The sequence below is a fragment of the Nomascus leucogenys genome, chromosome 17, assembly GCF_006542625.1.
Source record: "Nomascus leucogenys isolate Asia chromosome 17, Asia_NLE_v1, whole genome shotgun sequence".
Taxonomy (NCBI): Eukaryota; Metazoa; Chordata; class Mammalia; order Primates; family Hylobatidae; genus Nomascus; species Nomascus leucogenys.
In genome coordinates, this window is record NC_044397.1 from 90,914,307 (window position 1) to 91,055,280 (window position 140,974).

At 51.4% G+C, this 140,974-nt stretch overlaps 5 protein-coding genes across 5 annotated transcripts; 3 read left to right on the forward strand and 2 right to left on the reverse strand.

Moving 5' to 3' along the window:
* Positions 1-3,904: 3,904 nt before the first annotated feature.
* Positions 3,905-17,093, forward strand: ARRDC5 (arrestin domain containing 5). The gene is made up of 3 exons (XM_003280569.4): positions 3,905-4,224; positions 10,081-10,286; positions 15,958-17,093. Exons 1-3 carry the CDS (start codon positions 3,945-3,947, stop codon positions 16,483-16,485), a joined length of 1,014 nt encoding a protein of 337 aa, XP_003280617.3. The 5' UTR covers positions 3,905-3,944; the 3' UTR covers positions 16,486-17,093.
* A 20,233-nt stretch (positions 17,094-37,326) lies between these two features.
* On the forward strand, positions 37,327-67,730 carry PLIN3 (perilipin 3). Its single transcript, XM_030797460.1, has 8 exons — positions 37,327-37,480; positions 43,935-44,017; positions 45,317-45,515; positions 45,669-45,751; positions 52,799-53,084; positions 57,526-57,725; positions 60,679-60,804; positions 66,529-67,730. The coding sequence occupies exons 2-8, from the start codon at positions 43,952-43,954 to the stop codon at positions 66,868-66,870; spliced, it is 1,302 nt and encodes a 433-aa protein (XP_030653320.1). The 5' UTR covers positions 37,327-37,480; positions 43,935-43,951; the 3' UTR covers positions 66,871-67,730.
* Positions 67,731-74,063: 6,333 nt separating this feature from the next.
* On the forward strand, positions 74,064-87,664 carry TICAM1 (toll like receptor adaptor molecule 1). Its single transcript, XM_030797461.1, has 2 exons — positions 74,064-74,184; positions 85,077-87,664. The coding sequence occupies exon 2, from the start codon at positions 85,213-85,215 to the stop codon at positions 87,343-87,345; it is 2,133 nt and encodes a 710-aa protein (XP_030653321.1). The 5' UTR covers positions 74,064-74,184; positions 85,077-85,212; the 3' UTR covers positions 87,346-87,664.
* Positions 87,665-108,407: 20,743 nt separating this feature from the next.
* FEM1A (fem-1 homolog A) lies at positions 108,408-112,296 on the reverse strand. The gene has a single exon (XM_030797462.1). It carries the CDS (start codon positions 112,126-112,128, stop codon positions 110,119-110,121), a length of 2,010 nt encoding a protein of 669 aa, XP_030653322.1. The 5' UTR covers positions 112,129-112,296; the 3' UTR covers positions 108,408-110,118.
* Positions 112,297-131,579: 19,283 nt separating this feature from the next.
* LOC101179458 (putative uncharacterized protein encoded by MIR7-3HG) lies at positions 131,580-134,951 on the reverse strand. The gene is given in 3 exon segments (XM_030796864.1): positions 131,580-131,976; positions 134,373-134,500; positions 134,780-134,951. Coding segments are annotated over 3 exon segments (387 nt in total). The 5' UTR covers positions 134,898-134,951; the 3' UTR covers positions 131,580-131,835.
* Between the last annotated feature and the right edge of the window lie 6,023 nt (positions 134,952-140,974).

Here is a 140,974-nt window from a genome sequence, read left to right on the forward strand (position 1 = left end):
TCGAGCCAGTGTACTCCAACCTGGGTGACAGAGCAAGACTCTATCAACAAATAAATGTGTGGTTTGCAGCCACTGAGTTTGTGGTCCTTTGTCATAGCAGCCTTGGGAAGCTCCTGCATTCTAATCCACGATGTCCAGATGGTGCTGTCCACTGTCTCCAACCTCAGTACACGATCAATGCTGCTGCAGTTCTAGACCCTCAGCCATCAGCCAGGTAGGACCCACACCACAGGTATGAGCAGGTCCACCTGAGGGTTTGAGACTGCTTGAGCTCTTTCAAAATGACAGCACCTGCTGCAGGAACCCAGCCTATTTCTATCACAACACATCATCTGTTTGTAGCCCTGTTGCGAAAAGTCACCATGGCTGAAAGAGGGAATACATTTTTCTTTTTCTTTTTGAGATGGAGTCTTGCTTTGGTGCCCAGCCTGCAGTGCAGTGGTTTGATCTTGGCTCTCTGCAACCTCCGCCTCCAGGGTTCAAGCAATTCTTCTGCCTCAGCCTCCCCAGTAGCGGGAACTAGAGGTCCGCACCACCATGTCCGGCTAATTTTTGTATTTTTAGTAGAGATGGGGTTTCACCACGTTGGCCAGGCTGGTCTCAAACTCCTGACCTTAGGTGATCTGCCCGCCTGGACCTCCCAAAGTGCTGGGATTACAGGCATGAGCCACTGTGATTGGCCAGGAATGCATTTTTCATGTACATGTGGTGAGGGGCACAGCCCAAGCACCTTGTATAACAGAAGTTGTGTCACAGAGGAGGTATCTAGCCCTCCCTGCAGAAAAGATACTGAGGGCTGTTGATTGAGGGCTCCAGTTCCCTAGTCATCTTGAGAAAATCAAAATTTCTCAAATTAGCTCAGGTTAATTGTCCAGCTGGGTGCAGTGGCTCACACCTGCAATCCCAGCGCTTTGGGAGGCTGAGGAAGGCTGATCTCTTGCACCCGGGAGTTTGAGACCAGCTTGGGCAACGTAGTGAGAACCTTGCTCTACAAAAAATAAAAATAAATTAGCCAGGCATGGTGGTGTGCACCTGTAGTCCCAGCTACTCAGGACACTGATGCAGGAGGACCTCTTGAGCCCAGAAGATCAAGGCTGCAGTGAGCCATGCTTGCGCCACTGCACTCCAGCCTGGGTGACAGAACGAGACTCTGTCTCAAAAAATAGTAATAATTGCTCAAGTTAATCATTTAAAAACATGAGTAACAAACTATTCCAGGCATCTCAGAAAAAAAGTTCACAAGTCACTTAGAGCAGGGGTGTCCAATCTTCTGGCTTCCCTGGGCCACACTGGAAGAATTGTCTTGGGCCACACATAAGATACACTAACACTGGCCGGGCACAGTGGCTCACACCTGTAATCCCAGAACTTTGGGAGGCCAAGGCAGGTGGATTACCGAGGTCAGGAGATCAAGACTAGCCTGGCTAACACAGTGAAACCCCGTCTCTACTAAAAATACAAAAATTAGCAGAATGTGGTGGCATGTGCCTATAATCCCAGCTACTCGAGAGGCAGAGGCAGAATTGCCTGAACCCAGGAGGCAGAGGTTACAGTGAGCCGAGATTGCACCACTGCACTCCAGGCTGAGCAACAAGAGCAAAACTCCATCTCAAAAATAAATAAATAAATAAATAAATAAATAAATAAATAATAAAATACACTAACACTAACAATACCTGATGAGCTAAAAAAATTGCAAAAAAATCTCATAATGTTTTAAGAAAGTTTACCAATTTGTTGCTGGGTGCAGTGGCTCACACCTGTAATCCCAGCACTTTGGGAGGCTGAGGTGGGTGGATCACGAGGTCAGGAGATGGAGACCATCCTGGCCAACATGGTGAAACCCTGTCTCTACTAAAAATACAAAAAAAATTAGCCGGGCATGGTGGCACGTGCCTGTAGTCCCAGCTACTTGGGAGGCTGAGGCAGGAGAATGGCGTGAACCCAGGAGGCAGAGCTTGCAGTGAGCCGAGATCGCACCACTGCACTCCAGCCTGGGTGACTGAGCAAGACTCTGTCTCAAAAAAAAAAAAAAAAAAAGAAAGTTTACCAATTTGTGTTGAGCCATATTCCACCCTGGGCCACATGTGGCCCGTGGGTCAGGGGTCGGACAAGCTTGACTTAGGGAAACAAGAGGCCAATGCCCACAAAAGCTATCACATAAAATAATGCAAGATACAGCCAAGACAAGAAATAAGGCCTGCCAGGCTAGAGAATGGGTATTTCCTAGCCCCTCCTATGATTCAATGTCCCTCCCTCTCAGGCACCAGGCCACATGCAAATCAGGTGCCAGGAATAACTGCTAGAATGCAAAGGGCCTCAGTTTCCCTTTTGCAAAATGATACATTCTCAGAGGTCATTAAGTCATTCAACAAACTTTTATTGATTCCACCCCCCCACCCCCACTCCTGGCTAAGCCAGATCCTGCCTGGGTCATGCAGACATTGGTGGGCACAAAGTTCACTTAGACAAGGTCTCACCCTGGAGGGACTTCCCATCCAATGGGGGAGATGCAGGCATAAAGAGAAATGTCAGCTGGGCGTGGTAGCTCACGCCTGTAATCCCAGCACTTTGGGAGGCCGAGCGAGGCTGGTGGATCACGAGGTCAGGAGTTCAAGACCAGCCTGGCCAAGATGGTGAAACCCTGTCTCTACTAAAAATAACAAAAATTGGCCAGGTGCGGTGGCTCACGCCTGTAATCCCAGCACTTTGGGAGGCCGAGGCGGGCAGATCACGAGGTCAGGAGATCGAGACCATCCTGGCTAACATGATGAAACCCCGTCTCTACTAAAAATACAAAAATTAGCCAGTTGCAGTGGCACATGCCTGTAATCTCAGATACTTGGGAGGCTGAGGTGGGAGAATCGCTTGAACCCGGGAGGCAGCAGTTGCAGTGAGCTGAGATCACACCATTGCACTCCAGTCTGGCTGACAGTGAGACCATCTCAAAAAATAAAAATAAAATAAATAAAAATACCAAAAAAAAATTAGCCAGGCATGGTGATGGTGCATGCCTGTAATTCCAGCTACGCAGGAGGCTGAAGCAGGAGAATTGCTTGAACCTGGGAGGCGGAGGTTGCACTGAGCCGAGATCGTGCCACTACACTCCAGCCTGGGTGACAGAATGAGACTTTGTCTCAAAAAAAGAAAAAGGCCAGGTGCAGTGGCTCACGCCTGCAATCCCAGCACTTCGGGAGGCTGAGGCGGGTGGATCTCGAGGTCAGGAGATCGAGACCATCCTGGCTCACACAGTGAAACTCTGTCTCTACCAAAAAATTAGCTGGGTGTGCTGGAATGCACCTGTGGTCCCAACTACTCAGGAGGCTGAGGCAGGAGAATCGCTTGAACCTGGGAGGCGGAGGTTGCAGTGAGCCAAGATGGTGCCCCTTCACTCCAGCCTAGACTACAGGGTGAGACTCCGTCTCAAAAAAAAAAAAAAAAGACCCAGTAAAAAAGAACCAGTGATGGCCGGGAGCAGTGGCTCACACCTGTAATCCCAACACTTTGGGAGGCCAAGGTGGGTGGATCACGAGTTCAGGAGATCGAGACCATCCTGGCTAACATGGTGAAACCCTGTCTCTACTAAAAAATATAAAAAATTAGCCAGGCGTGGTGGCGGGCGCCTGTAGTCCCAGCTACTCGAGAGGCTGAGGCAGGAGAATGGCGTGAACCCAGGAGGCGGAGCTCGCAGTGAGCCGAGATCGCACCACTGCACTCCAGACTGGGTGACAGAGCAAGACTCCGTCTCAAAAAAAAAAAAAAAAAGAACCAGTGAGGACTACAGGTTTCCCAATCAACCACCCACCCTAAACAACAGTTTTGCCTCCTCTCCTGGCCATTGGGGTCCCCACTTCCTGGAACTCTGAGCTGAGTGATGTCATAGATGGATTACGTCACTAGGGCCAAGGAACTGGGAATTTCAGGGACATGAGGGAGGGAGAGGGATGTCTCTCTACCCCCCGCAACCCCCCATGTCTGCAGTGAAGTCGATCGAATTAATGCTGCCCGAGGATGCAATCTACCTGGCTGGCTCCAGCATAAAAGGGCAGGTGATCTTAACCCTGAACAGCACCCTGGTGGACCCCATAGTGAAGGTGGAGCTTGTGGGAAGGGGTTACGTCGAGTGGAGTGAAGAAGCTGGGGCATCCCGCGATTATAGCAGAAATGTCATTTGTAACAACAAGGCAGACTACGTGCATAAGACAAAGACATTCCCAGTGGAGGGTAAGGACAAGGCCAACAGCCACCCCTAGCCATGACAGGAACCTGGGTCTGAAAATAAACACATCCAAGAGTCAATCAACAAACCTCCAGGGCTATCAGAAATAGGGAGTGGCCTGATTTCTCCCTAGGAGGGAAGCCATGTAGAACAATGACCATCAGATACACAAAACACGAGAATAAAAAGACATAAGGGGCTGATCAGAACCCAGATATTCAAAATGAAGTTTCCAAGTAGTCACCTTGGAAAATGCTCAATCCGACAACTGCCTTTGAGAGGCCCCTGAGAAGTCTTATTCGTTTACAGATAAGTTTCACTCTGACAGCAAAACCCCAGGAGACAAAGTAGGCAGTCCTGTATTCCTGGGGAGAGACGGTGGAGGTAGGCCAGGCACAGTGGTTCATGCCTGTAATTCCAGCACTTTGGGAGGCCGAGGCAGGTGGATCACTTGAGGTCAGGAGTTTGAGACCAGCCTGGCCAATATACAGAAACTCCGTCTCTGCCAAAAAATACCAAAAAACTAGCTGGGTGTGCTGGCACATGCCTGTAATCTCAGCTACTTGGGAGGCTGAAGCAAGAGAATCACTTGAACTCGTGAAGGGGAGGTTCCAGTAAGCTGAGATCGCACCACTGCACACCAGCCTGGGTGACGGAGCGAGATTCCCTCTCCAAAAAAGAAAGATAGTGGAGGTAGAAGAGCAAGGGAGACCTTCCAGGGAAGGAATAACTAGTCCCCAGTTCCACCAGGTCAGATCTGAAATCCGAACAAATGTCAGAGAGTCTGCTGAGCTGTCGGGGGAATTATATGTCTTTTGCAAAATGTGTTTGTGGAGATATTCCCGGGTATTATGCAGTCAAGCAGAACACGTGGCCAACACTTGACTGAACAAAGTGTAATTTAATTTAATTTATTTATGTATTTATTTATTTGTATCTTATTTATTTATATATCTATTTTTTGAGACACAGTCTCGCCCTGCTTCCCAGGCTGGAGTGCAGTGGCGCCATCTCGGCTCACTGCAACCTCCGCCTCCCGGGTTCAAACGATTCTCCTGCCTCGGCCTCCCGAGTAGCTGGGATTACAGGCGCCCGCCACCACGCCCACCAATTTTTTGTATTTTTAGTAGAGGCAGGGTTTCACCATGTTGGCCAGGCTGGTCTCGAACTCCTGACCTCGTGATCCGCCCGCCTCGGCCTCCCAAAGTACTGGGATTACAGGTGTGAGCCACCAGGCCTGGCTTATGTATTTATTTTTGAGACAGGGCCTCGCTCTGTTGCCCAGGCTAGAGGGCAGTGGTGTGATCACAACTCACTGCAGCCCCAGCCTCTCTGGCATAAGCGATCCTCTCACCTCAGCCTCCTGAGTAGCTGGGACCACAGGCACATGGCACCATGCCTGGCTAATTTTTGTTTATTTTTTGTTTTGGTTTTTTTGAGACGGAGTTTTGCTCTTGTTGCCCAGGCTGGAGTGCAATGGCGCAATCTCGGCTCACCACAACCTCTTGGGTTCAAACGACTGTCTCTTAAAAAAAGAACTAGCAATTTTTTTTTTTTTTTTTTTGAGACTGAATCTCACTCGTTGCCCAGGCTGGAGTGCAGTGGCATAATCTTGGCTCACTGTAACCTCCGCCTCCCGGGTTCAACCGATTGTCCCGCCTCAGCCTCCCAAGTAGCTGGCACTACAGGCGTGTGCCACCACGCCCAGCTAATTTTGTATTTTTAGTAGAGACGGGGTTTCTCCATGATGGTCAGGCTGGTCTTGAACTCCCGACCTCAGGTGATCCACCCACCTCGGCCTCCCAAAGTGCTGCGATTACAGGCATGAGCCACCACACCTGGCCATTTTAGACTTAAAAATTTAGATGAGATGGTCTGTTCCACCAGAGGAGTACTCTGCAAAGAGGGGACAACCAAGCACAGAACTGAGTGATAGGAGGGACTTCAGCCATGCAAATATCCTGGGGACAAATTCAACTTACCAGACACTAATACTGAGCAATTATGTGACCTCTCTGGCTCTCAGTTAACCGATCTATAAAATGGGAATAGGAAGACGTCCTATTTCATAAGACTGTGTTGAGGACTTAATGATTTAATGGCACATAAAGGGCTTAGAATAATGCCAGGTATACAGTAAGTGCTTAAAAATTGCTATTTCTGGCCAGGCACGGTGGCTTATGCCTGTTATCCCAGCACTTTGGGAGGCCAAGGCAGGCAGATCACCTGAGGACAAGAGTTGAAGACCAGCCTGGCCAACATGGTGAAACCTTGTCTCTACTAAAAAATACAAAAATTAGCCGGGAGTGGTGGCACACACCTGTAGTGCCAGCTACTTGGGAGGCTGAGGCGGGACAATCGGTTGAACCCAGGAGGTGGAGGTTGCAGTGACCCGAGATTGCACCACTGCATGCCAGCCTGGGCAACAGAGTAAGATTCAATCTCAAAAAAAAAATGTTGCTAGTTATTTTATTTTATTTTATTTTATTTATTTACTTTTTTGGAGACGGAGTCTCCTCTGTTGCCCAGCATGGAGTGCAGTGGTGCAATCTTGGCTCACTGCAAGCTCTGCGTCCCGGGTTCTCGCCATTCTCCTGCCTCAGCCTCCTGAGTAGCTGGGACTACAGGTGCCTGCCACCACGCCCAGCTAATTTTTTTGTATTTTTAGTAGAGACGGGGTTTCACCGTGTTAGCCAGGATGGTCTTGATCTCCTGACCTTGTGATCCATCTGCCTCCGCCTCCCAAAGTGCTGGGATTACAGGTGTGAGCCACCGCACCCGGCCGCTAGTTCTTTTTTTAAGAGACAGTCTTTACTCTGGCACCCAGGCTGGAGTGCCATGGCGTGATCTCAGCTCACTGCAACCTCCACCTCCTGGGTTCAAGCAATTCTCCTGCCCCAGCCTTCTGCATAGCTGGGATTACAGGCGCATGCCACTACACCCTAATAATTTTTTGTATTTTTAGTAGACACAGGGTTTCACCATGTTGGCCAGGCTGGTCTCAAACTTTTGACCTCAGGTGATCTGCCCCACCTCAGCCTCCCAAAGTGCTGGGATTACAGGCATGAGCCACCATGCCCATCCCAGGTTTTTCGTTTATTTAATAAACATTTTTTTTTTTTTTTGAGATGGAGTCTTGCTCTGTCGCCCAGGCTGGAGTGCAGTGGCGCGATCTTGGCTCACTGCAAGCTCCGCCTCCCGGGGTTCATGCCATTCTCCTGCCTTGGCCTCCCGAGTAGCTGGGACTACAGGCACCCGCCACCATGCCCAGCTAATTTTTTGTATTTTATTAGAGACGGGGTTTCACTGTGTTTGCCAGTGTGGTCTCGATCTCCTGACCTCGTGATCCGCCCGCCTTGGCCTCCCAAAGTGCTGGGATTACAGGTGTGAGCCACCATTCCCGTTCCAGGTTTTTCATTTATTTAATAAACATTTGGCTGGGCGCGGTGGCTCACGCTTGTAATCCCAGCACTTTGGGAGGCCGAGGCGGACGGATCACGAGGTCAGGAGATCGAGACCACGGTGAAACCCCGTCTCTACTAAAAATACAAAAAAAATTAGCCAGGTGTGGTGGCGGGCGCCTGTAGTCCCAGCTACTCAGGAGGCTGAGGCAGGAGAATGGCGAGAACCCGGGAGGCAGAGCTTGCAGTGAGCCGAGATTGCGCCACTGCACTCCAGCCTGGGTGACACAGCAAGACTCCGTCTCAAAAAAAAATAAATAAAATAAAAATAAACATTTATTGAGTGCCTACTGTGCACAAACACCGTGCTAGGTGCTGGGGATGCAGCAGTGATAAAAAAACACAGCCTGGGCCGTGCACGGTGGCTCACGCCTGTAGTCCCAGCACTTTGGGAGGCTGGGTGGGCAGATCTCCTGAGGTCACGAGTTCAAGACCAGCCTGACCAACATGGCAAAACCCCATCTCTATGAAAAATACAAAAATTAACCAGGTGTGATGGCACGTGCCTGTAGTCCCAGCTACTTGGGGCGCTGAGGCAAGAGGATCACTTGAGCCCAAGAGGTCCAGGCTGAGTGACAAAGTGAGACCCTGTCTCAAAAAAAAAAAAAAAAAAGGCCAAGCCCACCCGGTCGCTCATGCCTGTAATCCCAGCCCTTTGGGAGGCAAAGGCAGGTGGATTATTTGAGGTCAGGAATTCGAGACCAGCCTGGCCAACGTGGTGAAACCCCATCTCTACTAAAAATACAAAAATTAGCCAGGCGTGGTGGTACACACCTGTAATTCCAGCTACTCAGGAGGCTGAGGCAGGAGAATTGTTTGAACCCAGGAGGTGGAGGTTGCAGTGAGCCAGGATCACGCCACTGCACTCCAGCCTGGGTGACAGAGTGAGATTCCGTCTCAAAAAAACAAAAAAGAAATAAAGAGACAGGGTCCCTTGTATCTTTGGGATTGCCATGGGCTAGGGAAGATAGACAACGCTAAGAGGATTTTCGAGAAGTACAAGAAGGAAAATGAAACAAAGGTCATGGAAATGGCGGTTGTGTGAGAGTCTGCTTCCTAGACCATCACTCAGTTGGTCAATCAACATGTATTAAGCACCCACTGTATACCATGCACTGAAGGTCAAGCTCTATGAGGGCGAAAGTTTTCTCTGCCTCACATACTACTTTGTTTATTTATTTATTTTTAGAGACGGCGTCTAGCTGTGTCACCCAGGCTGGAGTACAGTGGCATGATCTCGGCTCACTGCAACCTCCGCCTCAAAGGTTCAAGTGATCCTCCCACCTCAGTCCTGAGTACCAGGAACTACAGGTGTGCGCCACCACGTCCGGCTAATTTTTGTATTTTTAGTAGAGACGGGGTTTCGCCATTTTGGCCAGGTTGGACTCGAACTTCTGACCTCAGGTGATCCGCCCGCCTTGGCCTCCCAAAGTGCTGGGATTACAGGCATGAGCCACCGGACCCAGCTGGTTTGTGCCTATTATCCCAGCACTTCTGGGAGAGTGAGGCAGAAGGATTGCTTGTGGCCAGAAGGTCAAGACCAGCCTGGGAAACATAGCAAGACACTGTGTCTACCAGAAATTTAAAAATTAGCCAGGCATGGTGGCATGGGCCTGTAGTCCCAGCTCTTCTGGAGGCTGAGGTGGGAGGATCACTTGATCTCAGGAGTTGGAGGCTGCAGTGAGCTATGATCACACCACTGCACTGCAGCCTAAGCGACAAAGCTAGACTTTGTCTCTACAAAAAGAAAAAATATATATATATTTGTCGAACCCTGAAGGCCTGACTTCCGCTTTCTCAGGCTCAGGGCAGGGGTATGCAAGGGCCCTTCAGTGGTTTCGGGTGACAACTCCAGGCATGTCACCCACCCCAGGGCATCCCACTCCAGCCCAGCTGGGACCTGATATTTATAGGCTCAGCAGGTCCTAAAAGCATCGAACTCAGTTTAACTCAGGAGGGACAGACAAGCCAAGCCCAGGACCCGCCTCCATGCCAAAACAATAAATCAAGCAAAAAAGGCTGGGTGCAGTGGCTCATGCCTATAACCCCAGCACTTTGGGATGGCGAGACGGGTGGATCACCGGAGGCCAGGAGTTCAAGACCAGCCTGGACAACATGACGGAACCCTGTCTCTATCAAAAATATAAAAATTAGCCAGGTGTGGTGGTGCACGCCTGTAATCACAGCTACTCGGGAGGCTGAGGCAGGAGAATCACTTGAACCTAGGAGGCAGAGGTTGCTGTGAGCTGAGATCACACCACTATACTCCAGACTGGGCGACAGAGTGAGACCATGTCTCAAAAATAAATAAATATAAAAATAAAGCAAAAAAAAAAAAAAGAAGAAGAAGAGAAAAAGATTCTAGAACCTTCTGATGGCATTGGTGTGTTTTGCTTTCAGATAATTGGTTAAGTGCAGGCAGCCACACCTTTGACTTCCATTTCAACTTACCTCCCAGGCTTCCTTCTACCTTCACCAGCAAATTTGGCCATGTCTTCTACTTCGTACAAGCTTCCTGCATGGGCCGGGAACACATTTTAGCCAAGAAGAGGATGTACTTATTGGTGCAAGGAACTTCCGCCTTCCACAAAGAAACCCCATTCCAGGTACCGATGGGGGAAAGGCAGAGGTGGGAACAATCTTCAAGCTCCAAGGAGGAAGAGGGAAGGTGGGCAGGCAGGGGACAGAGAAGGTCCCATGGGGAGAAGGGAAGGGTGTTGGCAGCTTCCCAGGCCCGGAGCTTTCACAAAAGGTGAGTCAGAAACCTTAGGGCAGCCGGAGGTCAAGGCTGCAGTGAGCCATGTTTGCACCACTGCACTCCAGCCTGGGAGACAGAGTGAGACCCTGTCTCCAAAATAAAATAATATATATATGTGTATGTGTGTGTATATATACATATATATATATATACATATTTGTTTTTTTTTTTTTGAGATGGAGTCTCACTCTGTCACCAGGCTGAAGTGCAGAGGCATGATCTCGGCTCACTGTAACCTCCGCCTCCCACGTTCAAGCGATTCTCATGCCTCAGCCTCCTGAGTAACTGGGATTACAGACGTGCACCACCATTCCCAGCTAATTTTTGTATTTTTAGTAGAGATGGGTTTTCGCCATGTTGGCAAGGCTGGTCTTGAACTCCCGACCTCAGGTGATCCACCTGCCTTGACGTCCCAAAGTGCTGGGATTACAGGCGTGAGCCACCATGCCAGGCCAACTTCTTTTTAGAAAAGAAACAAGGGCAGAAACTAAGCCAGTGGTTTTCAACTGTGGCTGTTTTATCCCCATAAGGGACATTTGGCAATGTCTGGAGACATCTGTGGTTGTCTCAACTTGGGGGGTGCTCCTGGCATGGAGTGGGTGGAGGCCAGGGACGCTGCTCAGCACCCTGCAGTGCCCAGGACGGCCCCACCCAGGAGAATGGCCCAAATGTCCACTTATCAAGGGGGAGACACGACCCTGGGGAAAAGCCAAGAAGAGGCCCCACAGGGTGACCCTCAGGGTGGGAGAGAGGCGTGTACACTCAGTAGCCCTCCAGCACTGACCTTGGAGCTCTCAGACAACAGAGGTGGTGGCCTCAGTCCAGGAGAAGGAAGGGCAGTGCAGCCTCCGCTTGGCTGAGTGCAGGACTCATTCTGGGTCCCTTTCCGAGTCCAGGTGCAGAGGCGGAAGTTGAGGTGGGAGGAGGGACGTTGGCCAAAGTCACTTCACCTCTCCAGGGAGTCATTTGTCATCAGAGCATTGGGACAGGACGACAAATGTCAGAGGGCTGGCATTTTTTTTTCCTTTTTCTTTCTTTCTTTTTTTTTTTTTTTTTTTTTTTGAGACAGAGTCTCACTCTGTCACCCAGGCGGGAGTGCAGTGGCGCAATCTTGGCTCGATACAACCTCTGCCTCCCGGGTTCAAGCGATTCTCCTGCCTCAGCCTCCCAAGTAGCTGGGATTAGAAGTGCCCACCACCACGCCCAGCTACGTTTTGTATTTTTTAGTAAAGACGGGGTTTCAACATATTGGCCAGGCTGGTCTTGAACTCCTAACTTCAGGTGATCCGCCTGCCCAGGCCTCCCAAAGTGCTGGGATTACAGGTGTTAGCCACCGCTCCTGGCTGGTACCTCTATTTAAAAAAAATGTAATAGCTCAGTTGGAAATAAAGGGACATTGGTAGCTCTTGGCACCTCCTGATACCTTCTTCAGGACCAGGACAGAACTACCGGCTTTGTCTTGAGTTAGGGCAGCGGGTTCTTTCACACCTGCAGGGTCCTAACGCATGCTACGAATTTTCGAATAAGACTGCAGGGATTTAGAATGAAACCAGATTCAATTAACCTTCAGGAGAGGAGGGGCAGCTCCAGCTGCTCCTGAGAAGGCTGAAGAGAAGCCAGAGGCAGAAAAGTGGGAGGTGAGGTCAGAGGGGGTCAAGGGTCTGCCTGAGTTCCCGAAAAGGAAACATACCTGACTTCCTGCAGTATGTTTTTCTTCTTCTTCTTCTTCTTCTTCTTCTTTTTTTTTGAGATGGAGTCTCGCTCTGTCGCCCAGGCTGGAGTATAGTGGCGCGATCTCGGCTCACTGCAAGCTCTGCCTCCCGGGTTCATGCCGTTCTCCTGCCTCAGCCTCCCGAGTAGCTGGGACTGCAGGTGCCCACCCACCACCACTCCCAGCTAATTATTTTTGTATTTTTAGTAGAGACGGGGTTTCACCGTGTTAGCCAGGATGGTCTCAATCTCCTGACCTCGTGATCCGCCCGCCTCGGCCTCCCAAAGTGCTGGGATTACAGGTGTGAGCCACCACAACGGCTGTCTTCTTCTTCTTCTTTCTTCTTCTTCTTCTCTTTTTTTTTTTTTTTTTTTTTTAAACAGAGTCTTGCTCTGTCACCCAGGCTGGAGTGCAGTGGCGCTATCTCTGCTCACTGTAACCTCTGCCTCCCGGGTTCACGACATTCTCCTGACTCAGCCTCCCGAGTAGCTGGGACTACAGGCACCCACCACCATGCCAGGCTATTTTTTTTTGTTTGTACTTTTAGTAGAGATGGGGTTTCATCCTGTTAGCCAGGATGGTCTCAATCTCCTGACCTTGTGATCCGCCCACTTCGGCCTCCCAAAGTGCTGGGATTACAGGGGTGAGCCACCGCACCCCGGCCTTCCTTTTTTTTTTGGAGACAGGGTCTCACTACGTTGCCCAGGCTGGTCTTGAACTTCTGGGCTCCAGTGATCCTCCCCCCTTGGACTCTCCAAAGCGCTGGGATTACAGGTGTGAGCCACCATGCCCAGCCAGCAATGTTTTTCAAACCACAGGTCACAACCCAGTAGTGGGTTGCAAAAATCGATTTGGTGGAATACAAGCATTTTCTTTTCTTTTTTTTTTTTTTTTTTTTTCTGAGACAGAGTCTCACTCTGTTGCCCAGGCTGGAGTGCAGGGCTGGATCTCAGCCTCACTGCAACCTCAGTCTCCCAGGTTCAAGTGATTCTCCTGCCTCAGCCTCCTGAGTAGCTGGAATTACAGGCGCGTGCCATCACACCTGGCCAATTTTTGTATTTTTAGTAGAGATGGGGTTTCACCACGTTGGCCAGGCTGGTCTCGAACTCCCGACCTCAGGTGATCCTCCTGCCTCGGCCCCCCAAAGTGCTGGGATTACAGGTGTGAGCCACTGTGCCCAGCTATATATATATATATATATATTTTTTTTTTTTTTTTTTTTTTTTTTTTTGAGACGGAGTCTTGCTCTTTCGCCAGGCTGGAGTGCAGCGGCGTGATCTCGGCTCACTTCAACCTCCGCCTCCTGGATTCCAGCGATTCTCCTGCCTCAGCCTGCTGAGTAGCTGGGATTGCAGATGCTTGCCACCACGCCCAGCTAATTTTTGTATTTTTAGTAGAGATATGGTTTCACCAAGTTGGCCAGAATGGTCTTGATCTCTTGACCTCATGATCTGCCTGCTCAGTCTCCTGAAATGCTGGAAGCGCCTGGCCATATTTTTATAAAATGAAAGAATAGGCAAGAATCTAAATAGGCAATATCAAAAAATAAATTTAGCAGGTTGCAACCTTTTTTTTTTATATTAAGATAAAAGAACAGAACAGGCAACAAGTAGAATAAAAATACCAGAAATAACAATTTGCTATGTTGCAATCAACTTTTTAAAAATAAAAGCAGGCTGGGCACGGTGGCTCATGCCTGTAATCCCAGCAGTTTGGGAGGCTGAGGCAGGCGGATCAGCTGAGGTCAGGAATTCGAGATCAGCCTGACCAACATGGTGAAACCCCGTCTCTACTAAAAATACAAAAATTAGCCAGGCGGGCCGGGGGCGGTGGCTCATGCTTGTAATCCCAGCACTTTGGGAGGCCAAGGCGGGCGGATCACGAGGTCAGGAGATCGAGACCACAGTGAAACCCCGTCTCTACTAAAAATACAAAAAAATTAGCCGGGCGTAGTGGCGGGCGCCTGTAGTCCCAGCTACTCGGAGAGGCTGAGGCAGGAGAATGGCGTGAACCCGGGAGGCAGAGCTTGCAGTGAGCCGAGACTGCGCCGCTGCATTCCAGCCTGGGCGACAGAGCGAGACTCCGTCTCAAAAAAAAAAAAAAAAAATTATCCAGGCATGGTGGCAGACACCTATAATAATCCCAGCTACTTGAGAGGCTGAGGCAGGAGAATTGCTTGAACCTGGGAGGCAGAGGTTGTAGTGAGACAAGATTGTACCACTGCACTCCAGCCTGGGTGACAGAGTGAGATTCCATCTCAAAGAAAAGAAAATAAATAAAATAAAAATAAAAGCAAAGAACAGGCAATGTCAGAAAATATAAATTTTGTGAGTTTCAGTGAACTTTGTTTATTAAATCAATGAATAGGGCGAGGCATGGTGGCTCATGCCTGTAATCTCAGCACTTTGGGAGGCTGAGGTGGGAGGACTGCTTGAGCCCAGGAGTTTGAGACTAGCCTGGACAACATAGTGAGACCTTCTTTCAAAAAAAAAAAAAGCTGGGGTGTGTTGGCATGCATGCCTGTGGTCCCTACTACTTGGGAGGCTGATGGGGGAGGATCACTTGAGCCCAGGAGGTCAAGTCTGCAGTGAGCCATGAGTGCACCACTGCACTCCAGGCTGCATTAAAAAAAAAAAAAAAATGCCAGATGCGGTGGTTCATGCCTGTAATCCCAGCACTTTGGGAGGCCGAGGCGGGCGGATCACAAGGTCAGAAGTTCAAGACCAGTCTGGCCAACATAGTGAAACCCTGTCTCTACTAAAAATACACAAAAAATTAGCCGGGTGTGGTGGCATGCGCCTGTAATCCCAGCTACTCAGGAGGCTGAGGCAGGAGAATCTCGTGAACCTGGGAGGCAGAGGTTGCAGTGAGCCAAGACCTTGCCACTGCACTCCAGCCTGGGTGACAGAACAAGACTGCATCTCAAAAACAAAAAAAAAAAGGAAGAGAGGAGGGGAGGAGAAATTGATATTCAGAATGGTAAATAGCCTTGCTCCAAGGACACTGGGAGAGGCCGAGCATGGTGGCTCATGCCTGTAATCCCAGCACTTTGGGAGGCCGAGGCGGGAGGATCACCTGAGATCAGGAGTTCATGACCAGCCTGGCCAACATGGCAAAACTCCATGTCTACTAAAAATACAAAAATTAGCTGGGTGTGGTGGCATGCGCTTGTAGTTCCAGGTATTCGGGTGGCTGAGGCAGGAAAATTGGTTGAACCCGGGAGGTGGAGGTTGCAGTGAGCCGAGATCACACCACTCCACTCCAGCCTGGGCGACAGAGCAAGACTCTGTCTCCAAAAAAAAAACAAAATACAAAACATGCTGGGAGATGGGAGATGACTCCAGGTTTTTGACTGCAAAATCCCTAGGGCTCCAGATTCCATCTTAATGCCTCTTCCTAGGAGAGCCCCCAAAGCCCCAGAGGCTTTTTTTTTTCTTTTTTTTTTTTGAGATGGAGTCTTGCTCTGTAGCCCTGGCTGAAGTGCAATGGCACGATCTCGGCTCACTGCAAACTCCACCTCCCAGGTTCAAGAGGTTCTCCTGCTCAGCCTCATGCGCCATCATGCTCAGCTAATTTTTGTATTTTTAGTAGACGGGGTTTCACCATTTTGGTCAGGCTGGTCTCGAACTCCTGACCTTGTGATCCTCCCGCCTCGGCCTCCCAAAGTATTGGGATTACAGGCGTGAGCCATCGCGCCCAGCCAGCCCCATAGACTTTGAGGAGTTCCCAGGGTGGATCAGGCAGGCAAGTGGATTTTGTGGTCCTGGTCCCTCACGGTTGTCTGTTCCCCCACATCCTCCTCTTCTAGAACCCCTTGTTCGTGGAGGCTGAGGAGAAAGTCTCCTACAACTGCTGCCGCCAGGGCACTGTCTGCTTGCAACTCCAGATGGAAAAGAACACCTTCACGCCAGGAGAGAAAGTCGTCTTCACGACAGAGATCAACAACCAGACCAGCAAATGCATCAAGACGGTCATATTCGCCCTGTATGCCCACGTACAGTACGAGGGCTTCACACCAGGCGCGGAGCGGCGGTCTCGGCTGGACAGCAGCGAGCTTCTGAGGCAGGAGGCCAACACCCCCATGACCCGCTTCAACACCACCAAGATTGTCAGCACCTTCAACCTGCCGTTGCTGCTGTCCGTGAGCAGCAGCACACAGGACGGTGAGATTATGCACACTCGCTACGAGCTGGTCACCACCGTGCACCTGCCCTGGTCCCTGACCAGCCTCAAGGCCAAAGTTCCCATCATCATCACCAGCCCCTCGGTGGACTCTGCCATCTGCCAGCTGTCAGAGGACAGAGCGTTACCCGTGAACCCAGATCACCAGAATTAAGTGCCCAAACTTTTAAATATAAAAGTTTTATGAGTCTCTACCAGGAGGAAGCCCTCTCTCTTGCACAAGTGACTCTCAGATGAGTCGAGGAGTGGGCAGCAGGTTGTCTGCAACCTCCCGGAGCTCTAGCGGTTTAGGTATCCGTGTCTCCCGTCCCTAGAACTATCACTGAATGCCTGGAATGGACAAAGGAAACCGGAAAGGTCTCCCAGGACCCAAACCCGGCATAGCCTGCCTTTTCCACCCTGAGTCTGCCCCAGCCTACTGGGGTCTCACAGTGCCAAGACCAGGGGTCCTACTTGGGGAGAATTCTCCCCTCTGCTAATGTCTGGTTGTATTGGCTGTCACAACTGCAGGGGATCAGGGGAGAAGAGCCTTATTGGCGTGGAGAGGGTGGAGGCCAGGGACGCTGTTCAGCACCCTGCAGTGTCCAGGACGGCCCCCACAATCAGGAATTGTTTATCCTGAATGTCAACAGTACCAAGGGGGCTGAGCATGGTGGCTCATTCCTGTAATCCCAGGACTTTAGGAGGCCATGGCAGGAGGATCGCTTGAGACCAGGAGTTTGAGACCAGCCTGGGCAACATTGTGAGACCCCCATCTCTACAAAGAAAGAAAGAAAAACTGGCCGGGCACAGTGGCTCACACCCAGCCCAGCACTTTGGGGGGCCAAGGCGGGTGGATCACGAGGTCAGGAGATCGAGACCATCCTGGCTAACACGGTGAAATCCCATCTCTACTATAAATACAAAAACAAAATTAGCCAGGCGTGGTGGTGGGCGCCTGTAGTCACGGCTACTTGGGAGGCTGAGGCAGGAGAATGGCGCGAACCTGGGAGGTGGAGCTTGCAGTGAACCGAGATCGTGCCACTGCACTCCAGCCTGGGTGACAGTGCAAGACTCCATCTCAAAAAAAAAAAAAAAATTAGCTGGGCGTGATGCTGCACAACTGTAATCCCAGCTACTCGGGAGGCTGAGGCAGGAGAATCTCTTGAACCTGGGAGGCTGAGGTTGCAGTGAGCTGAGATCACCTCACTGCACTCCAGCCTGGGTGACAGTGCAAGAGTCAGTCTAAATATATATATATATATACACATATATATATACACACACTATATATATATACGCATATATATGTATATGGAAAATTAGCTGGCTGTAGCGGCACACACCTGTAGTCCCAGCTATTAGGGAGGCTGAGGCTGGAGGATCACTTCAGTCTGGGAGGTCGAGGCTGAAGTGAGCCATGGTCGTGCCACTGCACTCCAGCCTGGGTGACAGAGCAAGACCCTGTCTCAAAAAAAAAAAAAAAAAAAGCCGCCCACAATGTCACAGTACACAGGGGGAGAAACTGTTGCTGGTGTAATTCACAGATGTTCCTGTTGAGCCCCAGGGCTGCTCTGTGGGTCTCATACCCGAGTCGGATCCTGTGTCTCCTCTGCCTACAGCAGCTTCGGCTTCCTCCCCCGCACTTGGGATCAATGCCAAAGTCTTCCTAGTCATGAGCCTGTGCCATCTGCCCATGTGCAATCCATCAATAAGCCAGAGGGGCTCTGTCTCCACACTGCCCAGAATCTCCCACTTCTCCCCGTCCCCTGCGTCTACCCTGCTCTGTCTACCTTTTTTGGTTTTGTGTTGTTTTTGAGACGGAGTCTCCCTCTGTCTCCCAGGGTGGATTGCGGTGGTTTGATCTTGGCTCACTGCAACCTCCACCTCCTGGATTCAAGCGATTCTCCTGCCTCAACCTCTTGGGACACCGTGCCCAACCTAAATTGGATTTTAGAGGAATAGAAGTATTTAGTATAAGTATATCCCAAGCAGTATTTGGGATATACTTATGCTTAAAAAATCATTCATTGATGGCCAGGCGCAGTGGCTCACATCTGTAATCCCAGCACTTTGGGAGGCTGAGGCAGGTAGATCACTTGAGGTCAGGAGGTCGAGACCTGCCTGGCCAACATGGAGAAAACCCATCTCTACAAAAAATACAAAAATTAGCTGGGCATGGTGGCAGGCGCCTGTAATCCCAGCTACTCGGGAGGCTGAGACAGGAGAATCGCTTGAACCTGGTAGGCTGAGGTTGCAGTGAGCCAAGATCTCACCACTGCACTCCAGCCTAGATGACAAGAGCAAAACTCTGTCTCAAAAAAAAAAAAAAAAAAAATATATATATATATATATAGAGAGAGAGAGAGAGAGAGAGAGAAAGAGAGAGACAGAGCGCACAAAACTCTGTCACAAAAAAAAAGTATTGTTTATCTGAAATTCTGATTTAATTGGGCATCCTGGACTGTGCCTGTCAATTGTATTCCTGGAGCAACAAAAGGACTCTCAACATGAAACAGGCCATCCCGTTCCTCCACTGAAAATCTCCATCAGGTCCCTACAGCATTTGAAGTAAAATCCCAAAGGCCTGGCTTCGCCTGCAAGGCCCTGCATGCCTGAAACGAAACCGTGGCTGAGGCTGGGCGCTGGGGCTCGTGCCTGTAATCCCAGCACTTTGGGAGGCCAAGGGGGGCAGATGTCTTGAGGTTAGGAGTTCAAGACCAGCCTGGCCAACATAACGAGACCCTGTGTCTGTTTACTAATTTTTCTTTCTTTTTTTTTTTGGAGACGGAGTGTCGCTCTGTCGCCCAGGCTAGAGTGCAGTGGCGCAATCTCGGCTCACTGCAAGCTCCGCCTCCCGGGTTCATGCCATTCTCCTGCCTCAGCCTCCCAAGTAGCTGGGACTACAGGCGCCTGCCGCCGCGCCCAGCTAATTTTTTTTGTATTTTTAGTAGAGACGGGGTTTCGCCGTGTTAGCCAGGATGGTCTCAATCTCCTGACCTCGTGATCCGCCCGCCTCGACCTCCCAAAGTGCTGGGATTACAGGCGTGAGCCCCTGCGCCCAGCCTGTTTTAAAATTTTTCTTTATAATACTAAAATTAAATTAAATTTAAATTTAAAAAGACTGGTCCAGGGTTTGTCTTCTTGGGGGAATGGCCCTGAAATACTTCTCCAGCCACCTTCCAACTGCAACATACTGGTACCTCCCTCCCTCTTGCTGCAGGGCGTCTGTCAACCCTGCAGCCATGACACATTTGCATTTAAATGATGGCCTCTGCCACATTCCAGAAGATTCTGGAAAACCCAGCCTCTCCATAGGGTGGGACCAACTAAGACACTTAATTAATTTATTTATTTATTTAAGATGAAGTCTTGCTCTGTTGCCCAGGCTGGAGTGCAGTAGTGCAATCTCGGCTCACTGCAACCTCCGCCTCCCAGGTTCAAGTGATTCTCCTGCCTCAGCCTCCCTAGTAGCTGGGATTTACAGGCGCCTGCCACCATGCCCGGCTAATTTTTGTATTTTTAATAGAGACAGGGTTTCACCATGTTGGCCAGGATGGTCTCGATCTCCTGAACTTGTGATCCACCCGCCTTAGCCTCCCAAAGTGTTCGGATTACAGGCATGAGCCACCGCGTCTAGTCTTTTTTGTTTTTGAGAAGGAGTTTCACTCTTGTTGCCCAGGCTGGAGTGCAATGGCATGATCTTGGCTCACCACAACCTCTGCCTCCTGGGTTCAAGCAATTCTCCTGCCTCAGCCTTGTGAGTAGCTGGGATTACAGGCATGCGCCACCACGCCCGGCTAATTTTGTATTTTTAGTAGAAACGGGGTTTCTCCATGTTGGTCAGGCTGGTCTTGAACTCCCGACCACACATGGTCTGCAGGCCTCGGCCTCCCAGAGTGCTGGGATTACAGGCGTGAGCCACCGCACCCAGCCGAGACACTTAGTTTTTTTGTGTTGTACTGTTTTCTTACAGACAGGATCTCGATCTGTCACCCAGCACTTTGGGAGGCCGAGGCTGGCGGATCACTTGAGGTCAGGAGTGTAAGACCAGCCTGGCCAACATGGCGAAACCCTGTCTGTACTAAAAATACAAAAATTAGCCAGGCGTGTTGGTGCACGCCTGTAATCCCAGCTACTCAGGAGGCTGAGGCACGAGAATCCCTTAAACCCAGTAGCCAAAGGTTGCAGTGAGCTGAGATCACACCACTGCACTCCAGTCAGGGTGACAGAGACTCTGTCTCAAAAAAAAAAAAGAAAAAAAAATGCCAGGGGCAGTGGCTCACGCCTGTAATCTCAGCACTTTGGGAGGCTGAGGCGAGCCGATCACCTGAGGTCAGGAGTTCGAGACCAGTCTGGCCAACATGGTGAAACCCCGTGCCTACTAAAAATACAAAAAATTAGCAGGGCGTGGTGGCAAACACCTGTAATCCCAGCTACTCAGGAGGCTGAGGCAGGAGAATCGCTTGAACCCGGGAGGCAGAGATTGCAGTGAGCCAAGATCGTGTCACTGTACTCCAGCCTGGGCAACAAGAGTGAAACTCCGTCACACACACAAAAAAGAAATAGACATGAATCAACAAATTCTACCAATAAAGTGTCAAAAGCCTTCTCTGCCACGTTCCCCACGGGACAGATGCATAGCGGCTCATTATCAGAGCTCCGTGAAAGCTTCCCTAAAGAAGCAGTGCTTGAAATGAGATCTGAAGGATTTGCGCAGTTGGCTAGGCAGAAAACAGGGAAGAGTGTGCCAGGCAGAGGGAACAGCCTATGCAAAGGCCTGACATATAAGGGAACATGACAGGAGGATGGAACTGAAAGGAGACTAGTGTTGCTGGAGCAAGCCTGGGGCCAGGTGACACCCACAGAGGGATTTTGAAAAAAGAGACTGCTGGGCCAGGTGCGGTGGCTCACACCTGTAATCTCAGCACTTTGGGAGGCCGAGGCAGGTGGATCACGAGGTCAGGAGTTCAAGACCATCCTGGCTAATGGTGAAACCCTGTCTCTACTAAAAATACAAAAAATACAGCTGCTCGAGAGGCTGAGGCAGGAGAATGGCGTGAACCTGGGAGGCGGAGCTTGCGGTGAGCCGAGATCACGCCACTGCACTCCAGCCTGGGCAACAAAGCGAGACTCTGTCTCAGAAAAAAAAAAAACGAACAGAAAAAAGAGACTGCTGGCTGGGCACGGTGGCTCATGCCTGTAATCTCAGCACTTTGGGAGGCCAAGGTGGGTGGATCACGAGGTCAGGAGTTCAAGACCATCCTGGCTAACACAGTAAAACCCCGTCTCTACTAAAAATACAAAAAAATTGGCCAGCTGTGGTGGCAGATGCCTGTAATCCCAGCTACTCCAGAGGCTGAGGCAGGAGAATGGAGTGAACCTGGGAGGCGGAGCTTGCACTGAGCTGAGATCATGCCACTGCACTCCAGCCTGGGCAACAGAGCAAGACTCGGTCTCAAAAAAAAAAAAAAAAAAGATAAAGAAAACAAAAAGAGGCCGGGCACGGTGGCTCAAGCCTGTAATCTCAGCACTTTGGGAGGCCGAGGTGGGCGGATCACGAGGTCAGGAGATCGAGACCACGGTGAAACCCCGTCTCTCCTAAAAATACAAAAAATTAGCCAGGCATGGTGGTGGGTGCCTGTAGTCCCAGCTACTCGGGAGGCTGAGGCAGGAGAATGGCGTGAACCCGGGAGGCGGAGCTTGCAGTGAGCCGAGATTGCGCCACTGCACTCCAGCCTGGGTGACAGAGCGAGACTCCATCCCCCCCCCCAAAAAAAAAAGAAAAGAAAAAGAAAAGTTTCTTGTAGAGATGTGGTCTTTCGATGTTGCCCAGGCTGGTCTTGAACTCATGGAATCAAGCAATCCTCCTGCCTCAGCCTCCCAAACTGTTGTGATTACAGACAAGAGCCACCACATTCAGTCAATTCATGTCTATTTCTTCCTCTAAGCCAATGCTAGTGATCATGAGAGCCACAAATGTAATTTTATTTTTTATTTTATTTTTTTCAAATAGAGATGGGGGTCTCGCTGTGTTGTCCAGGCTGGTTTTGAACTCCTGACCTCAAGTGATGCTCCCGTCTTGGCCTCCCAAAGTGCTGGGATTACATGTGTGAGTCACCACACCTGGCCACAAATGTTAATTGTAAATTTCCTAGGCCTGGCAAGGTGGCTCATGCCTGTAATCCCAGCACTTTGGGAAGCCGAGGCAGGCAGATCACCTGAGGTCAGGAGTTCAGGACAGCCTGGCCAACATGGTGAAACCCCGTCTCTACTAAAAATACAAAAATTATAGGTGGGAATTGAACAATGAGAACACTTGGACACAGGAAGGGGAACATCACACACCAGGGCCTGTCATGGGATGGGGGGAGGGGGGAGGGATAGCATTAGGAGATATACCTGCCGGGCGCGGTGGCTCACGCTTGTAATCCCAGCACTTTGGGAGGCTGAGGCGGGCGGATCACGAGGTCAGGAGATCGAGACCACGGTGAAACCCCGTCTCTACTAAAAATACAAAAAAATTAGCCGGGCGTGGTGGCGGGCGCCTGTAGTCCCAGCTACTCGGAGAGGCTGAGGCAGGAGAATGGCGTGAACCCGGGAGGCGGAGCTTGCAGTGAGCCGAGATTGCGCCACTGCACTCCAGCCTGGGAGACAGAGCGAGACTCCGTCTCAGAAAAAAAAAAAAAAAAAAAAAAAAAAAAAAAAAAAAAAGGAGATATACCTAATGTAAATGACGAGTTAATGGGTGCAGCACACCAACATGGCGCATGTATACATATGTAACAAACCTGCATGGTGTGCACATGTACCCTAGAACTTAAAGTATAATAATAATAAAAAAAAGAAACTGGAAACATTGAAAAACAAAAACAAAAACAAAAATTAGCCAGGTGTGGTGGTGGCACATGTCTGTAATCCCAGCTACTTGGGAGGCTGAGGCAGGAGAATGGCTTGAACCCAGGAGGCAGAGGTTCTGCACTCCAGCTTGGGTGACAAAGCGAGACTCTGTCTCAAAAAAAAAAAAAAAAAAGAAAAAAGAAAGAAATGTTTGTGGGTTGAATAGTAACAATAGTGATCTAGGTCACATTTCTCAGGCCCTCACTTTGGGCATGACGCTGTCTTAAGCTCATTACCTGCATCATCTCACGTAGTCCAGACAGCAACCCCTGAGGAAGATACCACTACCAATGCCCAGGAACTGAGGATCAGAGAGGTTCATCGATTTGCCCAAGGTCACACAGCAAACTCACTGCAGAGTCAGGATTCGAAACCAGTTCAACCAAACCGGTGATGTGAACCACTGTGAATACTCACTGCTTGCCTAAACTCTGACAGGCTGATATGAACGACCCCAGGATGGGAAATGTATGTATGTATGTATAGTATGTACGTATTTTTGAGACGGAGTCTCCCTCTGTCGACTAGGGTGGAGTGCAGTTGTGTGATCTCGGCTCACTGCAACCTCCACCTCCCAGGTTCAAGCGATTCTCCTGGCTCGGTCTCCTGAGTAGCTGGGATTACAGGCGCGTGCCACCACGGCTGGCTAATTTTTATATTTTTAGTAGAGACGGGGTTTCGCCATGTTGGCCAGGCTGGTCTCAAACTCCTGACCTCAAGTGATCTGCCTGCCTCAGCCTCCCAAAGTGCTGGGATTACAGGTGTGAGCCACCGCACGTAACTCTACATTAGGAGTGGGTTCCTTCTCTGTGGCGAGGCCATCCTGGGCACTGAAGGGTGCTGAGCAGCATCCCTGGCCTCCACCCACTCCATATCAGGAGCAACCCCCAGTCGTGACAACCACAAATGTCCCCAGACATCGCCCCATGGGCCCTGGAGGGCAGATTCACCCCTGGTTGAGAGCTACGCTGTACAGTATATACTTGGAGGCCTCTGTGGAGTTAATATATCTGACAGTAAATGCTATGCATGATAATCCCACCTCTGATGTTTATTAATTAATTATTATTATTATTATTTTGTTTTGAAATGGAGTCTCGCTCTGTCGCCCAGGCTGGAGTGCAGTGGTGCGATCATAGCTCACTGCAACCTCAAGCTCCTGGGCTCAAGCTATCTGCCCACCTCAGCTTCCCAAAGTGCTGGGATTATAAGCATGAGCCATGACGCCCGGCCTCTGCTGTTTTGTTGTTGTTGTTGTTGTTATTATTTTGAGACAGTCTTGCTCTCTTGCCGAGGCTGGAATGCAGTGGCGCGATCTTGGCTCACCGCAACCTCCACCCCTGCCCTGGGTTCATGCAATTCTCATGCCTCGGCCTCCCAAGTAGCTGGGATTACAGGCACCCGCCACCACACCTGGCTGATTTTTGTATTTTTAGTAGAGACAGGGTTTCATCATGTTGTCCAGGCTGGTCTCACACTCCTGACCTCAGGTGATTCACCCACCTTGGCCTCCTGAAGTGCTGGGATTACAGGCGTCTGAGCCACCACGCCTGGCCTCAGCTGTTTATTTGCTGAATGACTTTGGGCCAGTCGCTTCTGTTTCTGAGCCTCAGTTTCCCCATGTGTAAAAGGGGGATTTATTCCTAGCATCTTCCTCCGGAAGACACTGGATTAAACCAGCCAATGCATATAAATGGCCTGAACCAAAGTCACCACTCACTCCATAGGCACCACCATTACCCCAGCGGGACTCTTCTGGAAGATTCTGATCTGCTCTGCAGCACCCCCAGCGGGTCCCTGCCCCCTCCTCGCCAGCTGCCTCCCACTTCCAGGCCCTAGACTCAGTGGACCACACAGGCAGGCGTTGGGGACACTTCCTGTGCAGCGGCAGCGGTACCCGCCACGCCAGGTGGGCCAACGGGAGAATGCAGCTGGGGCCGCCCCACTTCCTGCCCCCGTGGAGGGGCCTCTCATTCTCCCTGGCCCCTACTCCCAAAATAACCCTCCCCCGCCCCGGGAACCAAAGTCACCCACACCAGCTGCGGCCTCCCACTTGGGGGACGTGGGACAGGCAGGGGACTAGCAGCTGCCACCACCACGGTGCCTGCCCCGCCGGGAACGTCCACCCCCTGTTGCCGCCACCTCCGGCATTCCAATCCCCAAAAGTTGGGGGGGTGACCCGGCCTCCCTCATCGTCCGGGAAATATGAACTCCGAGGAAGCCGGGCTGGCGGGGAGGAGGGAGATCCTCGGCCACCTTAGGTGACCGGGGACCCTCCCTGACCCGAACCCCCAGGCCTGAGGTGCCCCCAGTTTTCACCTCGTGTGACTGTGTTGGGGAAAAGGGGCTGGTTGCCAGGACAACAGCCCCCCACCTCCGCCCGGGAACAAAGAGGCAGCCGGGAGAGCCAAGAACGGCCTGTTCTCTCCCCGCCAACGCGGCTGGCACATCCTGGCAGCTGGCACTGGGAGGGCCGTGCCCAGAGCTGCCAGGCCTGGCCATCCTGGACACGGTTCTCCAGGGAGGGGTTGGCTAGGGGGATGGCTGCGGCCCCAAGGAATGGAGTTGCAGGGCCCCGTAGGATCTGATTCCCAGGCAGCTGCCCCAGGCCTCCGTCCTTCCCGGACATGGACAAGGAATCTGCCTGCCTGCCTGCAGGACTTGCGGGAGGCCCAGGAAGTCTTAAATGTCTGGCTCAGAGCCGGACGGGCCACCAGGGACGGAGGGTGCAGGAGACAATGGCCAGGTGGAGGCCTGGCCCGGGGTCCCCTCGGGCATTCCACGGATGGGCATACAAGCCAATAGGACACTCCTGGCCCAGGAGAGGGGACAGTGGGTCTCAGAGCTGCTCCCCTCCCCCACGCCCGCCAGCGCCTCACAGGGGGCAGCGGGCAGCTGGCGCCATGAGGGCCTGGGGGTGGGGACGGACCAGGGCCTGCATGTTAAAAGACCCCTGGCTTCCTGCGGCGAGCCCGAATTGCCAGAGACAAAATCCTCTGCCTTCTCACCGTTGGGCCACAGCTGGTCAGGTGTCCACCCGGTTGCTGGAGCCACAATGTGGCGGGGGGCAACGTGGACAAGGTCTGGCTGAGTTGCCAGGTTAATTATAAGACAGGCAGTTAAACGAATTATTGTTGTTGTTATTATTATTTGTTTTTGTTTTTATTTTGAGACGGAGTTTTGCTTTTGTTGCCCAGGATGGAGTACAATGGCGTGATCTTGGCTCACTGCAACCTCCGCCTCCAGGGTTCAAGCGAGTCTCCTGCCTCAGTTTCCCAAGCAGCAGAGATTACAGGCGCATGTCACCACATCTGGCTAATTTTTTGTATTTTTAGTAGAGACGGGGGTTTCACCATGTTGGCCAGGCTGGTCTCGAACTCCTGACCTCAGGTGATCCACCCCACCCCCTTGGCCTCCCAAAGTGCTGGGATGACAGGTGTGAACTATCGCACCCGGCCATTATCATTATTTTTTGAGACAGAGTCTCCCTCTGTCACCCAGGCTGGAGTGCGGTGGTGCGATCTTGGCTGACAGGAACCTCCGCCTCCCAGGTTCAAAGGATTCTCCCGCCTCAGCCTCCCAAGTAGCCGGGATTACAAATGTACGCCAGCACGCCCGGCTAATTTTTGTATTTTTAGTAGAGACGGGGTTTCACCATGTTGGCGAGGCTGGTCTCCAACTCCTAACCTGAAGTGATCTGCCCGCCTCGGTCTCCCAAAATGCTGAGATTATAGGCGTGAGCCACTGTGCCCGGCCAAAATGAATTTTTTTTTTTTTTTGAAACGGAGTCTTGCTGTCGCCCACGCTGGAGTGCAGTGGCACGATCTCCGCTCACTGCAGGCTCCGCCCCCCAGGGTTCACGCCATTCTCCTGCCTCAGCCTCCCGCGTAGCTGGGACTACAGGCGCCCGCCACCTTGCCCGACTAATTTTTTGTATTTTTAGTAGAGATGGGGTTTCACCGTGTCAGCCAGGATGGTCTCGATCTCGTGACCTCGTGATCCGCCCACCTCAGCCTCCCAAAGTGCTGGGATTACAGGCGTGAGCCACCCCACCCGGCCCAAAATGAATTATTATTATTATTATTATTATTATTATTATTATTTTGAGACAAGGTCTTGCTCTGTCACCCAGGCTGGAGTACAGTGGTGCCATCATAGTTCACGGCAGCCCTGACCTCCTGGGCTCAAGCAATCTTCCTGCCTCTGTCTCCGAAAGCACTGGGATTATAGGCGTGAGCCACTGAACTCCATTAAATGAAAAATTTTTAGCATAAGTATGTCTCAAAATATTTGGAACACACTTATGCTAAAAATTATTCACATGGCCAGGCGTGGTGGCTCACACCTGTAATCCCAGCAATTTGGGAGGCCAAGGTGGGAGGATTACTTGAGCCTAGGAGTTTAAGACCAGCCTGGGCAACATGGTGGGACCCCCACCTGTATGAAAAATACAAAAATTAGCCAGATGTGGTGGCATGCACCTGTACTCCCAGCTGCTTGGGAGGCTGAGGTAGGAGGATTGCTTAAGTCCAGGATGTCGAGGCTGCAGTGAGCCCTGATTGCACCACTGCACTCCAGCCTGAGCAACAGAGCAAGACCCTGTCTCAAAAGAAAAACAAAGGCCAGGTGTGGTGGCTCATGCCTGTAATCCCAGCAGCTTGGGAGGCCGAGGCAGGCGGATCATGAGGTCAGGAGATCAAGACTATCCTGGCTAACATGGTGAAACCCCGTCTCTAGTAAAAATACAAAAAAAATTAGCCAGACATGGTGGTGGGCGCCTGTAGTCCCAGCTACTTGGGAGGCTGAGGCAGGAGAATGGCGTGAACCCAGGAGGCACAGCTTGCAGCAAGCCAAGATCGCGCCACTGCACTCCAGCCTGGGCGACAGAGCGAGACTCTGTCAAAAAAAAAAAAAAAGGCAGCGCTTTGGGAGGCCGAGGCGGGCGATCACAAGGTCGGGAGATCGAGACCACAGTGAAACCCCGTCTCTACTAAAAATAGAAAAAATTAGCCGGGCGTGTTGGCGGGCGCCTGTAGTCCCAGCTACTCGGAGAGGCTGAGGCAGGAGAATGGCGTGAACCCGGGAGGCGGAGCTTGCAGTGAGCCGAGATTGCGCCACTGCACTCCAGCCTGGGTGACAGAGCGAGACTCCGTCTCAAAAAAAAAAAAAAAAAAAAAAAAAAAAAAAAAAAAAAAAGTGTAGCTGAGATTTGCATTTAACCAGGTGTCCTGTATTTTTATTTGCTAACCCTGCAACTTTAGGCCAGGGGTTCTGGAAGAGGCAAACTGAGCTCATCCTCATCCATATACCCCAACATGCTCCTCTGCTGGATCCGTGCCTCAAGGTTGGCCCTGCCCCCTGAACCCCCAACCCGAGGCCTGTGTCAGCCTCACCTGTCCATTTTCTTTTTTTTTTTTTTTTTTTTTTTGAGACGGAGTCTCGCTCTTTCACCCAGGCTGGAGTGCAGTGGCGCGATCTCGGCTCACTGCAGGCTCCGCCCCCTGGGGTTCACGCCATTCTCCTGCCTCAGCCTCCCGCGTAGCTGGGACTACAGGCACCTGCCACCTCGCCTGGCTAATTTTTTGTATTTTTAGTAGAGACGGGGTTTCACCGTGTTAGCCAGGATGGTCTCGATCTCCTGACCTTGTGATCCGCCCGCCTCGGCCTCCCAAAGTGCTGGGATTACAGGCGTGAGCCACTGCGCCCAGCCCACCTGTCCACTTTCTGTGTACAGTCTCTCTCTCCTCTGCCCGCACCCCCTGCAGACCCTCTGCGGACCATCACCTCCCACTGGCCCCCCAGACCCTCCAGGCCCCTGCCAGTCCTTGCATCTCACAGGCCCCTTCCCTTCCCCAGAGGCCTGATGAGGTCCCTCCCCTCTCTGAATCCAACATTGCTGCCCGTTGCTCCCAAGATAAAGACCAGGCCCTGGCCAGGCGCGGTGGCTCATGCCTGTAATCCCAGCACTGTGGGAGGCTGAGGCGGGCAGATCACTTGAGGCTAGGAGTTCGAGACCAGCCTGGCCAACATGGTGAAATCCCATCTCTACTAAAAATACAAAAATTGGCTGGGCATGTTGGCGGGCGCCTATAATTCCAGCTACTCGGGAGGCTGAGGCAGGAGAATCGCTTGAAACCAGGAGGTGAAGATTGTAGTAAGCCGAGATCGTGCCACTGCGCTCCAGCTCAGGTGACGGAATGAGACTCAATCTCAAATAAATAAATAAATAAAACTTAAAAAAATTTTAAAATATAAAAATTAGCCGGGTGTGGTCACATGCACCTGTAATCCCACCTACTCAGGAGGCTGAGGCAGGAGAATCCCTTGAGCCCAGGAGGCGGGGGCTACAGTGACCTAAGATCACGCCATTGTACTCCAGCTTGGGCGACAGAGCTAGACTTCGTCTTAAAAAATAATAATAATAAGGCTGTTTTTATTTATAGTGGCTCACGCCTGTAATCCTAGCACTTTGGGAGGCCGAGGTGGGCAGATCATGAGGTTAGGAGATTGAGACCATCCTGGCTAACACGGTGAAACCCCGTCTTTACTAAAAATACAAAAAAATAGCTGGGTGTGCTGGCATGTGCCTGTAGTCCCAGCTACTCGGGAGGCTGAGGTAGGAGAATCCCTTGAACCCGGGAGGCGGAGGTTGCAGTGAGCTGAGATCGCGCCACCGCACTCCAGCTTGGGCAACAGAGCAAGACTCCATCTCAAAAAAAAAAAAAAAAAGAAATAATAATAATAATAATAAAAATAGGCCAGGCGCGGTGGCTCATGGCTGTAATCCCAGCACTTTGGGAGGCCAAGGCGGGCGGACCATGAGGTCAGGAGATCGAGACCAACCTGGCTAACATGGTGAAAACCCCTCTCTACTGAAAAAAAAAAAAAAAATTAGCCGGGCGTGGTGGTGGGCATCTGTAGTCCCAGCTACTCGGGAGGCTGAGGCAGAAGAAGCAGGAACCCAGGAGGCGGAGCTTGTAGTGAGCTGAAATCATGCCACTGCACTCCAACTCCAGCCTGGGTGACAGAGCGAGACTCCATCTCAAAAAATAAATAAATAAATAAAAATAAAAATAAATATTCCCCGAATGAATGAATGAATGCTACTGTGACTGTTCTCCCTCCAACACCACCTTTCTTTTTATTTTCTTTCTCTAAAACAAACAAACAAAACAGAGACAGGGTCTCACTATGTTGCCCAGGTTGGTCTCGAACTCCTGGGCTCAAGCGATCCTCCCACCTCCGCCTCCCAAAGTGCTGGGATTGCAGGCGTGAGCCACCATATCTGGCCTTGCCACCACCTATGTCCTACTTTTTCTTCCAGAGTTACCTGAAGCATTTGGTTCCTTTCCTCCTCCCGTTCCTCATCCTCCAGTCTTATTCCCTTTGAATCATTATCCACAGGGTGGCCCAAGAGATCTTTCAAATGTTCCAACGTGCCCTTGCTGCTCCTGCTCTGGAACCTGCTGTGGCTCCCCAGTGCCCTTAGATCTGGCAGCCTGACCGTAGCCAGTCTGTCCAGCTTCATCTTTTTTTCCCTGATGCCACCCCCACCACATTCTATACTCCAGTCTTATTCTGTGTCTTAGCACTCTCTGTTCCCTTGGCCTGAAAACAGCTTTTTGGTGCCTTTACCTGCCTGATCGCTGTTCACTTCTCAGGGCTCAGCTTACACATCACCTCATCCTGAAAGTCTCCAGAACTGCTCTCACCCACCTCGCTCCTGCACCTGCCCCCGGCTCCACCATGCTTGTGCACCCCATCACAGCCCGGATAACCCTCTATTTTATCCACCTGGTCACACTCCAGCTCAAAAGAAAAGAAAACAAAACAAAACAGAACCTCCTGGCTTCAAGTGATTCTTCTGCCTCAGACTCCCAATTTTCTGGGAATTATAGGCATGAGCCACTGTGCCCAGCCCCAAAAGCCTTTTTTTGTTTGTTTGTTTTTTGTTTTGAAACAGGGTCTCGCTCTGTTGCCCAGACTGGAGTGCAGTGGTGCTATCACAGCTCACTGCAGACTACACCTCTCGGACTCAAGCAATCCTCCCTCCTCAACCTCCCAAGTAGCCGAGGCCACACACGGGCACCATCATGCCTGGCTATATTTTTTAAGTTTGTGCAGAGACGGGGTCTTGCTATGTGGCCTGGCTGGTCTCGAACTCCTGGCCTCCAGTGATCCTCTGGCTTCAACCTCCAACAGAGCTGAGCCACTGTCCCTGGCCCCAAAAGTCTTTTTTTTTGTGCTTTTTGAGACAGAGTTTCGCTTTTGTCGCTCAGGCTGGAGTGCAAAGAGTGAGTGAGAGGGAGGGAGGAGGGGAGGGCAGGGATGGCTCAGAGAGGGTTCAAGCAATTCTCACCTCACCATCCCGGGTTCAAGCAATTCTCCTGCCTCAGCCTCCCAACTAGCTGGGATTACAGGCATGTGCCACCATGCTCGGCTAATTTTGTATTTTTAATAGAGACAGGGTTTCTGTCCGTTGGCCAGGCTGGTCTCAAACTCCTGACCTCAGGTGATCCACCATCCTTGGCCTCCCAAAGTGCTGGGATTACAGGTGTGAACCACCACAGCTGGCCCCAAAAGTCTTAATGCAATCCTGCCATCCTGTGTCTGTCTCCAGGGCTGCCCGGCACAGGCTTGGCACACAGCAGGTGCTTAATAATTGTTTGTTGAATGACTGCATATCCAGTGAATCGCTGCCCTGGCTCACACTCAATAGGACATGCTTGAAAATGGATGGATGGATGGATGGAGGGAAGGAAGGGTCAGAGGAGAGACAGGGAACACCTGTGCCAGGCAGGGACCCATCTGGGACCAGCAGTGCCACCTTGTGGCAGTATGCTCACTGCCGTTCCCCTCTTCTCAGTGAGAAAGAACTAGGCGTCCTGGCCCGGCGCGGTGGCTCACGCCTGTAATCCCAGCACTTTGAGAGGCTGAGGCGGGCGGATCATGAGGTCATGAGATCGAGACCATCCTGGCTAACATGGTGAAACCCTGTCTCTACTAAAAATACAAAAAATTAAGCAGGCGTGGTGGCGGGTGCCTGTAGTCCCAGCTACTTGGGAGGCTGAGGCAGGAGAATGGCGTGAACCCGGGAGGCAGAGCTTGCAGTGAGCAGAGATCCAGCCACTGCACTCCAGCCTGGGTGACAGAGCAAGACTCCCTCTCAAAAAAAAAAAAAAAAAAAAAAGAATTAGGAGTCCTAGAATTGGGAGGGGGTGGAGAGGGAAGGAAAGAAGAGAAAGAGTAGAAAATGTCAAAAACACAGACCTACTGGGCACGGTGGCTCATGCCTGTAATCCCAGCACTTTGGGAGGCAGAGGCGGGCAGATCACCTGAGGTCAGGAGTTCGAGACCAGCCTGGCCCACATGGCAAAACCCTGTCTGTACTAAAAATACAAAAATTAGCCGGGTGTGGTGGCGCATACCTGTAATCCCAGCTACTCAGGAGGCTGAGGCAGGAGAATGGCTTGAACCTGGGAAGTGGAGGTTGCAGTGAGCTGAGATCCCACCACTGCACTCCAGCCTCACTTCCAGACAAAGTGAGACTCTCTCAAAAACAAAACAAAACAAAAAAACTCAAAAACAAACAGAAACCAAGGACCTTAAAGACAGATAACTCAAGGTTCAAACCCTGGGCTGGCAATTTCTGGCTGTGTGACCTGGGGCAAGTTACTCTGCCTCTCTGATCCTTAGTTTCCTGATCCAGAAAACAGGAATCACGGTTGGTTTACCTTGGCAGGCTGAGGTGGGCAGATCACTTTAGGTCAGGAGTTCGAGAGCAGCCTGGTCAACATGGAGAAACCTCATCTCTACTAAAAATACAAAAATTAGCCGGGTGTGGTGGCACGTGCCTGTAGTCCCAGTTACTCGGGAGGCTGAGGCAGGAGAATTGCTTGTACCAGGGAGGTGGAGGTTGCAGTGAGCCAAGATCGCACCACCGCTCTCCAGCCTCGGCAACAGAGTGAGACACTGTCCCACAAAAATAAGTAAATAGGCCGGGTGTCGTGCCTCATGCCTGTAATCCCACACTTTGGGAGGCCGAGGTAGGTGGATCACGAGGTCAGGAGATCGAGACCACCCTGGCTAACATGGTGAAAACCTGTCTCTGCTAAAAATACAAAAAAAATTAGCCAGGCATGGTGGTGGGTGCCTGTAGTCCCAGCTACTTGGGAGGCTGAGGCAGGAGAATGGCGTGAACCCGGAAGGCAGAGCTTGCAGTGAGCAGAGATCCAGCCACTGCACTCGAGCCTGGGTGACAAAGCAAGACTCCAACTCCAATAATAATAATAATAAGTAAATAAATAAATAGTGCCACCTGCTGTGGCTCACGCCTGTAATCCCAACACTTTGGGAGGCAGAGGCGGGTGGATCACGAGGTTAGGAGTTCAAGATCAGCCTGGCCAACATGGCAAAACCCCGTCTCTACTAAAAATACAAAAAATTAGCCAGGCGTGATGGTGGGCGCCTGTAATCCCAGCTACTTGGAAGGCTGAGGCAGAGAATTGCTGGAAACCAGGAGGTGGAGGTTGCAGTGAGCCGAGATCATGCCACTACACTCTAGCCTGGGCGACAGAGCAAAACTCCATCTCAAAAATAAATAAATAAATAAATAAATAAATAAATAATAAAAGACAATGGGAATCAGGCTGCTGAATAATGTAATGAAATAGCCCAGAAGACAGCAGCTTTCTCATTTTTGTTTTTGAGACAGGGTCTTCTCTGTTACCCGGGCTGGAGTGCAGTGGTGCAATCTTGGCTCACTGCAACCTCCACCCCTCCAGTCTCAAGCGATCCTTCCACCTCAGCCTGTGGAGAAGCTGGGATTACAGGCATGTGTCACCATACCCGGTTAATTTTGTATTTTTGGTAGAGACAGGATTTCGCCATATTGGCCAGGCTGGTCTTGAACTCCTGAGCTCAAGTGATCTGTCTGCCTTGGCTTCCCAAAGTGCTGGGATTACTGGCGTAAGCCACCGGCCAACAGTAGCTATTTATTTTTTCTCTTTTTTTTTTTAAACAGAGTTTTGCTCTCGTTGCCTAGGCTGGAGTGCAATGGTGCAATCTGGCTCACTGCAACATTCACCTCCCAAGTTCAAGTGATTCTCCTGTCTCAGCCTCCCAAATAGCTGGGATTACAGGCATGCGCCACCACACCCCGCTAATTTTGTATTTTTAGTAGGGATGGGGTTTCTCCATGTTGGTCAGGCTGGTTTCAAACTCCCGACCTCAGGTGATCCACCCACCTCGGCCTCCTGAAGTGTTGGAATTACAGGCATGAGCCACTGCGCCCGGCAAACAGTAGCTATTTCTTACCTCTCACCCTAGGGCTGTGGGAGGCCAGGAGGGGACTCCTGGGCAGATGTTGCCCTCAAGAAGAACTGAAAGCCTGGGAGATGACTCTGTCTCAGAAAAAAAAAAAAAAAGGTGTGGGGCAAAATCACCGGGCTCGTACCCTAGACCACAGCTATTTTGTTACTCAAGGTCACTAAGAAGCTGAGGGTTACCAGGCAAATCTCCCACTGACCTTGAATCTTGGATGAGTCACTTCCCCTCTCTGAGCCGTCCCAGCCCTCCCCTCCTCCCTCTCTCTCACTCACTCTACTCCTCACTGTTCTAACACACAGGGTGTGGTCCTGCCTCAGGGTCTTTGCACGGACTGTGCCTGCTGCCTGGAATGCTGTTCTCCCTAACTGGGCATGGTTCCCTCCTGACCTCTCTCTCTTCTCTTCTTGGATGTCACTCAGAAATGCCTCCTCTGACCTCCCTACTAAAAACTGCAGCCCCACCAGGTGCGGTGGCTCAAGCCTATAATCCAGCACCTTGAAAGGCCAGGGCTGGGGGGATCACGTGAGGTCAGGAGTTCGAGACCAGCCTGGCCAACATGGTGAAGCCCCATCTCTACTAAAAAAATAAAAATACAAAAATTGGCCAGGCATGGTGGCACAGGCCTGTAATCCCAGCCACTTGGGAGGTCGAGGCACGAGAATTGCTTGAACCTGGGAGGTGGAGGTTGCAGTGAGCCGAGATCGTGCCACTGTACTCCAGCCTGGGTGACAGAGTGAGACTCCGTCTCAAAAACAAAAAACAAGAACAAAATCCCTGCAGCCCCCACATTCGTCTCATCCTTTGCTGTCCTACCACGTGACCCATTGTAAAGTTCACTCACTTATGTTGTTCCTTGTTCGTCTCTCCCACTGGGTAGTGTGTGTCACGAGGGCTGGAATTCTTATCTGTTTAGCTCACCGCTGTGCCCAGCGCAAGGACTCAATAAATATGGTTGAATGAGTGAATGAGAAGGAAAAAGCCTGTTACAAATGTCATGGAATGGGGTCTCAGATTCACTTGAGAATCTCACTAGCTGCCTGAAGTTACTTAAATTTAAACATTCAGGCCAACCGCTGTGGCTCACACCTGTAATCTCAGGACTTTAGGAGGCCGAGGCAAGTGGATCACTTGAGGCCAGGAGTTCGAGACCAGCCTAGCCAACATGGTGAGTCCTCTTCTCTACTAAAAATACAAAAATTAGCTGGGTGTGGTGGCGTGCGCCTGTAATCCCAGCTACTTGGGAGGCTGAGGCAGGAGAACCGCTTGAAACCAGGAGGTGGAGGTTGTAGTGAGTCGAGATCGTGCCATTGCACTCCAGCCTGGGTGACACAGCAAGACTCTGTCTCAAAAAAAAAAAAAAAAAATTTAAACATTCAGCTTCTCACTGTGCATTAGCCACATGGTACTTTTGGCCACAATGTTGGATGGCACACAATTCTAGAACACTCTCAACACTGCAGAAAGTTCTATAGGACAGTGCTAGCATAGACCCTGTCCCCACTCAACCCCTCCAAAAAAATGCAGTTACAGACACCCAATTTTTCCCATGTTCTTTCTAAAGCTACCAGAAGCTTCATTCTATTCAAATAATTTAGCAGAGGTGGCAAACTGGTGGCCCCTGGGCCGGACAAAGCCCCAGTTGGGTTTCATTTGGTTCAATTGTTCCCTAACAGGCAGGACATGTCTACGGCTTGAACTTCCTGCGGATCTGTGACTCTCCAGGTGGGTCTCCCATAGGGCACTGCTCTCCCCTGCCCCTCTAAGCAGAGCATCACTGCCACCTCCTAAGCAGAAATATTCACCTCCTCCCTGGACCCTAGGGCCATCTGAGATTGAGACCTTGGTTTATAGACCAAGAGGATAAATAATTTGGGAGGTGGAGAGGGGTGGGGTAAAATCCAAGTGGGGGCAGCTTCAGGAAAAGGTTGATCCAGCAGTCACAGAGCCTGGAGCCTGACCCCTGCATTGCCCCTGGCTGACCCTCTCTAGGCCTCAGTTTCCTTCTCTGCAAAATAGGGATGATAAAAAGACAATACAGTGCTGGGAGGATGAAGTGGTCTGATGTTAGGCAGATCAGGCTGGAGGCTGGACGAGTCCCCCTGGTGGTTCAAGTCACTCATATAGCTGGGTTGGGCCGGGCGTGCTGGCTCATACCTGTGATCCCAGCAACTTGGGAGGCCCAGGCGGGCAGATCACTTGAGGTCAGGAGTTCAAGACCAACATGGTGAAACCCCGTCTCTGCTAAAAATACAAAAAATTAGCCGGGCGTGGTGGCACGTGTCTGTAATCCCAGCTACTCAGGAGGCTGAGGCAGGAGAATCGCTTGAACCCAGGAGGTGGAGGCTGCAGTGAGCCAAGGTCGCGTCACTGCACTCCAGCCTTAGCGACAGAGCGAGACCGTGTCTCAAAAAAAAAAAAAAAAAGTGTGTGTATATATATAAATAGCTGAGTTGGAGCCCATGGTGGAGGGCGTGGCCCCTGACGCGCTGGCGAGGGTCACCCTGCAACTCTCCCGGGGTTCTCGCAGCCTCAGTTTGGCCATAGGGGAAATGGGCGACCTGGGGAATCCCAGCAACCGCGCGGCGCCCCAGATCGCACTCACCTCCCAGGGCCAACTTCATAGGGTCCCCAGCTGCGGAGCGGGAGTCCCGTGGCTGGGACAGGCGTGGTCCGGGAGTGCCCCCTCCCTTTCAGGGGCAGGGCGCGGAGTCCTTCCCGTACTTCGCGACTTGGCGAGGGGCGGGACCTAGTGGAGGCGGGGCAGGGAGGAGAGGGGCGGGCCTGGCTCGGGCATTCCCTCAATCTGATTGGTCCTTTCGCCCGTCACTCCCTTTCGTCCCCCACCTACCACGCAGTAAAAGCCAGCCCCGCCCCGGCCCGGGCGGTTTCCAAGCTGGTTTGGAAGTCGCGGCCACTGTTCCTGGGACGTCCCGTTGACCGCGGTGAGTGGCGGGGGCGCTTCAGTTGAGCTGGGGGGCGGTGTCCACCGAGTCCTGGGGCACCCCAGGGGCGGAGGGGTCGGGGAGGGCCTTTCTCGGGGGTGGGATTTGCTGGACTCTGCGGCCTGGGGAGGGGTCTTCAGCCCAGGCTGGTCACCCCTCCCCCCAGAAAAATCCAACTTCTGCAACGAAGCTCAGACTTTGAAACCCTCTTCTCACTTCCTGGAACTTTTGAGGGGCAAAAGAGCCCCTTAGAAGGGGTGATATTGAGGGGGGTGAGCTAAATACCGCCCCCCGCCCACCAGGTTTTCTCTAAATTTTGAACAGTTTGCTTTTGGAAACGCAGTTTGCAGGCAAGTTTCCTCCTGCGGGCAGAATCTCCGCCCTCCCTTCCGGGGTCTTCAGAGACACCCCCCGCCACCGCAAAGCCCCCTCCCCTACAGATGTCTTGGGTAAAGCCTGCCCACTTCCTTCGGGTGGGCGTGGCGGCGAGGTGCCTTAAAAGTAGGAAGGCCTACCCCTTAACTGCTGTGGGGTTCTTGTCCCGGGTGGGCCTGGCAGTGGGACCTGGGGCTCTTGGAATTTTGGAAGTCCAGTCTTAGCATGCTTTGAAGTTGCTGGATGGCTGAGTCAGGCCTGGAGCTCCCTTTCTGGAACCAGCGGCAAGGCAGGTCACTGAACCCCAGGGGTTTCATAGGGTGTTGACATCTGCCATGGCCACCCTTGCTTACATCAGTTCCAGGAAGTCATGGTGGACAGAGGGGACGGGAGGAAGCTGCCTGAGTCCTAAGTGGGACTTGAGAATCGGTCGAGGCCAGGACTTTGATGCCTGCCTACCTGGCCCCCTGCTCAGGTGAGCTCAGGCTCCGAAGGAGGTGAGGAGAAGCATAGATTTAGGCAATGATCACTGGGAGGTAGGTATGTCTTCTCACCTGACTTCCCAGTTGGGGGACTTTTGTACTTAGCAGGAAGCTGGTTCCTGGCTGGCTTTACCCCTTTGTCCGTGGAAGCCAGAGTGCGGTGAGATGGTTTATGGAGCACTTACTACGTGCCAGGTACGGAGCTGAGCTTCCCTGGAGCAGTGTTTCCTCCAGTCCGCAGGGACTCCAGACTCTTGTGAAACACTTACACACATTTCACAGACGTGGCAAGCAAGACTCCTAGGGAATGCTGCCTTCCCAAACTCCTATTCCTAGTGAGTTGCCAAGCTGGGATTAGAACCCAGTCTGGGCTGGGCATAATGACTCACACCTATAATCCCAGCACTTTGGGAGGCTGAGGTGGGCGGGTCATTTGAGGTCACGAGTTCGAGAACAGCCTGGCCAACATGGTGAAACCCCGCTTCTACTAAAAATATAAAAATTAGCCGGACATGGTGGCGGGTGCCTGTAATTCCAGATACTCTGGAGGCTGAGGCAGGAGAATCGCTGGAACCTGGGAGACAGAGGTTACAGTGAGCCGAGATCACGCCACTACACTCCAGCCTGGGCGACAGAGCAAGACTCCAGTCTCAAAAAAAAAAAAAAAAAAAAAAAAACAAGGCCGGGCGTGGTGGCTCACGCCTGTAATCCCAGCATTTTGGGAGGCTGAGGCGGGCGGATCACGAGGTCAGGAGATCGAGACCATCCTGGCTAACACAGTGAAACTGTGAAACCCCGTCTCTACTAAAGATACAAAAAATTAGCCGGGCTTGGTGGCAGGTGCCTGTGGTCCCAGCTACTCAGGAGGCTGAGGCAGGAGAATGGTGTGAACCCAGGAGGCGGAGCTTGCAGTGAGCTGAGATTGCGCCACTGCACTCCAGCCTGGGCGACAGAGCGAGACTCTGTCTCAAAAAAAAAAAGGAAAGAGAGCCCAATCTGGACTCCAGATCTAGTGCTCGCAAAACATCATCATTTTGCTGAGTTCTGCTTAGGGGACATCGAAGCAAGGCCACCAGGAGGCGGGGCTTCATTCCTCTGGGAAAAGATGCTCAGAGTCAAGGCCACAGGTTCTTAGGCTCACACCAGAATTCCCCGGGAAAGCAGCCCATAAGGCAGGCATGACCTTTAGCCCCATTTTTTTTTTTTTTTTTTTGAAACAGAGTCTCACTCTGTTGCCCGGGCTGGAGTGCAGTGGTGTGATCTCGACTCACTGCAACCTCTGCCTCCCAGGTTCAAGCAATTCACTTGCCTCAGCCTCCTGTGTAGCTGGGACTACAGGTGTCAGCCACCATGCACAGCTAATTTTTGTATTTTTAGTAGAGATGGGGTTTCACCATGCTGGTCAGGCTGGTCTCAAACTCCCGACCTTAGGTGATCTGCCCGCCTCAGCCTCCCAAAGTGCTGGGATTACAGGTGTGAGCCACTGCATGCCTGGCTTTTTCTTTTTTCTTTGAGATGGAGTCTTCCTCTGTCACCCAGGCTGGAGTGCAGTGGCGCAGTCTTGGCTCACTGCAACCTCCGCCTCCCAGGTTCAAGCAATTCTCCTGCCTCAGCCTCCCGTGTAGCTGAGACTACAGGTGTCGGCCACCATGCACGGCTAATTTTTGTATTTTTAGTAGAGATGGGGTTTCACCATGTTGGTCAGGCTGGTCTCCAACTCCCGACCTTAGGTGATCTGCCCACCTCAGCCTCCCAAAGTGTTGGGATTAGAGGTGTGAGCCACTGCACCCGGCTTTTTCTTTTTTCTTTGAGATGGAGTCTTCCTCTGTCGCCCAGGCTGGAGTGCAGTGGCACAGTCTTGGCTCACTGCAACCTCTGCCTCCCAGGTTCAAGCAATTCCCCTGCCTCAGCCTCCTAAGTAGCTGGGACTACAGGCGCCCGCCACCACACCCGCACCTAATTTTTGTATTTTTAGTAGAGACGGAGTTTCACTGTGTTGGCCAGGTTGGTCTCGAACTCCTGACCTCGTGATCCACCTGCCTCAGCCTCCCAAAGTGCTGGGATTACAGGTGTGAACCATGTGCCCAACCATTTAGCCTCATATTACAGGTGGGATGACCGAGGCCAGAGGAGGGGAAGGCGCCTTGCTCCAGGGAGCACAGCGTAGGTGGAGTTGGGACTCCTGGCTTCCTCCTGAGAATCTCGTCTGATGATGGTGTCCCAGCTATATCTCACTAGTCCAGGAAAAGGGAGTTGTGGCTTCATCCCACTTGCATAGACTCACCTGGGGAGCCCTGTCCTCCCCACACCCCTGACCTGCACTTCATAGCTCTGCAGTGCAGGCAGGCATGTTATCTCACTTTTTAAAAAAAGCCTAGACTTTGGCTGGGTGCGGTGGCTCACACCTGTAATCCTAGCAGTTTGGGAGGCCAAGGCGGGCGGATCCCTTGAGCTCAGGAGTTCAAGACCAACCTGGGCAACATGGCAAAACCCCATCTCTACTTAAAAAGAAAAAAAAAACAAAAAAACACGACTGAGTGTGGTGACTCACGCCTGTAATCCCAGCACTTTGGGAGTCTGAGGCGGGTGGATCACAAGGTCAGGCGTTCGAGACCAGCCTGACCAACATAGTGAAACCCCATCTCTACTAAAAATACAAAAAATTAGCCAGACGTGGTGGTGCATGCCTGTAATCCCACCTACTCGGGAGGCTGAGGCAGGAGAATCGCTTGAACCCGGGAGGCAGAGGTTACAGTGAGCTGAAATCACGCCACTGCACTCCAGCCTAGGTGACAGAGCAAGACTCCTTGTCAAAAAAAAAAAAAAAAACAAAACACACACACACACACACACACACACACACACACACACACACGCTAGCCAGGTGTGGTGGTGCGTGCCTGTAGTCCCAGCTACTTGCAGGGTCAAGGTGGGAGAATCGCTTGAGCGTAGGAGACAGAGGTTGCAGTGAGCCAAGATCGCACCACTGCACTGCAGCCTGGGCGACAGAGTGGAAATCTGTCTCAAAAAAGAAAACAAAGTTTGCCCTATTTAACACATTTTATCCCTTGATTAGATCTTTGTCCATGTCATGTCAGTTACACTTAGTCTTTTGTTTGTTTTCTTTTTCTTTTTTCTTTCTTTCTTTTTTTTTTTTTTTTTTTTTTGAGATGGGAGTCTTGCTCTGTCACCCAGGCTGGAGTGCAGTGGTGCAGTATCAGGTCACTGCAACCTCCACCTCCTGGGTTCAAGCAGTTCTCCTGCCTCAGCCTCCTGAGTAGCTGGGATAACTAAACATGGAGGCGTGCACCACCACACCTGGCTAATTTTTGTATTTTTAGTAGAGATGGGGTTTCGCCATGTTGGCCAGGCTGGTCTCCACCTCCTAACCTCAGGTGATCCTCCTGCCTCGGCCTCCCAAAGTGCTGGGATTAGAGGTGTGAGCTACCACATCCGGCCCATGTCAGTTACATTTAAATCTCTCTTTTTTTTTTTTTTTTTTTTTTGTTTTTGAGACGGAGTTTCACTCTTGTTGCCCAGGCCGGAGTGCAGCGGCACGATCTCAGCTCACTGCAACCTCCACTTCCCAGGTTCAAGTAATTCTCCTGCCTCAGCCTCCCGAATAGCTGGGATTACAGGCATTCACCACCACGCCTGGCTAATTTTGTATTTTTAGTAGAGATGGGGGTTTCTCCATGTTGGTTAGGCTGGTCTCGAACTCCTGACCTCAGGTGATCCGCCCGCCTTGGCCTCCCAAAGTGTTGGGATTACAGGCGTGAGCCACTGCACTGGGCCTTTAAATCTCATTCTTTAGCCACTGCATTGGGATACACTTATTTTTGTTTTTGTTTTTGTTTTTTGAGACGGACTCTCACCCTGTTGCCCAGGCTGGAGTGCAGTGGCACCATCTCACCTCATTGCAACCTCCGCCTCCTGGGTTCAAGCGATTCTCCTGCCTCAGCCTCCTGAGTAGCTGGGAATACAGGTGCCCACCATCATGCCTGGCTAATGTTAGTATTTTTAGTAGAGACGGGGTTTCACTCTGTTGGCCAGGCTGGACTCGAACTCCTGGCTTCGTGATCCACCCACCTTGGCCTCCCAAAGTGCTGGGATTACAGGCGTGAGCCACTGTGTCTGGCCACACTTGCTGTTTTCTTATTCCCCTTTTGCTGGGCATCCAGGTTGTTTCCAGTGTCATGTTGTGGCCAGTAAGTCCACACAGCTCTGCCCATTCGGAAACACAGGTGTGGGATCTTCCCCGAAGTGAGGTTTCTGGGTCAAGGGGAAGATGGCTCTTGGAACTCGACAGCTATTGGCAAATTGTCCTCTACAGAGGTTTCAGGTCATACCTGGCTTGCTGGAGTACAGGTGAGCCCTGGAAGGGACTGTTCGCAAGCCTTGCTTCCTGACGTGTATCCCAGGGACCAGCTGCACCAACACTGCCTGGGAGCCTTTTAGAAATGCAGGGTCAGGGCTGGACACGGTGGCTCACGCCTGTAATCCCAGCACTTTGGGAGGCCGAGGCAAGAGGATTGTTTGAGACCAGGAATTCGGGACCAGCCTGGGCAACATAGCAAGATACCATCGGCCAGACGCAATGGCTCCTGCCTATAATCCCAGCACTTTGGGAGGCTGAGGCGGACGGATCACGAGGTCAGGAGATCGAGACCATCCTGGCCAACATGGTGAAACCCCGTTTCCACTAAAAAAAATACAAAAAATTGGACAGGTGTAGTGGCACACGCCTGTAATCCCAGCTACTCGGGAGGCTGAGGCAGGGGAATTGCTCGAACGTGGGAGGTGGAGGTTGCAGTGAGCCGAGATCGTGCCACTGCACTTCAGCCTGGCAACAGAGCAAGACTCTGTCTCAAAAAAAAAAAAAAAAAAGATACAATCTCTACCCAAAAAGAAAAAATTAAGTAGGCATGGTGGTGTGTGCCTATAGTCCTAGTTACTTGGGAGGCTGAGGCAGGAGGATCCCTTAAGCCCAGGAGTTAGAGGCTGCAGTGAGCTGTGATTGTACCACTGTACTCCAGCCTGGGTGACAGAGCAAGACCTGTCTTTAATGAAAAAAAAAAAAGGATCGGGTGTGGTGGCTCACACCTGTAATCCCAGCACTTTGGGAGGCCAAGGTGGGTGGAACACGAGGTCAGGAGTTCAAGACCAGCCAGGCCAATATGGTGAAACCCCGTCTCTACTAAAAATACAAAAATTAGCTGGGCGTGGTGGCGGGCACCTGTAATCCAACTACTCGGGAGGCTAAGGCAGGAGAATCGCTTGAAACCGGGAGGCGGAGGTTGCAGTGAGCCCAGATCGCCCCACTGCACTCCACCCTGGTCGACAGAGTAAGACTGTCTCCAAAGAAAAAAAAGAAAAAAAAAAATAGGGGACCAGGTGAGCCCCATCCCGAAGCTTTAGAATCAGCACTTGCTATCGAACAAAGTCCAGAGGTCACTCTTGTGCCTGCTAAGGACTGAAAGGCATGGCTGTAAGTCATGGGCAGGTGTGAACCCTGTCTTCCAGCTGCAGCGTGGGCCTGGACTTTCTCCTGGAAGGTGGGGCCAGGCAGGCTGTACCTGACGTTCCTCTCTCCACAGTGTCTGCTGCAGAGACCATGTCTGCCAACGGGGCAGAGGCTGATGGCAGCACCCAGGTGACAGCGGAAGAACCGGTCCAGCAGGTGAGGAAGGGCCAGGACCAGGGACTGCCCCGACCCTGTGATTCCTGTGCAATGAGGCTTCCCACACCAGGGTGCCCTGGCAGACAGCCAGGGATCTGCCAGCAGCTCACGGAGCCAAAGGGATTTATTCCTCAGTGGGGTATGGACCACTCACTGGTGTCCCCAGTTGGGAGGGGGGAATCTCAAAGGCCCTTGGAGGGCCTGAGGGAGCAGGGTTCTGTCTGAAACTACCTGCCCTCCCCAGCCGCTGAGCCAAATCATCCTCACCTCTGAAGGCTCTCTCAGGGACCTCCTAGGAAGCCAGTTTCTATTCCAGATCTCTCATCCTCAGGTGATTTTATTATATATATGTTTTTTTGAGATGGAGTCTTGCTCTGTTGCCCAGCCTGGAGTGCAGTGGTGACATCTCGGCTCACTGCAACCTCTGCCTCCCGGGTTCAAGCGATTCTCCTGCCTCAGCCTCCCGAGTAGCTGGGGTAACAGGCATGCACCACCACGCCCGGCTAATTTTTGTATTTTTAGTAGAGACAGAGTTTCACCATGTTGGCCAGGCTGGTCTCGAACTCTTGACCCGAAGTGACCTGCCCGCCTCGGTCTCCCAAAGTGCTTGGATTACAGGCGTGAGCCACTGTGCCTGGCCCCAGAAATAATTAAAATTAAAAAATCAAGTGGTGCGCTGGATGTGACCCATAGGCGTGGTCTGCAGCCCCCAGTTTAGACCCTAACTGCCATGAGAATGGGACTCTTGTCCCTTATCACCACCTGGCACATTGCTGGGATAAAGTGCAGGCTCACGTAAATAGGCTGTGTTAAAGGAAGCACGTGGGCCGGGCATGGTGGCTCACGCCTGTAATCCCAGCACTTTGGGAGGCTGAGGTGGGCGAATCATGAGGTCAGGAGTTCAAGACCAGCCTGGCCAACATGGTGAAACCCTGTCTCTACTAAAAATACAAAAAAATTAGCTGGGCACGGTGGCACCTGTAATCCCAGCTACTCAGGACCATGAGGCAGGAGAATCGCTTGAACCCGGGAGGTGGAGGTTGCAGTGAGCCGAGATCACGCCAGTGCACTCCAGCCCAGGCAACAGTGCAAGACTCCGTTTCAAAAATAAAATAAAAATGAAGCACGTGGTGAAACCCCAAGGTTCCTGGCTTGTGCAACTGCCTGGATGCAAAGTGTGGGTAAACTGAGCCGTTTCACTGGCCGGGAGTGAGAGCAAAACCGCAGGGCACCCTGAGTTTCCGGCTGAGCTCCGCATCCTCCCCCGCCCAGTTTGCCTGAGCCCCTTCTCTCCTGTAGCCCAGTGTGGTGGACCGTGTGGCCAGCATGCCTCTCATCAGCTCCACCTGTGACATGGTATCTGCGGCTTATGCCTCCACCAAGGAGAGCTACCCGCATGTCAAGACCGTTTGCGACGTGGCAGAGAAGGGAGTGAGGACCCTCACGGCGGCCGCTGTCAGCGGGGCTCAGCCGATCCTCTCCAAGCTGGAGCCCCAGAGTGGGTGAAGTCCCAGGGGGCACTGAATCCCCCTTCTGGCCATTTCCCTGGGTGGGGAGTAGAGGGGTTTACCCAGCTTTTGGTCCTGTCCCCCTGAACCATTACTAGGTAACCTTCCAACAGTCACATTTGCATCTTAATTTTTTTTGGCAGTTGCATCAGCCAGCGAATACGCCCACAGGGGGCTGGACAAGTTGGAGGAGAATCTCCCCGTCCTGCAGCAGCCCACGGAGAAGGTAATGATGTCCGTCCTCGGGGGCTCCGTCGAGACGGGGACCTACCTGGGTGTGGAGTGCGCTGGTCCCAGCTTAACTAGACAAGCGTGATGGCATCCTCCCTGCTCCCTCTCCTGTCGGTTCCCATCCCCACCCCAAATCCACTCCCCACAGGGCAGCTGAAGGAATAATTACAAAGCGAGCCAGATTACAGGCGCCTGCCACCATGCCCGGCTGGTTTTTGTATTTTTAGTAGAGATGGGGTTTCACCATGATGGCCAGGCTGGTCTTGAACTCCTGACCTCAGGTGATCCGCCTGCCTCGGCGTCCCAAAGTGCTGGGATTATAGGAATGAGCCACGGTGCCCAGCCCACTTGTTTTTATAATAAAGTTTTATTGGCACACAGCCATGCTCATTTATTTACATATTGTCTATGACTGCTTTCACCCTACAATGGCAAGGTTGAGTAGTTGTGACAGAGACTGTGACCCACGGTACTGAAAATCTTAGTTATGTGGCCCTTTACACAGAATGTTGCCACCCCCATAACTATTTTATTAGTTAGAAAAGGTTGGAGGCAGGAAAGTGAAAACATCGAAACGCCATGTTCCTGGCCTGGCGCGATGGCTCATGTCTGTAATCCCAGCACTTTGGGAGGCCGAGGCAGGCGGATCACCTGAGGGCAGGAGTTCGAGACCAGCCTGACCAACAGGGAGAAACCCCGTCCCTACGAAAAATACAAAATTAGCTAGGTGTGGTGGCAGGTGCCTGTAATCCCAGCTACTCGGGAGGCTGAGACAGGAGAATCGCTTGAACCCGGGAGACGGAGGTTGCAGTGAGCCGAGATCGCACCACTACACTCCAGCCTAGGCGACAGAGCGAGACTCTGTCTCAAAAACAACAAAACAAACAAACAAAAAAAACACCATGTTCCAAACTGTGTCCTACCCCTCAGCAACTGGGTGGCCTTCACACAAGTTACTTTGCCTCTGTGGGCCTCACTTTCTTTTGGTTTGTTTTTTGAGACGGGGTCTTGCTCTGTCGCGAGGCTGGAGTGCAGTGGTGCAATCTCGGCTCACTACAACCTCCACCTCCGGGTTCCAGCCATTCTCCTGCCTCAGGCTCCTGAGTAGCTGGGGTTACAGACATCTGCCACCACGCCTAGCTAATTTTTATATTTTTTGTAGAGACGGGGTTTCACCAAGTTGGCCAGGATAGTCTCGATCTCTTGACCTCGTGATCCACCCGCCTCGGCCTCCCAAAATGCTGGGATTACAGGCGTGAGCCACCGTGCCCGGCCCCCTCTTTTTTTTTTTTTTAAGATGGAGTTTCACTCTTGTTGCCCAGGCTGGAGTGCACTGGTGCGGTTTCAGCTCACTGCAACCTCCGCCTCCCGGGTTCAAGCAATTCTCCCCCCTCAGCCTCCCGAGTGGCTGGGATTACAGACATGCGCCACCACACCTGGCCAATTTTTGTATTTTTAGTAGAAGATGGGGTTTCACCATGTTGGTCAGGCTGGTCTCGAACTCCCGACCTCAGGTAATCCACCTGCCTTGGCCTCCCAAAGTGTTGGGATTACAGATATGAGCCACCACGCCCAGCCTGGGCTCCACTTTCTTTTCTACAGAATGGTGATGCTGACCTGGGGTTAATACCTGAAGGCCTAGAACAGGGCATGGCTTGTATCGAATGTTGGCTCTTAACATAAAAAAAAAAAATTTTTTTTTTTTTTGAGATAGGTTCTCACTCTGTCACCCAGGGTGGGGTGCAGTAGTGTGATCACGGCTCACTGCGGCCTTGAACTCCTGTGCTCAAGTGATCCTCCCATCTCAGCTTCCCAGGTAGTTGGGACCACAGGCACACACCACCATGCCTGGCTATTTTTAATTTTTTGTAGAGACGAGTTTTCACCATGTTGCCCAGGCTGTTCTCAAACTCCTGGGCTCAACAGATCCTCCTGCCTCAGCCTCCTGAGTAGCTGGGAATATAGGTGCATCCACCACACCTGGCTAATTTTTGTACTTTTTGTCAAGATGGAGTCTCGCCATATTGCCCAGGCTGGTCTCCAACTCTTGGGCTCAAGCAAATCCTCCCGCTTCAGCCCCACAAAGTGCTAGAATTATAGGAGTGTGCCACTGTGCCCTACCTCAGTTTCCCTTAATCACCACTTTTTAAATACTCTGTCTCTAAATACAGTCACATTCTTACCCCTGGGGATCAGGTCTTCAACATATGAATTTGGGGTTGAGGGGGCCATAATTCAACCTATAACAGCCTGGGATGAAGAAATTAGGCACAGACCAGGCGCAGTGGCTTACGCCTTAATCCCAGCACTTTGGGAGGCCAAAGCGGGCAGATCACTTGAGGTCAGGAGTTCGAGACCAGCCTGGCCAACATGGTGAAACCCTATGTCTACTAAAAATTCAAAAATTAGCCAGTCATGATGGTGAGTTCCTATAATCCCAGCTACTTGGGAGGCTGAGGCATGAGTGTCACTTGAACCTGGGAGGCAGAGGTTGCAGTGAGCTGAGATCGCGCCACCGCGCTCCAGCCTGGGCAACAGAGCAAGGCTCTGTCTCAAAAAAAAAAAAAAAACACCCTCCTTCAGATAACTGTGAAGCTTAATCGGTTATTGTTTGGCTCCCCAGCTGGGACCAGGGCACAGGCCGCCTGCTTTGTGGCTGTGTCCAGTGTCCAGTGGGCAGCCTGGCACAGGGTAGATGCTTTTTTTTTAGTTTTTTGAGACGGAGTGTGGCTCTTGTTGCCCAGGCTGGAGTGCAATGGTGTGATCTCGGCTCACTGCAACCTCCACCTCCCAGGCTCAAGCAATTCTCCTGCCTCAAGTGATTCTCCTGCCTCAGCCTCCCAAGTAGCTGGGATTACAGGCATGCACCACCATGCCTGGGTAATTTTGTATTTTTAGTAGAGACGGGGTTTCTCCATGTTGATCAGGCTGGTCTCGAACTCCCAACCTCAGGTGATCTGCCCGCCTTGGCCTCCCAAAGTGCTGGGATTACAGGTGTGAGCCACCGCGCCCGGCAGGTAGATGCTTATTAAGTATTCAGGTGCTCCATGTCCGCTTCAGCCCAGTGGTAACAGAAGGGCCACCCTCGGGTACCACCTGCTTGTGTCTGGGTCTCTAGCATGAGAAATAGGTGATCCCCGGATTGGAGGCAAGACAAGCCAGCCGCATCCCAGCATCCTTGGACTTTCCCTGAGACCACCTGCAGGGACAGGCAGCTCATTCATCCACCCACTATTCAGTGCCTACTGTATGCCAGGGGGCTGTGCTGTCCCATCATGGTTACACTTCCTCGCCTCCCATTTATGCAGAAATGGCCTTAGCTGGGAAACAGCAGAGCGGGTGTCAACTTGTCAACTTGCGCCTTTTTTTTTTGAGACAAGGTCTTGCTCTGTTGCCCAAGCTAGAGTGCAGTGGCGTGATCTCGGCTCACTACAGCCTCAACCTCCTAGACTTAGGCAATCCTCCCAGCTGTCAGCCTCCTGAGAAGCTGGGACTACAGGTGTGCACCACCACACCTGGCTAATTTTTTAATTTTTTGTAGGAATGGGGTCTTGCTATATTGCCCAGGCTGGTCTCAAACTCCTGGGCTAGCCGGGCACGGTGGCTCACGCCTGTAATCCCAGCACTTTAGGAGGCTGAGGCAGGCGGATCACGAGATCAGAACAACAGAGCGAGACTCCATCTCAGAAACAAAACAAAAAACAAACTCCTGGGCTCAAGCAATCCTACCACCTGCCTTGGCTTCCCAAAGTGCTGGGATTACAGTTGTGAGCCACTGTGCCCAGCCATGCCTACACCTTATCAGCAAAGACCAGTAGTGGTCCTGGCTGAGGGGGGATGGAAACTGCTGAGCTCACAGGAAGATGGGAAACATCAGCCAGGAGCCCCCGTCTCAGAGCCAAGCCGTTGCATTCCCTTTCTCTCCGACTGATACCGTGGGAGGCCAACAGTCCTTCTGTTTATAGAAGGGATAAGCTCAGGGTGAATTCTTCAAGGTCGTTGAACGGAGCAGCAGCTGTGAGCTGTTTTTTTTTGAGATGGAGTCTCGCTCTGTTGCCCAGGCTGAATGCAGTGGTGTGATCTCAGCCCACTGCAACCTCTGCCGCCTGGGTTCAAGTGATCCTCCTGCCTCAGCCTCCCAAGTAGCTGGGATTATAGGCGCCCATCACTACGCCCAGCAAATTTTTGTATTTTTAGTGGAGATGGGGTTTCACCATGTTGGCCAGGCTGGTGTCAAACCCCTGACCTCAGGTGATCCAGCTGCCTCGGCCTTCCAAAGTGCTGGGATTATAGGAGTGAGTCACTGTGCCCAGCCAATTTTTGTATTTTTTGTAGAGATGAGGTCTTACTATGTTGCCCAGGCTGTTCTCACACTTCTGGGCCCAAGCGATCCTCCCACCTCAGCCTCCCAAAGTGCTGGGATGACAGCTGTGAGCCACCGTGCCTGGCCTGCTGTGAGCTCTTGACTTTTTGAGAGGTGCAATGCTCTCTCAATTCTGGGCCCTATGAGTTTTTTCCCCCTTTGTGAAGAGGTAACTTTCCCCAGGTTCTCGGGGACGGTGGTGTTGTCAGAGCTAGATTTTAATCTGGGCCAGTGTGAGAACGTGCGTGTTCACTGAGTAGTGCTGCTGTTAAAACCTGACTCTCGTCGGGGGCGTTGGCTCATCCTGGCTAACACAGTGAAACCCCGTCTCTACTAAAAATACAAAAAATTAGCCGGGTGTGGCGGTGGGCACCTGTAGTCCCAGCTGCTGGGGAGGCTGAGGCAGGAGAACCGCTTGAACCTGGGAGGTGGAGGTTGCAGTGAGCCGAGATGGTGCCATTGCACTCCAGCCTGGGTGAAAAGAGCAAAAACTGTGTCAAAAAAACAAAAACAAAAAACTTGACTCTCACACCCTTTTCCCCCACAAAAAGACGAGCTCTCATGAGTGCAAGAGGACTGTCTTCACGGAAGCACCAACTTGGGTAGGAAGGGGCAGGTGTGGTTTTCAACTTTGCACAGAGCCCTCTGCGTAGAGATCTGTCTAACGACTTAGCTTCAGCTGGACACAGTGGCTCACGTCAGTCATCCCTGCACTTTGGGAGGCCAAAGCAGGAGGACTGCTTGAGGCCAGGAGTTCGAAACCAGCCTGGGCAACATGGAGAGTCCCTGTGTCTACAAAAAATAAAAAAATAAGCCGGGTGTGGTGGTGTGTACCTGTAGTCTCAGCTACTTGGGAGGCTGAGGTGGGAGGATCGCTGGAGCCGAAGAGATCAAAGCTTCAGTGAGCTATGATTGCACCACTGCACTCCAGCCTGAGTGACAGAGTGAGACCCTGTCTCAAAAGAAAAAAAAAAAAAAGACTTAGATTCTAGAACAGCCGGTATTGACAGATGAGCACTCACTATGTGCTGGGCGGGGCCTAGTCAAAGGATTCCATGCAAAGCTTTTTTTTTTTTTGGAGACAGAGTCTTGCTCTGTCGCCCAGGCTGGAGTGCAGTGGTGCAGTCTCGGCTCACTGCAAACTCCACCTCCCGGGTTCAAGGGATTCTCCCGCCTCAGCCTCTAGAGTAGTAAGGATTACAGACATGCACCACTGCACTTGGCTAATTTCTTGTATTTTTTGTCTCTACAAAAAATAAAAAATAAGGCTGGACGCGGTGGCTCACGCTTGTAATCCCAGCACTTTGGGAGGCCCAGGCAGGTGGATCCCCTGACATCAGGAGTTCAAGACCAGCCTGGCCAACATGGTGAAACCCGTCTCTACTAAAAATACAAAAATCGGCTCGGCATGGTGGCATGTGTCTGTAATCCCAGCTACTTGGGAGGCTGAGGCAGGAGAATCACTTGAACCCAGGTGGCAGAGGTTGCAGTGAATCGAGATTACACCATTGCACTCCAGCCTGGGCAACAAGAGTGAAACTCCATCTCAAATAATAAATAAATAAAAAGAAAAGATAAAAAATAGCCAGAAGTTGTACGTGCCTGTGGTCACAGCTACTCACTCGGGAAGCTGAGGTGGGAGGATCACTTGAGCCCAGGAGGTGGAGTTTGCAGTTAGACGAGATTGTGCCACTGCACTCCAGCCTGGGTGACAGAGAGAGACTCTATCTCAAAAAAAAATTAAATTAAATTGAAAAAAAAAAAAAAAACCAGGCAGGATGCAGTGGCTCATTCCTGTAATCCTAGCACTTAGGGAGGCCGAGGTGGGCGGATCACTTTAGGTCAGGAGTTTGAGACCAGCCTGACCAACATGGTGAAACCCCATCTCTACTAAAAATACAAAATTAGCTGAGCGTGGTGGCACATGCATATAATGCCAGCTACTCGGGAGGCTGAGGCAGGAGAATCGCTTGAACCCAGGAGACGGAGGTTGCAGTGAGCCGAGATCACACAATTGCACTCAGCCTGGGCAACAAGAGTGAAACTCCATCTCAACAACAACAAAAAACAATTAGCCAGGCGTGGTGGCAGGCACCTGTAATCCCAGCTACTTGGGATGCTGGGGCAGGACAACTGCTTGAACCCGGGAGACAGAGGTTGCAGTGATCTGAGATGGTGTTCCTGCACTCCAGCCTGGGCAACAGAGCAAGACCCTGTCTCCAAAAAAAAAAAAAAAAAAAGAAAGAAAGAAACGAGGCACAGGGAGGTACAGTGACTTGCCTGAAGCCACACAGCTGAGAAGTAGCAAGCTAGGGACGGAGACTAGGTAGTCTGGCTGCAGAGTATGAGGTCATGCCCACGACTCCAGACTCAGGGTCACCTGGGGGATGGCGCTTCCTGCCTCGCTCTCCCTGGAAGTTGGGGTGCGGGGGAGGGGTGCCCACATACAGAGGGAAGACGGAGATGCTGGGGTCACCTGGGGGATGGCGTTCCCTGCCTCCGTCTCCCTGGGAGTTGGGGTGCAGTGGAGGGGTGCCCAGGTATGGAGGGAAGGCAGCGATGCTGGGTCACCTGAGGGATGGCGCTCCCCGCCTCGGTCTCCCTGGAAGTTGAGGTGCAGGGGAGGGGTGCCCAGATATGGAGGGAAGGCAGAGATGCTGATGCTGTTGCCTCTCCTAGGTCCTGGCGGACACCAAGGAGCTTGTTTCGTCCAAGGTGTCGGGGGCCCGAGAGATGGTGTCTAGCGCCAAGGACACGGTGGCCACCCGAGTGTCAGAGGCAGTGGATGCGACCCGTGGTGCTGTGCAGAGCGGCGTGGACAAGACAAAGTCCGTAGTGACCGGCGGGGTCCAATCGGTCATGGGCTCCCGCGTGGGCCAGATGGTGCTGAGTGGGGTCGACACGGTGCTGGGGAAGTCAGAGGAGTGGGTGGACAACCACCTGCCCCTTACGGATGCCGAACTGGGTAAGTGTGGCCAGCGGGCTGCTCTGGGACCCCTCCCCAGGCCCCCTGACCGGAAGCCGCTGTCGGCCTCCTGGGGTCTGTGCGTCACTGCCACCTTGTCGCTGCCACCTCTCCCCGGCATCTTGGAATCTCATCACTAACGCTGTCCCCTCTGTCCTGCTCACCAGCTCTCGCCCTCACCCACCACAGTCTCCTCCCCACAGCAGCCACCAGAGGGCGCCTGTGACTACCTGAGTCAGAGCCCGTCCCTCCTCTGCCCACAGCCCTCCATGGACTCCACCTCCCTTGGGATCAAAGCCCAAGTCCTCGTCACAGCCCGCAAGGTCCTGCACAACCTGCCCTGTCCTCTCCCCGCCCTCCTCCTCTTCCCTCTTCGCTCACTCCGCTCCTGCATCAATATGTGTCTAAACTTGAGATCTTACTGAACCGTGACAACAATGCTGGTGTTCCTGCGAGGCCAGACATGCCACTCCAGTGATCTCGGTCATATACTTGCACTCCCTGCACTGTTTATTTGATATTCTTCTTTAATTAATTAATTTATTTATTTAGAGACAGAGTCTCGCTCTGTCACCTAGGCTGGAGTGCAATGGCGTGATCTCAGCTCACTGCAATCTCTGCCTCCCGGGTTCAAGTGAGTCTCCTGCCTCAGCCTCCTGAGTAGCTGGGATTGCAGGCACCTGCCACCACACGGCTAATTTTTTGTATTTTTAGTAGAGATGGGGTTTCACTATGTTGGCCAGGCTGGTCTCGAACTCCTGACCTCGTGATCTGCCCACCTCGGCCTCCCCAAGTACTGGGATTACAGGTGTGAACCGTGCCTGGCCCTTTTTTATTTGTTTGTTTTAAAGATAGAGTCTCACTCTCTTGCCCAGGCTGGAGTGCAGTGGTGCGATCATAGCTCAATGCAGCCTCAAACTCCTGGGTTCAGGTGAGCCTCCCACCTCAGCCTCCGAGTAGCTGGGACTACAAACACATACCATCATGCCCAACTAATTTTTCTTTATTTAATTTTTTGTAAAGACGGGGTCTCCCTCTGTCATCCCAGCTGATCTAGAACTCCTTGGCTGGAGTGATCCTACTGCTTTAGCCCCCCAGAGTGCTGGGATTGGGATTTTTGCAAATAAGAAGCTTAGGATATAGGCAGGGCACGGTGGCTTAGCCTGTAATCCCAGCACTTTGGTGGGCCAAGGTGGGCGTATCACTTGAAGTCAAGAGTTTGAGACAAGCCTGGCCAACATGGTGAAACCCGGTCTCTACTAAAAATACAAAAATTAGGCCGGGCATGGTGGCTCACGCCCGTAATCCCAGCACTTTGGGAGGCCGAGGCAGGCAGATCACGAGGTCAGGAGATGGAGACCATCCTGGCTAACACAGTGAAACCCCATCTCTACTAAAAAAAAAAAAAAAAAAAAAAAAAATTAGCCAGGTGTGGTGGCGGGCACCTGTAGTCCCAGCTACTCGGGAGGCTGAGGCAGGAGAATGGCATGAACCTGGGAGGCAGAGTTTGCAGTGAGACGAGATCATGCCACTGCACTCCAGCCTAGGCAACAGAGCTAGACTCTGTCTCAAAAAAAAAAAAAAAAAAAAAGAAAAGAAAAAAAAACAACGGCTGGGCGCGTTGGCTCACACTTGTAATCCCAGCACTTTGGGAGGCCGAGGCGGGCGGATCACGAGGTCAGGAGATCAAGACCACGGTGGAACCCCGTCTCTACTAAAAATACAAAAAATTAGCCGGGCATGGTGGCGGGCGCCTGTAGTCCCAGCTACTCGGAGAGGCTGAGGCAGGAGAATGGTGTGAACCCGGGAGGCGGAGCTTGCAGTGAGCCGAGATCGCGCCACTGCACTCCAGCCTGTGTGACAGAGCGAGACTCCGTCTCAAAAAAAAAAAAAAAAAAAAAAAGGAAAGAGAAAACAAAAATTAGCCAGGCGTGGTGGCGGATGTCTGTAATCCCAGCTACTCGGGAGGCAGAGGTTGCAGTGAGCTGAGATTGGGCCGCTGCACTCCAGCCTGGGCGGCAGTGAGACTCCATCTCAAAAAAAAAAAAAAAGCATGGGTACAGAAGGAGCAGGATTAAATAAAGACATGCATGCAGCTGGGCGCGGTGGCTCATGGCTGTAATCCCAGTACTTTGGGAGGCTGAGGCGGATGGATCACCTGAGGTCGGGAGTTCGAGACCAGCCTGACCAACGTAGAGAAACCCCATCTCTACTAAAAATACAAAATTAGCCTGGTGTAGTGGCGCATTCCTGTAATCCCAGCTAACTTGGGAGGCTGAGGCAATTGAACCCGGAAGGCAGAGCTTGTGGTGAGCCGAGACTGCGCTATTGCACCCTAGCCTGGGCAACAAGAACGAAACCCCATCTCAAAAAAAATAAAGGCTGGGCGTGGTGGCTCATGCCTGTAATCCCAGCACTTTCGGAGGCTGAGGCAACTGGATCACGTGGTCAGGAGTTTGAGACCAGCCTGGCCAACATGGTGAAATCCCGTCTCTACTAAAAATACAAAAATTAGCCAAGCATGGTGGCACGTGCCTGTAATCCCAGCTACTCAGAAGGCTAAGGCGGGAGAATCGCTTGAACCCGGGAGGTGGAGGTTGCAGTGAGCTGAGATCATGCCATTGCACTGCAGCCTGGGCAACAGAGTGAGACTGTCTCAGAAATACAAATAAATAAAATAAGTAAATAAATAAATAAATACATGCATATATACATATGAACCTACGAACATGGGAGGAGGCCAGGCGCGGTGGCTCACACCTGTCATCCCAGCACTTTGGAGGCTGAGGTGGGAGGATCAGTTAAGCCCAGGAGTTCCAGACCAGCATGGACAACATACCGAGACCCCGTCTCTACAAAAAATGTAAAGATTAGCTGGGTGTGCTAGTGCACGCCTGTAGTCCCAGTTGCTATTTGGGAGCTGAGGCAGGAGGATCACTTGAGCCTGGGAGGTCAAGGCTACGGTGAGCTATGATCGCACCGCTGCACTCCAGCCTGGGCAACAGAGCAACATTGTACTTCAAAAAATAAAAACCGACAAAACAAACAGATCTAAACATAGAAAAGGTACAGGAAGCCAGGTGCAGTGGCTCACACCTGTAAACCTAGCACTTAGGCAGGCTGAGGCGAGCAGATTGCTTGAGTCCAGGAGTTCAAGACCAGCCTGGGCAACATAGTGAGACCCCATTTCTACAAAAAATACAAAAATTAGCCAGGTGTCTTGCCGTACTCCCAACTTTATGTAGTCGCAGCTACTCGGGAGGCCAAGGTTGAAGGACAGCTTGAAGCTGGGAGGTTGAGCCTGCAGTAAGCTGAGATCGTGCCACTGCACTCCAGCCTGGGCAACAGACCAAGACCCTGTCTTAAAAAACAAGAAGAAAAAGTACAGGAAAAATACGGTATATATGGTATTATAATCTTATGGGACCACTGTAGTATATGCGGTCCATTGTTGGCTGAAATGTCATTATTATCTTTTTTTTTTGAGACGGAGTCTCACTCTCAACCCAGGCTGGAGTGCAGTGGTGTGATCTCAGCTCACTGCAGCCTCCACCTCCCGGGTTCAAGCGATTCTCCTGCCTCAGCCTCCCAAGTAGCTGAGATTACAGGCTAGTGCCATCACGCCTGGCTAATTTTTGTATTTTTAGTAGAGATGGGGTAGAGCCATGTTGGCCAGGCTGGTCTTGAACTCCCTGCCTCAAGTGATCTGCCCGCCTTGGCCTCCCAAAGGGCTGGCATTACTGGCATGAGCCACTGCGCCCAGCCTATGGTATGATAATGTTATGGGACCTCTGTAGTATATGCGATGTATTGCTGTTATTCTCTGCAGGACTGCATAATGAACATTCAGGGCTATATTCACAGGTTGTCCAAGGCAGGTCTGGCCTGCAGGCCATAGCTTGAGACCCTCCCGCTAGTCTAAGGTCTCTGATTCCTGTGAGGTTTAATTTTCCTTATCCCCATTTTGCAGATAGGGAAAACCAAGGCAGAATCCTTTGTTCCTAGGCCTTCAAGGTTTATAAGAAGTAGAACTGGGGTATAAACTGGACAGCATGCCTGGGCGTGGTGGCTCACGCCTATAATCACAGCACTTTGGGAGGCTGATTCGGATGAATCACTGGAGATCAGGAGTTCGAGACCAACCTGGCCAACATGGTGAAACCCCATCTCTACTAAAAATACAAAAATTAGCCAGGTACAATGGCAGGCACCTGTAATCCCAGCTACTCAGGAGGCTGAGGCAGGAGAATCACTTGAACCCAGGCGGCAGAGGTTGCAGTGAGCCAAGATGACACCACTGCACTCCAACCTGGGCGACAGAGCGAGACTCCGTCTCTAAATAAAGAAATAAACTGGACAGTGATTCCTGGGACCATCTGCATGGGACAAGCCCGGCTGTGTGTTCTGGTCTTCACAGAGACTCTTCTCCTTTTCCTTGCAGCCCGCATCGCCACGTCCCTGGATGGCTTCGACGTCGCATCCGTGCAGCAGCAACGGCAGGAACAGAGCTACTTCGTACGTCTGGGCTCCCTGTCGGAGAGGCTGCGGCAGCACGCCTATGAGCACTCGCTGGGCAAGCTTCGAGCCACCAAGCAGAGGGCACAGGAGGCGCTGCTGCAGCTGTCGCAGGCCCTAAGCCTGGTGAGGTTCCGGGGAGTTGGGGCCCTGAGCCAGCAGCCTTCACCCCGCAGCAGACACCCACCCAGAGCTCAGTGGCTTATCGCTCACCCCTCTGCATGCTGGCGGGGCCATACCCACTTGCTCCTGGCACCGTATTGGTTGTACACTCATTTGCTCAGGCTGCTGCCACAAACCACACTGTCTGGGGCCGGGCATAGCGGCTCACACCTCTTTGTGTGAGTCCCTCAAGTACTTTGGGAGCCCAAGGCAGGAGGATCGCATGAGTTCAGGGGTTTGAGACCCACCTGGGCAATATAGTAAGTCCCCATCTCTACAAAAAATAATTTAAAACAATTAGCCGGCTGTGGTGGTGCGTGCCTGTAATCCCAGCTACTTGGGAGGCTGAGGTGGGTTGATTGCTTGAGCCCAGGAGTTGGAGGCTGCAGTGAGCTATGATTGTGCCACTGCACTGCAGCCTAGTCAACAGAGCAAGACCCCATCTCAAAAAACAAAAAAATCGCAGCCAGGTGCGGTGGCTCATGCCTGTAATCCCAGCACTTTGGGAGGCTGAGGCGGGTGGATCACGAGGTCAGGAGTTCAAGACCAGCCTGCCCAACATGGTGAAACCCCATCTCTACTAAAAATACAAAAATTAGCCAGGTACAGTGGCAGGCACCTGTAATCCCAGCTACTCAGGAGGCTGAGGCAGGAGAATCGCTTGAACCCGGGCGGCAGAGATTGCAGTGAGCCGAGATCATGCTGCTGCTCTCCAGCCTGGGAGACAGAGTGAGACTCCGTCTCAAAAAAAAAAAAAAAAAAAAAGTCGCACTGCCTGGGAAATGTAAACAACAGATACTTATTTTCTCACATTTCTGGATGCTGGAAGTCCAAGATCAGAGTGTCCTTTTGGGGCCTCTCTCCTTGACTTGTAGACAGCCATCTTCTCTCTGTGTCTTCATGTGGTCGTCGCTTCCCTCTGTGTATGTCTGTGTCCTAATCTCTTTTTTTTCTTTGAGGCAGAGTCTGGCTCTGTTGCCCAGGCAGGAGTGTAGTGGTGTAATCTCAGCTCATTGCAACCTCCACTTCCCGGGTTCAAGTGATTCTTGGGCCTCCACCTCCTGAGTAGCTGGGATTATAGGCACTTGCCACCACACCTGGCTAATTTTTGTATTTTTAGTAGAGATGGGGTTTCACTGTGTTGGCTGGGCTGGTCTCAAACTCCTGACCTTAAGTGATCCGCCCGCCTCGGCCTCCCAAAGTGCTGGGATTATAGACATGAGCCACCATGCACGGCTCTAATCATCTCCTCATTTAAGGAGCCCAGCCCTTTATGGTCTGGAGCCCACCCTAATGGATAGCTTCATTTATCTTAATGACTTTTTTTTTTTTTTTTTTTTTTTTAGAGACAGGGTTTCACTCTGTTGCCCAGGCTGGAGTGCATGATCATGACTCACTGCAGCCTCTAAGGTTCACCCATCACCCATCTTGGAGCATATGTCTGCCATCATTCCTCTTTATTTCTTTTTCTTTTTTTTTTTTTTTTTTTTTTGAGATGGAGTCTCGCTCTGTCCCCCAGGCTGGAGTGCAGTGGTGCACGGTCTCTGCTCACTGCAAGCTCCGCCTCCTGTGTTCACGCCATTCTCTTGCCTCAGCCTCCCGAGTAGCTGGGACTACAGGCGCCCGCCGCCACACCTGGCTAATTTTTTGTATTTTTAGTAGAGACTGGGTTTCACCGTGTTAGCCAGGATGGTCTCGATCTCCTGACCTCATGATCCACCCGCCTCGGACTCCCAAAGTGCTGGGATTACAGGCGTGAGCCACCGCGCCCGGCCGACTATTTTTCTTTTCCCTTGAACTTTATGTAATATATAGAGATGAGGTCTCACTGTGTTGCCTAGGCTGTTCTGGAGCTCCTGAGCTCAAGTGATCCAACCCCCTTGGCCTCCCAAAGTGCTGGGATTGCGGAAGTCAGCCTGCTTCATTCGTTTGGAAAGCTGAGTCATATTTCATTAGAAGCACTTTTTTTTTTTTTTTTTGAGACGGAGTCTGGCTCTGTCACCCAGGCTGGAGTGCAGTGGCACAATCTCAGCTCACTGCAACCTCCGCCTTCCAGGTTCAAGCGATTCTCATGCCCCAGCCTCCCGGGTAGCTGGGACTACAAATGCTCACCACCATGCCTGGCAAATTTTTTTTTTTTTTTTTTTTTGAGACGGAGTCTTGTGCTGTCGCCCAGGCTGGAGTGCAGTGGCATGATCTCGGCTCACTGCAAGCTCTACCTCCCGCGTTCACGCCATTCTCCTGCCTCAGTCTCCCAAGTAGCTGGGACTACAGGCGCCCACGACCACACCCAGCTAATTTTTGTATTTTTATTAGAGACGGGATTTCACTGTGTTAGCCAGGATGGTCTGGATCTCCTGAACTCATGATCCGCCCGCCTCGGCCTCCCAAAGTGCTGGGATTACAAGCGTGAGCCACCGCGCCCGGCCGCTAATTTTTGTGTTTTTAGTAGAGACAGGGTTTCACTATGTTGGTCAGGCTGGTCTTGAACTCCTGAGCTCAGGTGATCCGCCCACCTCGACCTCCCAAAGTGCTGGGATTACAGGCGTGAGCCACCATGCCCGGCCTACAAGCACTTTTTAAGCCTTTGCTAGTTCCATCTGCTCATGTCCCATTGACCAAAGCCAGCCACGTGTCCAGGCTCCCTTGCAAGCGCAGGAGAAATTGACGCAATGGGAGGAGCTACAGGGGATGCGCAGCCCTTCTTTGCACCAACCACACAGATCCTGAGTGTGTCAATGATTAAACCAAAGGCCCCAGAGCTCACCGTAGCCAGGAAACCCTTCCTCCCTCCCTCCCTTTCTCTTTTCTAGACCGTCATATAAGTCAGATGGTGGAAGGATTCCCCAGGTTCTTTCTGGAATCCCGCCTCTCCCAGGGGAGCCTCCTTCCCTCACCTCTCTCTCCCCTGCCCCAGATGGAAACTGTCAAGCAAGGCATTGATCAGAAGCTGGTAGAAGGCCAGGAGAAGCTGCACCAGATGTGGCTCAGCTGGAACCAGAAGCAGCTCCAGGGCCCCGAGAAGGAGCCGCCCAAGCCAGAGGTACCCATGAGGGACTGGGGGGTGGCCTGGGTTACTTGGAGTCCCGATGCCACTCTCTACACCTCTGCTTCATGGGCCTACCTGCTTCTAATGATTTTCCTAGCCTCATCTGCTTTGGGGAGCTAATGACACCTCCTCCAGGAAGCCTGCCTTGATTTCTCCTCTTGGGCATGCATAGGTATGGCTTCTTTTTTTCTTTTCCTTATTTATTTATTTTTTTTAGACAGAGTGTTGCTCTGTCACCCAGGCTGCAGTACAATGGCATGATCTTGGCTCACTGCAACCTCCACCTCCTGGGTTCGAGTGATTCTCCTGCCTCAGCCTCCCTAGTAGCTGGGGTTATGGGGTTATAGGAGCTCACCACCACGCCTGGCTAATTTTTTTGTATTTTTAGTAGAGACAGGATTTCACCATGTTGACCAGGCTGGTCTTGAACTCCTGACCTCAAGTGATCCACCCTTCCCGGCCTCCCAAAGTGCTGGGATTACAGGCATGAGCCATCGAGCCCAGCCCCTAGCAGCAACTTCTGACTAGTATTCTCCAGCCCCCTCCACTCTATCTGAAGCCTTGGCTTCTTGTGTTCTCTGATGGGTCTCGCTGCCTGTCCCACCACCCACGTAAGCTCCCCAGGGGCAAAGGAAGGTTGCAGTGAGCCGAGATCGCGCCACTGCACTCCAGCCTGGGCAACAGAGGGAGATTCTGTCTCAAAAAACAGAAAATGTCCTGAAATTAGATGAAGGTAGTATTTGCACAACCTTGTGAATATATTAAAAATCAATGAATTGTACACTTCAAAGGGTGAGTTTTATGGTGTGTGGATTATGTATCAATTTTTGAAATATTTGTTTATTTATTTTTGAGACAGTGTCTCACTCTGTTGCCCTGGCTGGAGTGTAGTGATGCCATCACAGGTCACTGTGGCCTCGCCATTGCAGATTCAGGCAATCCTCTCGCCTCAGCCTGCCAAGTAGCTGGGAACACAGGCACGTGCCACGATGCCTGGCTAATTTTTTTTTAAATTTTTAGTAGAGACGGGATCTCACTGTGTTGCCCAGGCTGGTCTTGAGCTCCTGGCCTCAAGCAGTCCTCCCACCTCGGCCTTCCAAAGCACTGGGATTACAGGCATAAGCCACCACACCCGACCCCAGATCATTTATTTATTTATTTATTTATTTTTATTTTTATTTTTTTTGAGACGGAGTCTCGCTCTGTCGCCCAGACTGGAGTGCAGTGGCATAATCTCAGCTCACTGCAAGCTCTGCCTCCCAGGTTCACGCCATTCTCCTGCCTCAGCCTCCCGAGTATCTGGGACTACAGGCGCCCGCCACCATGCCCAGCTAATTTTTTTTGTATTTTTAGTAGAGACGCGGTTTCACCGTGTTACCCGGGATGGTCTTGGTTGCTGACCTTGTGATCCGCCCGCCTTGGCCTCCCAAAGTGCTGGGATTACAGGCGTGAGCCACCGCGCCCTGCCTATTTATTTATTTGTTTATTTATTGCTCTGTCACCCAGGCTGGAGTGCAGTGGCACAATCTCAGCTCACTGCAACCTCTGCCTCCTGGGTTCAAGCGATTCTCCTGTCTCAGCCTCCCCAGTAGCTGGGATTACAGGCATGCGCCACCACACCCGGCTAATTTTTATAGTTTTTAGTAGACATGGGGTTTCGCCATCCTGGCCAGGCTGGTCTCAAACTCCTGACCGCAGGTGATCCGCCCACATCGGCCTCCCAAAGTGCTGGTATTACAGGCGTGAGCCACCGTGCCCGGAACCAGATCAATTTTTTAAAAACTGAAATGAGATCATATCAAAAGCACATAGTAAGGGCTACAAAAGTGATATGCATAAAGATATCGTGAATATCTCTATAAATGCAAATTGTTTGGGAGGCAGAACTGGGACCGCCTACCGCCTAAAACTGTCTCCTGTTTCCCTGACTGCTAAGCACAGCAGCCAGAATGACTTTTCAAATGAAAAAACCAGATCTTATCTCTCTCACGTGGGCACCTTCCCGTAATCCCTGGCTCAAGTCCAGAGTCCTGCAGCTGCCAGGGCTCTGGGCAAAACCCTACCTCCCAGTGCGTGCCTTTTTTTTTTTGAGATAGAGTCTCACTCTGTCACCCCAGCTGGAGTGCAATGTCATGATCTCGGCTCACTGCAACCTCTGCCTCCCAGGTTCAAGCAATTTTATTTATTTATTTTTGAGACAGTCTCACTCCGTCACCCAAGCTGGAGTGCAGTGGCGTGATCTCAACTCACTGCAGCCTCCGCCTCCTGGGTTCAAGCTATTCTCCTGCCTCAATCTCCTGTGGATTGCAGGCGCCCACAACCACACCTGGCTAATTTTTTTGTATTTTTAGTAGAGACAGGGTTCCATCATGTTTGCCAGGCTGGTCTAGAACTCCTAACCTCAAGTGATCCACCCGTCTTGGCCTCCCAAAGTGCTGGGATTACAGGCCTGACCCACTGCGCCCGGCCTAATTTTTGTATTTTTAGTAGAGATGGGGTCTCACCATGTTGGCCAGGCTGGTCTCAAACCCTGTCTGTGCTCTTCTCACTCTCTGGCCAAGGAAATTTTCAAGGACCTGATTTCAACGATGTTCTCCCCCGATGGTTTACAACTTCTGCCTAGACAGTTCTTCCAGGCTGTCCCAGCCTGGCTTCCACTTTTTTTTTTTAACAGTTTTTGTTTTGTTTTGTTTTGGTTTGGTTTTTGAGATGGAGTCTCGCTCTGTTACCCAGGCTGGAGTTCAGTGGCGCGATCTCGGTTCACTGCAAGCTCCGCCTCCCGGGTTCACGCCATTCTCCTGCCTCAGCCTCCCGAGTAGCTGAGACTGCAGGTGCCGCCACCACACCCGGCTAATTTTTTTGTATTTTTTTTAGAAGAGACGGGGTTTCACCGTGTTAGCCAGGATGGTCTCAATCTCCTGACCTCGTGATCCACCCTCCTCGGCCTCCCAGAGTGCTGGGATTACAGGCGTGAGCCACCACGCCCAGCCTCTTTTTAACAGTTTAATTGAGATATCATTTGCATACCACACAAGTCATGCGTTTAAAGCATACACATAACTGGTTCTTAGCATTGCGCAACTATCCCTATCTCATCTCATGCCCCTAAAAAGAAACCCTTTTCCCATCAGCAGTCACGGCCCCATTTTCTCTTCCTCACAACCACGTATCCCCTCCTGTCTCTGTGGATGGGCCTGTCCTGGACATTTCATAGAAATGGGATCACACCCTGTTTGGCCTTTTGTGTCTGGCCTCTCGCGCTGAGCGTGACGTCCTCAGGGCTCATCCATGCTGTGGCCTGGGTCAAATCCCCATGACTTTCTTTTTTTTTTTTTTTTTTTTTTTTGAGACGGAGTCTCGCTGTCTCCCAGGCTGGAGTGCAGTGGCACAATCTCTGCTCACTGCAGGCTCTGCCCCCAGGGTTCACACCATTCTCCCGCCTCAGCCTCCCGAGCAGCTGGGACTACAGGTGCCCGCCATCACGCCCAGCTAATGTTTTGTATTTTTAGTAGAGACAGGGTTTCACCGTGTTAGCTAGGATGGTCTCGATCTCCTGACCTCATGATCCGCCCACCTCTGCCTCCCAAAGTGCTGGGATTACAGGCGTGAGCCACCGCGCCCGGCCCCCATGACTTTCCATGGCTGAGTCATATTCTGTTGTATGGATGGATCACATTCTGTTCACCCATTTATCAACCGAAGGACGCTTGAGGCATTTCTACTTTTTGCTATGCCCCTATGTGCATGTCTTTGTGTGTGGACGTATGTTTCCGTTTCTCTTGTGCATACACCCACAACTAGAATTGCTGAGTCGTGTGATAATTCTATGGTTTAACATTTTGAGGAACCACTAAACTGTTTTCCAGAGTAACTATACCACCAGCAATACGTGAGGCTTCCAGTTTCTCCGCCTCTTGACTGACAGTGGCTATCATCTGATACCTTGTGGGGTTTTTTTTGTCTTTTTGTTTGTTTGTTTTTTTGTTTTTGAGACGGAGTCTCGCTCTGTTGCCCAGGCTGGAGTGCAATGGCATGATCTTGGCTCACTGCAACCTCCGCCTTCTGGGTTCAAGCAATTCTTCTGCCTCAGCCTCCTGTGTAACTGGGATTACAGGCACCTGCTACCACACCCAGCTAATTTTGTATCTTTAGTAGAAATGGGGGTTTCGCCATGTTGATCAGGCTGAACTCCTGACCTCGGTGATCCACACGCCTTGGCCTCCCAAAGTGCTGGGATTACCCAAAGTGCATGAGCCACCATGCCAGGCCTCCTTATGGCTTTGATTTGCATTTCCTCAATGACTTATAATGTCAAACAGCTTTTCATGGGCTCTCCCTATATCTTCTTTGGTGATTTGTCTATGCCTTTTAAAAAATTTGACTAGTGGCCAAATGCAGTGGCTCGTGCCTGTAATTCCAGCATTTTGGGAGGCTGAAGTGGGCAGATCACTTGGGCCCAGGAGTTTAAGACCTGGGCAATTTAGTGAGATCCTGGCTCTACAGAAAATTTAAATAATGTTGCTGGGCATGGTAGTGAGTGCCTGTAGTCCCAGTTATTCAGGAGGCTGAAATGAGAGGATAACTTGAGCTGAGGAGTTACAGGCTGTAGTAAGCTATGATCACACCACTGCACTCCAGCCTGGGTGACAAAGTGAGATCCTCTTTCTAATTAAAAGAAAAGAGTCTGGGCGTGGTGGTTCATGCCTGTAATCTCAGTACCTTGGGAGGCTGAGGAGGGTCAATCACTTGAGTTACAGTTCAAGACCAGCCTCACCAACATGGTGAAACCCCATCTGTACTAAAAATGCAAAAGTTAGCTGGGTGTGGTGGCATGCACCTGTAGTCCCAGCTATTCGGGAGGCTCAGGTAGGAGAATCACTTGAACCCGGGAGGCAGAGGTTGCAGTGAGCCAAAGTCATGCCACTGCATTCCAGTCTGGGCAACAGAGCAAGACTCTATCTCAAAAAAAAAAAAAAAAAAAAAAGGGCCAGGTACGGTGGCTCACACCTGTAATCCCGGCACTTTGGGAGGCCAAGGCAGGCGGATCATGAGGTCAGGAGATCAAGACCATCCTGGAAAACACGGTGAAACCCTGTCTCCACTAAAAATACAAAAAATTAGCCTGGTGTGGTGGCGGGCGCCTGCAGTCCCAGCTACTCGGGAGGCTGAGGCAGGAGAATGGCGTGAACCTGGGAGGCGGAGCTTCCAGTGAGTCGAGATCGCGCCACTGCACTCCAGCCTGGGCGACAGAGCAAGACTCCGTCTCAAGAAAAAAATAAAATAAAAAGGCCGAGCTCAGTGGCTCATGCCTGTAATCCCAGCACTTTGGGAGGCCGAGGCGGGCGGATCACGAGGTCAGGAGATTGAGACCATCCTGGCTAACATGGTGAAACCCCGTCTCTACTAAAATACAAAAAATTAGCTGGGCATGGTGGCAGGCACCTGTAGTTCCAGCTACTTGGGAGGCTGAGGCAGGAGAATGGCGTGAACCTGGGAGGCGGAGCTTGCAGTAAGCCGAGATCACACCACTGCAGTCCTGCCTGGGCGAGAGAGTGAGACTCTGTCTCAAAAAAAAAAAAAAAAAAAAGTTTCGCCTATGGAAAGTGTTTTCCCCAAGGTCAGTGGTAGAACCCCTCTTCCCCTCTTTCCCTGGCTTCAGCTCCAACCGCCTTTCCTGCAACAAATGGTCCTGATTGGTGTCCTCATCTCCCTTCTCAGCAGGTCGAGTCCCGGGCGCTTACCATGTTCCGGGACATTGCCCAGCAACTGCAGGCCACCTGTACCTCCCTGGGGTCCAGCATTCAGGGCCTCCCCACCAATGTGAAAGACCAGGTGCAGCAGGCCCGCCGCCAGGTGGAAGACCTCCAGGCCACCTTTTCCAGCATCCACTCCTTCCAGGACCTGTCCAGCAGCATCCTGGCCCAGAGCCGCGAGCGCGTCGCCAGCGCCCGCGAGGCCCTGGACCACATGGTGGAATACGTGGCCCAGAACACACCTGTCACGTGGCTCGTGGGACCCTTTGCCCCTGGGATCACTGAGAAAGCCCCAGAGGAGAAGTAGGGGAGAGGAGAGGACTCAGCAGGCCCTGTCTCTGTGCAGCAGCTGTGCTCCAGAGTCCCTCAACGCACGGCTCATTTCAAACTGATTTTCTAGCCACTACTCCCAGCTCTTCTGTGCTGTCCGCTTGGGAAGCTAAGGCTCTCAAAACGGGCATCACCCAGTTGACCCATCTCTCAGCCTCTCCGAGCTTGGAAGAAGCCTGTTCTGAGCCTCACCCTATCAGTCAGTAGAGAGAGATGTCCAGAAAAAATATTTTTCAGGAAAGTTCTCCCCCGCAGATTTTTTTTTTTTCCTTGTTAAAAATCAGGAATATAGGCCGGGCATGGTGGCTCACACCTGTAATCCCAGCACTCTGGGAGGCCGAGGCGGGTGGATCACCTGAGGTCAGGTGTTCGAGACCAGCCAGGCCAACATGGTGAAACCCCGTCTCTACTAAAAATACAAAAAAAAAATGAGCCAGGCGTGGTGGCAGGCGCCTGTAATGCCAGTTAGGAGGCTGAGGCAAGAGAATCTGTTGAACCCGAGAGGTGGAGGTTGCAGTGAGCCAAGATCGCGCCATTGCACTCCAGCCTAGGGGACAAGAGTGAGACTTAGTCTCAAAAAAAAAAAAAAAAAAAAAAAAAATCAGGGACGTAGTTCATATCCCACTTCGTTTACACCGACGTCCCTGGATAGCAGCCTGTAGCTAAGGGACTTGGGATTTCTGGCCTAAGTGGGCCTCCTGGGGATGGGGTGGAACACTGAGCTTCTGAGCCTCATTGTAGAGTAGAAAGGTGCTGGGGCCTGTCTGGTAAGCCTTGTTGAAATGCTCTGGTATTCAGTATTGCCTTAATAAACTTCACCCACAACTGCATACAGGCCATGTGTGTACGTGTGTGTGTCTTCATCTGTCTCTGTTGCTAGAACAGAACTATCTTAGGCAGGGTAATTTATTTATTCATTTATTTATTTTGTAGAGATAGGGTCTTGCTATGTTGCCCAGGCTGATCTTGAACTCCTGAGCTCAAGCGATCCTCCCGCCATGTCCTCCCAAAGTGCCTGGCCAGGCTGAGTAATTTATGAGCAACAGAAATTGGTTTCTCACAGTTCTGGAGGCAGGGAAGTCCAAGATCAAGACACTAGCAGGCCTGGCACAGTGGCTCACACCTGTAATCCCAGCACTTTGGGAGGCCGAGGTGGGAGGATCGCTTGGGGCCAGGAGTTTGAGACTGGCCTGGGCAACATAGCAAGACCCCATCTCTACAAAATTTTTTTTTTTTTAAATTAGCCAGGCATGGTAAGGTGGGAGGGTCACTTGAGCCCAGGAATTTGAGACTGCAGTGAGCCAAGATCGCACTACTGCACTCCAGCCTGGGCAACAGAGCAAGATACCATCTCAGAAAAAAATCCAGGTGACAATCTACAGTGTTTCTCTGCGGTAGCTACAGAGAAGGGGAACTTCAGGGAATTCTCCCAGGGACATGGGAAAGATACATTCTCAGTCTTACTAAATACTGCTAGACTGTTGGCCAAATCATTGTCAGTCTTTTCACTCCCACCCTAAGTCCACGAGAGGGTTCATTTTCCCCGTCACCAACCACATGTTACTTTCTCTTTGTTAATCTGTATTAAAGTTGAATTCATATGCACCCAAGCATATGAATCTTAAATGGACAGTTCAATGAATGCTACATAGGAATCCACTCCCTATAACCAACAGCCACATCAAGGGATTACTGGTGCGTGCACCACCATGCCCGGCTAATTTTTGAATTTTACTAGAGACGGGGTTTTGCCATATTGGCCAGGCTGGCTTTGAACTCCTGACCTCAAGTGATCTGCCCGCCTCAGCCTCCCAAAGTGCTGGATTACAGGCGTAAGCCACTGTGCCAGCCTTTTTTTTTTTCTCGTCTTTTTTGAGACAGAGTTGTACTCTGTCACCCAGGCTGGTGCGCAGTGGTGCTCTCTCAGCTCACTGCAACCTCCACCTCCCAGGTTCCAGTGGTTTTCCCACTTCAGCCTCCCGAGTAGCTGGGATTACAGGCGTGCACCACCACGCCTGGCTAATATTTTTTTTTTTTTTTTTGAGATGGAGTCTCGCTCTGTCACCCAGGCTGGAGTGCAGTGCTGCGATCTCAGCTCACTGCAAGCTCCACCTCCTGGGCTCATGCCATTCTCCTGCCTCAGCCTCCCGAGTAGCTGGGACTACAGGCGCCCGCCACTATGACCAGCTAATTTTTTGTATTTTTAGTAGAGACAGGGTTTCACCGTGTTAGCCAGGATGTAATTTTGTATTTTTAGTAGAGACGGGGTTTCACCATGTTAGCCAGGCTGGTCTCGAATTCCTGACCTCAAGTGATCTGCCCACCTCAGCCTCCCAAAGTGCTGAGGTTACAGGTGTGAGCCACCACACCGGGCCCCACCTCATCCTCTTGAGTATCTGGGAACTACAGGCGTGCACCCTCACACTCAGCTAAATTTTATACACACACACACACACACACAGATGTGGGTCTTGCTATGTTGCCTAGGCTGGTCTCAAACTCCTGGGCTCAAGCCACCTCCCACTCAACCTCCCAAAGCACTGGGATTACAGGTGAGAGTCACTGCATCTGGCTCTCACCCGATCTTTTTCCCAATCCCATCAGATAGATGCTATTATCTCCAGGGAAAATGAGGTGTAATCCAGAGAGCTCACCCTCAGCCCCACCTCAGCTACTAATAGCTGAGTAGTAATTTGAACTCAGGCCAGGCATGGTGCCTCACGCCTGTAATCTCAGCACTTTGGGAGGCCAAGGCAGGCAGGTCACTTGAGGTCAGGAGTTCAAGACCAGCCTGGCCAACATGGTGAAAGCCCCTCTCTATTAAAAATACAAAAATTAGCTGGGTGTGGTGGCACACACCTGTAATCCCAGCTACTCGGGAGTCTGAGGCACAAGAATCACTTAGCCCGGGACGCAGAGGTTGCAGCGAACCAAGATCACGCCACTGCACTCCAGCCTGGGCAACAGAGCGAGACTCTGTCTCAAAAAAAAAAAAAAAAAAGAGAATTCGGACTCAAAGAGTCAAGTTCTCTCCACGGTGCTCATAACTACCACATTTTAAGGTAGCAGTGCCTGTTTTGGAATATCATACATGATACATATGTTGACTTGCAAAAGTGTCAAAAATGTATTGACAATGGAATACAGTAAATTTATTATTATTATTTTGAGACAGAGTCTCGCTCCGTTGCCCAGGCTGGAGTGCAGTGCGCAATCTCAGCTCACTGCAAGCCCCACCTCCCAGGTTCACACCATTCTCCTGCCTCAGCCTCCTGAGTAACTGGGACTTCAGGTGCCCGCCACCACGCCCAGCTAATTTTTTGTATTTTTAGTAGAGACGGGGTTTCACCATGTTAGGATGGTCTCGATCTCCTGACATCGTGATCCGCCCGCCTCGGCCTCTCAGAGTGCTGGGATTACAGGCGTGAACCACCACGCCCAGCCGAAAGTATTTATTGTCTGGTCCTTTACAAAAAACAGTTTGCTGAACTCTGTCCTATGCGAATTAAAAAGGAAAATCAGATCAAAGAATATTCAGTATCATGATCCCGGATCTGTGGATATGTGTGCAGAAGTGGAAAACAGAGGCCAGGCATGGTGGCTCACGCCTGTAATCCCAGCACTTTGGGAGGCCGAGGCAGGCAGATCACTTGAGGCCAGGAGTTCGAGACCAGCCTGGCCAACACGGTGAAACCCCATCTCTACTAAAAATACAAAAATTAGCTGGGCGTAGTGGCACACAGCTGTAATCCCAGCTATTCAGGAGGCTGAAGTAGGAGAATCGCTTGAACCCAGGAGGTGGAGGTTGCAGTGAGCCAAGATCGTGCCACTGCACTCCAGCCTGGGTGACAGAGCGAGACTCTGTCTCCAAAAACAACAAAAAAAAAGTGGAAAACAGAATGGATGGGCTTGTGGGTGGAGGCTTCTAGGGGAGGTGGTGGAGAAGGAAAGTAGAAAAAAACTTGGACTTTTACTGGAATATTATCTTTCTTTTTTTATTTTTTATTTTTTCTTTGAGATAGGGTTTCTCTTTGTTGCCCAGGCTGGAGTGCAGTGGCATGATCATAGCTCACTACAGTCTTAACTTCTTGGACTCCCGTGGTCCTCCCATCTCAGCCTCCCAAGTAGCTCGGACTACAGGCACGTGCCGCCACGCCTCATTTTTTCTTTTCTTTTCTTTCTTTTTTTTTTTTTTTTTTTGAGACAGAGTCTCGCTCTGTTGCCCAGGCTGGAGTTCAGTGGTGCGATCTCGGCTCACTGCAAGCTCCCCGTCCCGGGTTCATGCCATTCTCCTGCCTCAGCCTTCTGAGTAGCTGGGACTACAGGTGCCCACCACCATGCCCGGCTAATTTTTTTGTATTTTTAGTAGAGACGGGGTTTCACCGTGTTAGCCAGGATGGTCTTGATCTCCTGACCTCGTGATCCACCCGCCTTGGCCTCCCAAAGTGCTGGGATTACAGGCGTGAGCCACTGCTCCCAGCCCTCATTTTTTCCTTATTTTTAATTTTTGTAGAGATGGGATCTCACTGTGTTGCCAGGGCTAGCCTTGAACGCCTGGGCTCAAGCAATCCTCCCGCCTCAGCCTCCCAAAGTGCTAGGATTACAGGCATGAGCCACCGCACCTGGCCTGTTTCTTTCACTGAAGAAGAGAGGGGGCAACTGCACCTCTCTGCAAGTGGCCAAATTCACCCATCTGCAGCCCTGGAAGTCTCAATGCTTCAGCCATCACCTTCTCTGAGCTTCAGTTTTCTCATCTGTAAAATGGGAACCATCAAACCCATTTTGATGGAGAAAAGGTTGTTTTAAGACATTGATCAAGCCAGGCATGGTGACTCATGCCTGTAATTCCAACACCTTGGGAAGCCAAGGCAGGAGGATTGCTTGAGGTCAGGAGTTTGAAACCAGCCTGGTCAACATAGAAAGACATCATCTCTACAAAAGAAAAAAAAAAATTATATTAGCCAGGCATGGTGGCATGCACCTGCAGTCCCAGCTACTTGGGAGGCTGAGGGGGGAGGATCACTTGAGACCAGGAGGTCAAGGCTACAGTGATTAGTGATCACACCACTACATTCCAGCCTGGGTGGCAGACTGAGACCCTGTCTCAAAAAAAAAAAAAAAAAAGACATTGATCAGATGACCACCAAAGCCCAGTCACGGTGATTCACGTCTGTAATCCCACCACTTTGGGAGGCCAAATTGGGACAATCTCTTAAAGCTAGGAGTCGGGGACCAGTCTGGGTAACATAGTGAGACCCTGTCTCTAAAAGAAAAATGTAAAAAATAATTCAACACAGTGTTGCGTGCCCGTAGTCTCAGCTACTTGGGAGGCTCAGGCAGGAGGATCACTTGAGGCCCAGAATTGGAGGTCGCTTTGAGCTACAATGGCTCCACTGCACTCCGGCCTGCGTGACAGAGTGAAATCCCATCTCTTAAGAAAAAACAAAAAAAGGCCGGGTGCAGTGGCTCACGCCTGTAATCCCAGCACTTTGGGAGGGTGAGGCGGGTGGATCACAAGGTTAAGAGATCGAGACCATCCTTGCCAACATGGTGAAACTCCATCTTTACTAAAAGTACAAAAATTAGCTGGGCATGGGGGCATGCACCTGTATTCCCAGCTACTCGGGAGGCTGAGGCAGGAGGATCGCTTGAACCCGGGAGGCTGAGGTTGCAGTGAGCCGAGATTGTGCCACTGCACTCCAGCCTGGTGACTGAGCAAGACTCTGTCTCAAAAAAAAAAAAAAAAAAGTCTGGGCACAGTTTTGCATGGGGACAAGCACCTATTAGACACTCCTGGAATTGGTAATATTGGGGTGGGAGATAGAGAGGCCGGGCGGATGTGTTTAATGTTCTCTCCCCCACCAGCCCTGAAGACCCTGAAGGGTAAGACCATTTCTGTCTTCCTGGCTACTGTATTCCCAGAGCCTAGAGATTCCTGGAACACAGTCAGTGTTCAATAAAATTTCTCCCTCACTGGAGAGAAGTACTCAATAAGGGGAACTGTGGGGGATTTGACATCAACATAACTTCCATTGCTATCTCCCCAGAAGAACTTTTAGGCGAACTTCAGCCTGGGGTCCCTGAGCCTCTTAGGGGTGTTCAGGGTCTCTGTGAACTCTGATGGGAGAAAAAAAAAAATTCACATCTTTATTTTCACTGACTCTAACTGATAATTACCATTTCCTCAATTATTAATGAAGACAGCCGCAGGACCTGGGACTTTGTCCCTTTGTCCCTAATAAAAGCCACAGATACTTTCAGATTGCATTGCAACAGGAAACACATCTGACACTTGTCACCACTGCAAAATCACTGTGATTATTAGATCTTATCTAATGTGGTGTTAAAAATAATATTATAAGCTAGGTGCAGTGGCTCACACCTGTAATCCCAGCACTTTGAGAGGCCAAGGCGGGAGGATTGCTTGAGCCTGGAAGTTTGACAGCAGCCTGGGCAATATAGGGAGACCGCGTTTCAAATAATAATAATTATTGTAATAATAAAATTAGGCCGGGCACGTGGCTCACGCCTGTAATCCCAGCACTTTGGAAGGCCGAGGCAGGTGGATTACCTGAAGTCGGGAGTTCGAGACCACCCTGACCAACGTGGAGAAACCCCGTCTCTACTAAAAATACAAAATTAGCCAGGCGTGGTGGCACATGCCTGTAATCCCAGCTAGTCAGGAAGCTGAGGCAGGAGAATCACTTGAACTCAGAAGGCAGAGGTTGCAGTGAGCTGAGATCGCGCCATTGCACTCCAGCCTGGGCAGCAAGAGCGAAACTCTGTCTCGGAAAAAAAAAAAAAAAAAAAAAAAAAAAGAAAAGAAAAAAATAATAAAACAATAGAAATAAAATAAAAACAGCTGCTACATTTATTTCCTGGAAAGCACCTATCGCTAACGGAGTTGATCCCACTTTACAGTTGTGATTACTTTCTCATCTGGGACCCCAGCCCAGATGACTGTGGCCTCCCCGAGGGCAGATGCGAGTTCTTCTGGCCCCCTGCACACAGTAGGTGCTCACGCTTGCTGAGCGTGACAGCAAGGGCTGGGGAGAAAGCGCGTGGGTGCGGGGCGCCCCGGGGACTTTCCCGGTGCTGCGGGGCAGGACTCCGAAACCGTGACCTCACGTCCCACATTCACCCGGGACGCGGAAGGGGCGGCGCGCTTCCTTCCCAGGGCGCGGGCCGCGGGGTGGAGCCAGCGCACTCAGCCCGCTACGGTCCTCGGGCAACTCCGCAGAAGCCCCAGCCCCCAGGACCCAGTGGCGCAGCCGGCAGCCCCGGATCCCTGGTAGGTGGGGAAGGGGCGAGGATGGGCCTGAGCTGGAGAAGGTGTCGAGGGTGTGGGGGATGGCCCTGCGCCGGCGCCGCTCGCCAGGACTCCAGGCCACCTGGCCTCCCTCTTAGGGCCCCGGTGGGGGGGCCTGGCACCGCGCGTTGGGAGGTCGACGTTCCCCTCCACCTCCAGCTCCCCTCGCTGGTGGCCCAGATCCTCCCCCACTGTCGGGATCCTCCCCAGCACCCTGGCTTCCTCCCCGACAGCCTGACCCCTCCCCCAAACCCCAGATTCCTCCCAGACACCCCAGATTCCTCCCCAACACCCAGGATTCCTACCCGAAACCCCGTATTCCTTCTCACCCCAAATTCCTGACACCCAAGCTCCCTACCTGACACCCCATATTTCTCTCAATGCCCTGAATTTCTCCCTGACACCCAAGATCCCTCCCTGACACCCCGAATTCCTCTGTGACACCCAGGATCCCTCTCTGACACCCTGGATTCTTCCCCAACACCCAGGATCCCTTCCCAATATCCCAGATTTCTCCCTGACACCCAGGATCCCTCCCCAACATCCCAAATTCCTCCTTGACACCCCGAATTCTTCCCTGACACCCAGGATCCCAACCTCACACCCTGTACCACCGCACACCTTCTTCCTTTCTCCTGCTCCTAATGGTTATCCAGCCACATGGGCTTCCTCACTGTTCCTCCAGCTCGCCAGGCGCAGTCTTGCCCCAGGGCCTTTGGGGCAGGTGGCTTCACCTTCCGGAAGCTTTCCTCCCTGATCTCCACCCAGCCTCCTCCCTCAGCTCCTTTAGGTCTCAGCTCAGCGTCACCTCCTGTCCGCAAAGGCCTCCCTTGACCACCGTTGTCCCCTGTAGCCCCTTCCCAGCCAGTCTCTCAGAGCAAAACAGCCCCCAGCTCATGGCTTTCACGTTACTTTTCATTCTCTGAAATGATCTTGGGTTATTTTCTCGCTTACTGTTGGTCTCCCTGAACCACACTGGGAGCTCTGTGAGGGCGGATGTGCCCGCCTTGATATGCAGTGGCACTTTGAACAGTTCCTGGACCTAGTAGGTGCTCAATAAATGCATATTCGATGCATGAAAGACTGCATGAGGGTGTGGGAGGGAGAGTGGGAGAGGTGGTTAAAACATTTAAGAAGGACGAGGTGGGAGGATCACTTGGGCCCAGGAGTTCAAGACAAGCCTGGGCACCATAGTGAGACTCATCTCTACAAAAAAAATTCAAAAAGAAAGTTAGCCGGGTGCAGTGGTTTATGCCTGTAATCCCAACACTTTGGGAGGCTGAGGCAGGAGGATTGCTTGAGCGCAGGAGTCTGGGTAACATGGGTGAGACCCTGTCTCTACCAAAAATACAAAAATTAGCCAGGTGTGGTGCCGCACACCTGTAGTCCCAGCTACTCGGGAGGCTGAGGTGGGAGGCTTGCTTGAGCCCAGGAGTTCAAGGCTGCAGTGAGCCGTGATCCCACTACTGCATTCCAGCCTGGGTGACAGAGTGAGACCCTGTCTCTAAAAAAAATGAAATGGGGGCGGGGCACGGTGGCTCACGCCTGTAATCCCAGGCAGATCACCTGAGGTCAGGAGTTTGAGACCAGCCTGGCCAACATGGCGAACCCCTGTCTCTAACTAAAAATACAAAAATTAGCCAGGTGTGGTGGTGCGTGCCTGTAATCCCAGCCACTCAGGAGGATGAGGCAAGAGAATCGCTTGAACCCAAAAGGCGGAGGTTGCAGTGAGCCGAGACCGCACCACTGCACTCCAGCCTGGGCGATAGAGCAAGACTCTGTGTCAAAAAAAAAAAAAAAAAAAAAAAGAAATGAAATTAAAAATCAAAAAATTTTTTGAAGAGGAAGAGAAAAAGTCTGCCAATATTTATTGTCACACTAATATTATTATATCAAGCTCTTGCTCCTTGCTGGGCACTGATCTAAAGTTTTTAACCATATTTTCACATCAAAGCTTCAAAACAGACTCCCATTCATCCTAAGTACCAGTTCATGTGGGTGTCATAAATGAGGAAGCTGAGGCTGAGAAACAGACCACACAAGCCAGCAGGTGGCAGAGCCAGAACCCCCCTACCCCGTGGGTGTTTTTATCCCGCCAGGCGCCTGCTTTTCAGAGTGGGGAGTGGACTTTGTCCCAGCCATGGACAGTAAGAAATGAAACTTGCTGGGTCTCGAGAAGGTGGAGGTGGCAGTGGGCAGGGGAGGCGGGCGGGGGAAGCTGGAACAGTCACTGAAATAGAGTTGAGTTCAGGCCCGTGGACAGAGAGAATGAGAAGAAAGATCACGTGATTTTAGAGATTTGCCAGGCATGCAGGTGGAGGTCTCCTGCCTTGATGATTCTAAGTCTGGCTGGCTTTGTAGCGTTTTCTGCAAAACTCCCCTGAGTCCTTCTTGCAAGGAGGTTTCACTCTTGCATGCTAATGTTCGTGGGGCACGCGTGTGCCAGGCACTACTTTAAGAGTCCTATACAGGCGGGACACAGTGGCTCATGCCTGGAATCCCAGCACTCTGGGAGGCCAAGGCAGGTGGATCGATTGAGGTCAGGAGTTCGAGACCAGCCTGGGAACAGCCTGAAACCCCGTCTCTACTAAAATTACAAAAATTAGCCAGGCGCGGTAGCTAACGCGTGTAATCCTAGAATTTCGGAGGCCAAGGCAGGCGGATCACGAGATCAAGACATCGAGACCATCCTGGCCAACATGGTGAAACCCCATCCCTACTAAAAATACAAAAATTACCTGGGCATGGTGGCGTGCACCTGTAGTCCCAGCTACTCGGGAGGCCGAGGCAGGAGAATTGCTTGAACCCAGGAGGTGGAGGTTGCAGTGAGCCAAGATCATGCCACTGCACTCCAGCCTGGCGACAGAGGGAGACTCGGTCTCAAAAAAAAAAAACAAAATTAGCTGGGCGTAGTGGCAGGCTTCTGTAATCCCAGCTACTCAGGAGGTTGAGGCACAAGAATCACTTGAGCCCAGGATGCGGAGGCTGTAGTGAGCCTAGATCACACCACTGCACTCCAGCCTGGGCGACAAAGTGGGACTCCATCTAAAAAATATATATATATGTATATATATTTTACTGACATATAGGCTGGGTGCAGTGGCTCATACCTGTAATCCCAGCACTTTGGGAGGCCAAGGTGGGAGGATCACTTGGGCCCAGGAATTCCAGACCCCGTCCCTATAAAACATTAATAATTAGCTGGGCATGGTGGCCTGTGCCTGCAGTCCCAGCTACTCGGGAGGCTGAGTGAGAGGATCACTTCTTGATCCCAGGAGGTTGAGGCTGCAGTGAGCTATGATCACACCACTGCACTCCAGCCTGGGTAACAGAGCAAGATCCTGTCAAAAAACAACAACACGGGAGGCTGAGGCAGGAGAATGGCGGGAACCCAGGAGGTGGAGCTTGCAGTGAGCTGAGATCGCGCCACTGCACTCCAGCCCGGGAGACAGACTGAGACTCCGTCTCAAAAAAAAAAAAAAAAAAAAAAAGAGTGTGAATTCTAAGTGTTAAACTCAATGAATTTTCAGCATGACGCCCAGCCCCACTGCTACCCTGTCCCAGCACGACCTTTCTCCACACTTTATCATCTATGCCCTCTTATCAGCTAAAAATTGGAGAGTACGTGCCAATGTATGTTTGCTTTTTGCTTTGTAAGTTATACACACAACCGTTCCCAGGAACCACTGGGAGGTGGAAAGAGCAGTTGATTCGTGGATCATCGAACTTAACAGGGGGTGGGGGTATTGGACCATATTCCAAGTAGTTGTCTTGATCATTTCAAAAAGTTTTGGCCGACTTGTGGTCCCACCTGAATATAGGATCTTTTTTTTTTTTCGAGATAGAGTCTCACTCTGTCACCCAGGCTGGAGTGCAGTGGCGCCAACTCGGCTCACTGCAAACTCCGCCTCCCAGGTTCCCGCCATTCTCCTGCCTCAGCCTCCCGAGTAGCTGGGAGTACAGGTGCCCGCCACCACGCCTGGCTAATTTTTTGTATTTTTAGTAGAGATGGGGTTTCACCGTGTTAGCCAGCATGGTCTTGATCTCCTGACCTCGTGATCCACCCGCCTCGGCCTCCCAAAGTGCTGGGATTACAGGTATGAGTCACCGCGCCCGGCCCATTTTCATTTTTATCCCATTTTATGTAGAGCTTACAACAGAGATAGAAGCTGGGCATCTGGCCTTTTTCTTATTGTCTGATTGTGCCTGCACTATTTTATTATTATTATTATTTCCTAAGATTATTAGGAAAAACCTTTTATCCTCCACTTCTCTAGAGGAGTACTTAGGCCATATGCTTATTTCATGAACATTAGTTTAATTAAAACTAGCTGAGGCTGCTTCTCAGGCCCCATAACCAGGTCCACATAAGCTGGAGTCTGTGTTAAATCTGGAAATATTAAAAGGAGCCAAAAAGCTCAGTGGGTTCTACAACCAGACAGCCTGGGTTCCAATCCAGCTGTATCCCTTATAAGCTGTGTGACTCTGGACTACTTACTCAACTTCTCTGTGCCTCTGTTTCCTTGTGTCGAAAATGGGCCATACTCCAATATTACTAGACTGTAGTGGAGATGTCTAAAACTGTGCTGTCCAACAGAAATATAACATGAAGCAGCCGCGAACAGTGGCTCACGCCTGTAATCCCAGCACTTTGGGAGGCCAAGGCTGGCAGATCACTTGAGGTCAGGAGTTCGAGACCAGCTTAGCCAACATGGAGAAACCCTGTCTCTACTAGAAATACAAAAATTACCCAGGTATGATGGCGGATGCCTGTAGTCCCAGCTACCCGGAAGGCTGAGGCAAGAGAATCGCTTGAACCTGGGAGGCAGAGGTTGCAGGGAGTCGAGATCATGCCATTGCACTCTAGCCTGGAAAATGGAGCAAGACTCCATCTCAAAAAATATATATATATATATCTCCTAATAATGCATTTTCTTAATCCAATATGTAAATGCATTTAATAATATATTTTAACTCAATATTACCCAACATATTCCAATATAATGTTCCATTATGAATGAGGCATCTTCCATACCTTTTTAATTTTGTTGTTTTTGAAACGGCATCTCACTCTGTTGCCGAGGGAGGCCGAGGCAGGCGGATCACAAGGTGAGGAGTTCGAGACCATCCTGGCTAACACGGTGAAACCCTGTCTCTACTAAAAATACAAAAATTTAGCCGGGCATGGTGGCAGGCGCCTGTAGTCCCAGCTACTCGGGAGGCTGAGGCAGGAGAATGGCGTGAACCCAGGAGGTGGAGCTTGCAGTGAGCCGAGATTGCGCCACTGCACTCCAGCCCAGGCGACAGTGCGAGACTCCGTCTCAAAAAAAAAAAAAAATTAAAATTGAGTGTGTCTTCACTACCACAGCCACATTTCAGGTGCCCAGTAGACACAGGTAGCTGGGGACTGCCATCCTGGACAACACAGACAGAGAGTGTTTAGGCTGGTCTAGACTGCGAGTACATGCAGTGTATTAGCTGCTGTGGCTGTGGTAATAAAGTGCCCCAGACCGGATGGCTTAAGGAACAGAAATTTATTCTCTCACAGTTATGGAGGCTGGAAGTCCAAGATCGAGGTGTCGTAGGGTTGGTTCCTTCTGAGGACTCTCCTTAGCTTGCAGACGGCTGCCTTCTCCCTGGGTCTCCTCACATCATCTTCCTTCTGTGCAGTTATGTGTCTGTATCTAAATGCCCCCCGCCTTTTCCTTTTTTGATGGGGGTTCTCGCTCTGTTGCCCAGGCTGGAGTGCAGTGGTGAGATCTTAGCTTGCTTGCTGCAGCCTCCACCTCCCAGGCTCAACCAATCCTCCCACCTCAGCCTCCTGAGTAGCTGGGATTTCAGGCGTGTGCCACCATGCCTGGCTAATTTTTTTTTTTTTTAAGACTGAGTCTTGCTCTCTCACCCAGGCTGGAGTGCAGTGGCACTATCTTGGCTCAATACAAGCTCCACCTCCCGGGTTCACGCTATTCTCTTGCCTCAGCCTCCCAAGTAGCTGGGACTACAGGTGCCCACCATCACGCCCGGCTAATTTTTGCATTTTTAGTAGAGATGGAGTTTCACCATGTTAGCCAGGCTGGTCTCAAACTCCTGACCTTAGGTGATCTGCCCACCTCGGCCCCCCAAAGTGCTGGGATTACAGGCGTGAGCCACCGCGCCTGGCCACGCCTGGGTAATTTTTGTATATCTAGTGGAGATGGGATTTCACCATGTTGGCCAGGCTGGTCTCGAGCTCTTGATCTCAAGTGATCAGCTCACCTCCACCTCCCAAAGTGCTGGGATTACAGGCATGAGCCGTCACGCCCGGCCAAATAAAAATACTTTCAACATCAAAAACAAACAAACAAACAAAAACACCAAAGCCAAATACAAACCAAAAATAGGCCTTTTAATTAGTCACATTCTGAGCTACTGGAGGTTGGCACTTCAAGATATGATTTTGGGGAGAGACACGATTGAACCCATAATAGCCAGTCATGCCCCATAATAATTAAAAGGCACTTGGTGTTATAGTTACAAACGTTGGCATCAAATGGCTGCTCTATCAGTCACTAGCTGTATGATCTCAGTCACGTTTGCCCCCCTGTGGAATGGAAAATAAAAAAATCACATGCCTGTCTCATAACCCAGGTGTCTACAGACTTTTTCTGTCAAGGGTCAGAGAGTGAATATTTTCCACTTTGTAGACTACACGGTCTCTGTTGTAGCTATTCCATCACTCTAGTGGGAAAGCAGCCATGGATGATATGTAAGTGAGTGAGGATGTCTGTGTTGCAATAAAACTTTATTTATAAAAGCAATTGGCTGGGTGTAGTGGCTCACACCTGTAATCCCAGCCCTTTGGGAGGCCAAGGTGGGCGGATCACACAAGGTCAGGAGTTCGAGGCCAGCCTGGCCAATATGGTGAAACCCCGTCTCGATAAAAAGTACAAAAATTAGCCGGGCGTGGTGGTGGGCGCCTGTGGTCCCAGCTACTCAGGAGGCTGAAGCGGGAGAATCGCTTGAACCCAGGAGATGGAGGTTGCAGTGAGCCAAGATCGCGCCACTGCACTGCAGCCTGGGCGACAGAGCGAGACTCTGTCTCGAAACAAGACAAAAATAAAAAACAATTGGCTGGCACGGTGGCTCACGCTTGTAATCCCAGCACTTTGGGAGGCAGAGGCAGGCGGATCACCTGAGGTCGGGAGTTCAAGACCAGCCTGGCCAACACGGAGAAACCCTGTCTCTACAAAAAGTACAAAATTAGCCAGGCGTGCTGGCGCATGCCTGTAATCCCAGCTACTCGGGAGGCTGAAGCAGAATTGCTTGAACCTGGAAGGCAGAGGTTGCAGTGAGCTGAAATTGCACCATTGCACTCCAGCCTGGGCAACAAGAGTGAAACTCTGTCTCAAAAAAAAAAAGCCAGGTGGGGTGCCTCATGCCTGTAATCCCAGCACTTGGGAGGCCGAGATGGGCGGATCACCTGAGGTTGGGAGTTCGAGACCAGCCTGACCAACATGGAGAAACCCCGTCTCTACTAAAAATACAAAATTAACCAGGCATGGTGGTGCATGCCTGTAATCCCAGCTACTTGGGAGGATGAGGCAGAAGAATCGCTTGAACCCAGGAGGCAGAGGTTGCGGTGAGCCGAGATCGTGCCATTGTACTGCAGCCTGGGCAGCAAGAGTGAGTGAGACTCCGTCTCAAAAAAGAAAAAACAAAAACAAAAACAAAAACAAATGGTGGGCCATCTTTTGTGGCCCCTGTCAAAGGGAGATCTGCACAGTGGGATCAGGACAGGCTTGACCAAAAACATGAAGGAGGGTAAGGCAGTGAGCCATAGGGATACCTGGGGGGTAACAGTGATAGAGGGAGCAGCCAGTGCAAAGGTCCTGAGGCAGGACTGTGCCCAGTTTAAAGAACAGAGGGGAGCACAATATAGCATGTAGTAAGTCCTCAAATAGGTGGTTGCATGTAAGTGTGTGTGTGTATCCACACATGTCCGTTATATTGTCGTATGTAATATATGTGATGCTTATATATTACATATAACTAACATACCATTAGACAGTCAGTTGCACCAGGGAAGAGTCCATTGCTGTTTTTCCTTGTCTGCGTACTGGTATATTCACTAGTACCCAATACATGGCAGATACTGAAAAAAATTACTACTTTTTTTTTTTTTTTGAGATGGAGTTTCGCTCTGTCATCCAGGCTGGAATGCACTGGCGCAATCTCGGCTCACTGCAACCTCCGCCTCCTGGGTTCAAGTGATTCTCCTGCCTCAGCCTCCCGAGTAGCTGGGAGTACAGGTGCCCGACACCATGTCCCGCAATTTTTTTGTTGCTGTTTTGTTTTTTTTTTTATTAGAGATGGGAGTTTCACCGTGTTAACCAGGCTGGTCTTGAACTCATGACCTCAAGTGATCTGTCCGCCTTGGCTTCCCAAAGTGCTAGGATTAGCAGCACGAGCCACCGCACCTGGCTAAAAATTACTTCTTTTTGTTTGTTTGTTTTTTGTTTTTTGATGGAGTCTTGTTCTTTTGCCCAGGCTGGAGTGCAGTGGCATGATCTCGGCTCACTGCAACCTCCACCTCCCAGGTTCAAACGATTCTCCTGCCTCAGCCTCCCAAGTAGCTGGGATTATAGGCACACGCCACCACACCCAGCTAAGTTTTGTTTTTTTTGTTTTTTTTGTTTTTTTAGTAGAGACAGGGTTTCACCATGTTGGCCAGGCTGGTCTTGAACTCCTGACCTTGTGATCCACCTGCCTCAGCCTCCCAAAGCGCTGGGATTACAGGCATGAGCCACCGCGCCAGGCCAAAAAATTACTTCTTAAATGAATGAATGAATGAATGCTATGTATATATCCTTCCCTGCAGCCTCTACTTCCTTGGCTCAAGCAATCCTCCTGCCTTAGCCTCCCGAGTAGCTGGGACACAGGCATACGCCACCAGACCTGGCTCCAAATTTTTTTTTTTTTTTTTAGATGGAGTCTCACCCTGTCGCCAAGGCTGGAGTGCAATGGCACAGTCTCGGCTCACTGCAACCTCCGCCTCCCGGGTTCAAGCGATTTTCCTACCTCAGCCTCCTGAGTAGCTGGGATTACAGGCACCTGCCACCATGCCTGGCTAATTTTTTGTATTTTTAGTAGAGACGGGGTTTCACCATATTGGCCAGGTTGGTCTCAACTTCCTGATCTCATGATTTGCCCATCTCAGCCTCCCAAAGTGCTGGGATTACAGGCGTGAGCCACTGCGCCCGGCCCAAACTTTTTTTTAAACTCACAAGGTCTCTTTAAAATATTGGAATTGATTGTCATCCCGAGAAGAATGAGCAGATTTCTAAAACTCTAGATCTCTGGCTTCTCATGAAAAATGAGCGGATGTGGCGGCTGGCTCCCTTGCCATATTCTGTTAATCTCATAGTCCAACCCTGGGACAGTGTTGGAGGGACTGCTCAAGACTGCAAATACCAGGATGTTGGGTCCTCGAGGACCATCTAGAAGGCTGATTATTTATTTATTTATTTATTGAGACGCGGTTTCGCTCGTTGCCCAGGCTGGAGTGCAATGGTGCGATCCTTGCTCACTGCAACCTCTGCCTCCCAGATTCAAGCGATTCTCCCGCCTCAGCCTCCTGAGTAGCTGGGACTACAGGCGCAGACCACCACACCCAGCTAAATTTTTTGTATTTTTAGTAGAGATGGGGTTTCACCATGTTGGCCAGGCTGGTCTTGAACTCCTGACCTCAGGTGAGCCACCCTCCTCGGGCTCCCAAAATGCTGGGATTACAGGTGTGAGCCGCTGTGCCCAGCCGAGGCTGACTACTTTATTTAGCAAGCACGTATTGAGCACCTACTGGCTTTCAGTCGTCAAGCTCAGAAGTATCTCTGTGTTAATACAACTCAATTCCCCAAAACAAGTCTGTAAGTGTATGCCATTAGGCGCCAGCCTCCACAGCCAGACTGCCTGGGTTGAAATCTGTCCTCTGCCATCCACTGATAGTGTGACTTTGGGCAAGTGACATCACCTCTGTGTGTCTCACTTTCTTCATCTGTAAATGGGGAAAATAGTGTAATAGTGTTTACCTCTCAGGTAACACCAGGTAAGTCTCAGACTATAGCATTTTTTTTTTCGAGACTGGGTCTCGCTCTGTTGCCCAGGCTGGAGTGCAGTGGCACCATCATAGCTCACTGCAGCCTCAACCTCCTGGGCTTAAGCGATCTTCCCACCTCAGCCTCCGGAGTAGCTGGAACAACAGGCACTTGCCACCACGCCCGGCTACTTTTTTTGCTTTTTGAGCCGGAGTTTCACTCTGCTGCCCAGGCTGGAGTGCAGTGGCATGATCTTGGCTCACTGCAGCCACCACCTCCTGTGTTCAAGCGATTCTCCTGCCTCAGTTTCCCGAGTAGCTGGGATTACAAGAGTGCACCACCATGCCTGGCTAATTCTTTGTATTTTTAGTAGAAACGGGGTTTCACCATGTTGGCCAGGCTGGTCTCGAACTCCTGACCTCAGGTGATCCCCCGCCTCGGCCTCCAAAATTGCTGGGATTACAGGCGTAAGCCCCCTCACCCAGCCCAGCTAATTTTTAAATTTTTAGTGGAGACGGAGTCTGGCTATGTTGCCCAGGCTTGTCTTGAAGTCCTGGGCTTAAGTGATCCTCCTGCTTCAGCCTCCCAAAGTGCTGAGATCACAAGCCTGCGCCACCACACTGGCCTCATAGCATTTTGCAGACAAGAAATGGAAGTTGGAAGTTGAAGGAGGCGAGGTGTTGCCGAAGGTCACCTGGCTAGGTCTGGGTGGCAGGCGGGGAAAGCAGGCAGGGGTGTGTGGGCCGCCTTCCCGTGCTGACCTTTCTTGGGGGTAAGTGTGTTCGCTTCTCCTGTTTCCTACAGATCTGTTTGGGCAGCTCCTGCAGAACCTGGCACAGTGAATGGGTAGGGGACGCCGGGTGTGCAGAAGGCGGGCAGTGTGGAACATGCCTTCACCACCCCCAGCTTCTGCTGCCGGAGGCTGCACCCACCTGTTCCCATGGCCTGCACGGGCCCATCACTTCCTAGCGCCTTCGACATTCTAGGTGCAGCAGGCCAGGACAAGCTCTTGTATCTGAAGCACAAACTGAAGACCCCACGCCCAGGCTGCCAGGGGCAGGACCTCCTGCATGCCATGGTTCTCCTGAAGCTGGGCCAGGAAACTGAGGCCAGGATCTCTCTAGAGGCATTGAAGGCTGATGCGGTGGCCCGGCTGGTGGCCCGCCAGTGGGCTGGGGTGGACAGCACCGAGGACCAAGAGGAGCCCCCAGATGTGTCCTGGGCTGTGGCCCGCTTGTACCACCTGCTGGCTGAGGAGAGGCTGTGCCCGGCCTCGCTGCGGGACGTGGCCTACCAGGAAGCCCTCCGCACCCTCAGCTCCAGGGCCGACCACCGGCTGGGGGAACTTCAGGATGAGGCCCGAAACCGGTGTGGGTGGGACATTGCTGGGGATCCAGGGAGCATCCGGACGCTCCAGTCCAATCTGGGCTGCCTCCCACCATCCTCGGCTTTGCCCTCTGGGACCAGGAGCCTCCCACGCCCCATTGACGGTGTTTCAGACTGGAGCCAAGGGTGCTCCCTGCGATCCACTGGCAGCCCCGCCTCCCTGGCCAGCCACTTGGAAATCAGCCAGTCCCCCACCATGCCCTTTCTCAGCCTGCACCGCAGCCCACATGGGCCCAGCAGGCTCTGTGACGACCCCCAGGCCAGCTTGGTGCCCGAGCCTGTCCCCGGTGGCTGCCAGGAGCCTGAGGAGATGAGCTGGCCGCCATCGGGGGAGATTGCCAGTGCCCCAGAGCTGCCAAGCAGCCCACCTCCTGGGCTTCCCGAAGTGGCCCCAGATGCAACCTCCACTGGCCTCCCTGATACCCCCACAGCTCCAGAAACCAGCACCAACTACCCGGTGGAGTGCACCGAGGGGTCTGCAGGCCCCCAGTCTCTCCCCTTGCCTATTTTGGAGCCAGTCAAAAACCCCTGCTCTGTCAAAGACCAGACGCCTCTCCAACTTTCTGTAGAAGATACCACCTCTCCAAATACCAAGCCATGCCCACCTACTCCCACCACCCCAGAAACATCCCCTCCTCCTCCTCCACCTTCATCAGTCCCTTGTTCAGCTCACCTGACCCCCTCTCCACTGTTCCCTTCCTCCCTGGAATCGTCATCGGAACAGAAATTCTATAACTTTGTGATCCTCCACGCCAGGGCGGACGAACACATCGCCCTGCGGGTCCGGGAGAAGCTGGAGGCCCTTGGCGTGCCCGACGGGGCTACCTTCTGCGAGGATTTCCAGGTGCCGGGGCGCGGGGAGCTGAGCTGCCTGCAGGACGCCATAGACCACTCAGCTTTCATCATCCTACTTCTCACCTCCAACTTCGACTGTCGCCTGAGCCTGCACCAGGTGAACCAAGCCATGATGAGCAACCTCACGCGACAGGGGTCGCCAGACTGTGTCATCCCCTTCCTGCCCCTGGAGAGCTCCCCGGCCCAGCTCAGCTCCGACACGGCCAGCCTGCTCTCCGGGCTGGTGCGGCTGGACGAACACTCCCAGATCTTCGCCAGGAAGGTGGCCAACACCTTCAAGCCCCACAGGCTTCAGGCCCGAAAGGCCATGTGGAGGAAGGAACAGGACACCCGAGCCCTGAGGGAACAGAGCCAACACCTGGACGGTGAGCGGATGCAGGCGGCGGCACTGAACGCAGCCTACTCGGCCTACCTCCAGAGCTACTTGTCCTACCAGGCACAGATAGAGCAGCTCCAGGTGGCTTTTGGGAGCCACATGTCATTTGGGACTGGGGCGCCCTTTGGGGCTCGAATGCCCTTTGGGGGCCAGGTGCCCCTGGGAGCCCCGCCACCCTTTCCCACTTGGCCGGGGTGCCCGCAGCCGCCACCCCTGCACGCGTGGCAGGCTGGCACCCCCCCACCGCCCTCCCCACAGCCAGCAGCCTTCCCACAGTCACTGCCCTTCCCGCAGTCCCCAGACTTCCCTACGGCCTCACCTGCACCCCCTCAGAGCCCAGGACTGCAACCCCTCATTATCCACCATGCACAGATGGTACAGCTGGGGCTGAACAACCATATGTGGAACCAGAGAGGGTCCCAGGCGCCCGAGGACAAGACGCAGGAGGCAGAATGACCGCATGTCCTTGCTTGACCACCTGGGGAACACCCCTGGACCCAGGCATCGGCTTTGGGCGGGACCCCATAGACCACCCCGGTCTGCCCCGTGCCCTGTGGACAGTGGGAGATGGGGTCATCTGCCACTTTCAGGACATTGCCTGGGAGCCCTTCATTTAGGACAAAACGGGCACGATGATGCCCTGGCTTTCAGGGTGGTCAGAACTGGATACGGTGTTTACAATTCCAATCTCTCTATTTCTGGGTGAGGGGTCTCGGTGGTGAGGGTATTGCTACGGTCTTTTAATTATAATAAATATTTATTGAATGCTTCCGCAGCGCCATTGTCCTCTGGGACACCTGCCTGGCTATTTGTTGTAAAACACGTGGCTCCTGCTCCCGCAAAAGGAACCGGAAGCGGGAAGTTCACGCCTCTTCTTGGAGGGCGTAGACCGGCCTTTGCCCTCATCCCATTGGCCAGAAAATAATCACATGACCCTGCTCCTGCCGCAAGGAACGCTGGGAGATGTAGTCCTTTCTGAACGGCCATGTGCCTCCCGAGTCTGGGTTCTAATACCAGGAAAGGTGGAGGGAAGAGATATTGTTGAGGGCGGGGAGGGTGCAGCCTGGGCAACATGGTGAGACCCGGTCTCTTCAAAAATACAAAAGTTAGCTGGGCGTGGTGGTGCATACCTGTAGTCCCAAGTACTCAGGGGGCTGAAGTGGGAGGATTGCTTGAGCCCAGGAGGCGAAGGCTGCAGTGAGCTATGAATGAATGAATGAATGAGTGAGCGAGTGAGTGAATGAACGAATGAGTGAATGAATGAACGAGGGAGTGAGTGAATGAATGAGTGAATGGATGAGTGAATGAATGAATGAGTGAGTGAATGAATGGATGAGTGAATGAACGAATGAATGAATTTGAATGAATGCCATTGCGGGACATTTAGCAGTTTTTGCTGCAGCCCTTCCTTTCTCTTTGGGGTCTGCCTTGATGCCCCCAACAAGGTTGGACCCCGATGCCACTGTGTGACGTTGGGCAAGTGCCTCCCCTGTCGGAGCCTCTGCTTTTTCATCTGAGAAATGGGTCTGTGGAGGCTGTTGTTTCAAGGCCTCAGCAGAACATATGCAGAACCACATATCAGGTACACCGTACCTGGGTAGCAGGTGCAGCACTCATTAAGTGTGGGGACGCACATGGAAGGGATTAATATTTTTCAGGGTGACAGATCTTCTAAGAATAAGAATGGAGCCAAGGTTTGTTGGACACTTAACATGTGTTGATTCTGGAGTGTCTAAATACATAAACAAGACTGGGTGCTGTGGTGGCTCACATCTGTAATTAATCCCAGAACTTTGGGAGGCTGAAGTGGGAGGGTTGCTTGAGGCCAGGAATTCAAGACCAGCTTGGGCAACATAATGAAACCCCATCTCTATTTTTTTTTTTTCCGAGATGGAGTCTGGCTCTCTCACCCAGGCTGGAGTGCAGTGAAGAGATCTCGACTCACTGCAACCTCCACCTCTCGGGTTCAAGCGATTCTCCTGCCTCAGCCTCCCGAGTAGCTGGGATTACAGGAGCTCGCCACCACACCCGGCTAATTTTTGTATTTTTAGTAGAGATGGGGTTTCGCCCTGTTGGCCACGCTGGTCTCAAACTCCTGACCTCAGGTGATCCACCTGCCTTGGACTCCCAAAGTGCTGGGATTACAGGCGTGAGCCACCACACCCAGCCACATCTTTCTTATTTATGTATTTATTTATTTATCAACTGAATAAGACATCCAACTCTTTTTAAAAAATAAATAAATAAATTGGCCAGGCATGGTGGCTCACATCTGTTATCCCAGCACATTTAGAGGCCAAGGCAGGCGGATCACTTGAGGTCAGGAGTTAGAGACCAGCCTGGCCAACATGATGAAACCTGTCTCTACTAAAAATAGAAAAACCGGCTGGGCGTGGTGGCATGCACCTGTAGTCTCAGCTACTTGAGAGGGTGAGGCAGCAGAATCGCTTGAACCTGGGAGGCGGAGGTTGCAGTGAACTGAGATTGCGCCACTGCACTCCAGCCTGGGCAACAGAGCAAGACTCTGTATCAGTAAATAAATAAATAAAAATAGGCAGGGCGTGGTGGCTCATGCCTCTAATCCCAGCACTTTGGGAGGCTGAGGTGAGTGGATCACCTGAGGTCAGGAGTTCGAGACCAGCCTGGCCAACATGGTAAAACCCTGTCTCTACTAAAAATACAAAATTAGCTGGATGTGGTGGTGGGTGCCTGTAATCCCAGCTACTCGGGAGGCTGAGGCAGCAGAATCGCCTGAACTCAGGAGGTGGAGGTTGCAGTGAGCCCAGATTGCGCCACTGCACTCCAGCCTGGGTGACGAGAGTGAAACTCCATCTAAAAAAATAATAATAATAAAATAATAAAATAAAAATAAATAGGGAGGCACGGTGGCACCGGCCCGTTGTCCTGGCACATAAGGAGGCGAGGCCAGACGTTCGAGATCAGCCCGGGCAACATAGGAAGCCCTCATCTATATAACAAAAAATTAAATACATAAATAAACACATTTTCATGCTCAAAATGACCCCACAAGGTAGAAGCTTCTATTATGGACCCACCCTACAGATGGGGAAAACTGAGGCCCAGAGAGGTTAATTCTGACTCCAAAAGTCACACAGATCAGAAACGGGGAATCACAATGGAAGGAGCTGAACTTCCAAGGGAGGAAACAAAGGAGGGTCCTCGAAGGTGAAACTGGACTCATTGAGCCGGGAAGCTGAGGGGCCCCTCCCTCCTGACAATCCAATTTGACTTTGCAGGCTCCTTCCTCCATTGCGCAGCCACGTGGAAGCAGGCTGGTGTGAGTCACCCAGCAGCCATGCACCACTTGCTATTTTAGTCGCTGACTCAGAGTTTGTCAGAGCTCTGGTCCCGGTGGCAGCCGCGGCGGCCCTGAAGTGAAACCTGGGGAGCAGAGTTCTGAGATGAGATTCCAGGGTGCAGTGAGATTGTTCCCCACAGAGGGTTTCGGACCATCCAGGCCGGAACCGGCTGCAAATACCTGAGCAGGGGCAGTGAACTGGCTATTTCTTCATGTCACCAACGTTCTTCGAGCGCCTACGGTGTTCTGGGAATTGTCCCAGACAGAAGTGATTAGTCATTGGCTGTCATTTCCGTAGGGGAGGAGAGGAAGGAATAGTAAACAAATTATCAAAGAAGGAAGCAAAATAGTTTCAGAAAGTGAAGAGGCTTCAGGCTGGGCGCGGTGGCTCACGCCTGTAATCCCAGCACTTTGGGAGGCTGAGGCAGGCGGATCACGAGGTCAGGAGATCGAGACCATCCTGGCTAACACGGTGAAACCTCGTCTCTACTAAAAAATACAAAAAATTAGCCAGGCGTGGTGGCGGGCGCCTGTAATTCCAGATACTTGGGAGGCTGAGGCAGAAGAATCATTTGAACCCGGGAGACGGAGGTTGTGGTGAGCCGAGATCGGGCCATTGCACTCCAGCCTGGGCAACAAGAGCAAAACTCTCAAAAACAAAAAACAGGCCGGGTGCAATGGCTCACGCCTGTAATCCCAGCACTTTGGGAGGCTGAGGCGGGCGGATCACCAGGTCAGAAGATCGAGACCATCCTGGCTAACACGGTGAAACCCCGTCTCTACTAAAAATACAAAAAATTAGCCGGGCATGGTGGCGGGCGCCTGTAGTCGCAGCTACTCGGGAGGCTGTGGCAGGAGAATGGCATGAACCAGGGAGGCCGAGCTTGCAGTGAGCCGAGATCGCGCCACTGCACTCCAGCCTGGGCGACAGAGTAAGAGTCATCTCCAAAAAAAAGAAGGGGTGGTGGGGAGCGTCCCAGGAGAAAGAACTTCAGCCAGGGTGGCAGAAGGGGCTCTCTAGGAAGGGGTGTTGGAGTTGAGACTTGGGGGGAAGAAAAGGAGTCAGTCATGGGAAGAGCTGGACGTGCAAGTCGGCATGACCTTCTAGGCAGAGGGCACAGCCCAAGCAAAGGCCCTGGGGGCAGGATGGCACCTGGTGTGTTGGAGGAACAGCAAGGAAGCTGGAGCAGAGTGAGGGAGGGGGAGAGTGGGAGGAGGGGAGGGCGAAAAGGGGATGGGGCAGGTCAAACAGGGCCTGGTGGGTCATGGGGAGGTCTTGGGCTTTGCCCCCCAGGGAGGCGGGAGCCATGGAGGGCTGTGGGCAGAGGAGGGACGGGACTTGACTCTGGTGCTCACAGGCGCCCTCTGGTGGCCACTGCAGGGAGGACAGACCTTGGTGGGCAAGGGCACGCGCCGGGGCACCAGGGTAGAGGCGACTGCACTGGTCTGGGTGAGTGATATTGGCTGGGGCTGAACCAGGTAGAGACAAGAGGAGAGGCGATGTGGGCACATTCAGGGCGCGCAGTTGAGAGAACCCTTTCCTGCTCCTTAAAGTGACTGAAAAAGAATTCGGCCCAGGAAACTTCACTTGTCCCAGGTCAGCCAGGCTGTGCTGAGAAGCCATGTTGGCCTTGGCAGCAGGAACAGCGGGTTCAAACCCCTGCTTCTTGCTGAGATACTGTGGCACTTGGGGCAAGATGCAGCCTTGCTCTTCCTCTTCCCCTTCCCCTTCCCCCTCCTCCTCCTCTTCCTCTTCCTCTTCCCCTTCCCCTTCCTCCTCCTCCTCCTCTTCCTCTTCCTCTTCCTCTCCTTCTCCTTCTCCTTCTCCTTCTTCTTCTATTTTGTGACAGAGTTTCACTCTTCTTGCCCAGGCTGGAGTGCAATGGTGGAATCTTGGCTCACTGCAACCTCCTCCTCCTGGGTTCAAGCAATTCTCCTGCCTCAGCCTCTCGAGTAGCTGGGATGACAGGCACCCTCCACCATGCCCGGCTAATTTTTTTTCTTTTTTTAGTACAGATGGGGTTTCACTATATTGGCCAGGCTGGTTTCGAACTCCTGACCTTAGGTGATCCACCTGCTTCGGCCTCCCAAAGTGCTGGGATTACAGGCGTGAGCCACCGTGCCCGGCCTGCAGCCTTTTTCTGGGCCTAATCTTCCTCATTTGTACCATGGACCTCAGTTCTGGCACTCCCATTCCTAGCTGTCTCCACGTACCTCCTGTATATCTGTAAAGGAGGGTCATTTTGAATGCCCTGAGGGTCGGGCACGGTGGTCAGATCACCTGAGGTCAGGAGTTCAAGACCAGCCTGACCAACATGGTGAAACACTGTCTGTACTAAAAATACAAAAATTAGCTGAGCGTGGTGATGCGTGCCTTTAATCCCAGCTACTCAGGAGCCTGAGGCAGGAGAATCACTTGAACTGGGGACGCAGAGGTTGCAGTGAGCCGAGATCGCGCCACCGCACTCCAGCCTGGGCGACAGAGCAAGACTCTGTCTCAAAAAAACAAAAGAAAGAAAGAAAGAGGCCGGGCGCGGTGGCTCACGCCTGTAATCCCAGCACTTTGGGATGCCAAGGTGGGCGGATCACGAGGTCAGGAGATCGAGACCATCCTGGCTAACACGGTGAAACCCCGTCTCTACTAAAATTACAAAAAAATCAGCCGGGCGTGGTGTCGGGCGCCTGTAGTCCCAGCTACTCGGGAGGCTGAGGCAGGAGAATGGCGTGAACCCGGGAGGTGGAGCTTGCAGTGAGCCGAGATCGTGCCACTGCACTCCAGCCTGGGTGGCAGAGCGAGACTCCAACTCAAAAAAAAAAAAAAAAAAAAGCCCCCAGGACCTGAGGGCCTTATCCCTGGGGGGTATCCAGGCCCTGGGCCAAGGGGATCATCATTGTTCGTTGTTTACAGATGAAGAAACTGAGGCCCTGAGAGGTGGAGTCACTTATCTGAGCTCTCATAGCCACATAACTGAACTGCGGGGGCAGAAGAAGGAGTTGGGTGTTCCCTCCTGGATTCTAGCCCATATGGAGGCTGCGTAGACTGTTAATTCATTGCCTCCATATTTTTTGTTTGTTTTTTGAGACAGACAGAGGATCACTCTGTCACCCAGGACGCAGTGCAGTGGCACAATCTCGGCCCCCCACAACCTCGGCCTCCCAGGTTTAAGGGATTCTCCTGCCCCAGCCTCCTGAGTAGCTGGGATTACAGGCGGGCGCCACCACACTCAGATAATTTTTTTTTTTTTTTTTTTTTTTTTTGAGACGGAGTCTCGCTCTTTCACCCAGGCTGGAGTGCAGTGGCACAATCTCGGCTCACTGCAGGCTCCACCCCACGGACTTCACGCCATTCTCCTGCCTCAGCCTCCCGTGTAGCTGGGACTACAGGCGCCCGCCACCTCACCTGGCTAGTTTTTTGTATTTTTAGTAGAGACGGGGTTTCACCGTGTTAGCCAGGATGGTCTCGATCTTCTGACCTTGTGATCCGCCCGCCTCAGCCTCCCAAAGTGCTGGGATTACAGGCGTGAGCCACTGCGCCCGGCCAGACTCAGATAATTTTTGTATTTTCAGTAGAGATGGGGTTTCACCATGTTGGCCAGGCTGGTTTTGAACTCCGGACCTCAAGTGATCCACCCACCTCAGCCTCCCAGAGTTCTGGGATTACAGGTGTGAGCCACCACCCCTGGCCTGTGAATTCTTTTGATAAACAATTATTGAGCACTTGCTGTATGCAAGTCTCTACAGGGTCCTGGGGACACATGTTCCTTGCCCTGGTTAACTGGACAGTGAGGAAGGAGGAGGTGGAGTCATCCCTCCACCTATCTGTCAACATTTATTGAGCACCTGCTGTGTGCGAGCTCTATGCTGGTGGTCGCTGTGGAAGTGACCAAGGCAAATCTGTTTTGTTTCCTCAGGAAAAAAATCTGTGTTGTCGGCTGGGCGCGGTGGCTCACACTCATAATCCCAGCACTTTGGGAGGCCGAGGCGGGCGGATCATCTGAGGTCGCGAGTTCAAGACCAGCCTGACCAACATGGAGAAACCCAGTCTCTACTAAAAATACAAAACAATTAGCCTGGCGTGGTGGCTTCTGCCTGTAATCCCAACTACTCGGGAGGCTGAGGCAGGAGAATTGCTTGAACCTGGGAGGCGGAGGTTGCAGGGAGCCGAGATCGTGCCATTGCACTCCAGCCTGGGCAACAAAAGAGAAACTCCATTTAAAAAAAAAAAAAAAATCTATGTTGTCCAGTGCTGGAGACAGACAGTATCAGGCAGTTATGGGGTGATGGGGGCTCTGATGGGGAAGCTGTGGGACCCCAAAGGGGACCCTAGACTGGCCTGGGGAGATTAAGGGAAGTTTCTGAAAGAAGGAAGTAAGCTAAGACCTCAGGCCTACATCAAAATGAGCCACGGGCGGGGAGAGAATTCTAGAAGGTGGTACAGCATGGGTGAAGTTCGGGAAGGTCTGGAAGGCAGCTCCAGGCAGGACCAGGTCCCCAGCGCCAGGGGCTCAGCTGCGATTTGCGCTGCCCCAGCGCCCTCTGGTGGCCACCGCTCGCCGGCCCCACGTGGCCACGAAGGCCCAGATTCCCTGGGAGACTAACAGCCTTGAAGAAAAATAGGAAGAAAAAAAAAAAAGAAAATGTCCCATTTATTTATTTACTTATTTTGAGATGGAGTTTTTGCTCTTGTTGCCCAGGCTGGAGTGCAGTGGTGCGATCTCGGCTCACCGCAACTTCCGCCTCCCTGTTTCAAGCAATTCTCCTGCCTCAGCCTCCCGAGTAGCTGGGATCACAGGGGCCCTGCACCACGCCCAGCTAATTTTTGTATTTTTAGTAGGAGACGGAGTTTCACCATGTTGGCTAGGTTGGTCTTGAACTCCTGACCTCAGGTGATCTGCCCACCTCAGACTCCCAAAGTGTTGGGATTACAGGCGTGAGCCACCACGCCTGGTCCTGTTATTTCTTAAGTGGAGACGTCAGTGTTTTTTACTGTATTCACTATATTATGCAACTATTGCCACTATCTAATTTCAGAAACTTTCATCACCCCAAAAAGCAGCACTGGAACCATCAGCTGACACTGCCCACTGCCTCCCCCCAGCCCCGGCACCCATGCATCCCCTTCCTGTCTCTGTGGATGAGCCTGTCCTGAACATTTCACAGAAATTGGACCACGTGGCCGGGAACAGTGGCTCAGGCCTGTAATCCCAGTACTTTTTTTTTTTTTTTTTTTTTACGGAGTCTCGCTCTGTTGCCCAGGCTGGAGTGCAGTGGCGCGATCTCGCCACTGCAGCTCCGCCTCCCGGTCCGCCATTCTCCCCCAGCCCTCCGATACGGACTACAGCCCCCCCCCCCCGCTTTTTTTTTATTTTTAGAGACAGGTTCACCGTGTCTCGATCTCCTGACCTCGTGATCCGCCCGCCTCGGCCTCCCAAGTGCTGGATTACAGCGTGAGCCACCGCCCGGCCAATCCCAGTACTTTTGGAGGCCGAGGCGGGTGGATCACAAGGTCAGGAGATCGAGACCATCCTGGCTAACACGGTGAAACCCCGTCTCTACTAAAAATATAAAAAAATTAGCCAGGCGTGGTGGCAGGCGCCTGTAGTCCCAGCTACTCGGGATGCTGAGGCAGGGGAATGGCGTGAACCCGGGAGGCGGAGCTTGCAGTGAGCTGAGATCGCGTCACTGCACTCCAGCCTGGGTGACAGAGCGAGACTCCGTCTCAAAAAAAAAAAAAAAAAGAAAAAGAAATTGGATCACACACTGTGTGGCCTTTTGTGTCTGCCTTCTCTCACTGAGCAAAACATGAATATCTTTTCTGATGCCCATCCTGTTTTTTGAGACAGGGTCTCATTCTGTTACCCAGGCTGGAGTGCAGTGGCAAGATCGTGGTTCACTGTAGCATTGAACTCCTGGGCTCAAGCAGTCCTCCAGCCTCAGCTTCCCAGGTAGCGGGGACTACAGGCAGGCACCACCACACCCAGCTAATTTTTGTATTTTTTGTAGAGACAAGAATCTCACTATGTTACCCAGGCTGATCTCAAACTCCTGGGTTCAAGCGATCTTACTGCCTTGGCCTCCCAAAGTACTGGGATTACAGGCGTGAGCCACTGCGCCTGGCCCTTAGTTTCTTCTAGAAGCATCTGTTGCCCTCTTGGGCTTGGCATGATGCTGAGCCTTTGCCAGGGGGTCACCCTGATGCAGAAGCTAGAGATTGCACGACCCAGGCCCTGGCCCGGCCCTGCGGGCTCCCTCCAGGAACTGAAAGGAGGAAGTCTCTGAGGCTGCACAGCTTCTGGCCATGAAAATAAAGTGCCCTTCTGGAAGGCAGGGGCCAGGGTGGAGCTTCACTTCCTACAGGCTTTGCACCAGAACAGAATTTCCAGAAGGCCTCCCAGGATCCTGTTCCTGTCCTGTCCTTCCAGTGAAACTATTACCATCCACCACCAACCCCAGCCGCATGTCCCAGAAATTGCTCTGCTCAGCCAGGCACGGTGGCTCATATCTGTAATCCCAGCACTTCGGGAGGCTGAGGCTGGTGGATGACTTGAGCCCAGGAGTTCGAAACCAGCCTGGCCAACATGGTGAAATGCCGTCTCCACAAAAATTACAGCAAATAGCTGAGCATGGTGGCGGGCACCTTAATCCCAGCTACTCGAGAGGCTGAGGCAGGAGAATCGCTTGAACCTGGGAGGCAGAGGTTGCAGTGAGCCAAGATCGTGCCACTGCACTTCAGCCTGGGCGACAGAACAAGACTCTGTCTGAAAAAAAAAAAAAAAAAAAAAATAAGTAAATAAAAAATATAATAAAATTGGCCGGGCACTGTGGCTCATGCCTGTAATCCCAGCTACTCAGGAGGCTGAGGCAGGAGAATCGCTTGAACCTGGGAGGCGGAGGTTGGAGTGAGCCGAGATCTCACCATTACACTGCAGCCTGGGCGACAGAGCGAGATTCGGTCTCAAAAAAATACAATAAAATATAAAATAAAAATAATAAAAATAAACTGCTCTGCTCAAGGTCCCTGGTGATGTTGTGTTGTTAAATCCAGGGTCAGTTCTCCATCTGCCTTGACCTCTGGCCTTTGTCACTCTGCTCCAGCCATGTGAGACTTCCCGTTGTTCCTCCAACATGTTGGGTGCGGTCCTGCCTCAGGGCCTTTGCACAGGCTGCGACTTCTGCCTGGAATGCCCTTCCCCCAGGTACCTACATGCCTCCCTCGTCACTTCCTTCAGGTCTTTGCTCAAACGTCACCGTCTGGCTGAGCTGGTGGTGGGCACCTGTTGTGCCAGCTGCTCCAGGCGCTGAGGTGGGAGGGTCGCTTGAGCCCAGGAGTTCGAGGCTGCAATGAGCTATGATCAATCACACCACTGCACTCCAGCCTGGGGGACAGAACGGGATGCTGTCTCTTGATTCCCTGTGGTATCAAAGGCCTCACCCTCTCAATGGAGGCTTCTCTGAGCACCTCATTTAAAATTCATTCAAGGCCGGACATGGTGGCTCACGTCTGTCATCCCAGCACTTTGGGAAACCGAGGCAGGGGGATGACTTGAGGTCAGGAGTTCAAGACCAACTTGGCCAACGTGGTGAAACCCCGTCTCTACCAAAAATACAAAAAATTAGCTGGGCCTGGTGGTGCACACCTGTAATCCCAGCTACTCAGGAGGCTGAGGCAGGAGGATTGCTTGAACCCGGGAGGCAGAGGTTGCAGTGAGCCAAGATCATACCACTGCATTCCAGCCTGGGTGACAGAGCAAGACTCTGTCTCAAAAAAATTAAAATTTATAATATAATATAATATAATTCATTCAAAACAGCACCCACCAGATCCCCTGACTATGCTTCATCTTTCCACAGTGCTATGGAGTTTGAGACAAATACAATCAACTTATCCATGACCCACATGTCTGTGGACTTTATTGTGGGATCTCAAGGTATGGCCCATAGCAGATGCTCAATAAATGTTTGAATTTGAATTGACCCCCAAGTTTATTTACTTATTTATTTATTTTTTGAGACAGAGTTTCACTGTTGTTGCCCAGGCTGGAGTGTAGTGGTGCGATCTCAGCTCACTGCAACCTCTGCCTCCTAAGGGTTCAAGTGCTTCTCCTGTCTCAGCCTCCCAAGTAGCTGGGATTACAGGCACACGCCACCATGCCCAGCTAATTTTGTATTTTTAGTAGAAACACTGTTTCACTGTGTTGGTCGGGCTGGTCTCGAGCTCCTGACCTCAAGTGATCCACCCGCCTCGGCCTCTCAAAGTGCTGGGATGACAGGCGTGAGCCACCATGCCTGGTGGATGCCCAAGTCTTTTTAAAACTTTATTTATTTAATTTTTTTTTGAGACAAGGTCCCACTCTGTCACCCAGGCTGGAATGCAGTGGCCTGATCACAGCTTACTGCAGCCTCAACCCTTCCAGCCAAGCAATCCTCCCACCTCAGCCTCCTGCATAGCTGGGACCACAGGTGCACACCATCACATCCAGGTAATTTTTGTAAAGATGGGGTTTTGCTGTGTTGCCCAGGCTGGTTGCAAACTCCTGGGTTCAAGCAATCTGCCCAGCTTGGCCTCCCAAAGTGCTGGGATTACAAGCATGCACCACCATGCCCAGTTTGTTTGAGACAGGGTCTCACTGTTGCTCAGGCTGGAGTGCAGTGGTGTGATCACAGCTCACTGTGGCCTGGACCTCCCAGGCTCACACAATCCTCCCGTCTCAGCCTCCTGAGTAGCTGGGATTACAGGCATGTGCCACCACATGCAGCTAATTTTTTTTTGTATTTTTAGTAGAGACGGGGTTTCACCATGTTGGCCAGGCTGGTCTCAAACTCCTGACCTCAAATGATTCTCCTGCCTCATCTTCCCAAAGTGCTGGGATTACAGGCGTGAGCCACTGCGCCCAGCCTTACATTTTTTGTAGAGATGGAATTTCACCATGTTGCCCAGGCTGGTCTCGAACTCCTGGGCTCAAGCAATCCTCCCGCCTTGGCCTCCCAGTGTTGAGATTGCAGGCGTGAGCCTCTGTGCCTGGCCTCAAGTCAGTTTTTCCGTTTCTCGATTCCACGTTCGCTTCCTGCTAGCTGGTGTATTTTGTTCATTCCCCCAATTATCCATTCATTCCTTCGTTGAGCAGTGTGTATTGAGCATCTACTGTATGCCTGGGATGGCTTCAGATCGGGTGAACGCTGTTTTCTGGGACGGATCCCGCTGCTGCCCTCACAGGGCTCACAGCTCCAAGGGGAGGCAGACACGGGAATGGATGGTCTCGTGTGGGCTTGCCCTGGGTGTGATGGGGATGCAGAAGGAATAGGGGGTGGGTACCCAGGGGCAGGGATCTGAACCCACCAGTAGTGCTCAGAGCTCTCTGCAGCCCCCAGGAAGGAAAGGGCACTCCAGGTGGAGGGCATGGCACAGGCAACAACCCTGAGGGGTAGGAGGGAGCGTGGAGCTTCCAAGGGACCGAGGGGAGCCAGAGTGGCCCACCATGGTGCAGGCCTTGTGTCCCCCAAGCCTGGAGACAGGGGGCGCATGAACTGTCTATGGGGACCCAGAAGGTGCCGCAATGAGCAGATAGTGCCACCAGAGGGCACCATCGGACAGCGGTTCCAGCTTCTCCCGACCCCCGGCTGAGGAGCAGACGGTCCCTCTTTCCTGGGTCTGCTCCAAAGAGAGAGCCCAAAGGAGGCTCCCTGAAAAGTGCCCAGTCCCCAGCCATGCCAACAGCCCCCTCGTCCCTCCGTAAATTGCAACAATAAGCCTAGTGCGGTGGCTCACGCCTGTAATCCCAGCACTTTGGGAGGCCGAGGTGGGTGGATCACGAGGTCAGGAGATCCGACCATCCAGGCTAACACGGTGAAACCCCGTCTCTACTAAAAACACAAAAAATTAGCCGGGCGTGGAGGCGGGCGCCTGTAGTCCCAGCTACTCGGGAGGCTGAGGCAGGAGAATGGCATGAACTCAGGAGGCGGAGGTTGCAGTGAGCCCCACTGCACTCCAGCCTGGGCGACAGAGTGAGATTGCATCTCAAAAAAAAAAAAAAATACATAAATAATACGCTGCAACAATAATGACAGCCAAATACCTATCCCCATTCGCAGGTCACCAGGGCTCTCTTTGCCCCATTGTGCAGATGGAGAGACTGACGCACAGAGAGGTAGTGTTGCTTTGCAAAGTCACACAGTGAGGGGGCCAGGCGCGGTGGCTACGCCTGTAATCCCAGCACTTTGGGAGGCTGAGGCAGGCGGATCACCTGAGGTCAGGAGTTCAAGACCAGCCTCAACATGGGGAAACCCCGTCTCTACTAAAAATACAAAATTAGCCGGGCGTAGTGGCGCATGCCTGTAATCTCAGCTACTCGGAAGGCTGAGGCAGGAGAATTGCTTGAACCTGGGAGGCGGAGGTTGCAGTGAGCCGAGATTGAGCCATCGCACTCCAGGCTGGGCAACAAGAGCGAAACTCCGTCTCAAAAAAAAAAAGGAAAGTCACACGGTGAGACTGCAAGGCCGGGACTAGGATGAGCCAGAAAGGCCCCTCAGAGACAAATTAGAGGCAGAGTTAATCCTCAGGGGTGCGCAGCTGTGGGATCTTTGGAAATCTCTGTCTAATGTTGTTTGCAGCCCAGCTAGAGCCCAGAGGGGGCAGATGCCAGCCTGAGGCCACAGAGCAGGCTCTTCTCCAGTCCCCTCCCCCAAGAGTGTCTCCCTGCCGCCCTGGGGTTTGCCTGGGCTCGCAAATGCCATCCCCAAGTGCTCCTGGGCGGGGATCTTTTATTTTTAACCTGTTCAGTGGCTGCGGCCTTATTATAGCCCTGGGAGGCTGCCATGGTTTCCAGTTTCCAAGGGAAGCCGCAAAACTTTATATCTTCCCAGGAAAAGGAGTGTCTGGGCGCAGTGGCTCTTTCCTGTAATCCCTGTATTTTGGGAGGCTGAGGTGGATCGCTTAAGCCCAGGAGTTTGGGACCAGCCTAGCCAACATAGTGAGACTCCTGTCTTTATTTTTATTTTTTATTATTTATTTATTTATTTATTTTGAGACAAAGTCTTACTCTGTCGCCCAGGCTGGAGTGCAATGGCACGATCTTGGCTCACTGCAACCACCGCTTCCCGGGTTCAAGCGATTCTCGTGCCTCAGCCTCCCGAGTAGCTGGGATGACAGGAACCCACCACCACACCCGGCTAATTTTGTATTTTTAGTAGAGACGAGGTTTCACCATGTTGGCCAGGCTGGTCTTGAACTCCTGACCTCAAGTGATTCTCCCGCCTCGGCCTCCCAAAGTGCTGGGATTACAGGCGTGAGCCACCACACCTGGCCAAAATCAATGTATTTTCTTTTCTTTTTTTTTTTAAGAGATGGGGTCTTGCTCTGTTGGCTAGTCTTGAACTCTGGGCCTTCAGTGATGATCTCATGTCACCCTCCTGAGTGACTGGGCTTACAGGCCTGTGCCATTGTGCCTGGCTGTTTAATGTATTTTCTATTGCTTGAGCCATTTAATATTTTTCTTTAAATAGGCTTTAAAAATCAACCTTTATTTTTTGGGAATTAGATCTTGGTGATGGTTGTGCAACCTTGTAAATATACTAAAAGCCCCTGAATTATCCACGTTAAAATGGTGAATTTTATGTTTTGCAAATTATGTCTCCATTAAAAAATGTAGAAGCCATTAAAAATGTAAATGCCATTCAACTCGTATTTATTTGTTTGTTTGTTTGTTTAGAGACAGGGTCTCCCTCTGTCACCCAGGCTGAAGTGCAGTGGTGCAATCATAGCTCACCACAGCCTCCACCTCCTGGGCTCAAGCCATCCTCCCACCTCAGCCTCTTGAGCAGCTGGGACCACAGGTGCACACCACCACACCCAGCTAATTTTTATATATTTCTTGTAGATATGAGGGGGTGGGTCTCACTAAGTTGTCCAGGCTGGTCTCGAACTCCTGAGCTCAACTAACCCTCCCACCTCAGCCTCCCAAAATGCTGGGATTATAGGCATAAGCCACTGTCCCTGGCTGTGGGGCTGCACCTTAGATAATCCGGGAAGGCTTCATGGAGGAGATGACATTGGATCAAGATCATTGCTTTAATCGACATCAAATGATTAATAAGTTAATAATTCAAATTAATACATTTGAATTAATATCAATAATTAAATCATGTCTACTAAGTTAACAGACATTCAAAGACAAGCTTTAATAGGAGATATCAAGGCACAGGGCGGAGGGAGGGGGTTGCTCCAGGGAATTCTGAATGTCCCAGTTCATGAAGAAGTTCAAGGTGTCTTGTACAACCCACTGGAGAAACAGGATCTGGGACCAGTGCGGGCACATTCTCCTGGCCCAGCACAGGGGCGGTGCCACCCACATTTGGCCCGGGTCTTGCCTAATACATGTTTTGGTAAACACTCAGTCAGAGCACCCTCTGTTTTTTCCAGTCCCGAAGCTCCCCGCAGGAATCCACACCCCCGCCCCACCCCTCTCTCTTGGGACACGGATTCAATGTCCCTGGTGGGTAATCTGGCCGTTTCGGCCAGTGACGTGATTCGAGCGGTGCTATCTTTAACCTTGGGCAGGGGCGTTCTCCCCCCGTGGACGTCGCTCGGATAACAGTCCTGGAATTCCATGGGGGTGGCGGCCCCTGGGGTCTGGCAAAGCCATCGGGGCCTGCTCGTGTACCCTGCTGCTGCCCCGAGTAGTCAGAGGAGGACGTGAATTCCCAACTCGTTCACTGTTCACTCGCTCAGCCCATATTTACAGGCCACCTGGCGTGGGACAGACCCTGGTCTGGGTGCTGAGGACGCAGCAGTGACTGAGACCCTCAAAGGGCTGGGGAGGGTCTGAGAAAGTCACTGACTGAGTAGATGAGCAAATGAGCAGAACTCCAGGTCCCGACTTCAGTTCCGTGGAATCAGATTGGCAGCAGCCTGGGAAAGGCAGTCGGCGAGCTTGGGGGGCCCCCACTTCCCGATCTCCCAGGTCAGGCTGGGCTGCCTGGCTCTCGACACCTTCCAGCAGGGGGTTAAGCTTTGACCCCGATGCTTCCGGGCTGGGTAAGCTTAGACAAGCCCCCTCCCCTCTCTGTGAGCCTGTTTCTCTGGGATCTGCTGGATCAGCCTTCACCTGAAGCTGGTGGAGCTTTAAGATGGCCTTCCTCTTAAGAGGGCTGTTTTTCCTACTTTATTATTTTTTTTTTTCCATCCATGGGACTCTGATATGTTTTTCCTCCTTTAGAGGGCTGCTGTGTAAACAGGCAGTGCATTTAACCACAAACGACTTGGCTCACCCTCTTGGCTGTGTGGCCTTAGGTGCTCCACTTGAGCTCTCTGAGCTTTTCTCTTCACTGATCAACGGCAGGTAGTCATTTTATTATTGTGAACATTTTTTGCTACCCTCCATGGCATTGAGGGCCCCATTTTTTTTTTTTTTTTTGAGACGGAGTCTCACTCTCTCGCTCAGGCTGGAGTGCAGTGGCACGATCTCGGCTCGCTGCAAGTTCCGCCTCCTGGGTTCACGCCATTCTCCTGCCTCAGCCTCCTGAGTAGCTGGGACTACAAGTGCCCGCCACCACACCGGCTAATTTTTTGTATTTTTAGTAGAGACGGGGTTTCACCGTGTTAGCCAGGATGGTCTCCATCTCCAGACCTCGTGATCCACCCGCCTCAGCCTCCCAAAGTGCTGGGATTACAGGCGTGAGCCACTGCGCCCGGCCAGATGGCCCCATTTTACAGCAACTCCAGGTACACGTGGATTACAGACCCTCTGGGGGCCCTCGTCAGGCCAAGCCAATTGGCACATCCCACTCCTGGGCTACTAGGATTGGGTCATGGAAGAACATGGGACCCAGGCTGGTCCAGTCAGAGCGAATCTTGGTGTTTTTTGTTTTTGTTTGTTTGTTTTGTTTTGTTTGAGACAGAGTCTCGCTCTGTTGCCCAGACTGAAGTGCAGTGGTGCAATCTCGGCTCGCTGCAACCTCCACCTCCCGGGTTCAAGCGATTCTCCTGCCTCAGCCTCCCAAGTAGCTGGGATTACAGGTGCCCGCCACCGCGCCTGGCTAATTTTTTGTATTTTTAGAATAGATAGGGGTTCACCATGTTGACCAGGCTGGTCTCGAACTCCTGACCTCGTGATCTACCCGCCTCGGTCTCCCAAACTGCTGGAATTACAGGCGTGAGCCACCGCGCTCGGTCACGAATCTTGGGATGTGACTGGGAGGAAGGTGTTCTCTTTTCTCCTGGTCATCACCTTGGGACACCCACCCCACCCCAGTCTCAGGGGAGCTAGCAACCAGGTCTTTAGGAACAACTGGGATCAGCTGGATCAGCCCTCACCTGAAACTGGTAGAGCTTTAAGATGGCCTTCATTAGAAGGTATGAGGCTAAAGTTACAATCCCCAGGTCTGAGCTTTCAAAGCAAGCATTTAGCTCAGATTATTTTTATGAGTGATTTCGTTGGGGTTAGGGGGCCGATTCTGGCAGATCCCCGAGGGAAACAGACGCTCAGGATGCGGAGGCAGGAGGGCCACCTGCCCCAGGGATGGGACAGCTTGTGCCAAAACAACACCAGAAAGCAGGGGAAAGGGATCCATGTGTCTGCTGTCCGCGATGGAGAATCAGCACAAGGTATGAACTCTGATGGTCCTGGGTTCCAATCTCGGCCCTTCCTTCATGTGCTGTCTGTGTCCTTAGGCATTTTTTTGTTTTTTTTGAGAGGGAGTCTCGTGCTCTGTCCCCCAGGCTGGAGCACAGTGGTGCGATCTTGGCTCACTGCAAGCTCTGCCTCCCGGTTTCACGCCATTCTCCTGCCTCAGCCTCCCGAGTAGCTGGGATTACAAGCGCCCGCCAATACACCCAGCTAACTTTTTGTACTTTTAGTAGAGATGGGGTTTCACCATGTTAGCCAGGTTGGTCTCGGTCTCCTGACCTCGTGATCCGCCAGCCTCAGCCTCCCAGAGTGCTGGGATTACAGGCGTGAGCCACTGTGCCCAGCCGTCCTTAGGAATCTTAATGTCTCTTAGTAGCCTCAGTTCCCCCACCTGCCATACAGGACCTGCTTTGTTTTTTTGAAACAGGGTCTAACTCTGTTGCCCAGGCTGGAGTGTGGTGGTGCCATCAAGGCTCACTGCAGCCTCAAACTCCTGGGCTCAATCAATCCTCCTGCTTCAGCCTCCCCAGTAGCAGCTGGGACTACATCTCACTATGCCTGGCTAATTCTTTTTTTTTTTTTTTGTAGAGACAGGATCTCACTTTGCTGCCCATGCTGATCTCAAACTGCTAGGCTCAAGCAATCCTCCAGCCTCGGCCTCCCAAGGTGCTGGGATTACAGGCATGAGCCACCGTGCCCGACCAGGACCTACTTTAGATAGGTCCTACTTTGGCTTTTGACTGGGAGAAAGATGCTCTCTTTTCTGCTGGTGGTCATCTTGGGACACCCACCTCACCCCAGTCTCAAGGGAGCCATCAACCAGGTCTTTAGGAACAATTGGGATCGGCTGGATCAGCCCTCACCTGAAACTGGTAGAGCTTTAAGATGGCCTTCATCTGGCCAGGTGCGGTGGCTCACGCCTGGAATCCCAGCACTTTGGGAGGCTGAGGCGGGCGGATCACGAGGTCAGGAGATGGAGACCATCCTGGCTAACGTGGTGAAAGCCTGTCTCTACTAAAACTACAAAAAATTAGCCGGGCATGGTGGCGGGCGCCTGTAGTCCCAGCTACTCGGGAGGCTGAGGCAGGAGAATGGCGTGAACCCGGGAGGCTGAGCTTGCAGTGAGCTGAGATCACGCCACCGCACTCCAGCCTGGGTGACAGAGCGAGACTCTGTTTCAAAAAAATAAAAGATGACCTTCATCTTAAGAGGGCTGTTTTTCCTACTTCATTATTTTTCTTCCATCCATGGGACTCTGATATATTTTTCCTCCTTTACAGGGCTGTTGTGTAAACAGGCAGTGCATTTAACTACAGAGAATGGTACCTGGCATACAGTAGGTGCTCAATAAATGCTCACTAGTACTGTGTCTGCCAGGAGACAGCTTTGAGAGCACCTGCTGATTCAAACCCACTCCTTTGATGCAACACCAAACAGTCACACAACAGCCCAACAGCTGTCACCTGTGGCACTGTCCAGTCCCAAATCAAACTAGACAGCAGGTGCGTGAAGCCAAGAGATGGCAGACACCCACCCTTGGGAGAAAAGCCCTCCAACCCAATGCACCATGGAAGCAGCATGCCTCACCCCACAGCAGGGCCTCTCCCCACTGCCACGTGAGGCGGGTGCACAGGGATTAACCGGACGTTCGTATCAACAGCTCAATCCTTATCCCCAAGGGGGCCTGGAACCCACCTGGCACATGGCAGGGGCTCAGCAAAATCCCACAGACCCAGCTAACGGGGTGGTGCTTTCTGGTGGGGGTTTGACTGTTCTAATATGGAGAAAACCAGAATTTTAGAATGGAACAAGTTTACACAAGGAGGTGAGATGGCAGATAAAGGAAAAAAAAAAAGGGCCAGGCGTGGTGGCTCACACCTATAATCCCAGCACTTTGGGAGGCTGAGGTGGGCAGATCACCTGAGGTTAGGAATTCGAGACCAGCCTGGCCAACATGGTGAAACCCCATCCCTACTAAAAATACAAAAATGAGGCCAGGCATGGTGACACATGCCTGTAATCCCAGCTACTCGGGAGGCTGAGGCAGGATAATCGCTTGAACCCGGGAAGCGGAGGTTGCCAAGATTGCACCACTGCACTCCAGCCTGGGCGACAGAGCAAGACTCCATCTTGAAAAAAAAAAAAAAAAAGAAAAAGAAAAAGGGAAGGGGGATTTCCCCACTAAGCCTGAACCAGCTCTAGGAAATCCAAGTTCACCAAAGAAGCTTGCTGGCTCCATCGGTGAGTCTTGCTGGAAGGCAGCCTCGGTTTGACCAAAAACACAACACCAACACACAGCTCTCCACCATCCCTGTCCCAGCTCCTCAGGCACCAGCCCCTCCTGAGGGAGGCTTCCTGTGAACTTCATTCTCCCCACCTTAAAGGAACCACCCTTCTCTTCAAGGGTAACCCTACCCCAAAGCAGGGGTTTGGACTAAGTTAGAGGTTTTTTTTTTTTTTTTTTTTTTTTTTTTGAGAAAAGGTCCCACTTTGTTGCTCAGGACGGAGTGCAGTGGTGCAATCATGGCTCACTGTGGCCTCAACCTCCTAGATTCAACTGATCCTCCTACCTCAGCCTCTGAAGTAGCTGGGATTACAGGTGCATGCCACCATTCCCGGTTAATTTTAAAAATTAATTGTAGAGGCTGGCGGTGGCTCACGCCTATAATCCCAGCACTTTGGGAGACCGAGGCGGGTGGATCACAAGGTCAGGAGTTTGAGACCAGCATGGCCAATATGATGAAACCCCGTCTCTACTAAAAATACAAAATTAGCCAGGCGTGGTGGTGTATGCCTGCAATCCCAGCTGTTCAGGAGGCTGAGGCAGGAGAATCACTTGAACCTGGGAGGCAGCGGTTGCAGTGAGCCGAGATGGTGTCACTGCACTCCAGCCTAGGTGACAGAGCAAGACTCTGTCCCCCAAAAAAAAAAAAAAATTGTAGAGACAGAGGTCTTACAATGTTGCCTAGGCTTCCCAAGGTGCTGAGATTACAGATGTGAGCCACTGTACCCAGCCTATTTTTTATTTTTGTAAAGACAGGCTCTCACTATGTTGCCCAGGCTTTTTTTCAAACAGCAACATACTGTTTTGCAAATGAAATTTTACACAAAGCCCCAGTATATAACGTAGAGGCCAGGTGCAATGGTTCATGCTTGCAATTCCAGCACTTTGGGAGGCTGAGGTGGGAGGATCGCTTGGGTCCAGGGGTTTGAGACCAGCCTGGCCAACATGGCAAAACCTGCCTGTATGGAAAATACAAAAATTAGCTGCGCGTGGTGGCAGGTGCCTGTAATCTCAGCTACTCAGGAGGCTGAGGCAGAAGAATCGTCTGAACCCAGGAGGCAGAGGTTGCAGTGAGCTGAGATCGCGCCACTGCACTCCAGCCTGGGTGACAGGGTGAGACTCTTGTCTCAAAAAAAAAAAAAAAAAAAAAAGCCCCAGCATATAACACAGAAACACCTGTGGCTAGGGGAGGTGGCCCTAGGGCTCTCTGTTCACTCAGACCAATGGCATGGACTGACCCACCCACCTCCGACTTCCCCAGTTAACCCGCGCCAAGGACGCATCAGGCAGGCGATTCTCTTTGAATATCTTTTTAATGACTTAAACACCAGCACGGAGACTCGCGATGTAAACGGCCTCAATTCTGTGCTCTGTGCTTTGGGAGGGACAGGGACGCCATTTCCCACCTTGGCTGAGTTAAAACCTGTCTTGTAAATTAATAAATAATTTCCTAACTAACACGGCAAAAAAAAAAAAAAAAAAATCCAAACGAGACCTAGTTTCCATCCAGGGACAGGACGTTTCTGGACACCCGCGGTCGCTGCTCCTCCTAAGGGCCTGGCCGTGGCTACTGCAGGGAGGATGTAGTGGGAATGGCTTCCCTGCTGCTGTTTGCTGCTGCCTACGCCGGCCAAGAACCTGCTCCCGTCTGCCCAGGCTGATGTAGTCTCGCTCTTGAGAAAAATCTTGCTGGGGCAGGTCCTCTGGCAGCCCCAGCACCTTACCCTGAGTCACCAGAACCTGAGACTTTGTCCAAACCTTGGCTGGAAGGCTGGTCTTGGCACTCAACATCTTAGCTAGTGGATTTATCGCATTAAGACTGTACTTGGGCCTTTTTCATGATGACTTGGGTCTCAATCCTCGGAGCAGCTGAAAAAAACAGCTCGGGCCACCTGTGGATGCACCCACAACGAAATCAGAGGCCATGTGAGGTTTGCAAGGCAGAGTGGCCTGTAGTTTTAACTCGGGCACTGTGGCAATGCAGGCCCAAACCAACTGTGCCAGTTCTTTGCTGGGTGGCAGTGTTGTCAGGCTTTGTGGTCACTCCTGATTTCTGTTTGGAAGCACAGTTCTCTCTCTAATGAGAATGGAAAATTGGAAAGGTCTGGAAAATCAGAAAGCCTGTAAAAGGCCGTAGAGTGGAGATGCATAAAAATGTACAGTCGCCCACGTTTTAGGGGCCGACGCCATGGACTTTTATCTTGCTCACCAAATTCCTCACACATACAGCTCACTCCCTGTGGCCTCAGCCATCTCAGGCACCACAAAATCCTCACTGCTTGAAATTCACTTATGGAGTCCAACAAACAACTTTCTTTAAAAAAAAAAAAAAAAAGGCAGTAAAATCTTAGAATTTCTGTGCAACGCTTGCAACCTGCCCGCTTATTAAATAAACAGAACACCAAACCAACCGAAAGCTATGCAAGTGGCAGGCTGCCCTGGGCAGAGCCCTGCCTGTCTGCCAGGGACTACGGTGGCACGGGAGCAGGGCGTGATCATGCTGGAAGAAATGAGAGGTGGTCTCGTTCCCTGAATTTCAAACTCTCATCTCAGGAGCCCCCAGTCCTAACGCTGTATTCAGCAGCTGGAGTTCTCCAGCCACGTAAAGGGACAAGGGAAGGCAAACCGTCCCCAACCTCTTCCTGTTTCTAGCAGGGAAGGAACGCAATGGCTTCAGTCCCTCCGCCTCTAGGTAACAAGGCAAAGGCCTCCGTAACCCGGGCAGACAGGATGTGGGGAAGGTCTTGTGTCTTTTCCTAACTCAGAATGAGTGAGCGGGCTCGCGGAGAAAGACTGTCCTCTTAGCACGTGACCCTGAAGGCTTCTAGCACCAAAGGCTCACTAACACCTCCGACCCTGTCTGCAGGTGAAGGGGATGGGAGGCAGAACCCTTCTCCTGCTTGGTGCATGAAGGAGGCAAGAACAAGCATCTGCTATCCCCCAGCCCCATTTCCCCCCTCTCAGCAGGAGAGGGGAGAGGTGAGGGTGCAGGCGTTCTGGGCAGGTCAGTGCAGTTCGATGAACGCCTCCAGATCTTCCGGGATGAAGCCCTTGTAAGGGATCTTGTTCTTATCCAGGGCCCGGGCTGCAAGGCACTGCAGGGTCACGTAGTTGAAGGGCTGCATGGTACCCCTGGCCAGCAGCTTCTCGTCCAGCAGCTCGTAGGCCGTCTTCTTGAAGGCATTGGTGGCGTCCATGTGGGCCCCTGCTTCGATCAGGGCATTCATGATGGCCGGGCAGTTGTTCTGGGCTGCTATGTGTAGCGGGGTGTTGTTGTCAAAATCCCTGCTGTCCGGGTCGGCCCCACAGTCGAGCAGCACTTTGACCACGTGCAGGGAGGGGAATCTGCCCACGGGATAGCGGCCCACGTTTGTGGTGTCCTTGTCCACAGCCATGTGCAGAGGGGTGAAGCCGTTCTTGCCCCTGGGCGCGCACTTGAGCAGGCGGTAGACGGTCTGGTGCTTCAGGTGCTCCTGGCTGGGGGTGCACTCCACTTTCTCCAGCAGGTAGAGCAGGTGGAGGATGATGGCCAGCGCCTTGGTGAACTGGGCTGAGTCTCCGGGCTCCCTGGGCAGCTGCAGGGCCCGTTCCACTTCCCGGACCCCTTTGGTGAGGACCCCCATGAGGTCTGCAAAGCCGATCTGGGTGCCCAGGCTGCCTTTGGCGGCCCGGTCCTGAAGCACGTAGGAGAAGAGTTCCGCGAAGGAGAGGAAGCTGCTGGCGGTCATGGGGCTCAGAGGCTCCAGGTTGCTCTGTTGCATGTCCAGGGCGTACTTCCACAAGCGGATGCAGCGCTCGAAATTGCCCGAGTCGGCGTACACGGCACCCCTGTAACGGATGTAATAGGAAGTGTCCGGGTGCGAGGGACCGAGGATGCGCTCCCGGATCAACAGGGCCTGCATGCGCATCTCATCCGGGTCGGTGATCAGCGCCTCCAGCTCCTCGGTGGTGTTGACCTCCCTGGAATAGTCATAGGCCAGGACCAGCTGTGGGGGCTCCGGTTTGGGCAGGTACTCGCCCCCCTGGTGACGCAGCTCCATGGCCCGCCTCCAGTGTTTAAGGGCCCCAAGCAGATCTCGTTTCTTATCCACATACGTAGCTCCCAGCAATTCCAAGGCTTCCACGGCAGCTTCCCGGCTGGTGGGACAGCAGCTTTCGTAAGATTCCCCGTTCAGTGGTTCCTCCGGGGAGGAGCTGCAGCACGGAGCCCCCTGAGGCTGCGCACACCCCTGGCTGGTGGAGGGGCCTTCTTGGGGCAGCCCAGGCTGAGCCTCTCCCCCTGCGACCTGCTCCTGGCCGGGCTGCTCCTGGATGAGGTACTCCACGATGTTGGTGTGGCCCGTCACGCTGGCCGCGAGCAGTGGGGTCATACCGTAGCCGTCACGTTCCATGCGGGCCTTGCACCCCAGCAGCAGCTGCAGGATCTCCAGGCTGCCGGACTCGGCGCAGTCGTGCAGGGCTGTGTTGCCCTTGGCGCTGCGCCGGTTCACCTGGGCGCCCTGCTCCAGCAGGTAGCGGGCGATCTCACGGTGGCCCTTGTAGCACGAGATCATGAGGCACGTGTGGCCGTGCCGGTTGGCCACCTCCAGGTCGGCCTGGTGCTCGCCGACCAGGTAGCGCACCACCTCCAGGTGGCCGTCGAAGCAGGCGGCGCGGAGGGGCGTGGAGTTGGTGCGCGTGGTTCGGTTCACCGAGGCCCCGCGGTGCAGCAGGCTCCGCACCACATCTAGGTGGCCGGCGGCGGAGGCGGCCCACAGCGGCGGTGCGCCCTCGATGGTCTCGCCATCGAAGTGCACCGAGCCACCGGCCTCCACGCTCGCGCCGCACCGGTCCACCAGGTACTCCACCACGTCCAGGTGGCCGTAGCGGGCGGCGATGAGCAGCGGCGTCCCCCCGCCGGCCACCTCGCCCGTCAGCTCGTCCAGTTCTTCCCGGCTCCGGCCGCTGAGCAGCTTCTGGAGCAGCTGCAGCTTGCCATCACGGGCGGCGTTGTACACGGCAGTGCGGAGGTCCATGGTTCGGGCCTCCGCCAGGCCATGGGCCGGCCGCCGGGGGACGGGGAGACGGAGGATCAGAGCCCGGACGGGCGGGAGGCAACCTTCACGGTCCCCCTCGCCGCCATCTTAGGGTCTCCTCGGGCGGAACAAAATGGTTGCCGCGACCCGACGAATGGTAGCACGCCGGGAAATGGAGTCCTTTGCGTAGGCCCACTCCATAGAACAGAAAATGAATCTTGGGGGCTCAAGACTACACTTCCCCAAAGGCCACAGGACAGCCCCTGCGAGCTGTGAGCGCGCGGCATGGTGGGAATTGGCGTTCCAGTCACAGCGCATGGCAGCGGAAGCTAGCAATTTGAGGACTACAATTCCCGTCATGCAGCGCCACACGACCTAGCTTGTGGGAACCGGCGAAATTTGGTGACGTACTTCCCGTGGCTGTCTCTACGTCAGAGCGTATTGGAAAAGCAGGCGCGATACCCTTAAGGACTACATTTCCCAAAAGGCATCACGAGCGACTCGGAGCCAATCAGGACCGAGACCGAAGGCTAAGCGCGACTAGAGGGGACGCGTCTGTTTTGGGCTTGGCGCATAGGCAAGCGGTTCACCGGCAGGGGGCTCCCGGAGGAGGCCGAAAAGCTGGACGGGGCGAAAACGTTTTGAGCTGGGAGAACAGGGTAAAAAATGACGCGCTCACTTCTTATTCTCACATTCATATATTCATTTATTCATTTACATACATTTATTTATATTCTAGTATGTGTCAGAATTTCCTTCTTTTATTTACGTATTTATTTTTATTTCTTATCTTTCAATAACTTTGTGGGGTTTTTTTGGTTTTGGTTTTTGTTTTTGAGACAGAGTCTCGCTCTTGTTGCCTAGGCTGGAGGGCAATGCCGCAATCTCGGCTCACTGCAACCTCCGCCTCCCGGGTTCAAGCGATTCTCGTGCCTCAGCCTCCCCAGTAGCTAGGACTACAGGCGTCCACCACCACGCCCGGCTAATTTTTGTATTTTCGGTAGAGACGGGTTTCGCCATGTTGGCCAGGATGGTCTCGAACTCCTGACCTTAGGAGATCCGCCCGCCTCAGCCTCCCAAAGTGCTAGAATTACAGGCGTGAGCCACTATGCCCGGTCTGACGTGCTGATTTCAATTCCTTTGGATAAATACCCAGAAGTGGGATTGCTGGATCATCTGGTAGTTCTATTTTTAAATTTTTCTTTGGAACTTCCATACCATTTTCTATAATGCTATACTAATTGAAATTACCATCAATAGTGTGTAAGTGTTCCCTTCAAATCCTTGCCAACATTTGTTACCTCTCGTCTTTTTGATAATAGCTATTCTAGTAGTTGTAAGGTGATCCATTTCCTGGCATTTTTTGACAATGAATTATATTATGAAAAAGAAATCTTTGGTGACCCGAATTCTTTAAAGTTTATTCGAGGTGTAATATATATACAATAAAATGCATTTTTAATAAAGAGGACAGGTTTGGCCGGGCAAGATGACTCACACCTGTAATCTCAGCACCTTGGGAGGCTGAGGTGGGAGGATTGCTTGAACCCAGGAATTCGAGACCAGCCTGGGAAACATAGTCCATCTCTACAAAAATACAAAAATTAGCCGGGCGTGGTAGCTTGCACCTGTTGTCTCAGCTACTCGGGAGGCTGAAGTGGGAGGATCGCTTGAACCTAGGAGGTCAAGGCTGCAGTGAGCCGTGATTGCACCATTGCACTTCAGCCTGGGTGACAGAGGGAGATCCTGTCTCCAAGATAAATAAATAAATATAATACATATAACAGGTGTGACAAACATGCAGTTATGTAGCCAGTATCACAACCGAGATGTTCAACAGCATCTTCATTCAGAATTGTTATCTCATGCTGGCCGGGCGCGGTGGCTCACGCCTGTAATCCCAGCACCTTGGGAGGCCGAAACGGTTGGATCACGAGGTCGGGAGATCGAGACCATCCTAGCTAATACGGTGAAACCCCGTCTCTACTAAAAATACAAAAAAATTAGCTGGGCGTGGTGGCAGGCACCTGTAGTCCCAGCTACTTGGGAGGCTGAGGCAGAAGAGTGGCATGAACCCGGGAGGCGGAGCTTGCAGTGAGCTGAGATGGTGCCACTGCACTCCAGCCTGGGTGACGGAGCGAGACTTCGTCTCAAAAAAAAAAAAAAAAAAAAAGAATGTTATCTCATGCCCTTTTGGTCAACCCCTTTGTCCACCTGCAGCCACTGGTAACTGCTGATCTGTTCTCTGCGTTTCATAATAACAGCATAGAAACGGAAAAATGCAGTATGTGGCCTCTGGGGTCTGCTGCTTTCATTCAGCACAATGCATTCAAGATGCAACTATGCTGTTGCGTGTATTAGTAGCTCGTTGCCTTTTATTATGGAGCTGTATTCCATGGCAAGAATGAGCCACCATTCTTTTATCCATTATGTGATGGTTCTTTCCAGTTTTAGATGATTACAAATAAAGCTGCTATAAACTTCTGCGTACAGGTCTTTGTGTGGAAATATGTTTTCATTTCTCTTGGGTAATACCTACGAGTGTAAGTATTCTTTTGTTGTTGTTGTTGTTTTCTTTTTCTTTCTTTTGTTTTCTTTTTTTTTTTTGAGACAGAGTTTCACTCTTATTGTCCAGGCTGGAATGTAATGGTGCGATCTTGGCTCACCACAACCTCCACCTCCCGGATTCAAGCAATTCTCCTGCCTCAGCCTCCCAAGTAGCTGGGATTACAGGCATGTGCTACCACGCCCGGCTAATGTTGTATTTTTAGTAGAGCCGGGGTTTCTCCGTGTTGGTCAGGCTGGTCTCGAACTCCTGACCTCATGATCCGCCCGCCTCGGACTCCCAAAGTGCTGGCATTACAGGCGTGAGCCACCTTGCCCGGCCACCAATTCTTTTTTGATGTTTTCTCATGTGTGGTACAACATGAAGAAATGCCTCCAAATAGGATTTCGTGGCATATTTGAAATGTTTTTAATGAACAATTCAACCATTTGAAATATACATACACACACCCTGAAGTAATTTTTTTTTGGGGGGGGGGTGGAGATGGAGTTTCACTCTTGTCGCCTGGGCTGGAGTACAGTGATGGGATCTTGGCTTGCTGCAACCTCCACCTCCCAGGTTCAAGCGATTCTCCTGCCTCAGCTTCCCAAGTAGCTGGGACTACAAGAATGCGCCACTACACCCAGCTAATTTTTGTATTTTTAGTGGAAATGGGGTTTCACCGTGTTGGCGAGGCTGGTCTTGAACTCCTGGCCTTAAGTGATCCACCTGCCTTGGCCTCCCAAAGTGCTGGGATTACAGGCGTGAGCCACCGTGCCCGGCCACTTCATTGTGTTTTAATGTCCTTCCACACATGGCAACATCTTGTAATATAATTGTTCTTTCCACGAAGCAATTACAGGATTTATTTAAAAAAATTAGAGTCCAATAATAGGACAGCAGCTTAAAGTTGCATGTTGAATGTCTACTCTTGAGACTTCCACGGTGCACCTGGGACTGGCCATAAGACCATTTAGGGACATGAGAAGCTCCAGCCAGATGGACCTTGGTCAACCCCTGGGACACTCTTTTTGCCTGTTATAGTATTTGGCACTGTAGGGAGGCTAAGCATTTTGAGTGAAAATACTTTATGAACCATTTGCCTCTCAACACAGACAAGAGGTTAATTCTAAAAGCTGAATTCCTGGATTCAACAACCAAGTCCACGGCCAAACAGCTGCATGGCTTTGGACAGTGGCCCAAGCTCCCTGAACGTAGCTTTCTCATCTATAAAATGAGAACACAGGAGTGTGAGAGAGAAAACATGTCTAAAAGTGCTTTGAGGCCGGGCGTGGTGGCTCACGCCTGTAATCCCAGCACTGTGGGAGGCTGAGGCAGGAGGATCACCTGAGGTCAGGAGTTTGAGACCAGCCTGGCCAACACGGTGAAACGCCGTCTCTACTAAAACTATAAAAATTAGCTGGCGTGGTGGTGGGCGCCTGTAATCCCAACGACTCAGGAGGCTGAGGCAGGAGAATTGCTTGAACCTGGAAGACAGAGGTTGCGGTGAGCCGAGATCGCGCCACTGCACACCAGCCTGGGTGACAGAGCGAGACTCCGTCTCAAAAATAATAATAATAATAAATAAAAATAAAAAATAAAAAAAGTGTTTTGTAGGCCAAGTGTGGTGGCTCAATCCTGTAATCCCAGCACTTTGGGAGCCCGAGGCAGGCAGATCACCTGAGGTCAGGAGTTCAAGACCCGCCTTGCCAACATGATGAAACCCTGTCTCTACTAAAAATAGAAAAATTAGCTGGGCATGGTGGCGGGTGCCTGCATTCCCAGCTATTCGGGAGGCTGAGGCAGGAGAATGGCGTGCACCCGGGAGGCGGAGCTTGCAGTGAGCCCAGATGGTGCCACTGCACTCCAGCCTGGGTGACAGAGCGAGACTCCGTCTCAAAACAAAACAAAACGAAACAAAAAAACCTCCAAAACAACAGCAACAACAAAAACAAAGGTAACGAATAACAAATGTTCATAAATTCACTATTTTTGTTACTATGTTCTATGTTTCCTGGTTTATTTAAGTCCACTGCACCTGCCCGGTGGTACTGGGATACTGTGTGCTGGGGTCCCCCTGCACGTTCCTTCCCACTATCCTATTCTTTTTTATTTGTTTGTTTTTTGAGACGGGGTCTTGCTGTGTTGCCAGACTGGAGTGCAGGGGTGTGATCTCGGCTCACTGCAACCTCCACCTCCCGGGTTAAAACGATTCTCCTGCCTCAGCCTCCCGAGTAGCTGGGACTACAGGCACACACCACCACGCCCAGTTAATTTTTGTATTTTTAGTAGACATGGGATTTCACCATGTTGACCAGGATGGTCTGTATCTCTTGACCTTGTGACCCACCTGCCTCAGCCTCCGAAAGTGCTGGGATTACAGGTGTGAGCCACCGCGTCCGGCCCCCCATACTCTGTTCTATGGCTCCTTGGTGGTAGCTGGAAATCATTCTTGGCTTGAATATTTACACCACGGGAAATGGGCAAATGCTACAAATCAGCAAACCTCCTGCCTCCAACCTCCTCACTCCGACCTCCTCCCTCCAACCTCCTCCCTCCAACCTCCTCCCTCCCTCCAACCTCCTCCCTCCCTCCAACCTCCTCCCTCCCTCCAACCTCCTCCCTCCCTCCAACCTCCTCCCTCCAACCTCCTCCCTCCAACCTCCTCCCTCCAACCTCCTCCCTCCCTCCAACCTCCTCCCTCCAACCTCCTCCCTCCAACCTCCTCCCTCCAACGTCCTCCCTCCAACCTACTCCCTCCCTCCAACCTCCTCCCTCCCTCCAACCTCCTCCCTCCAACCTCCTCCCTCCAACCTCCTCCCTCCAACCTCCTCCCTCCAACCTCCTCCCTCCAACCTCCTCCCTCCCTCCAACCTCCTCCCTCCCTCCAACCTCCTCCCTCCAACCTCCTACCCCAACCTCCTCCCTCCAACCTCCTCCCTCCAACCTCCTCCCTCCAACCTCCTACCCCAACCTCCTCCCTCCAACCTCCTCCCCCTCCAACCTCCTCCCTCCAACTCCCTAGGAAGTTGCAGTGAGCCAAGATCATGCCACTGAACTCCAGCCTGGGCAACAGAGAGACTCTGTCTCAACAAAACAAAACAAAACAAAACAAAACAAACAAACAAAACAGAATTTACCCCTCCAGAGTGTGCAGATGTTGGTGTATACTGACTCACAAGAGCTGGTCGTTACATTTTCAGGATTTTTTTTTCCGACCAGTTGTTAATCATGGCCAATATTGAAAATTAAGGCTGAGCACTGTGGCTCACACCTATAATCCCACTATTTTGGGAGGCCAAGGTGGAACGATCCTTTCAGCCTATTTTCCCCCCCATAGCATACATCACTTTCCAACCTACCCTGCTGTATAATTTACAAATTTAGAATGTTTGTTTAGGGACTCTTCTCTGTCGTGTTCACTGCTGCGTTCCTGTTTCTAGAACAGAGCAGGTGCTCAATAAATACCTGTGGAAGCTGGGCGCGGTGGCTCACGTCTGTAATCCTAGCAATTTGAGAGGCTGAGGTGGGCGGATCACCTGAGGTCAGGAGTTCGAGACCAGCCTGACCAACATGGAGAAACCCCGTCTCTACTAAAAATACAAAAATTAACCAGGTGTGACGGCGCATGCCTGTAATCTCAGCTACTTGGGAGGCTGAGGCACAAGAATTGCTTGAACGCAGGAGGCAGAGGTTGTGGTGGGTCAAGGTCGTGCCATTGCACTCCAGCCTGGGCAACAGGAGCAAAACTCCATCTCAAATACTAATACTAATACTAATAAATATCTGTGGAATGAATAAAGTCATCAGCCAGGAAGCACATTGTAACCACAGCACCCCCCTGACTACTATTCTGTGGCGCTGGCACATTCTGGAGGTCTCCACTGCTTTATTTTCTTTCATCTGATTTTTAATCTTTTTCCTGCAGCCCCACCGGTTTCCAAGGATGCAACTATGAAGAGACACAGTGGGGGCTACGATTGGGTCGTGACTGTGGCCCACGCCAGGCAAGCGTCCCCGCCCCAGCCCCTCTGCCATCTGCGTGCCTGTTCTCCCGCTACCTGCCCCCGCGCCAGGCTCCAGGCTTGCAAACGTCCCCATGCCATGCACAGGCACATCTCGGGCGGCCGGCCAGGCACACACTGCGGGGTGTCATTAGCTGCAGCGCCGCCTAAACGCGGCGGCCCGTGCAGAACCACGGCCAGGCCACCTGCATGGGCCAGGGAGGTGATGGGGACAGCAAGGGACGTGCCAAACCCCACCGGGGGGTTGGGTGGGGGGCGCTTTCATCCTAAGATGCCTTCCTTTTTTTTTTTTCTAATAAAAAAATATTTTAAACATTCGGATAAATAGAGAAAAAGACAAAATAGACCCCATCATAGCAATGCCAAAGATGAGACAGATTTATTTATTCCATAAATATCTACTGAGAGGATATTGCGTGTCTGCACTGATTCTGGAGCTGAGCTAGACCAGGGAGCAAAATAAAACAAAACGGACCCTTAAAAAAACATTTAAGGCCGCGCGCTGTGGCTCATGCCTGTAATCCCAGCACTTTGGCAGGCCGAGGCGGGCGGATCACGAGGTCAGGAGATCAAGACCATCCTGGCTAACACGGTGAAACCTCGTCTCTACTAAAAATACAAAAAAGGAAATAGCCGGGCGCGCTGGTGGGCGCCTGTAGTCCCACCTACTCGGGAGGCTGAGGCAGGAGAATCGTTTGAACCCGGGAGGCGGAGGTTGCAGTGAGCCGAGATTGTGCCACTGCACTCCAGCCTGGGCAATGGAGCGAGACTCTGTCTCAAAAACAAAACAAAACACAAAAACAACAACAAAAAAATTTTTAATTTCAATAGCTTTTGGAGTACAAGTTGTTTTTGGTTACATGGATGAATTGGATAGTGGTGAAGCCTGGGATTTTAGCGCACCCGTCACTCAAGTAGAGTACATTGTACCCAATACATAGTTTTCTTGTTTTGCTTTGGTTTTTTTCTTTTCTTTTCTTTTCTTTTTCTTTTTTTTTTTTTTTTTTTTTTTTTTTAAGACAGAGTCTTGCTCTGTTGCCCAGGCTGGAGGGCAGTGGCGAGATCTCGGCTCGTTGCAACCTCCAGCTGCTGGGCTCAAGTGATTCTCCTGCCTCAGCCTCCCAAGTAGCTGGGATTACAGGCGCCTGCCACCATGCCTGGCTAATTTTTGTAGTTTTAGTAGAGACAGGGTTTCACCACGTTGGCCAGGCTGGTCTCAAACTCCTGACCTCAGGTGATCCACCTGCCTCGGCCTCCCAAAGTGCTGGGATTACAGGTGTGAGCCACAGCGTCTGGCCCCAGTATGTAGCTTTTTATCCCTCACTCTCCACTCCCTCCCCATTTCTGAGTCTCCACTGTCCATTATACCACTTTTTTAATTTAAATTTTTATTTTTTGAGATAAAGTCTTGCTCTGTTGTCCAGGCTGGAGTGCAGTGGTGCAATCATAGCTCACTGCAGGCTTGAACCCCTGAGCTCAAGTGACCCTCCTGCCTCAGCCTCCTGAGTAGCTGGGACTGGAGGCATGTACCACAACACCCAGCTAATTTTATTTTTAGATAATTGTGGGGTCTTGCTATATTGCCCAGGCTTGTCTCAAACTCCTGAGCTCAAATGGTCCTCCCTCCTTCCTCTCCCAAAATGCTGGGATTCCAGGTGTAAGTCACTGTGTCCCACCCGTTATATCACTCTGTGTGCCTTTGCAAACCCGTAGCTTAGCTCCCACTTATAAGTGAGAATACACAGTATTTGGTTTTTCATTACTGAGTTACTTCACTTAGAACACTGGTCTCGGCTGGGCACGGTAGCTCGCCCCTGTAATCCCAGCACTTTGGGAGGCTGAGGCGGGCGGATCACCTGAGGTCAGGAGTTCGAGACCAGCCTGGCCAACATGGTGAAACCCCGTCTCTACTAAAAATACAAAAATTAGCTGTGCATGGTGGCACATGCCTGTAATCCCAGGTACTCAGGAGGCTGAGGCAGGAGAATCATTTGAACCTGGGTGGTGGAGGTTGCAGTGAGCCAAGATCTTGCCACTGCACTCCAGCCTGGGCAACAGAGTGAGACTCCATCTCAAAAAAAAAAAAACAAACAAGGCTGGGCTCGGTGGCTCACACCTGTAATCCCAGCACTTTGGGAGGCTGAGGTGGGCAGATCACAAGATCAAGAGATCAAGACCATCCTGGCCAACACAAGTGAAACCCCGTCTCTACTCAAAATACAAAAATTAGCTGGGCATGGTGGTGCACTCCTGTAGTTCCAGCTACTCAGGAGGCTGAGGCAGGAGAATTGCTTGAACCCAGGAGGCGGAGGTTGCAGTGAGCCGAGATCGCGCCACTGCACTTCAGCCTGGGTGACAGTGCAAGACTCTGTCTCAAAAAAAAAAAAAAAAAAAAGAGAAAAGAAAAGGAAAGAGAAGAGAAGAGGAGTAAGTATATTAGTCTGCTTGGATCATAGCTAAATATCACAGGTTGAGTGGCTTAAACAACAGAAAGTTATTTTTCCACATTTCTGGAGCCTAGAAGTTCAAGATCAAGATATGGGCAGAATGAGCTGAGTATGGTAGGGCACGCCTGTAGTCCCAGCTATTTGAGAGGCTGACATGAGGGATTGCTTGAGTCCAGGAGGTCAAGACTAGTGTGGGCAATGCAGGGAGACCTCGTCTCTGTGAAAAAATTTAAAAAGTTAGCCAGGTACAGTGATGTACACCTGTGGTCCCAGCTCCTTGAGACGCTGAGGTGGGAGGATCTTGACCCCAGGAGATGGAGGCTGCAGTGAGCTATGATCGCACCACTGCACTCCAGCCTGGGTGACAGAGCAAGACCCTGACTTAAAAAAAAAAACAAAGACATGGGGAAGATTGATTTATCTTGAGGCCTCTCTCCTTGGCTTGGGCAAATGGCTACCTTCCCAGTGGAGCCCTGCCCCAAATTCCTGACCTACAGAATCCATAAGATATAAGAAAATAATTAAAAAAAAAAAAAAGACAGGGTCTGTCTCTGTTGCCCAGACTGGAGTGCAGTGGCACAATCTCAGCTCAGTGCAACCTCTGCCTCCTGGGTTCAAGCAATCCTCCCACCTCAGCCCTCCAAGTACCTGGGACTACAGGCCTGTGCCACCATGCCCAGCTAATTTTTGTATTTTTGTGTAGAGACAGTGTTTCACTATGTTGCCCAGGCTGGTCTCAAACTCCTGAGCTCAAGCAATCCGCCCACCTCGGCCTCCCAAAGTGCTGGGATTACAGACGTGAGCCTCTCTGCCCAGCCGTGATGACTGTTTTAAGCCTGAACATTTTGGGGTCATCTGTGGTGCAGTAATAGTAACTGGAATCGTGCCACGTGCTAGCTGGTAGCTTTAATTTTCCTGTCTATAATTACTAACCAAATCACACAGTTCCCCAAGAGTTTGTTTACGATGTCTGTTTCCTCTCCGGGGAACTGTCTGTTCATTGGGAAAATATGCCATGGTTTAGTTTCTAAGAAACAGTCTCAGTGTGTCTCCCACTCCCTGAAGGGACTAGATAGATTTATATAATGTGGCACAGCCTGAAGGCATTAGTATGTATCTTTGTTTCATTTCTTCATTCATTTATACATTCAGCCACATTTATTTATATTCTTAGCACCTGCTATGTGCTGGGCTGCGTGCTGGATCCTGGTTATATAGCAGTAAACAAGCAGATGTTGTTCTCAAGAGCCCAGAATCTGATGGGAGGAGAATAACTCAAGTTAGACTGTGTGGTTGGGGATGCAGTAGAATGAATGGATTGTATCTGGCTGGGGAGGGAAGGAGGAACCTGGGAGATACTTCATGAACAAGGCTAGGTCTTCAAATATGACAGGGATTTTTTTTTTTTTTTTTTGAGATGGAGTCTTGCTCTGTCACCCAGGCTGGAGTGCAGTGGCACAGTCTCGGCTCACTGCAACCTCCGCCTCCCCGGTTCATGCCATTCCCCTGCCTCAGCCTCCTGAGTATCTGGGACTACAGGCGCCAGCCATCACGCCCAGGTAATTTTTTGTATTTTTAGTAGAGACGGGGTTCACCATGTTAGCCAGAATGGTCTCGATCTCCTGACCTCGTGATCCGTCCGCCTCGGCCTCCCAAAGTGCTGGGATTACAGGCGTGAGCCACTGCGCCTGGCCTGGACAGGGATTTTTTTTTTAGGTAGAGCTTTGGAAGAAACAAATGCTCCAGATTGCTCTAGCTACCTAAGTGACTTAACAAATGACCTAAAGGTTAGTGACATAAACAACAACCTATTATTATTACTTGTCATGATTCTGAGAGTGGACTCTGCTAGACAGTTCTCACTGGGGGCGGTTCTTATATGGTTCAAGTCAGAAGGAGGCTGGGATTGGAGTCATCTTGAAGGACCTCAACTGGGACTGCCAGCAGGAACACCTCCATGTAGCTTGAGCTTCCTCACAAGATGGCTGCTGGGTCCCAGGAGCAAGCATCCAGAGAGAAAACCAGGCAGCAGCTGTATCATATCACCTCTTATCACGCAGCCTCAGAAGTCACAGTGTCACTTCTGCCACATCGTATTTGCCAAGTCTGGCCCACTTCCAAGGGGAGAGAATCGGATCTTCACAAGAAAACAGAGTTAGATGTTTGTGGATGTTTTAAGACCATCACACAGGTGGAAGGAAGAGACAGCACCAAAAATGCAGAGGATGGACAACCTGGCAGGTATGGTACATTCAATATTGTATTGACATCCCTTGCTCATAAGACAGCATTTTGGCTGGGCATCGTGGCTCACGCCTGTAATCCCAACACTTTGAGAGGCCAAGGCAGAAGGATCACTTGAGCCCAGGAGTTTGAGACCAGCCTGGGCAACATAGTGATACTCCATTTCTACAAAAAATGAAAAATTAGCTCGGCATGGTGGTGCATGCCTGTAGTTAGCTACTTGGGAGGCTGAGGCAGCAGGATCTCTTGAGCCCAGGAAATCAAGGCTGCAGTGAGCCATGATCATGCCACTGCACTCCAGCCCAAGCTACAGAATGAGACCCTACTTAAAAAAAGGAGCATTTTCGGGAAATTCTCCGTCAAAGATGAGGTCCCTGGCTGGGCACAGTAGCTCACACCTGAAATCCCAGCAATTTTGGTGGACAAGGTGGGAGGATCACTTGAGCCCAGGAGTTACAGACCAGCCTGGGCAGCATAGCAAGAACCTGTCTTTTTTCTCTTTCATTAAGGACCTTAAGAGACCACCCTCATCTAGCCTTCTAACAGAAGTGTTATGGAGTAGCAGGCGTATCTGCTTTTTCTCTTTCTTATTTATTTATTTATTTTTGAGACAGGATCTCACTTTGTTGCCCAGGCTGGATGGAGTGCAGTGGTACAATCATAGCTCACTGCAGCCTCGACCTCCCAGGCCTGAGCAATCGTCCCTTCTATCTCAGCCTCCTAAGTAGCTGAGATTACAGGTGCATCACCATGACTGGCTAATTTCTTATTTTTTGTAGAGATGGGGTCTCGCTATATTGCCCAGGATGCCTGCTTTCTCATAACAAGTAAAAGAGAAACTTTCATGTGTACAATTTTCTGTAATTTTCTTTTTTATTTTTGAGACAGTCTCACTCTGTCACCAAGCTGGAGTGCAGTGGCGCAATCTCAGCTCACTGCAACCTCCGCCTCCTGGGTTCAAGCAATTCTCCTGCCTCAGCCTCCCGAGCGGCTGGGACTACAGGCGTGCACCACCATGCCCGGCTAATTTTTGTATTTTTAGTAGAGACGGGGTTTCACCAGGTTGGCCAGGGTGGTCTCAATCTCCTGACCTTGTGATCCACCTGCCTCGGCCTGCCAAAGTGCTGGGATTACAGGTGTGAGCCACTGGTCTGTAATTTTCTTTTTCTTTTTCTTTTCTTTTTCTTTTTTTTTTTTTTTTGAGACAGAGTCTTGCTCTGTCACCCAGGCTGGAGTGCAGTGGCATGATCTTGGCTCACTGCAACCTCCGCTTCCCGGGTTCAAGCCATTCTCCTCCCTCAGCCTCCCGAGTAGCTGGGACTACAGGTGCCTGCCACCACGCTTGGCTAATATTTTGTATTTTTAGTAGAGACAGGGTTTTGCTGTGTTAGCCAGGATGGGCTCAATCTCCTGACCTCGTGATCCACCTGTGTCGGCCTCCCAAAGTGCTGAGATTACAGGCGTGAGCCACCGCACCCGGCCTAATTTCATTTTCTGAAAGATTGTTACTAGTATATAGAAATATAATTAACGTTTTATATTGTTCTTGGAGCCTGCAACCTTTTGTAGACTCTGTAATATTTGCTACATAGACAACCATGGCACCCATGAATAAACACAGTTTTACTTCTTTGCAATGTGGATGCCTTTACTTTTTGTTTTTTTCTTATGCACTGGCTAGAACCTCCAATACAATATTGAATAGAAGTGGCAGCTGGATGCGGTGGCTCACGCCTGTAATTCCAGCACTTTGGGAGGCCGAGGCAGGTGGATCACCTGAGGTCAGGAGTTTGAGACCAGCTTGGCCAACATAGTAAAACCCCATCTCTACCAAAATACAAAAATTAGCCAGGCGTGGTTGTGGGCGCCTGTCATCCCAGCTACTAGGGAGGCTGAGGCACGAGAATCACTTGAATCCGGGAAGCGGAAGTTTCAGTGAGCTGAGATAGCGCCACTGCACTCCAGTCTGGGCGACAGAGTGAGATTTTGTCAAAAAAAAAAAAAAAAAAGGAAGGAAGGAAAAAAGAAAGAAAAAAGAAAAAGAAGGAAGGAAGGAAGGAGAGAGAGAAAGAAAAAGAGAAAGAAGGAAAGAAAAAAAAAGAAAGAGAAAGAAAGAAAGAAAGAAAAAGAAAGAAAGAAAGAAAAAGAAAAAGAAAGAAAGAAAGAAAAAGAAAAAGAAAGAAAGAAAAAGAAAAAGAAAGAAAGAAAGAAAAAGAAAGAGAAAAAAAAGAGGAAGAAATGATGAGAGTCAGCTGGGCATGGTAGCTCACATCTGTAATCCTAGCACTTTGGGAAACTGAGGTGGGCAGATCACTTGAGGCCAGGAGTTTGAGACCAGCCTGACCAACATGTCGAAACCTTGTCTCTTCTAAAATTACCCCCCAAAAATTAGCCAGGTGTGGTGGTGCATGCCTGTAATCCCAGCTACATGGGAGGCTGGGGCACGATAATTGCTTGAACCCAGGAGGTGGAGGTTGCAGTGAGCTGAGATCACACCCCTGCACTCCAGCCTGGGCTACAGAACTGGACGTCTCTGTCTTAGTCCCATTCTAGGGGAAAGCATTCAGTCTTGTACCATTAAGTGTACTGTTAGCTGTAGAGTTTTTTTGTCTTGTTTTGTTTTGTTTGTTTGTTTTGTTGCTGTTATTTTGAGACAGGGGCTTGTTCTGTCGCCCAGGCTGCAGTGCAGTGGCACAATCATAGCTCACTGCAGCCTCCTCCTCCTGGGCTCAAACAATCCTCCTTCCTCAGCCTCCCAAGTAGCTGGGACAATAGGCATGTGCCACCACACCCAACTAATTTTTTATTTATTTACTTATTGGTGAAGCATGGTCTTGCCATGTCGCCCAGGCTGATCTTGAACTGCTGGCCTCAAGCAATTCATCCCTCCTTGGCTTCCCAAAGTGTTGGGATTATAGGCATGAGCCACTGCTCCCTTTCTGGCTGTAGATTTTTTTTTTTTTATTCAAGATGGAGTTTCGCTCTTGTTGCCCAGGCTGGAGTGTAATAGCACGATCTCAGCTCACTGCAACCTCTGCCTCCCAGGTTCAAGCGATTCTCCTGTCTCAGCCCCCCGAGTAGCTGGGATTACAGGTGCGTGCCATCGTACCTGGCCAGTTTTTGTATTTTTAGTAGAGACAGGGTTTCACCATGTTGGCCAGACTGGTCTCGAACTCTTGGCCTCAAATGATCCGCCTGCCTTGGCCTTCCAAAGTGCGGGATTACAGTCGTAAGCCACTGTGCCAGGCCCGGCATACGCTATTTCTATCCATTCGTCTCTTCCTTACCAGTGTGGGGCAGGGCCAGGGGTCCTCCTGCCTGCCAGGCCACAGAGAAGGAGTGCTGTCCACTGCATGGCTGCCCCCTCTGGCCTTGGGCTGAGCCACAGCTGGATTCCTGCGATTTGGAATGACAGGGATAGACAGGTAGAGATTCCAGAACCAGATGTGGGTCGGGGGAGGAGACTCCACTCTCTTGCTCTGATGCTGCCGGCTTGTTGTCATGGAAACCAAAGCCACTCTCTTAGGAAGGACCCATTAAGGTGCAGGACATAATCAAGGCTCTCTCTGGCGGTCCCCTACCCTCCCTGGTGGGAGGCAACTACCGTTTGAGCCCTTGAATGTTGCAGCGTTTAAGTTCTGCCCTCCTCCCTCACTTGCCTCCCTACAAAAAAATTCTCCAAAACATATGCAAGGGAGCCAAGCAGGCGTCAGAGAAGACCCTCAAGGTTTCTGAACTGACCCCTCCCCAAGCCTGAGTCTTCAGTTCCAGCCCTAGCTGGGGATGATTTGCTGGGTGACCGCCACAAGCTCCTGTCTGCGTCTTGGCATCCTTCCCTGGGAAAATGACAGAGAGATACATTACAATTGCTACATTGTCTCTGAATACCAAACTGTCAGAGGGGTGGATGGTAGGGGTTCAACTTGCAGACCGGATCAAACTGCCTGGAATGGGCTGGGCACGGTGGCTCATGCCCATAATCCCAGAACTTTGGGAGGCCGAGGCAGGCAGATTACTTGAGGTCAGGAGTTCACGACCAGCCTGGTAAACATGGTGAAACCCCGTCTCTACTAAAAATACAAAAATTAGCAGAGCGTGGTGATGGGTGCTTGTAATCCCAGCTACTCGGGAGGCTGAGGCAGGATAATCGCTTGAACCCGGGAGGCAGAAGTTGCAATGGGCTGAGATTACGCCACTGCACTCCAACCTGGGCGACAGAGTGAGACTCCATCTTTAAAAAAATGATAATGATTGCTACATTGTCTCTGAATACTGAACTGTTAGAGGAGTAGAAGGTAGGGGTTCAACTTGCAGACCCTAGATGTAACTGCCTGGATTGAAATCCTGGCTATGCCACCAGCAGCTGTGCAACCTCAAGCAACTTGCTTGACCTCTCTGGGCCTCAGTTTCCTCTCCTGCAAAATAGGATGCAATAAGACCACCAACCTCGCAGGAGATCATGTGTCTAAACCCATCAACACAGTGTCTGGATGAGGAAAATGTGGTATATCCATGCAATGGAATATGACTCAGCCATGAAAAGGAATGAGGCTCTGACACAGGCTACAAGAACCTTGAGGACGTCAGGCTCAGGTGGGACAAGCTAGACACAAAAGGATACACAGTGTGTGATCCCATTTCTATGACATGTCCAGAACAGGCCAATCCAGAGAGATAGAAATCAGATAAATGGTTGCCAGGGGCTGGAGTGTGGGAAGAAGAATGAGGAGTGACGGCTTTTGTTTTTTTTTTGAAATGGAGTCTCACTGTTGCTCAGGCTAGGGTGCAGTGGCACAGTCTTGGCTCACTGCAACCTCTGCCTTCCTGGTTAAAGCAATCCTCCCACCTCAGCCTCTCAAGTAGCTGGGATTACAGGCATGTGCCATCATGCTCAGCTAATTTTTGTATTTTTAATAGATCCAGGTTTCACTGTGTTGGCCAGGCTGGTCTCAAACTCCTGACCTCAGGTGATCCACCTGCCTTGGCCTCCCAAAGTGCTGGGATTACAGGCATGAGCCACTGCGCCCTGCCTCCTCTTTCTTTTTTAAGAGAGGAGATTCTTACTATGTTGCCCACAACATAGTAAGACTCAAACTGGTCTCAGACTCCCGGCCTCAAGCCATCCTCCCACCTCAGCCTCCCAGGTAGCTGGGATGACAGGACATGAGACATTGCACCTGGCTAACCTGTGGATTCTGACACTTAACTCTGGGTGATTAAAATCATAATTTAATTGCTCATGGCCAGAGTAGAAGGGGGTCTCTCTCACACTTTTTTTTTTTTTTTTCCTGAGACAGAGTCTTGCTCTATTGCCTAGGCTGGAGTGCAGTGGCATGATCTCAGCTCACTGCAACCTCCACCTCCTGGGTTCAAGCAATTCTCCTGCTTCAGCCTCCCGAGTAGCTGGGACTACAGGCTCATGCCACCACGGCCAGCTAATTTTTTTTTTTTGTATTTTTAGCAGAGACAGGGTTTCACCGTGTTAGCCAGGATGGTCTCGATCTCCTGACCTAGTGATCCGCCTGCCTTGGCCTCCCAAAGTGTGCTGGGATTACAGATGTGAGCCATCATGCCTGTTTTGTTTTGTTTTGTTTTGAGATGGGGTCTCGCTCTGTCACCCAGGCTGGAGTGCAGTGATGCGATCTCGGCTCACTGCAACCTTTGCCTTCCAAGCTCAGGCGATCCTCTCACCTCAGCCTCCTGAGAAGCTGGGACTACAGGCTCGTGACACCATGTTTGACATTTTTTTTTTTTTTTTGTATTTTTGGTAGAGACAGGGTTTCACCATGTTGGCCAGGTTGGTCCTGAACTCCTGAGCTCAAGCAATCCGCCTGCCTTGGCCTCCCAAAGTGCTGGGATTACAGGCGTGAGCCATCGTGCCCAGCCTCTCTCACATATTTTTTAAGAGGGTCTTGCTCTGTCGTTCAGGCTGGAGTGTAGTGATGCGATCACAGCTCAGTGTAGACTCCAACTCCTGTGCTCAAGCAATTCTCCTGAGTAGCTGTGGCTACAGTGTGCACCACTGCACCCAGCTGTCACTTTTTTTCCAACAAGACAACGGCACGAAATGAAGTATAATATGTTCTTCTGTCAAGTTAACCAGCCATAACAGCAAAGCCCAGGAGGGCAGTGATGGAAACTCATTCACCTTTTTTAGTTTCTAAAGCCACTGAGCAGGCAGCTGCAAGCTGGGTCCTTGGGGGTGGCTGGGAGAGGGTGGTAAGTTGGTTGGACCTCTGTGGATAATGGCTCATCTTTACAGGGCTGTGTGGCCTCCAGGATTTTGTGTCTGATGAAGGTGATAGGCTCAGGCACAAGCATTTATACCCAAAGTGAATATTGGATGTCAGCACTGAGCTAGGCATGTGTGTGGGGAGGCGGGGCGTACAAAGATGAAACTGCCAGGAAAAACTGAGGGCTCCCGGGGGTCTTTGGGGGGAAATAAAAGGTTAGTGTGGCTTTAATAAGAATCAATAAGGGCTGGCCGGGCGCGGTGGCTCACGTCTGTAATCCTAGCACTTTGGGAGGCCGAGGCGGGCGGATCTGAGGTCGGGAGTTCACGACCAGCCTGACCAACATAGAGAGACCCCATCTCTACTAAAAATACAAAATTAGCCGAGCGTGGTGGCACATACCTGTAATTCCAGCTACTCAGGAGGCTGAGGCAGGAGAATCACTTGAACCCAGGAGGCAGAGGTTGTGGTGAGCTGAGATCGTGCCATTGCACTACAGCCTGGGCAACAAGAGCAAAACTCCATCTCAAAAAAAAAAAAAAAGGAAAAGAAAAAAGAATCACTAAGGGCCGGGCACAGTGGCTCATGCCTGTAATCCCAGCACTTTGGGAAGCCAAGGTGGGCGGATCACTTGAGGTCAGGAGTTCAAGACCAACTGTGCCAGCATGGCGAGACCCCCATCTCTACTAAAAATACAAAAATTAGCTAAGTGTGGTGGCACGTGCCTGTAATCCCAGCTGCTCGGGAGGCTGAGCCAAGAGAATTGCTTGAAAACAGGAGTCAGAAGTTGCAGTGAACCGAGATCGCGCCACTGCACTCCAGTCTGGGCAACAGAGTGAGACTCTGAAAAAAATTAGACCGGTGCAGTGACTCATGCCTGTAATCCCAGCACTTTGGGAGGTTGAGGCGGGTGGATCACTTGAGGTCAGCCTGGCCAACATGGTGAAACTCCTCTCTACTAAAAATATAAAAATTAGCTGGGTGTGGTGGCACATGCCTGTGGTCCTGTGCAGGTGATCCACCCGCCTTGGCCTCCCAAAGTGCTGGGACTGCAGGCGTGAGCCACCACACCTGACCGGATATTTGAATGTTATTCTGCAGTCAATGGGGCTCTTGGAAGGGTGACAGGCAGGAGTGGAACTTGGTCAGATGTGTGTTCTGGAAAGTCCCCTCGCTGCGTGTAGAGAACGAACAGGCTGCATGTGTGTGTATGCTCGGAGGGGAGACAGTGATGAGATCAGGACGTGCAGGGAGGCGGAGGTCATGGAGGGAGAGGGCTGCAGGAGAGAGGATGGATTTGAGCACAGTGACACATCTTGGGGACCATGGGGAGTGGATGAGGAGGGGAGGGTCTTGGGCATGTAGAGGGACTGTCATATTCATGGGCACATCAGGGGAGGAAGCTAGGGGCTGGGCAGATTGAGTGTTCACTTTGAAATGATTAATTTGGGGTGACTGGGAGACACCCATAGCAGAATGTCCTCCTCCATTGAGGACCCCAAATGGCAATATCTGTGTGCCTTTTCCTTTCTGAAAGACCTTGCATTCCCAGGGGGCAATTCTAAATAGACCAGAAAACCTCCCACAATTAGACCTAACCCAGACATTGAACCTCCCTCTGCTCAGCCCATTCATAAAGTGCCTCTGGCATTTAGGTGTCTTCTAACCTCATTTTCTCTGCTTGTTAATGGACCCACTGAGGCAGTACTCCTGGGAGAGAGAGAAAGATTTCATTTGTCTGAGGCTGAGGAGGGAGATGAGGGTTGCCAGAGCTAATGAGGAATCAATGCCTTGTAATTGCTAATTAAATGAGCCTGGCTGTCTCTCTTGGGGCTATGAGTTGGCTGGCCGGCCCTTAAGTGTCCACAAATTCAATTATGCTTCCCCAATAAACACCTCCAGCAACCATTGCCCTCCAGTATCTCTCTGGGGGAGACATAGAAGAAGGATCTTCCTGTGTGTGCTGAGGCCATTCATTCATTTATTGATTGATGTATTGGTTTATTCTTTGATACCTTTATTGATTCAACACATGCTTATTATATGCCTGCTGTGTGCTGGGCCCCGGACCAGGCACTGGGGACACAGCAGTGAAAATACAAACATTGTTTCTGCCCTCACGGAGCTCACAGTGTAACAGGGAGACAAATAGACCTGTCAGTAGATAACATGAAAATAATTGGACTATGTGCTGCAGACACAATATCCCAGGTCTATGAGAATGTCAATACAGACTTCACGTGGGAAATGGTGAGGCAATAAGCATCATTCCCCTTGATGAAACGGAGCTTGCAGAAGAAGGCAGGGTCAGTTGTGAGGAGCTCTGGGTCGAGGTGGGGGGAGTGCATTCCAAGCTGCAGGAACAGCAAAGGCAAAAGCCCTGAGGCTGGAGAACAGGTACCCTGTGGAGTTTGTCACTTTTAGGGTGTTGCAGAGAATTGGGAGTGAGTCTTATTTATTTATTTATTTTTTTATTGAGGTGAGGTCTTGCTGTGTTGCCCAGGCTGGTCTCGAACTCCTGAGCTCAAGCTATCCTCCCACCTTGGCCTCCCAAAGTGCTGGGATTACAAGTGTCAGCTATCACATCTGGCAAAGGAGGTGAGCCTTTATGATGTCATAAGTCACCACCGGGCACAAGTTCACACTTGTCCTATGACTGGCCCATGACACTGATGGGTAGCAGACAGGAAAAGAATCTTTTCTGAAACTTATTTTTTTTTTTTGAAACAGGGTGTTGTTCTGTTGCCCAGTCTGGAGTGCAGCGGTGCAGTCATGGCTCACTGCAGCCTTGACCTCCCAGGCTCAAGTGTTCCTCCCACTTCCTAAGTAGTTGGGACTACAGGCATGTGTCACCTCATAGGGTCTCACTATATTGCCCAGGCTGGTCTCAAACTCCTGTGCTCAAGCAATCCTCCCATGTCATCCTCCCAAAATGTTAGGGCTATAGGTGTGAGCTCCCACACCCAGCCCACTTCTGGAACTTTTATTGAAAAGTATCCTTAGGCTGGGTTTGGTGGCTCACACCTGTAATCTTGGCACTTTGAGAGGCTGAGGCAGGAGACCATGTCTTTACAAAAAAAAAATTGTTTTTTGAGACAGAATCTCTCTCTGTTGCCCAGGCTGGAGTGCAGTGGTGCAATCTTGGGTCATGCAGCCTCTGCCTCCTGGGTTCAAGGGATTTCCATGTCTCAGCCTCCCAAGTAGCTGGGACTATAGGCGTGCGCCACAACGCCCAGCTAATTTTTGTATTTTTAGGAGAAATGGAGTTTCACCATGTTGTCCAGGCTGGTCTTGAACTCCTGGCCTCAAGTGGTTCACCTGCCTCGGCCTCCCAAAGTGCTAGGATGACAGGCATGAGCCACCACGCCCGGCCAAAAAAAAAAAAAAAATTTTTTTTTAATAGAAAAGTACCTTGAGAACTCTGGTCTAGGGAGGGCTTTAAATGTCATTCCCTCATTGGGTCTCCCAGGAAAGCGCCATGAGGTGGTTAGAGGTCTTGGGTTTACAGTCAGGTATGTTCTATCTCCAGGCTTGTGGGGGCGTACGAGTGACGTGACCAACCCCATACATGGTGCATGGCTGTATGTGCACAGGATGTATGTCCTTGTTTGCTTCCCTCCTTTGCCTGTGCCTGTATCCCCTGGAGTGAGCCAGCCCCCACTCCGAGTGGAAGCGATTCCTCCCCGACCTCCCCAGTTCTCCCCCACTGGCCAGCCCATTTACAGCGAAGGTCGAAGGGAGTCTGCGCTATGAGGCCGGCTGTGACTTGTTGTCGTAGTACATCAGAACAACAAAATCACTAGTCTTCCACACAGCACTAGACCACAGACACTCCAATCTTCTTCACCACCCTCTGCCCCATGTCTGAGACCCCTGCCCAGCTCCTCCTTCTCACCTGAGCCAAGCTGTGACACCTGAGTTTCCTGCCTCTGTGCTGACTCCCTGTTTTCCATTCCCGGTTCTCCTGGAGAGAGGCAGGATCTGATCTCCAAGGGCCTACCTCCCACCCAGGCACGCCAGAGACATGGGATTTGCAGTTGGACTGGTGGGGTTGACTTACAGCTTCACTTGTGGGCTGAGAGCCCCTGCGTGGGTTATTTTTCTGCCTTTCTTGGGGCCTTGGGTTCCTCAAATGTCACGTGGGCACAGTAACACCCACGTCCTAGGGTTGAAGATGGCATGATATGATATATGTAAAATGATTGGCACAAGGTTTCTCACCGAAGTCTGGAAGGGACACCATAATGTCATCTTAGCAGGCACCTGTTAACCCAGTGAGGCATCTTACCTGTTGAAAATCCCGGACTTGGGCCAGGCGCGGTGGCTCACGCCTGTAATCCCAGCACTTTGGGAGGCTGAGGCGGGCAGATGAAGAGGTCAAGAGTTTGAGATCAGCCTGGCCAACATGGTGAAACCCCGTCTCTACTAAGAATACAAAAATTAGCTGGGAGTGGTGGCATGTGCCTGTAATCCCAGATACTCAGGAGGCTGAGGCAGGAGAATCCCTTGAACCCAGGAGGCAGAGGTTGCAGTGAGCCGAGATCGCGCCACTGCACTCCAGCCTGGGCGACAGAGCAAGACTCCGTCTCGAAAAAAAGAAAATTGCAGAATTCTGTGTGTGCTTATCTGGAAAATACTTTGTTTAAAAGTCCATTACATGAGGGGCAGGTCTCCAGAAATGCCAGGCACCTCAGACCACCCTCAATCGTCCTCCCCCTGCAAAATCAGGGTCAAAGGGCTCTCCCGTTACCTGGGGGAGCTGTCCAGGGTTCTGGCGCCGAAACGGAGCCCGCTGGGAACTGTCCTGAGCCCTGGTGCTGAAACAGATCGCAGTTCACTTCTCGGACCTCCCGAGAGGCGCTGTGTGGATACTTGGTGCTGAAATAAATAGCATTCTCCTCTTTCGGTCGGTGGAGAGCTGTCCCTCGTGCTGAAGAAAACTTGATTTTCATCTCTCTCTTTCCCGGATCCCCCACCCCTCTTCGTTCTCGGTTCCTCCGATTCTTGGGAAACCCCACGCCCACTCAATTTATTTCCCCTCTTAGCTTCTTCCTGGGGAGCTTCAGAATGGCAATGGGGTGGTGGGGGCAGACACGGAGGGGTCGCTACTAGCACTGATACCTGCTCCTCACCCTGTACCACGTCCCCAGAACTTACCTCCCAAGCAGTCAGCCCCGCTGGTCTCTGCTTTCCAGACCGTCAAACTTCGCCGTCTCTGTCCCTTTCTGGGAAAATGTCCATGCGTCGACCTGCAAACCAGCCTCATTCCCGGCATCCCACGTCCCTCGGACCACCCCTCCTCCCACGCAGCTGCGGGCCTCCCCCTCTGTGTGCCTCACCTGCTTCCAGTCTTGTTAGCAGATGCAGGTGTCCCGTGGCTGCCGAGGCGGGGACCTGCGCCTTTATAGGTTTTGGGGAAGGCGGAGCGCCAGGAATCCTGGGAGGGGCTTCCCCAACTGGCCAATGGGATTCCGCCTCAGAATGAAGCTCCAAAGATTACCTCATAGGTTGTGGCCCACGCTTCAGAATAAAAGTCTGGCATCTGCCCAAAAACTGGGCTGGGGGATTTTTTTGGATGGGGAAGGAGCGTTCATTGTGGACCACGGAGTCTCCTCACTCTCTCCAATCCCCTCCTGGGTTCCTGAGCTCCAAGTTGGTTCAGGTGTCCTGGCTGGCACCTGTTTCTTCCCATTCCCAATTTTTGCTATTGCTCCTGGTTCAGGAAAGAAAAAGCTGGTAAACTGTTTTGAGAAAAAAAAAAAGGGATGTGGAGAATATTAAAGTCCAGTTCCACCTGGGGCAACTGACGTCTGTGAAAATGGAGAGCTCCGAAGACTCTGGAGCAGAGGTGGGACTTAAGCCTGAAGCTTTTGATTCCTTAACTCAAAACCCAATTTATAAAATTCAGCTTACTGTAGTGCTATACTGGGCAGGCTCTGAACCAAAAAACAAAGAAACTGGGGTTCGAGTTCAGATTTTTCTTCTCCTTCCTTTGGGACATTGGGCACAGTTGTGCCTCAGTTTTTGCAACTGTGAAGTAGCGATAATAGTAGAGTATTTGCTCAGGAATTAATGCTATGGTGTGGATTGCATGTTAGAAATAATCAGGGCAGGGGCTAATGTGAGTTGTGTGAGGCACCTGCCTCAGGTGCAAAATTTAAAGGGGCACCAAAATACTCAATAATCAAGGTAATAATATTTCAGGCCAGGTGTAATGGCTCATGCCTGTAATCTGAGCACTTTGGGAGGCCAAGGTTTGGATCACTTGAGGCCAGGAGTTCAAGATAAGCCTGGGCAACATAGTGAGACCCCATTTCTGAGAGAGAAAGAGGGAGAGAGGGAGAGAGAAAGAGAGACAGAGAGAGAGAGAGAGAACGGCACCTGTGGTCTCAGCTACTTGGGAGGCTGAGGTGAGAGGATCACTTGACGCCAGGAGGTCGAGGCTGCAGTGAGTTATGATTGCACCACTGCACTCCAGCCTAGGTGACAGAGCAAGATCCTGTCTCAAAAAAAAAATCGATGCAATGTTTTCAGAAATCCAAATGTATGCCAAATTCCACAATGAACAAAATATAAAAAATGTAAATAAAGGCAGAACCAGCCTTTCTACTTTTCCTTTTGCCTGAGGTCCCAGTATGGCTTGGCATGGCACTAGCAATCATGTCTGTTTATGGTAAGTTTTCTAATAATGCAGCTGTTATTCTTTCCTGATCTATTCTACCCATTTATTTGCTCAACAAACTTGTTGTACTAGGCACTGGAGATACATACATTAATTAAGCAACCAACCTTGCCTTTAGGGACGATAAAGACATGAAAACTCTGCTCACATGTTGGTATGGGCATTGGGTTGAAGGAACAGTCAGTGTAAGGACCCTCATGGGGGTGGGGGAAAGAACAGGCCCTGGAGGGTGAGCAAGTGTAGAAGGGACAGTTAGGATATAAATCAGGGACAGCTGGACAGGACCTGATCATTCAGGCCAGGACAAAAGTGAAGTTCCTCAGATTGCACAGGAAGACCTGCCACCCTTTCTCTTTGCCCTTCCCTAAGCTTTTACTCTGTGCCAGGGTCAGCACCAAACATTCTGTCTGCTGAGTGCTCTGAAGGCCTCAGGGCAGCCCCATGAGATAGATCCCGGCCAGGCGCGTTGGCTCACCTCTGTAATTCCAGCACTTTGGGAGGCTGAGGCGGGTGGATGACCTGAGGTCAGGAGTTAGAGACCAGCCTGGCCAACATGGTGAAACCCCGTCTTTACTAAAAATACAAAAATTAGCCGGGCGCGGAGATCATGCCACTGCACTCCAGCCTGGGTGACAGAGTGAGATCTTGTATAAAAAAAAAAAAAAAAAAATGCCGGACATGGTGGCTCACGCCTGTAATCCCAGCAGTTTGAAAAGCAGAGGTGGATGGATCACCTGAGGTCGGGAGTTTGAGACCAGTGTGACCAACATGGAGAAACCCTGACTCTACTAAAATTAACCGGCGTGGTGGCACATGCCTCTAATCCCAGCTACTCGGGAGGCTGGGGCAAGATAATCGCTTGAACCCAAGAGGCGGAGGTTGCGGTGAGCCAAGATTGCGCCACTGCACTCCAGCCTAGGCAACAAGAGCAAAACTCCGTAAAAAAAAAAAAAAAAAAAAAAAGGAAAAAGAAAAGAAAAAGAAAGGAAGGAAGGAGAGAGAGAGAAAGAAACAGCAAGAAGGAAGGAAGGAAGGAAGGAAGGAAAGGAAGGAAGGAAAGAAAGAGAAAAAGAAAGAGAGAGAAAGAAAGAAAAGAAAACTTTTTGGCCACGTGCCTGTAATCCCAGCACTTTGGGAGGCCAAGGCAAGTGGATCACCTGAGGTCAGGAGTTCAAGACCAGACTGGGCAACCTGTTGAAACCCCATCTCTACTAAAAATACAAAAAATACAAAAATTAGTTGGGTGTGGTGGTGCATGCCTGTAATCCCAGCTAGTCAGGAGGCTGAGGCAGGGGAATCGCTTGAATCCAGGAGTTTGAGGTTGCAATGAGCCAAGATTGTGCCATTGCACTCCAGCCTGGGCAACAAGGGCAAAACTCTGTCTCAAAATAGAGAGAGAGACAGAGAGAGAGAGAGAGAGAGAGAAAGGAAGGCAGGCTTTTTGGCTGGGCACAGCGGCTCATGCCTGTAATCCCAGCACTTTGGGAGGCTGAGGTGGGCAAATCACGAGGTCAGGAGGTGGAGACCAGCCTGGCCAACACAGTGAAACCCTGTCTCTACTAAAAATACAAAAAATTAGCTGGCCATAGTGGCGGGTGCCTGTAATCCCAGCTATTTGGGAGGCTGGGGCAGGAGAATCACTTGAACCCAGGAGAAGGAGGTTGCAGTGAGCCAAGATCGCACCACTGCACTCCAGCCTGGGCGACAGAGTAAGACTCCATCTCAAAAAAAAAAAAAAAAAAGAAAGGAAGAAAGAAAGACCTTTTTTTTTTTTTGAGACAAGATGTTAGTCTGTGACCTAGGCTGGAGGGCAGTAGTGCAACCATGGCTCACTGCAGTCCCTGCCTCCTGGCTCAGGCAATCCTCCTACTTCAGCCTCCTGAATAGCTGGGACTACAGGTGTGCACCATCATGCCCAGCTAATTTTAAAAATTATTTGTAGAGACAGGGTTGCCCTGTGTTGCCCAGGTTGGTCTTGAACTCCTGGGCTCAAGCGATCCTCCCACCTTGGCCTCCCAAAGTGCTGAAATTCCAGGCATGAGCTATCATGCCTGGCTGATATGCACGTTTTATAGATGGCTAGAGAGGGGAAGGGGCTTGCCCAAGGACCACAGGGAGAGGGTGTGGGAGTTGGGATGGGGACCCCAGTCTGCCAACCCCAAGGTTTAATCTCTTATCAATTGTTCATTCCATTTCCTGTGCCCTTCCAGAAGTACATGCATATATAAGTGTGTACATTCTCCGCCCACATGCATGTTTGCTACTTTTTATTTTTATTTATTATTTTATTATTTTATTTGATTTGAGAGATAGAATCTCACTCTGTTGCCCATGCTGGAGTGCAGTGGCATGATCTCGACTCACTGCAACCTCTGCCTCCCAGATTCAAGCGATTCTCCTGCTTCAGCCTCCTGAGTAGCTGGGATTACAGGTGCCTGCCACCACACCCAGCTAATTCTTGTATTTTTAGTAGAGATGGGTTTTCACTATGTTGGCCAGGCTGGTCTGGAACTCCTGACCTCAAGCAATCCACCCACCTCGGCCTCCCAAATTGCTGGGATTACAGGTGTGAGCCACCGCACCTGGCCTGGCTTCCTTGCCTCAGTAGAATACACTGGAGAGCCATCCATGCTATTGTGTGAACCCGGAGTTAGTTCCTTTTTATTATGAAGTAGTATTCCATCATGTGGATGAACTATGGCCTGTTTAGCCATTCATCAGTCCAAGGACATTAGGTTCTGGAACACCTTCTGTGTTTGGAGATTATTAGGAATAAAGCTGCTATAAATATTTTCATGCAGGCTTTCATGTGGGCGATAAATTTTCACATCTCTAGGGTAACACCTAGGAGCGTGATGGCTGGGTCATATGGGAAGTGTATATTTAACTTTATAAGAAACTGTCAAACTTTTCCAGAGCGATTGTATTTTAGTAGAGATGGGGTTTCACCACGTTGGCCAGGCTAGTCTCGAACTCCAGACCTCAAGTGATCCTCCTGCCTTGGCCTCCCAAAGTGTTGGGATTACAGGCGTGAGCCACCGCTCCCAGTTATAGCTGGCATTTTTATAACTTTCTGTGCACTGGGCCTTTGCTCCTTCAGGCTCTGCTCTTGTCTATTCACTCGGAATCTGAGCTTCCCGGAGAGACCCCTTTGTTCAGTTTTTCTCCTCTCTGGGTCTCTGTGTTCTGTAACATTTCCTTGTGTCCCGGGAGATAGACAGGTGTGGGTGGGCAGAGGCGAACGAATCTATTTAGAAAATGGCCCCACGACTCCAGTTAGGAACAGTAGCTAATTATCTCTGGGAATAACAAGCCAGCAATGAGTATTAATTAATAGCTCGTCAGGGTAGAAAAGAAAAGTCTAGGAATAAGGGTCTTGGGCGATTCCTCCTCCCTGTGTGTGTGCGCATACACACACACACACACACACACACACACACACACACACACACACACGGGCAGCCCCTTCCTCAGCCGTTACTATAGAGACCTCTTTCCTGCCACCCTCATGAGCATTTACAAATCAAGACTGCACAGATGGTGACCTCAGCGAGTCTGTTGTTCTTTCTTCTAAGGACAATTTCTGGAGCCCTGAGGATTAAGGAAACAGGGCTACTCTGGACAACATCTGCCTGGGGCCCCGAAACCTGACCCGCAGCCCGGGCAAGGGGAGATTAGCAGAGGCGTTTACCCAGAAGAGGCAGGGCATGAAAACAGGACCACACGCAGGTCACCCTCCCGACCTGAGGCCACCCAGGGAATCCCTAATAAAGGTCTCAGTTCCTGCTTCCTGGCACGTTAATATTTTGGACGCAGTGGGAGAGGAGAGGATCTTGCAATGTAGGTCCTGGAACTACTGCAGTATTATGAACTAGGGTTTACTGAGCATCTATTTTGTGCCAAGCACTTTACAGGTTATGATGATGGCCCGATGTTGGTACTCATTGTCTGTCATTCACTATGTGCTAAGCGTTTTATAGACCATAGAGAGCCAGGTCGTGCCCATTTTAATTGGCACTGTATTTCCCAATGCCTGAAATTCACTGAATGACTGAATGATCTAATTTACTCCTCAAAGCTGCCCTGCAGCACAGTGACTGAATCTCACTGTTCTGATGTGGAAACTGAGTCCCAGAGAGGTGGAGACATTTTCCCCAGGGACACCTAGCAAGCAGGGGGCAGAGAAGGCTCTGAAGGGTGGCCTTCCTATCATAGAACCCCGCTACTTTTCAATTCCTTGAGGCCCAGAGAGCTCAAGCAGCACGTCAGAGGCCCAGCCAGGACTCGAATCCAGCTTTCCCATCCCCTGCTTTGATGTTTCTTTTCTTGGCTTGCCATACTTTCTGGCATCCTTAACGTGAAGCACTGTGTCCTGAAAATATTGAGCCCCAATAGATATTTGTCAATGATGCGATGAGTTCCAGATTTGGACCTTCAGAACCTTTCCAAGGGTATCTGTTCCAACTCACACCCTCATCCTCCAGGGAGCCAGGACCTGTTGTTTTGTTCCTGTTTGAAAGATGGGGAAAAGGGAAGAAGACAGAGGTCGGATTGCTAGCCTGTAGTCATACTGAAAGATGGAGGCTGTCTGGGGCTAGGCTTGATATTTCCCTGCCTGCCATCTTGCTGCTCCCCTCAATGGCTCTTCTCTTGGCATCTGTCTGTTCTCA

Bases quoted from the DNA above. Each gene is read 5' to 3' on its own strand.
- ARRDC5 (XM_003280569.4), top strand. From the start codon at position 3,945: ATGTCTCTCTACCCCCCGCAACCCCCCATGTCTGCAGTGAAGTCGATC. The intron at 4,225-10,080 runs GTAAGGACAAGG...TTTTGCTTTCAG, and splicing joins AAAGACATTCCCAGTGGAGG to ATAATTGGTTAAGTGCAGGC. The intron at 10,287-15,957 runs GTACCGATGGGG...CTCCTCTTCTAG, and splicing joins ACAAAGAAACCCCATTCCAG to AACCCCTTGTTCGTGGAGGC.
- PLIN3 (XM_030797460.1), top strand. From the start codon at position 43,952: ATGTCTGCCAACGGGGCAGAGGCTGATGGCAGCACCCAGGTGACAGCG. The intron at 45,752-52,798 runs GTAATGATGTCC...TGCCTCTCCTAG, and splicing joins TGCAGCAGCCCACGGAGAAG to GTCCTGGCGGACACCAAGGA. The intron at 60,805-66,528 runs GTACCCATGAGG...CTCCCTTCTCAG, and splicing joins AGGAGCCGCCCAAGCCAGAG to CAGGTCGAGTCCCGGGCGCT.
- TICAM1 (XM_030797461.1), top strand. From the start codon at position 85,213: ATGGCCTGCACGGGCCCATCACTTCCTAGCGCCTTCGACATTCTAGGT.
- FEM1A (XM_030797462.1), bottom strand. From the start codon at position 112,128: ATGGACCTCCGCACTGCCGTGTACAACGCCGCCCGTGATGGCAAGCTG.